Raw genomic sequence first — 144179 nt, forward strand, 5'->3', positions numbered from 1 at the left:
AGCTGTAAGAAATGCCACGAGAAAAATCTTGTTAGACAGTTCTTTTTGAAGAAACTGTGTGTTCATGAACGTTCATGAGTGTCATATTCTTTCACTTGTGTTTGTGTTTACTTGTGAGAGATTATTTTCAGCAACAATGATATAATACACAGTTTGCACACAGGCATGCACACAACCACACATAGTGGTTAAATTCTTAACAGAAAACAGAGTGGAGGTCTTCCCATGCCCCCATGCCCTCTCTGCTGGACTTGGACATCTCCCAGAGGCTGAGCTATAAATAGACAGCACCCCCAAAAACCTCTCACACACACGAATACTGTACACACCAGGCCCATCCTGAATTCCATTTTTGGGGCTTCAGTGAGAATCACCTACCAACACAACGGTAGTAAGATAAGAGAAAGAGACACGAGGACAGGAATACAAAAAAAATAAGGATTTCCCTTTTTATTAACCAAAATGAAAACCGCTACAAAATGTGCAACGATCATTCCAAATAAATTATGGCCAAACCCATAAAAATGAATTTCCTCACATGCAGGCCCATAAACAAATGAATAAATAAACTGTAGCTTATACCAACATATAAAATCAAAGGCTCAGCTTTGAAAGCAGTAACTCACAGAATAAATTGGCTTCTGTATACAAATAAATTACAGCCCATAAGTCATAAAAATGAAGTCAGGGATAGAAAATAAAAGTCACATCTTGACATGAGTTTCCTACAGCTCAGAGTGCTTCAGTCTGTGTGACAGGAAAACCACTGTGTCCACATTATTGGGCAACAGGGAATTTTAGTTTGCTCAGAGAAGCTGCATTTCTTGCTCCTTATCATTGTTTTGCTTCTTTTTCAGTGCAGCTGATGCAATGTGTCCTTCCTCCTCATCAAGTATCAACATCAGTACCTCCTCCTGTTCATATACGGCCAGGTGCTTGGCCGACGTGCTCACCTCCTTGTACACCTGGTCCTTCGCCTCGTACGACAGCCCGTTTAATTACTTCAGGCCGGGGTCAATGACACTGACATCACTCACTCACCGCCTTCTTCCAGTTTCCTCCACCTGTTTACATTCACAGTCTTCAGCTGCACCGGTCTCATAAGTTAGTGATCTAAGAAGGGATGTTTTTTTTTGTTGTTGTTTTTTTTTAAGCTGGTTCATGTGCTTCTGAAAGCATAAGGTACAGATTTCCATCTATTTACACTACAGACTCCATTTCTAAGCAAATCAGTTTCAGTTGCCTACATCCACAATAACAGCCGCAATAAATGGATTACAGTGTAAAGGTCAAGACTTTTCTGCATCAGGACATTCATTCATTCATTTTCTGAACCCACTTTATCCTCACTAGGGTCACGGGGGTCACTTGGAGCCTATCCCAGCTACATAGGGGCGAAGGCGGGGTACACCCTGGACAAGTCACCAGTTCATCGCAGGGCTGAACATATAGAGACAAACAATCACTCTCACATTCACACCTATGGGCAATTTAGATTAACCAATTAACCTATTAATGCATGTCTTTGGATGGTGGGAGGAAGCCGGAGTACCCGGAGAGAACCCATGCAGACACGGGGAGAACATGCAAACTCCACACAGAAAGGTCCCACCCCCTGTCAACTGGTGTTGGAATTGAACCCAGGACCTTCTTGCTGTGAGGCACGAGTGCTAACCACTGCACCACCGTGTCGCCTGCATCAGGATATTTCTGTGAAAATCTTCCAGTTGTTCAGTGCCTCTCGTCTCTTCTACCACTACACAAGTCACTGTCAGCTGATGTCAACAGACATCTGTCAACAGATTCTAACACAAATTTCACAAAAACACATGAGTCTGTGAAAATCTAACATAGAGAACAATTCATGTTTTAGTGACTGTTTCTTTATGTCTCCCATGAGTCAGACTCCAGCCGCCATGATATAGCATGAGTGTGTATTTAGAACACACACACTCCAGGAGATGAAATATCAGTTTTCAATCAACATATCCACATCCACATATGTTAACCTGATGTTATACATGATGAGCATGTAACACTAACATGAGCCATAATAATAAAGAAAAATTATAATTTACTAAAAAAAGAAATTGGTCTTACATGTACTTTTTTCAGTTCATTGACCAAACTCTTTGATTTGTGATGCCACTTTCCAATAGTTACCGCTTGACATTTGGAGGACTATCTTCAGATTTTGAAGTAATTCTAAATGTTTGGCCCTACCTTGTTTGCCAGCCTTTCGTGTGGTCAGGTTCCACTGTGTGAGTGCCGCTAACGTCAGAAGAGAGATGTGACGCACAATACTATCACTGAGACATTAAACGGCCTTGTCTAATTAACACTGTGTGATCTGGCTAAAAGATCATATGACGATGCAATCACAACCCCGTGATCGGAATCTCACCTCATAAAAAGCAGGCTAGTAATGACCAAACTATAACAAATTTTCCTCTAGTTTTCTCTGGTTTCGAGGCTTAAGCTGCATGTGTGAAAGCTTCTTGTTGTCTGATAAGAATTTCTGCTGAAACTACAGCTATAATGTGTGTGTGGGTTTTTTTTTTTATTTGTTTGTTTTTTTACCTAGAATGTGACCTCATTTTTCCTGCTGGAGCTTAACCATAAATCAAAAACATTTTTACACTCTAAAAAAAATTTCTTAGGCTGGACCCACAGCTGATGGACATTGGGTGCTGTTTCTTTAACAGCAGTGCAACAACATGCTACAAACTCTGTAAAGTTAACAAGGACTCAAATCAAACACCTAGTGCAGACAGATGCTGAAGTATCACTATAAATAGACTGAAACAATCTCACCCAGCGACCTGTGCTTGTGACATTAAAGCTAAACCCATAGATTAGTGCAATACTTATGTGCAATGCTTTCTATAAAACACCATAACAGGTAAAACTAGTACACAGCCTATTTAAAATGCATGGTCATACAGTAGGCAGGTCTTGACAGTTCTATTATCTATTCTTTTTAATGATGTGATTTTCATGATTCCTCTGAAAAGTAATCTATATGCTTAATTAAAACTGATCACAATCTAAAGTTATGTGATTGTCCAGCCCTATGAATGCATAATGAATATTGTTAGATTATGGGTTCTCATTTCAATAGTTATTTGGGCTTTTTGTGTAATGCATATGTAATGTTTTTGGAGTAACACAGCATTGAATATAATTTAGGTGTCCTATTACAGTGGTAGAAGCTTTAGGGCATTCAGGTCAGCCCCACTAAACAGATGCACAGCTTCATGACTGCCTAAAATTTGTAAAATGGAAGACGGATTTTTTAAAAGCTACAAACTACATTTAAAAAAAAGCCCACATTTTTCATGATGTATTTGCATTTTCATTTTAATTCCAGCATAGTAAATATTTCAGCAGTAGAAACCTGCTATGGTTCCCCTCAGCTCCTGTTTCTTCTTCCTCTCATCCATTAACTCATCTGTTTTACCTGCTGGCTCTCCCACCTCCCAGCCACTCCCTCCTCACTATCACCTGTTCCACTCATCTGCTTTTCATCAACAACCAGCCGATATGTCAGCCTTCACTTGTACCTCCTACCACAGACTGATTCATGCTACCATTCGTTAACCCTTTATTAGGTAAGTGATTATTTTTGGTAATTTCCACACGTTACAAGACAGTGAAAACAACAGTTAGTGTGGACAGTGAGGCAATAATCTGAGGTGAGGTGATTGACATGCACATCCAATAAATGAAAGGTGTGCAGGATCTCAAAAAAGTAGATGGAAAAAAAAGGAAATAAGGTCTGCATAACCTGTGAGCTCCCAAAAATGTATTCACCACAAGTGATGTTTGGGGCTGATGCCCTTCATCAGACGTCTGATGAAGGGCAGATTTTCAATAATCTGAGGTAAAATGTGGTCTACAGGGTCTGTAAAGTCCAGCTCTGCTTGAACAGTGAGTGTAACTACTTTGTTAGGTACCATGAAGTAACTGTATAGGGTTGCACCGATTCCGTATTAGGATCAGATTGGCTCTGATATCAACATTTTAGCTAGATCGTGGATTGATAAAAGCAACCGATCCATAAGAGCGATCCTTGGGGGGGTACGTACGGGGGGTGGTCTATGCTGTACCTCATAACAAGTACACACAGACCATATGACTGTACAAAGTGAAAGTGAAACTTAACTCCTCTGAGTCTCCCACTGTTGTCCTGCTCATTTTCCTTTTCCTTACCTTTGGAAACTTGAATTTGAGGGGTCAGGACATTTGTTTAAGGGGGCACTGCCCCCCCCCCCCCCCCCCTTTGTGGGGGGGGGGGCTCTCTCTCTCTCTCTCTCTCCCTTGTGAAATTAGGGAGAGAGAGAGAGAGAGAGAGAGAGAGAGAGAGAGAAAGAGGTGTATGGGACAGACATTTATGGATACTTAATGGCCAACGTAAGCGCAGTGGACGAAATTGTGAGGTATGCCACAGGAAACACTGCACCAGGTAAGGCTTGTAGCTTCTTAAATCAACAATGATATTGGATCGGTATTGGGCATCAATCAATACGCAAGACCCCAGCATCAGTATTGGCATCGGAACTGAAAAAGTCAGATCAGTGCATCCCTGTTCAAAGTGATAATGTGTATGTTGACAGGAGTTTGTATCAGCACTTAGGTTGTTGCAGTGACCTAAAAGTGATGTGTTTATCTTGTATTTTTTATATATACTTCTTGAATTTCCTTTTATTATTTTATTTTTTTGCCACTTACAGGTAAGGAACCAAATATGGTAACTTCATTGACTTTGATTTTCTGCATAATAAAAATTTTGGAACAATTTCATTCATTCATTATCTGAACCCGCTTTATCCTCACTAGGGACACGGGGGTTGCTTGGAGCCTATCCCAACTACATAGGGGCGAAGGCAGGGAACACCCTGGGCAAGTCGCCAGTTCATCACAGGGCTGGACATAAAGAGACAAACAATCATTCTCACATTCACACCTCACAATTTCACAAAAGTAATAAATTCTTGTTAGGTCCTCTGGTAACAGACTACAGTTGAAATTTCAGTTTCAGAGTATTTCTATGAGTGACTTATAAAGGGTTAAATATGGATTGGAATCAGGAACCGCTTCAAAATTTTCTGATCCATCAAAATGATAAACCTGCAAAGTTATCAATTCCTTTTATCAATACTGGCATGTTTTTTTCTGGCAGCTGCATACAAAACCGTCCAACTGGAGTGTACTCTGGGTGTGCGCTCACAGATAACACCACGGTTGCACTAATGCTGAAAAGTTGCATAGGCCTGAAATCAATAATGGAATCCATAAAGAACTGATAATAGCAATAAAATCTTATCAATCCCCATTCCGGTTCTCTGCCTGCTTTCCTTTAGACGCTCTGATCTAAACCCAGCCTCTTTCTGGACCCCTATCTCTGATCTCTGGTCTCATCAGAAACCTCCAGTTCTTTTCCTGAGCCGTCTTCTGCCTGTTCGTGTCCTGATTTGTCCGCCTGTTTATCTGCCTGCCTGTGGTTTGTGACTGCTCGCCTCTTTGGTCAGTCATTTTCTCTTTCCACTACCTCCAGTCCCACTCCCACGCCCCACACCAGACCCCTAGTTCCCTGGTGGCTTTCCCTGATGAAGTCACCTCACTCTAATAAAATTACAATAAAGTTTTCTCTTAGTCCCTGGTGTATATACATTGCACAAATTTTATGTGCCAGAAAGATATGCATTTTTTTCCCCCTTTTAACTTGGTACAAAATCTATTTGAAGGAATCGCAAGTTTGTTCCTTACATGGGCTTGCAGATACATTATTAATAAGAACTAGCATCAATGGCTAATTGATGGAGAGTGGTGGAAACAAAGACAGAAAAAGAGAGGAGTGAGAACAATGATACAAGGGAACTGAAAGAACATGATCACCAAGGAGCATTGTGAGCACAGATGGATTTCTCAGTCCCTTTCACCCTGCAGGAATCCTGTTTCACAGCATTTGCCGATTTAGAGACTCTCACTCAGCAAGTAACAGCTCATCAGCAGGCCCTTTATTACATGTTAAGAGTTAAAAATACTATACAACATGCCAATATTCTGCATTTTCAGTGAATTTACTGCTATAGTGAGTGCTCTGAATGTCCTTCTGAACAGCTTGTTTATTGTTTGAGTATAAGACTGAAAAAGCAAGATGTTTTAAATCTAGCAACTGTGATACAAGACATGTTGTGCTTTAATTTGCAATAAATCAGATCGTGTCAGGCTCAGCAGACTGTTGAATTTTGTTGAAACTGCAGTATGGCAGCAGATCTGACCCCATCTGGCTCTAGGGAAGTTTTTCTCCCACATTTGCTCATTTCTGTGTTTCAAACTGCAAGTGAAAGTTTTCTATTTTTTAACCACAAGTTATCATTCGTATAAATAAAAATGCATCTTGGCAAATAGTACCACAGCTCCCCTTCAGCACACTCCTTTTGTCATGGTTTATTTTGGGGCATCTGCCATTTTTGCCAAAATTTCCTGAGATAAGATGTAACAATAATGCATTGTGGGATGCGGTATATCATGCAGATAGCTTAAGTGGCATATTTGGAAGTTCCAAATTGGAAGTGCAGCGTGTCACCCTGTATCCTTGTCATACTGGAAATGTTAAGAGCTTATCACATACTATAGTATTTACTGCTTTAGGACAGTGGTAGCATTTTCTTCCATTACCATTGTTGGTAGGAGATTATTGTTGAAATATATTGTATTATAAGTTATGCAGACTATCATTTAGATAGTTACTAAGTGTAATATACTTTAGTTTTCCTAAGCTTTTTACTATCGGTTATTTACATTATTAGGACTCTAAACAGATGTTACTGTATCATTAAGGAAACAAAAGTACTGTGTTATGTTGTATAAATGTGAGATGGGGGTGGGATTTAATAAGTTTTCTTCTCCCCACTCCTTTTTGAGCAATATATATTGAATTTATTTTATTACTAATGCACATGGCAATTGCTATTTTGTCTTGATCACCTTTATTCATTAATTTATTTACTCTGATATTAGTTCTTTGGACACAAAAAAATGTTTATTTTTTTTCTTCTGCTCAAAAAAAATAAATGAATGAAATGAATGAATGAGGTTTAGACTCTATAATGACCTTAACTCATGCAGAACCAGAGCCACTGACGACCTAAACCATCTACAGATCTAAAATGTTTAATACCTGTTGATCCACTAATCCTATTAATACATGCAAATGATTGGTGTAAAACGCAATTTATCATCTTTTCATGGTCATCAGATACGACCCATTTGGACGTTCATAGGCTCCGTAGTGAACATGGAAACACTGTCATCTTCTACAACATTGATTCACCAGTAAAACCCATGGAGTTGGATCAATGACAATGGATGGAGACACTGGGTTAATGTTCAGTTGCTTTTTCTTCAGTTTTCTTTTTTTAGATACAATAACCCTCAACTATAATCTGAGCTTTTATAAACGTCTACATGATCAGTTGATTAAAGATAGGAAAATGCTTTTTTTCACTGGAAAAATTCAAAAGAGGATTATATCATAATAAATGGTGATAAATCACTTAAGAAAGGTTAAATATAGAGAAAAAAATATTTTGGAACTGCCACAGAAGTAGCACTGGGTCTTTATGGGTTAATGTAGTGCATTACTGTGAACATCAATACTCCATCAGTACAATGTTGTTTCAATCTACACTCCTGACATCTTCATCAGAACTTTTCAGAACTCCTTAACATCCCTTAATGTGGTAACCTCTAAGACCCGCAGCATTCACTGAAACCAAACCATTTAACATTATAGCCATCACCGCCAACGTGATACAGATCACACTTATATCTGCCCATGCCACAGAAAACGCCTGTAGACATTCCCTGCTCATGTTGGAGAAGTGAATGTCCTTTGTGCTTGGCTGCCAATAACATCAACAGCTGTTCATTGGATTTTTTTTTTCAGTGCCACACTGACATGCACACTGAATTCTGTTTCAGGGGGAGTATAATACTGAATAGCAAGTCAGCAGGAAGGAACTTAGGTGAACTGAGGTACCTGCTGTGCTTCATACATGGTTGGAATTTTAAGCTTATGAGGTAGGCGTAGGAAAGAAAATAATGCTACAAGCAGCCCATGAAACATATACAAAAACATATGATACAGTGGGTTAAAGCAAATATGAATAAAAGCTTTTTTCTTCTATTACAAGTTAGACAACTACAAGTTTGTTACTTACAATGTTGCAATGCGTAATTCCAGGAAAGTGAAATGCTGCAAGTTCTTCTAGCTTCACTGAAGGCTTTGCTGAGCAAAAAGTTTGACCTGAATGCTCCCAATACAAACAGCCCACTGTAAGACTTCTAATGTGCGGTTTACCCAGAAGTCTAGATTATTTAACTGCCAGTGCTTAAGGTGCTCTTTTGCCAAGACTCAGAAATCAGGCAAGCTGAGCGAGCCATTGTTAAAACAATTGCATAATCAGACGTTCCTTATATAATACCGTAAACAGCAGCACAACTTTGAATTTGGTAATAAATTAATTCGAACAAATAAAAAAAAAAACATGTTATCTGGCAGGTATATTTGGTACAATTAAACACCCCACACCTACGTATTTGAAGGTCAATCTCAGCATTTGTATTATCAGACTTTGTGTGCAGGTATTAGCATAACAACAAGTGGGTCAAACAGCCAAATATTTCACAAGCAGCACTGTGCAACAAACAACACACCAGCTATTCACTTGGGCTGTTGTGTTTAAAAAATGTTTTTCACAGAAGGATGACAGCATTTATCCAGTGAACACTGTGCATCACTGCAGGTGTGAAAATCCATCTGAGGATGGCATAAATTACTGTAAAATGTAGCAAACAGGGAAATAAATGTTCTTTTTGTTATTTAAAATGATCACTGAGAAGAGGAAAGTGACACAATGTCTTGCCAGAATATTATCTAAAAAAAAAAAAAAAAACACACACAAACAAGAACAGATAGCACATCAAATTGGCACATCTGGACGGCCAAAACCTGATCCCATTAATCACTGTGAGATTACGCCACAGACCACATGCATTCAATCACGCTATCGAGAGCGACGGGGAGGGGAGGATGGAGCAGAGACAGTACAGAGAACAAAAAAGACACAGGGAACATAATCAGACACTGATTTTTCTCCATCTGTCCAGAGATTGTTTGAGAGCTATAATTCATGTAATAGTGTGTTTGATTGTTGCATTGAGGATTTGTCATGGTTAAATTCATTCTGACACTGTGCCATGATATTCAGATGACAGGCAGAAGGCATGCTGAATCTGCAGCAGTAATTAACAGTACTAAAGCGGTCATTACGATGCACGATTATATTAACTAATCAAGCACCTTTTAATAGGTAGATGGAAGAAACGCTTTTCAAGATTTCATTAATGCCAAATAGATCTTAGTGTGTAATTCTACTTTATTTGAAGGCTGACTATGATGGGATCCACTGAACTTCATTAACCAGTAGAAGAGTTATCATCCAAGCAGATATGCAACACTGTTCCTAGAAGAGTTTACTCTGACCATTATGTTAACAAAATGGAAGCTTTGGCTATATTAAAAGAAAAAAAAAAAAAAAGAATTGCATTGAACAACTTTATGAAAACTGACCTGATTAAGTCATACATCAAACTTTTCACAATTCAATATAATGACAATATAAAAGTCACACAATAATTTTATGGTCCTACTTTTTACTAAGATGTACAGTTTTAAGAGTTTTCCAGCAATAAAACCCATGATACTGGAACTATATATGACTGAAGAAACACATTCACTATTAATGTGTTCCAAAAAGCTAAGAGTTTGCGTTTTGAATTTTTGCTGAGCAAGAAAAGTCTGCAGATGTATAATGTAAAGCAGGGATGTAACGATATGAAAATTTCATATCACGGTTATTGTGACCAAAATTGTCACGATTATCATTATTATCGTGATATTATTGAAATTGTGCTCAAAATGTTCAAAAAGTACTAATACACACACTGAAATAATTTAACCAAGTTGTATTAAAAAAAAAAAAATTTAAATAAAATAATAGGCACAATGTACGATCTGTTGCAGAAATATTCAAATATTAACCTTTAGTGGTCTGAGCTTACTTTGGCTGTTTTTCAGTACTTTTGATTTTGCCTTTGTATACTATATACAGAAATGTTTATTATACCCATGTTTGGTATCTTTTTTTTCAACACAACTTCATCTATCTCACCTGCCTATTATTTTTTCACTTTAACCTTCTATATCAACACAAAAGGCCAGAAAACACACAAAAAAAATTCAATTTGAACAATGTATATAATTTATTCCATAAATAACACAAAGATGCTTAACAAACCTTTTCAAAGACTTTAAAAGTGAATATTGGTTCCAAATATTAGGTATATAAAATCAAAATTGTAATAAATTAACACTATACTCAAATATTTGACATAAAAGCAGATCTTTACAAAGGGTTTTTTCCCCTAAAAGTGATCAAAGACGGTTATCATGATCATTAGAATTTAAACAGTAATACTATCCGTCTGTAGTTTTACCGCAGTTTATCGTTATACTGGTAATCGTTACGTCCCTAATGTAAAGTTTGCGATTTTTCATTATTTTCCGAAAGCGAGGCCTTGATTAATGTTGGTATTCTACTTACGAATCTGACTCCAATTCTCTATCCCCCACGTTCATTACATCAGTTATTACCTTGACCATAAAACAGACCTGAAACAGGATTTAAGAATAGCAATGCATCAATCATTTAATGAGCATTAATCAAACTTACACAGATCTGTGGTCTCCCAAGGTTACAGAGAATCAGATTCCCTAGCCAACAGACATGAAATTTCAAAGCCAAACACCCATCTCTCTGACCCCCCCATCCTCAAGAGCCCCGAATGATCTTTCTTCTACTTCTTTAAGGGGTCTTATTGTCTTCCGACTAACTTCAGCCAATACATTTGCATATCACCCATGCAACACCTGACCGCTTCATTCTTACCCCCTGTCGACTTGTTGAAAAGTTACAAGATCAGCAATTACAGTTCACAGCATGTTGGATGTACAAACCCCAATTCCAAATTTCCTAAGCAAATAAAAAAGAAACAAGTGGTGTCTGGTACAACAAACTCCACCCCTTGCACATATTGTAGCTATTTTTGGCATCGATCCAGCTGATGTCATCACGTCTATACGTATGCTGATGTCAGCATATCAACTGGCCGTATATATGTGTCAAGTTTGATGTAAATTGAAACAAAATTGATGTTTTTATACACATTTGAAATTTCGCCCATTATAAGGTAAGATTGTAAAAATTCATAAAAATTCATTAAAAATTTGAACTTTGACCTACGTTTCCCAAAATGTTTATGTTTATGTTTATGCATTTGGCAGATGCTTTTTTCCAAAGCGACTTACAGGGGAAAACCAACTAAATCACTCAATCAATCAAATTTTATTTATATAGCGCCAGATCACAACAAAAAAGTTATCTCATGACACTTTATATATAGAGTTGGTCAGAACCAGACTCTAAGCAAATTTACGGAAACCCAACAGAATCCTCCAGAAGCAAACACTTGTGACTGGTGACAGTGGCGAGGAAAAACTTCCCTTTAACAGCAGAAACCTGGAGCAGACCCAGACTCCTGGAGGATGGCCGTCTGCCTGGACCAGTTGGGGTTAAAGAGAGAGGGTAAAGAAAGAGAAAAAGAGAGAGTGATAGAGATAGAGACTGGGGGAGAAGGAGAGAAGGGGGGAGTTGGGGGAGACACATGGAGGCAGTTGTGGATAGGTGAGGGATGATGATGAAGGCAGGAGAGAGGCAGGACCACCGCAGCAGGTCCAGAGATAATCCTGGGAAAGTCTGTGATAAGCCTGGGAAGAACTTTATTAAAATGTTTAAAATGGAATGTCTGCCAGTGCTAGGACAGGAGGTGCTCCTGGAAAAGCTGGGTCTTCAGGAGCTTCTTGAAGATAGGCAGGGATGCCTCTGTTCTCGTAGTACTTGGTAGAGCATTCCACCAACATGGAACGACCCATGAAAAGAGACTGGATTGTCTTGTACAAAGTCTGGGGAATGTAAAATGTAACCACATCTATCCTGGGTCACTGGCAATCTATAAACCCAATTTGGTATGAATTCAACTAATGGTTTTGCTTCTACAGACATTTGAAATTTCACCCATTATAAGTAAATGGGGGGAAAAAAAGATTTTATAAATTACAAAAAACAAAAAAATTGAACTTTGACCTACTTTTCCCAAAAATGTAATCAGATCTATTCTGGGTCACTGGCAATCTATAAACCCAATTTGGTATGAATTCAACCAATAGTTTTGGTGCTAGAGTGTCAACAAACAAACAAACAAACAAACAAACAAACAAACAAACAAGCCAAACCAAAAACAATTCCCCTTGCCTCCCCTTCGAGGGCGGGGTAATAAAACCAAAGGTGATAACATAAGACATTGGTGTATTTGTCCCACTCTTTTAGAGGGTGATACATTCATGCATCAAAATCTCAATATGTTTCTACACTGTTGCCCATGAAGTTGGAATCATCTTGTTTTCACACAAGTTCCTCTTTTTATCCCTAATTCTACACATCAGTAATCCCCTTTGACCTGGTGCAATGATTACATACTAGGGCTGCACAGAAACTGACATTGGGATTTTTTTTAACTCTCCGATATATACTGCGATATGAAATAGCTGTGTGGGGCTGATGTAAATGGTCAGACAAATTAGTTATGTTACCTCTCATTGTGGCAACAATTGCAAGACACTATCGACACAGAACACGTGTTTCAGTATTATCCTTCTTGTAGCCGAAATAATTCCACATAACTGATGTTGCTTTTCTTTTTGGTACCAAGTCTTCGTTTTCAGTGATTTTTTCTTGTTCGTTGCTCATTTTTCAATGTTGCTACCAGCAACTCCCTCCATGTGTAGGGGCGTGGTCTGTTCTGCAAACTGATTAAGAACGACCGTGATTGGTGGATGGCCGTGTGCAGTGTGTGTCAGGTACCCTTGAAATTAGACGAGAACACACTGAGTTAATTTGCCTCCTACATTGCAGGACCTGCGATGTGACTGTTGCGAACACGTACATTGCGATGACGATGCTCAAATGATTGTTATTATTGTGCCGCTCTATTACAAACTGAGTCCCAGTTACACTTTATCTATCCAGAATAAATCACAATATTCCAATAACACAATAAATTTATACAAACATTGCAATTTTTTTCTTTTCACAGTTGAAACAACACAGATGTTATCACAGATTTCACATGTGGAAATCTGGACTTTTCTAAGAATCCAGTTTGTACAAATGCACCAAATCCATGATAATTCATCACTGGTCTGTAAAACTGCACCTACTGATGAGCTCACTGGACATACTCACCTGAAATAAAGGTGAATATTTACATCATACAGTAACAGGACTGTCCTTCTCCTTCCTTCTACTATCTGTGCATTATTGTTCTGAAAGTCTTTTCATTAAATCAAAGAACAATAACTTCTGAGCTGCAACTAAACCCTGACAATGGCAAGGTTTGTCAATGACACATATCATTTTATGCTGTTTTCTTCTGTTGGGATCTAGTTGTTCTAATACCATAACATGCTTCCTCATGGGCCCCTTCTCGGCTAAACAGCTTCTCTGCCAACACTACTTAAATGAATTGTTGCAACATCCTGCATTCACCAAGAACTAGCCCCCAGAAGACCTCTAACCTTACTAACTTTTCTAGAACAATAATGGGAGGTTCACACCTGTCTACAGCACTGGGGCAGCGCTAATGAAATGTGAAGATAGGTCTGAATGTGTGAGACCAACTACTGAGCAACAAAACCACACTATCATTCATAATTAGTTAAAACATTCACTCACTGTGCCTAAGTAGTGGACAAACACACACACACACACACACACACTACAGTGTCAGCTATTACTAAAGTGCAAACACACACAAACAGTGTAATTATGTGTGTATTATTCCTTGACAGTGTCAAAGGACCAGTAACAAATGAGGAAGTATCTGTAAGGAAGATTAATGGGGATGACAGCCTGCCTTTCAGAAGCACATCTTGATATATACCTCCTTTAGTATTTTCTTTTTTCTAATAAATGGGGTCTCACATCAACTTTTAATATCATTCCTTTAACAACAGTCAGATTTTGAGAACTCAGCACAAAACTAATACAACTTTACAGTGGACCACAAAACCTAGAAGGCTGGAGAAGCAGCTTGTGGCGGAAGGATCACCAGCACTATTCCTCAGATGGGAGAATAGATTAGATTAGATTAGATTAGATTAGATTAGATTAGATTAGATTAGATTAGATTAGATTAGATTAGATTATTGGACTGGACTAGATTAGACTGGGCTGGACTGGACTGAATTATATTATATTAGATTAGATTAGATTAGATTAGATTAGATTAGATTAGATTATTGGACTGGACTAGATTAGACTAGACTGGGCTGGACTGGACTGAATTATATTAGATTAGATTAGGTTAGATTAGATTAGATTAGATTATTGGACTGGACTAGATTAGACTAGACTGGACTGGACTGAATTAGATTAGATTAACCCTTTCATGCATACTGGTCACTACAGTGGACAGTTATTCTCCAGCTGTTCTCTTGTATATTCATGGATTTTGTTGTTTTAGTTCCATATCAGCCAACACAGTGGATGCTTATGCACCATCCCATTAACTGCAGTTCATACTATTACTGTAACTTTATGTTCTTGATAAACCTGATCTGCAGTGACATGACTGAGTGTAAATCGATTACTAATTATTAGATTGTAATTAAAAGTTTTCTTAAACAATTTTTTTTTTTTTTTATATTATCTCCATGAAGTGAATAAGAACTAGTATTAGAGTGTGACAAAAGGCGAGAAAACATCAGATTAGCTGCATCAAAAATGCTTTTGTTTCATAGTTTTCACACAGTTTATCACTTTCTGATATTGCGTTATAAATACATGTTTCTTTGCTTCAAAAATTAAACACACAGCATCCAAATGAGTGGACATTTTTGTAACTCCATGAAAAATAGGTTAATTAAAAACAAAAAATTAATCTCTTTGTTTTTTTCATGCCTAAAGAAGAATAAAAACACTCAGGAAAAAAAATCTTGACTAAAGTTCTAATAATTCATGGATGAAAGGGTTAGATTAGATTAGATTAGATTAGATTAGATTAGATTAGATTAGATTAGATTAGATTAGATTAGATTAGATTAGATTAGATTAGATTATTGGATTGGACTAGATTAGACTAGACTGGACTGGACTGAATTAGATTAGATTAGATTAGATTAGATTAGATTAGATTAGATTAGACTGAACTTTATTGATCATGTGGGCAGAGCCTCAGGAACTAAAGGTTCAAATAGCAGCACAACATCAAATGTACACACAAAAGAAATACCACAAAAAAACAGCAACACAATAACTATAAAAAAAAACAGGCAATTGCACATTGGAAAGTACTAGTAGAAGCAACAAGTAGCGTAATAGTAATAATACAGTATTGGCTGATGTGTCCTTGAGCAAAGCAGTTAACCCCTTATTTGCTACCCAAGCGCCCAATGTGGTGGCAACCCCCCCCCCCACAGTGTGTGTGGTGTTACTGCATGTTCAGCTAGTGAGGAGTTAAAAGCAGAGGGTCAGTTTTGGTGTGTGTGTTACATGTCTGCACACCTACTGTATTAAAAACTATTATCTTTATTAAATGTACTGTACATGCATAAATAATTGTTGACCAGTTGTTTATTAGTCCGACTTCCTTTATAGTTTATAGTTTAGTTTATTTGAAAGGGGACGATGCAATTTCATAAAACACATGGTTACACATGGTTAAAAAAAAAGCCAGAATTAGCAGAAGGCTAGTTTTCATCTGTAGTCCCCTGGCCAAGTTTTAAAAAGGCAGTGTCCACTTAATATGGTTTAACACTGTGATAAAACATTGGCTGCTGTTCAAAGCTGTATACTCACAGGCTTGCCCAACATACTCCATTGTGAAGCTGCATGGAGTTGTTTTGTGATCTAATCTTAGGTAAGAAACTGTATCACCATCTCCTCGTAATGAATAAAAAATGGATAAGAGGCTGCTCGTAAAAATGGTTTTAAAAATACAATGCATTCCATCATACACATCAGCTGCAGTGTGAAACATTAATTTGATGTACGATATACTATATGCGACTATTTTTTTCTATAGACCAACCCAAGTAAGTTCACTCTCTTAGAGTCTAGTCACATTTAAACTTATGCTCAAATATTTACTCAGCACAGTGAAGAAGAGCCACAGAAAAACAACAACAACAACAACAAATACCAGAAAGCATCTTGGACTCGTTAATGAAACACTACATGAATTGTGTATGTTCCCAACAGCTGCAACTCTGAGGGACAAAAAATGACAAAATTAAAAATAAATAAAAAGATACAGAAAGAAAGAAAGAAAGAAAGAAAGAAAGAACTACATAAATACTTAAATAAATAAATAAATGCACAAATAAATACATAAATGAATAAATAAATAATTAAATGCTTATATTTTCTGTTTTTATTACCAGATTTTTATATTTATCTATTTCCTTAATTATGCATGCCTTTCAAAATTTATATATCTTTTTATTTACATATTTGTGAAATCATATATTTAATTAATTTTTGTATTATTGCATTTCCACATTGATAATTAATTAACATATTTCTGTATTTCCACATGTAGTTATTTATGTATCTCTGTGTCCATTTTGTCAGAGGAAAAGTATATATGTAAATGAAGTGGGCGGTCCTTACTCCACTCTGAAGCAGGATTGGTTTACTGGGCTAACCAGATACAAACCGTGATATTATGAATTGCATACAGATAACACGCCAATTAAAATTGCCAGTATTAATTGGCATGTTATCTGTACGCATTCTAAGCGTGTATATTTACGCTGCATAAAATAAGTGAAATAACACGTCATGAGCACGATTAGTGCGATTAGCAGTTAGGGTTAGAGGTTAGGGTTAAGGTTAAGGTTAAGGTTAGGGTTAGCGGTTAGCGCGATTAGCTAGCGCATTGACACGCCATCAAATGGCGTTAAATAACCCGTGAAAGGATGAAAATGCGTAGGTATAGCACGCCAAGTGCAATAAACTGGCATCACATACAATGTGATTTCATGATATCATTCTGCAGAAACAACTGACTACTCTACTCCTCTTGTGGTTTTTACCCTCAGCCCTCGTCGCAGGGTATTGTCATTAGTTCGTCGTCTGTCTGTCTGTCTGTCCGTCCATATGTGCAAAAACTTTGGCGTGCAGCAGTGTTTCTCCACCAGGGGGTTCTCACTTTCACTTTCTCACAGTTTTATCCTCCACATACAGGTCTGTCACGTTACTTGTAGAATTATGTATTGAGGTTCGGATTGAGGATAGATTGAGGTCCATGAGTGGGGGCAGGTGGGCGTCCGGCACATCGTCCATCCGTCCATCCGTATGTGCAAAAACTTTGGCGTGGACTGAAGGCGCATACCATACCTAATGTAGCGACCCCCTGAACTGCTACAAAACATGACAGTAACGGTCAAGTCAAGGCAGCAGTAGTAGGTTCGATCACATGTAACCAATCCTGCTTCAGAGTGGAGTTAGGACCGCCCACTAGTTTACATATATACTTTACCACTGACAAAATGAACAGAAATACGTAAATGAATAAATGTGGAAATACAGAATTACGTAAATAAATAAAGAAACTGGGAAATGCAATAATATATATATAAATAAGTATAGAAAATTGTCAACATATAAACAAATAAATACATACATTTAAAAATGCACGCATAATTGAGGAAATAAATTAATAAATTCATATACAAATATGGTAATACTAACAGAAAATGTTAGCATTTGATTATTTATTTATTCATTTGTGTATTTATTTCTGCATGTATTTATTCACTTATTTATTTATTTCTAATTATTTCATTTTTTGTCCCTCACACAATGTAACATCTCAACTCAAATATACAACCTATTTTAAAGCTTGAAAGAGAAGAGTACGCACCATATCCAATCTCATGAATAACGTTTGAGCCTATCTGCATATTTCTTTTTCTTTTTTTCTTTTTTACACTTCATTTTAGGTGTCAGTTGGAGTGACATTGCTTCACATTGCATATTATTGCTGCTGTAAAAACCAACCTTGTTCACAGCTAAAAGAAACTGAAACAGTGCTAGAATGCTGATGACAACAGTTATGGCTACTGTATGAGAATAGGCACGGAAAAGGCTGCATCATGCAAGACCTGTAGAGACACCTGTCATTAGAAAGCATAAACAGAAGCTCAGATAGGCACGTAGGCATCGGATTCATATCCTCCTGGGACCGAGGAAAGTATAAGTGTCTGCTTTTTTGCCTTCAGTAATTGTCCTGCATGCTGCAACAACACATTTGTATTTAGATTTATTTGTATGGAATGCAGTGGATTCCCCTACAGAGGACAAACATGCATTACTGGGTCTCAGGAGGATGAATCAGAGTATATTTTTAACCCATAAAGTGTTGCTTTTGTGTCTCTATATTTAACCTTTCTTACGTGGTTTACTCTAATATTATCCTCTGTATTTGTCATTTTTTATGTAAAAATCAGGTATTTTCTATATTGAATTCACTGATTATGTAGATGTTAATTAAAGGTCAGATTAAAGTTGAGGGTTATTATGTGCGTGCACCCACCCTACTGCATCTTTACGGACTAGAACTACGTCCGCAAACTGACATCCATCAGTCCTGGTGTATCTACAGCCTGTCCGTCCATGGGAGTGGATCTCTCCTTCACTGTGGTTCTCCCCGAGGTTTCTCTATTCCCACTGGGTTTTTGGAGTTTTTCCTTGCAGAGAAGGAGGGTCTAAGAACGGGGGATGCCAGGGACATTAATCCATTTTCTTCATCTACTGTTTATTTGGCTGTTGTTTGTTTTCATATCCAATTAATTCTGTAAAGCCCTGTGAGGCAACCTTGTTGTAATATAGGGCTCTACAAATAAAACTGAACTGAACTGAATATCCAAAACACAGAAAACTGAAGAAAAACATATTATTTTCTCCAACATATATCATTCAAAGAACATAAAATAAGCATCTCCATCCACTGTTATTCCATGGGTTTTACTGGTGAAACAGTGTTCTAGAACATGATGGTGTTTCCACGTTCACTACGGAGCCTCTGAACGTCCAAATGGGTCATATCTGAAAACCATGAAAAGATGATAAACTACATTTTACACCAATTACTTACATATATTGATCGGATTAGTGGACCAACAGGTATTGAACATTTTATATCAGTGAAAAATTTTGGTTGTAGATGGATGTTTGGGTCTTTACGGGTTAACCCTTTCATGCATAGTGGTCATGACAGTAGACAGCTATTCTCCAGCTGTTCTCTTGTATATTCATGGATTTTGTTGTTTTAGTTCCACATCAGCCAACACAGCGGATGCCTGTGCATCCTCCCATACATTGCATTTCATACCATTACTGTAACTTTGCAGTTCTAGATAAATGTGATCTGTAGTAACATGTTTGAGTGTAAAAAAAAAAAAAAAAATTGTAATTGTGATTAGACTGTAATTAACAGGGTAGTTTTTGGGGTATTTTTTTTTTGCATATCATCTCCATGAAGTGAGTAATAACTAGTGTTAGAGTATGTTAAAATGTGAGAAAACCTCAGATTAGCAGCATTAAAAGCATTTTTATTTCATACAGGGTGGGGAAGCAAAATTTACAATATTTTGAGGCAGGGATTGAAAGACAGTGTATGACCAATTAGTTTATTGAAAGTCATGAGAATTTATTTGCCACAAGAAAATTTACATAATAGAAAATGTTTTTATTCTATGTGTCCTCCTTTCTCAATAACTGCCTTCACACGCTTCCTGAAACTTGCGCAAGTGTTCCTCAAATATTCGGGTGACAACTTCTCCCATTCTTCTTTAATAGTATCTTCCAGACTTTCTGGTAATAGTTTTGCTCATAGTCATTCTCTTCTTTACATTATAAACAGTCTTTATGGACACTCCAACTATTTTTGAAATCTCCTTTGGTGTGACGAGTGCATTCAGCAAATCACACACTCTTTGACGTTTGCTTTCCTGATTACTCATATGGGCAAAAGTTTCTGAAAAGGTATGGATAATAGTGTTAGGTATGATTATGACATCAATATATGTTTGGTTTCCAAACAATTGACGTAGTGCCTGCTGAGAAAAAACAATTAAATGTTCATTGCAAATTTTGCTTCCCCACCCTGTAGTTCTCACATAGTATATCAATAAATTCATGTTTCTTTGCATCTAAAATTATATGCATGATGTCCAGCTGAGTGGACATTTTTGTAACTCCATGAAAAATAAGTTCATAAAAAATTCTATCACTTTGTTTTTCATGCCTAAAGAGGAATAAAAACACTCAGGAAAAAAAAATCTTGATTATGGTTCTCATAATTGATGCATGAAAGGGTAAATAAATAAATAAATAAATAAATAAATAAATAAATAAGCTTAAGGAGCCTCTCTGATCACTTTTTAAAATGAGGCCACTTCCAGACCCAGATCTCAAGTGGATAAAGCTCCACAAACTAAAACAGGTCGCTGCTGCTGATTGTTTTCATCAGTGTAATCCTGCGTGGACAGTCGGTGGGTGCACACCTTGTTGCATGGGAAACACACACCGACCAGCAGAGTGTAAAATGAGGCTGTGATGTGCTCCACATGTCCGCTGTGCTGTACTGCATACCTGCGGCAGAATGCCCGTCTCTGTGGCAACCATCGCAGACAGAATGGGTAGCAACAGTGTGTCATTCCTGCCGACGCATCTGACTGCGGATGCCAGGGCATCTCCCATTATCACCCACTCCTCATCTGACAGCGAATACTAACAACCACGACACGGACTAACTAAAAAGGGAACTTCCACCCCCACTCACTGGATCTGTAGGTGATATTTTCCAAACGGGATGCGTGTCCTACCTGTTTCATCTGTTCCAGTAGGGAGAGGAGGAAGAGGAGGAGGAGGAGGAGGAGCAGGATGAAGATAGATGCCGCATTTAGAAGATCAGGAGATAACGTGGTGGAAACCGAGCAGGAGCAGCCACGGATGTGGAGCTTCCTTCTCCAGTCACGACGCACATCTCCAGTGCGTTCACGCTGTTTGGGGCTTTTGGCGCACATGCAGTTTTTGTTTTTGTTTTTGTTTTTTTTTTTTTTTTTTTTTTTCCACAATCCACAGAAATTAGATTAGTTTTTGTGCAGCATCTGAAACGAATTTGCAGGTGTATTTGAGTGTGTTTTTATGTCCCTTTTACTCATTTTTTGTTTGTCACTTGCATTATTTTGCAGGTCTCATGTAAAATTAGACAGTTTTAGATGAAGTAGATGTTAACCCTTTCATGCACAGTGGTCACCCCAGTGGACAGCTACACTGTAAGACCAGAGAGTTGAGTTTACCTAAAAAGTCTGAGGTAACTCGTTGCCTTAAAAAGTTTAAGTAATGAGTAATGAAAACTTGAGTGTATTAAACTTAAATGCTTGATTTGAATAGAATTGCTATTTTAACCCTTTCATGCATAGTGGTCACTCCAGTGGACAGTTCTTCTCCAGATGTTCTCTTGTATATTCAGGGATTTTGTTGTTTGACAGGGTGGGGAAGCAAAATTTACAATGAAAATTTAGTTGTTTTTTCTCAGCAGGCACTACGTCAATTATTTTGAAACCAAACATATATTGATGTCATAATCATACCTAACACTATTATCCATACCTTTTCAGAAATTTTTGCCCATATGAGTAATCAGGAAAGTAAACGTCAAAGAGTGTGGGATTTGCTGAATGCACTCGTCACACCAAAGGAGATTTCAAAAATAGTTGGAGTGTCCATAAAGACTGTTTATAATGGAAAGAAGAGAATGACTATGAGCAAAACTATTAGGAGAAAGTCTGGAAGATACTATTAAAGAAGAATGGGAGAAGTTGTCACCCCAATATTTGAGGAACACTTGCGCAAGTTTCAGGAAGCGTGTGAAGGCAGTTATTGAGAAAGAAGGAGGACACATAGAATAAAAACATTTTCTATTATGTCAATTTTCTTGTGGCAAATAAATTCTCATGACTTTCAATAAACTAATTGGTCATACACTGTCTTTCAATCCCTGCCTCAAAATATTGTAAATTTTGCTTCCCCACCCTGTAGTTCCATATCAGCCACAGTGGACGCTCATGCACCATCCCATAATACACTGACATTCAGACCATTACTGTCACTTTGCTGTTCTTGATAAAACTGATCTAGAGTAACATGTTTAAGTGTAAATCAAGTGCTTTTATTGTTATTAGTCTGTAATTAACAGTTTTTTTTAAGCAAAAGTTGTTGTTTTTTTTGCATTATATCTCCATGAATTGAGTAATGACTGGAATTAGAGTGTTAAAATGTGAGAAAACATCAGATTAGCAGCATTAACCCTTTCATGCATGAATTATGAGAGCCTTAATCAAGATTTTTTTTCCCTGAGTGTTTTATTCCTCTTTAGGCATGGAAAAAAAGTGATTGAAATGTTTTTATGAACCTATTTTTCATGGAGTTACAAAAATGTCCACTCAGCTAAACACTATTCGTTTAATTTTTGAAGCAAAGAAACATGTATTTACTGTCATACTGTGTGAAAACTATGAATTTTTTTTTTTTTTTTTTTAAATGCTGCTAATCTGATGTTTTCTTACATTTTAACGTACTATAATATTAGCTATAACTCAGATAATATGCAAAAAAAAAAAAAAAAAAACTTTTTTATTTTAAAAGAAACTGTTATTACAGTTGAATTGATTTACACTTAAACATGTACTCTAGATCAGGTTTATCAAGAACAGCAAAGTTACAGTAATGGTCTGAAGGTCAGTGTATGAGATGATGCATAAGTATCCACTGTGTTGGCTGATATGGAACTAAAACAACAAACCCATGAATATACAAGAGAACAGCTGGAGAAGAACTGTCCACTGGAGTGAACACTGTGCATGAAAGGGTTAAAGTACAACACACTCAACGCCAAGTTAATTTAACTTAAAATTTGTTGCAATGTCAGTTGCTTTGTATAATCATTAGACTTCATATCATCAGTTCGTTGTACTCAATTCCAAGTAGATTTAAATTAAATATATTGCAATATAAATAGCTTTATAAATTATACAACTTCGTATATTATAGCACAGCAGGAAGTTAAAACAAAGTTACCTCAATGTAATCACCCAGTACAGACAGTGCTTTTAATTTGGTAAAGTTGTAAGATTTACACAGAATTAAAACACTTTTAGATGAACAGTAAAGCCATTGTTCGGCCTATGGCTCTCACTCTAAAAAAATACAAAAACAAACACAAAAAGGCCAATAAACATTGCCATACACACATTAAGTCCAAATTAACACTAACACCACAACCCCGCTGAACCCTGCACAGAAAAATAACATATTTTCAACAACATGCCCAATACCCACAATGCAATGCAGAGATAAAAAGGTGTGGTCATGACTAAAACTTAGTGATTTAAATCCATTCAACTTAAACTTTTTCATACTTTTGACTATGTCTAAGAATTAGTAGAATATACTTAACATTTTATAAAACTTAAATAATTTAAGTACATCATAATTAAAGCATTTTAGTAAATACAAAGTCAGGGCTTACAGTGTATTCTCCAGCTGTTCTATTGTTTATTCATGGGTTTTGTTGTTTTAGTTCCATATCAGCTAACACAGTGGACACTCATGCATCATCCCAAACATCAGGGGTGTCAAACTCATTTTAGTTCAGGGGCCACATTCAGCCCGATTTGATCTCAAGTAGGCCGGACCAGTAAACTAATAACAGTAAAAAAAAAAAAAAAAAAAAGAAAAAGAAAATTCTATTATGATCAGGTTTATGTCTAGAAAGTTTCCTTAAAAATCTGAATAACATGAACAACTTGAATTGTCTTAAGAAAAACAAGTGCAGTTTTAACAATATTATGCCTCGGTTTATCAGTTTATCATTTACACATGTGCATTACAATCGCACAAATCATTTAGTAACAGGCAGAATATTGGTAAAAATTGCATTTACTTTTCTTAAGACATTTCTGTTTGTTCATATTTGTTCAGGTTATTCATATTATTTGTAAATGTATAGTTTGGTAATGTAAACATTTTCATGTAATTTAACTTTTTTTACACCAAAAAACAAAGAGAAAATTTGGGGTTGTCATTATTTATAGGTTGTTATGATAATATTTTACTGGTTCTGACCCACTTGAAATCTAATTGGACTGTATGTGTCCGTGTGTGGAACTTGAATTAAAATGATTTTGACACCACTGATTGTTAATATCTTCAGTGTAATTTTTGCAATTTTTCACAAATTCATCCCGCGGGCCAGATTGGACCTTTTGGCGGGCCGGATTTGGCCCCCGGGCCGCATGTTTGACACCTGTGCCATACACTGACATTCAGACCATGATATTCTGGATAAACCTGATTTGCACTAACATGTTTGAGTGTAAATCAATTGCTTGTTATTGTAGTTAGACTGTAATTAATAGTTTTTTAAACCAAAAGGTTTTTATTTTTTGCATAGTATCTTCATGAACTGAGTAATAACTAGTATTAGAATATGATAAAATGTGAGAAAGCATCAGATTAGCTGCATTAAAAATGTTTTGTTTTCGTAGTTTTGACACAGTATATCAGTAAGTATATAGTATATTAGTAAATCCATTTACCATTTTAAATGCATGTTTCTTTGCTTCAAAAATGAAACACATGGTGTCCAGCTGAGTGGACATATTTCGACTCCATGAAAACTGGGTTCATAAAAAAATGTCAATAGCGTTGTTTTTGCCTAAAGAGGAATAAAAACACTCTGATTATGGCTCTCATAATTCATGCATGAAAGGGTTAAATAACTGATATGTCAGGTATTTCCTCCACCTTAACCAGTTTTTTTAAAGTTGAAAAAGTCATGGAATCATCCTACATGTTCTAATAGATAATCTACAAAAAAAAAACAAAAAAAAACAACAACTGTTCAGCCATTTCTCAGCCTACCTGTTGAAAATGACATTCCTATAAATGTGGGTCCAAAACAAAGTAACATCTGTGAGATTGATGTAGGAGTGTCTAAGTCATTACACTGGACTACAAGTAAAATGCCTCCAGAATAAAAATATTGAAACTTTACCAAGTCTGAGTCACTAATGGAGATAAATGAAGTAAAAATGCTTTTGGCTGTAGTTTCCAAGATACATTCTTGGATCAAACTGTGAAATTCTGAGTTAGCCTGATGATGGAATGGGTTTTACTGAAAAGGAATGTGTTCAGCTTCTTTCTAGTGGAAGATTTATAAATCTATTGTATAAATGTACATAAACTAATATATATGTGTAATAATACTTTATCATATAGACTGAAAACATCAGCTTACCAGCACTTTTGTCATTTGTTTTTTTTCAATTCATCTTACAAATATATGACAGATTTAGGACATTTAATCTCCAAGGAAGATAATTTATTTTAAAAAATAAATAAATTGTAGACTAGAGTTATCAGAGGTACTGTTCCAAAGAAAATGCAGTTAGAATACAAAAAAACACACTTTCAACTCCATTAAAACGTCCCATTACTTCACATTATTTCTGGATTATATGTTTAATAGATTCATAAATGTAACTAACACTATAAGTTATAGATATTAGATTGTAGAACTGCCATAATATAAAAGCACAGATAACTGGTGGGGCCTCTTCTCAGTGATAGATCATAATAAAACATTTATTTATACAAAAATAGGTGAAGAATGAGACAAAACAGCATCAATAAACCAGTCCTAGTCCTCTTCACTTTTATTCTTTCTAGTGGAAGATTTATAAATCTATTGTATAAATGTACATAAACTAATATATATGTGTTATAACACTTTATCATATAGATTGAAAACATCAGCTTACTCGCACTTTTGTCATTTGTTTTTTCAATTCATCTTACAAATATATGACAGATTTAGGACATTTAATCTCCAAGGTAGATAATTTATTAAAAAAATAAATAAATTGTAGACTAGAGTTATCAGAGGTACTGTTCCAAAGTAAATGCAGTTAGAATACAAAAAAGGACACTTTCAACTCCATTAAAACGTCACATTACTTCTTCATTACTTATTTCTGGATTATATGTTTAATACATTCATAAATGTAACTTTTTTTTTTTCTTTTCTCTTTTTATTCATAAATATAACTAACACAATAATTTATAGAAATTAGACTGTAGAACTGCCATAATGTAAAGGCACAGATAACTGCTAGTGCCTCTTGTCAGTGATAGATCATAATAAAACATTTATTTATACAAAAATAGGTTCAGAATGAGACAAAACAGCATCAATAAACCAGTCCTAATCCTCTTCACTTTTATTCATCCTAATAATTATATAATAGGTTTCAAGCCGTCTTTGCTTTACTGCTTGGTCAGATGTTTGATTTGGCTTAAAATGTACTATCTTCGCAAATTCAACAACACAAAAATAGCTGAACTTGAGAAACAGTGTCTTGGAATTGTCCCACATCACCTATAATCCAAAACATGACTTTTTTTTCCTTCCTTACACCTTGTTTGAGGTTGTAGCCTATTTTCTGCTGTCATTCTTCTGTGGGCATCATGCAGGGCGCTGAAAATTGATTTACTGGCAGAGATTTAGATTTTTTCCATTACACAGTGCATGTGTTACCAGGGAGAACAGGTCCTTTTTTAGTGGAGGATACACAGTATATTCTCGATAGGACAACTGTCTGTATTCTACACTGTGGCACAACTTTTGTCAGAGCCTCCTTTCCACTGCAGCACACCATAATGAGTTTTTCGCCCATCATTAGAGTCAGATGACAGGGAAAATGATGAGGTGGTAACCGCTTGACAGAAATATATCAAAACTATTGATTGCCATGAAATGCTGTGCAAACTTTAATGACGTTCAGATGATGTGTTCAATTGATTCAGTAGTCCCTGGACTTCTCTAGCACTGTCATCTGTCCTGTTTCCCCCCCATTTCTTTTGTGAAATAACCAGACGACTATATGGATTTATTACTATGAAATGTTAATATGCTTATCCTGCTCAGTTGGGCATCCCCTTGCATTTTCTCTAGAAGCAATATGAGGTTGGGATCGGCGGAATATTCACTACGGTACTTCTGATTTGGAGAAATGAGGCAATTATGCAGTTTGTGTTTATACAGCCTGGATGTAGTGAGCATATGTTTGTGTTCTCTGATGAACATGTGTTTAATGTGTTTAATCTGAATACAAATGGGTGTTAAATTGTGGTAAGAGGGGGGGAAAAAAAAGGAAAGATAAAAAAAAAAAAAAAGGAAATAAGCACAGAACTGACATCCTTTTCTGCTTTTTAAAACTAATTAACTAGAAATGAAAGTGTCAAATATCATGATCATGATCATTTTCTAATAATTTTAATATCTGGAAATAAATAATAAAATACTCCTATCTTAATTTGTCACTTCTCACCAAATGTGAAAGGTCCTCTGCAGCAGTGCCCCCAACTGAGGATTATCAGAACTGCCAAAAAGAACTTGTTTCTTCCCTCCTTTCCTTTCCTTTCTGCACCCGTCACTTATCAGCACACACACTCCAGTTTGTTTTCTGCAGATGACGTGAACCAGGTTTCACCGACACAGATTAACACCAGTAACATCCCCTGGAAAGCCAAGTCAGCCTAATGTTTAATCCCCAATAGTCAGACCCACATTATTAGATAATAACATAATATTCACAATGCGGTTTCTGCTGACCCGAACATCTGAAACTCAAAATTAAGTGTCTCTATACGGGTCTACAATCCAAAGTTTTGTTCATGTTCACTTTAATTCTCTCTAAACTGTGCTTAAAGTACCGTACTCCTTCAGACCAGGCTGCTAGAATTGAAAAATAGGACTGAGGCATCCTTACAATAATAAATGGAGGCTGCAGAGTGACCCAGTGGAAGATTAATACTTCCTTCTATGGACAGCTAGTTACTGGGTCACCGGTAGCCAAGAATACAATCTATGGGCTTTTCATCATTCAATCCTGAAACTGGAAACAGACCCACGCCAGAGTTTATGACACTGTTAACCTTCATCCTACCATGACAGTTCACATACAAAACTTACCAAGTGGGGTCTTTTATGACCCCAGTCTTATTTTGGATGCAATTCAGTATGAATTGAAAAAAATTGTCATGATATGTCCCTTAGTCAAATAGTTAGTATGCAGCAATGTAACCAAAGTATAAAAATACATTTTGTAGTGATGTTTATTGTGAAATGGTCAATGGAACAATCAACAAACAACTAATCTGACAAATGCTTGTGCAGCAGTATATCGAGCAGGTCTACCTCTCAAAGCCATATTTCACTGTAAAGGAAAAGAATATCATGTTACAGATAGATTGTTACAGGTAAGTATGTTAGAAAACATATGTGTCATCAGACACATACTGCCAATTTGGGAAAAAAATGTTGGGGTCATCCATGACCCCGGACACTCAGTCCATCATAACAAGTTCAGTTGATGTGATGATCCAAAACTTTTTACAATACAAACACCGGATGACACCAAGGAACAAACTCCTGAAACCATGAATAAATGTTTCAGTTTAACACACAATGACACACATGAAACAACGTCTGGGGTCATAAATGACCCCACTTGGTAGGATGAAGGTTAAGACTACGCAAAGTCTGCAAACACTACGATCCTCAGGTCATTCAGAATTGTATTTGGATCAGATTTATATGAACCTGAAAAACACTTCTCTTAATAGTGAAAAAGAAAAATACAGGGTGTCCATAAAGTGTCTCTACACATTTATTACGAAAGGCAAGGCGAGGCAAGTTTATTTGTAGAGCACATTTCAGCAACAAGGCAATTCAAGGTGCTTCACACAGGACATTGAAATAAAAGAAACACATTTAAAACATTATAAAAGAAACATGTAAAAGGTGATTAAAAACAGCAAGTAAGAAAACAACACATAAAATAAATAAATAAATAAATAAAAAAAAATAAAAACACACACAATAAAGTAAGAGTGGCAGTGCAGAGTGTCAAAGAGAATATAACATTTAAAAAGTAAATGAATGAACAAAAGCAAATGAATAGACAAATCTGTGGAAATAATTACAAAATAAAAAGTAGATATTGAAGTTTGTTTGTTTGTTGTTGTTGTTTTTTTTGCTTCATTTAACCCTTTCATGCATAGTGTTCACTCCAGTGGACAGTTATTTCCAGCTGTTCTCTTGTATATTCATGGGTTTGGTTGTTTTGGTTCCATATCAGCCAACACAGTGGACGTTTATGCACCATCCCATAAACTACAGTTCATACCTTTACTGTAACTTTATGTTCTTGATAAACCTGATCTGCAGTTACATGTTTCAGTGTAAATCAATTTGTTAGACAAAGAGTTGGTTTTTTTTGCATATTATCTCCATGAAGAGAGTAATAAGTAGCATTAGGATGTGTTAAAATGTGAAAAAACACCAGATTTTATTTAATTGTTTTCATATCACTTTCTGATATTGAGTTTTAAACATGTTTCTTTACTTCAAAAATTAAATGCATGGACATTTTTGTAACTCCATGAAAAAAACCCCCCAAAAAACCTAGATCACATTGTTTTTTTCATGCCTATGGAGGAATAACAACACTCAAGAAAAAAATCTTAACTAAGGTTCTCATAATTAATGCATGAAAGGGTTAACCCATAAAAATCCAAACCTCCACCGGCGAACACAACCATCTACTGAGCTAAAATGTTTAATACCTGTTGATTCACTAAATTCCTCAAAACATGTAAATAACTGAACTAAAATACAGTTTGTCATCTTTTCATGGTCATCAGATATGACCCATTTGGACGTTCAGAGGCTCCGTAGTGAACGTGGAGACACCGTCATCTTCTACAACAGGGGTGTCAAACTCATTGCGGTTCAGGGGCCAGATTTAGCCCAATTTGATCTGAAGCGGACCAGACCAGTAAAATAATGGCTTAATAACCTACAAATATTGACAAATCCAAGTTTTTCTTTTTGCTTTAGTACAAAAAACTCCCCCCAATTAAATTATGACAATATTTACATTTTACAAAAAAGACGTGAATAACCTGAAAAAACAGAAATTTCATTAGAAAAAAAATAGTGCAATTTTAACAACATTATGCCTCGACTTATTATTTATACATGTACATTTACACACAGTGTTACATAAACATTTGGTAACAGGCAGAATATTGTTAAAATTTTGGAATTTGGAACTAAAATTTGAATGATCTCTACAATATTACATCTCTTATTATAATTAACACAATTACAGATCACAGTGGATCCATAAATGCACAAAACTTTTAGTAATAGACAGAATATTGATAAAATTGCACATTTCAGGTTGTTCATCTTTGTTTTTATTTATGTACAGGGTGACACAAAAAAACGGGAACTTTTTAACAATCCAATAAAACCAAGAGTGATGGAAGAAAAATATTTTATTCATAGTAATTGAAACCTTAAAACATGCCATTTAAGAAACAATGATGGAATTTTCATTTTTTATTAAAAATTACTTCCTGTAGATCAGGGGTCTCAAACTCATTTTAGTTCAAGGGCCACATTCAGCCCGATTTGATCTCCAGTGGGCCGGACCAGTAAAATAATAGTATAATAACCTAGAAATAATGACAACTCCAGATTTTTGTCTTTGTCTTAGTGCAAAAAAACCCACATTAAATTATGAAAATACTTACTTTTATAAACAATCCAAACAAAAACGATGTGAAGAACCTGAAAAAACTGAAACTTCTTAAGAAAAATAAGTGTAATTTTAACAATATTATGCCTCAACTTACCATTTCTACATGCGCATTATGGATCAGATCTACAAAGACACTAAACACTTAGTAACAGGCAGAAAATTGTTAAAATTGTGCTTAATTTTCTTTTGACATTTCAGGTTGTTCATATTTGTTCAGGTTATTCACATTTTATTGTTACAGGATAGTTTGTAAATGTAAGTATTTTCATAATTTAATGTTATTTTTTGCACTAAAACAAAGACAAAAGTTTGTAGTTGTTATTTATAGGCATTTTGTAATTTTATTTTATTTTATTTTTTCGCATCAAACCAAGAAGAAAATATATAGTCATTATTTCTTGTAGGGTTATTATGCTATTATTATTTTACTGTAGATCATACTGGTCTGTATGTGGAACCTGAACTAAAATTAGTTCGACAGCCTTGACTGGAATTTTTGCACTTTGTAAATTCATTCCAGGGGCCGGATTGGAACCTTTGGCGGGTCGCATTTGGCCCCTGGGCCGCATGTTTGAGACCCCTGCTGTAGATGGCGTCCTCCTGTACGAATGCATTCTTGAAATCTGCTGTTGAGATTCCTCATTGACCACTGCAACATCTCAGCTGGGATACTGTGAATTTTATCCTGAATTCTCTGTTTTAACTCATCCAGAGTTCTTGGTCGAGTCGTGTACACTTTACTCTTGAGATAGCCCCACAAGAAAAAATCACAAACGGACAAATCTGGCGATCTAGGGGGCCAGGGAACGTTACCAAATCTTGAGATCACACAGTTACCGAACAATTCTCGCACAGCCGCCAATGATTGCTGTGCAGTGTGTGATGTCGCTCCATCCTATTGAAACCAGGTTTCTTGAACGTGTGGAAAATTGTTCAATTCAGGTGTAACGAAGGAACCGTTTTTATAAAACATTTTTATGGCTAACACACGCTGTTGCCCGTTCCACTGATCCATGGTTACTAAAATGGGGGTGTGTTTACTTGCTCAAGGTCACTGTCTCGTAGTGCTGCCACTTGCTCATGTCTGCCAATATGCACTTCAAAAATTCCCGTTTTTTTGGGTCACCCTGTATTTATTTGCATTTTATTGTGAAAGAATAGTTTTGTAAATGTAAATATTTTCACGGTGTAATCTTATTTTTTTCTCTTAAATTTTTTTCCACATAATTTTTCACAAAGAAAATTTGTAGTTGTCATTATTTATGGGTTATTGTGTTGTTATTTTTACTTGAGATCTCATTGGTTTGTATGTGGAACCTGAACCAAAATAATTTTGACAACCTGGACTGTTCAGGTTCACTTTTGTACTTTCATCCCACGGGCCGGAATGGAACCTGTGGTGGGCCAGATTTGGCCCCCGGGCCGCATGTTTGACACCCGTGTTCTACAACATTAATTCACTAGTAAGACCCATGGAGTTGGATCAGCGACAGTGGATGGACACACTTGTTTTTACATTTACTTTTTGATATACACTGCCAGTCAAAAGTTTGGACCCACTTTTTCATTTAAATGGCATGAGATGGACCGCAGATGACCAACAAGTGCTCAGCATCACTAGGAACTCCTTCAAGACTTTTGGAAAACATTTCAGGTGACTACCTCATGAAGCTCATTGAGAGAATGCCAAGAATGTGCAAAGCAGTAATAAAAGCAAAAATTGGCTATTTTGAAGAATCTAAAATATAAAACGTGCTTTGAGTTATGTCACACTGTAACTACATAATTCCATATGTGTTCATTCATAGTTTTGATGCCTTCAGTGACAATCTACAATGTCATAAAAATAAAGAAAAACCAGGTGAGTCCAAAATTTTGACAGGTGGCGTATTTGGTTGAAAAGTCAGTTTCTTCAGTTGTCTGTTTTGATATAATAACCGCTGAATTAACTCTGAGTTTTAATGAACATCTAAATTAAATTAGAAAATTAAATATAAGAAAATACTAAATTTACAGTGAAAAATACAAAATATATAGGATAATATTATAATAAATGGTGATAAATCCCTTAAGAAAGGTTAACTAGAGAGAAAAATTCATTTGGAAAATGCCGAAAAAATAGCAATCGGTCTTTATGGGTTAATCCACTTCTATATGGACACCATCAGTTGCACGAAGCACATCAAGACTGTACTGGATTTTTCTCAATGTTGGCTGTGTCAAGGTTATAATCGTTAACGAAAACTAATGAAAACTAACGAAATGACAAAAACTAGAATTGTAAAAACATTTTTGTTAACTGAAATAAATAAAAACTATAATTAAAATAAAAAATGATAACTAACTGAAACTGTATTGTGTGTTTACAAAACTAAAACGTATAAAAAATATGGATAAAATTCCCTTTGTTTTTGTTTTTGTCAATGTCGGATTGATATGAAATCGATTTATTTCCCTCAAGCAATTTTAGCTCCTGGCACCATATGATATTTAACGGTCCGTCACTTCTCATCACTTGTGGTTTACAGTCATCTTCTGGTCCCCACTCTACCTGGAAACATGGAGACTAAAGTTGGGAGAAAGCAGCAGAGTCCTGTCTGGGATTTATTTGAATTCGACAGCTAAAAAGATAAAAGATATTAAAAACAAACTAAAACTAAACTAAAACTAAGCGTTTAAAAAATAATGAAAACTAATAAAAACTAGCAAACCTGCTCTAAAAACTAATTAAAACTAACTGAATTAGAGGAAAAAAAAAAGTCAAAACTAAATAAAACTAAACTATAATGAAAAATCCAAAACTATTAGAACCTTGGTCTGTGTCATAGCCTCATCAATGTCATCAATGATCTTTTGCGTCAGGTTGTTGATGTCCTGTATCTTTGTTCAGTACATGGTATCTTTAACACAGTGGTTCTTAACCTTGTTGGAGGTACCGAACCCCACCAGTTTCATATGCGCATTCACCGAACCCTTCTTTATTAAAAAATAAAATATGATTTTTTTTCAAATTCAAGACACAGGTATATGTTTTACTGGTGCACAAAATGAACCGTGAATTAACATCACTGTGTTCAAAGAACAAAACCAATACAGTGCATGAACTCACAACAAATTACATACCTTTTCACAAAGACATGACCTTTTTTAATACTACCACACTGAAATGGTTTTAATTTTTATCCTTATGTATTCCAATAACGAACTTATTGTATTTATGCTATTTATCATTTTTAACATTTTAACACACATCCATCACCTAATTTCCATCAGGCTACAATAATAACTAGAAGCACTCGGAGAGCGCAGACCTCCGCCAAGGCTGATCAGTGGCCCCCCCCGTGGGCCCCCCCACCCCTGATCACCACCAAAATTTAATCATTTCTTCCTTATCCCATTTCCAACAAACCCTGAAAATTTCATCCAAATCTGTCCATAACTTTTTGAGTTATGTTGCACACTAACGGACAGACAAACAAACAAACAAACAAACAGACAAACAAACAAACCCTGGCAAAAACATAACCTCCTTGGCGGAGGTAATGAATATTTACTGCAAATCAGTGTATCAAATAGTGTATCAAAAAAAAGTTCTCGTTATACTCCTTCAGTATTTTTGTGATTGTTGTTACGGCACTAGCTCGGCTTTAGCGTAATACAATTTCTCCATCCGCGGCGGTGTGTTGGTCGTCACATGATTGCAAATGACCAGTGCAGTGACCGAAAAATGTAAACAAACGCTACACATGGTTGCCTCCTCGGTTAACAGGAAGTAGCAAAAGTCATAACAACGATGTGGAAAATAGTCAAATAATTTGTCAGAAGAGTGGAAGAGATTATAAACACTTCCGGATGTGTTGTAGTACTATAAGCAAAAACAATACACCGCGTATATTGGATGTCAATCGGAGAAAGAGTCTCCGAAGCCGTTTGTTTACATACAGTACAGGCCAAAAGTTTGGACACACCTTCTCATTCTTTGCATTTTCTTTATTTTCATGACTATTTACATTGTAGATTCTCACTGAAGGCATCACAACTATGAATGAACACATGTGGAATTATGTACTTAACAAAAAAGTGTGAAATAACTGAAAACATATCTTATATTCTAGTTTCTTCAAAGTAGCCACCCTTAGCTCTGATGACTGTTTTGCACACTCTTGGCATTCTCTTGATGAGCATCAAGAGGTAGTCACCTGAAATGGTTTCCTAACAGTCTTGAAGAAGTTCCCAGAGATGCTTAGCACTTGTTGGCCCTTTTGCCTTCACTCTGCGGTCCAGCTCACCCCAAACCATCTCGATTGGGTTCAGGTCCGGTGACTGTGGAGGCCAGGTCATCTGGCGCAGCACTCCATCACTCTCCTTCTTGGTCAAATATCCCTCACACAGCCTGGAGGTGTGTTTGGGGTCGTTGTCCTGTTGAAACATAAATGATGGTCCAACTAAACGCAAACCGGATGGAATGGCATGTCACTTCAGGATGCTGTGGTAGCCATGCTGATTCAGGTTGCCTTCAATCTTGAATAAATCCCCAACAGCGTCACCAGCAAAGCACCCCCACACCATCACACCTCCCCCTCCATGCTTCACGGTGGGAACCAGGCATGTAGCATCCATCCGTTCACCTTTTCTGCGTCGCACAAAGACACGGCGGTTGGATCCAAAGATCTCAAATTTGGACTCATCAGACCAAAGCACAGATTTCCACTGGTCTAATGTCCATTCCTTGGGTTTCTTGGCCCAAATAAATCTCTTCTGTTTGTTGCCTCTCCTAAGCAGTGGTTTCCTAGCAGCTATTTGACCATGAAGGCCTGATTCACGCAGTCTCCTCTTAACAGTTGTTGTAGAGATGTGTCTGCTGCTAGAGCTCTGTGTGGTATTCATCTGGTCTCTAATCTGAGCTGCTGTTAATTTGCGATTTCTGAGGCTGGTGACTCAGATGAACTTATCTTCAGCGTCAGAGGTGACTCTTGGTCTTCCTTTCCTGGGGCGGTCCTCATGTGAGCCAGTTTCGTTGGAGCGCTTGATGGTTTTTGCGACTGCACTTGGGGACACATTCAAAGTTTTTGAAATTTTCTAGACTGACTGACCTTCATTTCTTAAAGTAATGATGGCCACTCGTTTGTCTTTACTTAGCTGATTGGTTCTCGCCATAATATGCATTCTAACAGTTGTCCAGTAGGGCTGTCAGCTGTGCATCAACCTGACTTCTGCACAACACAACTGATGGTCCCAACCCCATCAATAAGGCAAGAAATTCCACTAAGTAACCCTGACAAGGCACAGCTATGAAGTGAAAACCATTTCAGGTGACTACCTCTTGAAGCTCATCAAGAGAATGCCAAGGGTGTGCAAGGCAGTCATCAGAGCTAAGGGTGGCTACTTTGAAGAAACTAGAATATAAGAGATGTTTTCAGTTATTTCACACTTTTTTGTTAAGTACATAATTCCACATGTGTTCATTCATAGTTTTGATGCCTTCAGTGAGAATCTACAATGAAAATAGTCATGAAAATAAAGAAAATGCGAAGAATGAGAAGGTGAGTCCAAACTTTTGGCCTGTACTGTACACGGACCTAGCCCGACACACACACCCGACTAATGAGTCGAGTGTGTGTCTTGACCTCCGCCGAACCCCTGAGACTGACTCACCGAACCCAGGTTAAGAACCACTGCTTTAACATAACCCCTTAGAAAGAAATCCAGGGGAGTGATTTCTAGTGAGAGACGTGTCCAGGGAATTGGACCATCCCTTCCAATCCACCGGTCTGGAAATGTCTGATTTTGGAACTCACCAATGTGCAGAAGCCAATGTGGTGGTGCCCCATCTACCTGGGAAATGATGGTCGGTTGAGGGTCATCCAGTTGTGGTGACACATATTTAGTCAAAAGGTCAGGGAAATCATTTGCAGTAATTGATCTCATTGAAGAAAAACGGACCAATGATTTGATCGCACATGATCCTATTATGTGATTAAAAACCATTGAACATAGAACAAATCTGATTAACATATGCATCAACTGTTTTTGTAATAAATGTTTTAAATTGTAGAGACTTTGCAGACACCCTGTAGCGCTGAATAACTGAGCATTTAACGCACTAATCTAGTATAGGTTACTGCAATTTACTGGTAAAGATTTCTGTAACAGTGACCGAATAAGAAATACGTTCCTTTGCCGTTGTAAAATTTTATTAGAAAACAGGACATCATGGAAAATTTACACAGTCCACAACAGCCTGAGCTCATTATTCAGCATTAATTGTGACAAATTGTGTTCTTTCTGTGAAGACAGAACAGATGGTCACCCTTCTCTGCTCTTCATCTACATTTTATTTTATTAAACTCATTTAATGCTGCTAAAGCATTTATACTCCCTTATGTTGGGCCTGTTACCTTTTTTTGCATGTAGAAAGTCATTATGTATTCCCCAAAGAAACAAAGCATGTTTATCCCACAAGACTTAAAGACATGTTTTACAAAAGCTCAGAGGTTGGAAAAAAGCACATTCCAAAAGAAAAAAAAAAAAACACACTGAATCTTAGTCACCTTTGTTTTATTTCATCTGTCACTTAAAATAGTACATTATTCATCTGTTGTTCTTTCTATTACAAGACCCCTTTTGTCCCCACAGTACAGCGCCATGAAAATCCATTTCACCTTTTGAATGCTTTTACATTGACAAAGCACTCCTAATGCAATGAAAAGAATAGGTTTATCTGTTAAATTCAGAATGGTTTTAAAGCACAATAGGCCAAATCGGTTTCCCAATTATTGGCCACAGCAATAATTATTCTGGACTAACCTCAAATGTAACCCTTGAAGAAAAATTGTTTGCATGTTTTTTTTTTGTTTTTTTTTTATCATTACCATAATATAGAAAAAACACGCAGGTAACAGTGACAGCATGATTGTTCAAACAGCTCCCTGGAAGTGTATTTTACAAGTTACTGAACCATGACTGAAAAAAACATAGAAATTGAGGCAAATAATCATTTTAGGGTTGTTTGATGTTCATCTTCCTTTCCATCAGACAGTTCATACAACATCACAAATGCTACTGAATTGCATTAATTTTCTATTAAATAATGCAACATTTTCTTATAAAATCTCTCTTAGTCCAGAATAACTATACACTTAGACATTGTGTTTTTTTTTTTTTTTTTTAACATTCCCTTATAACTGAAGACTGCATGAAGGAAATAAAACTGCTTTACAGAGCGGAAAAGTTAAGCCAGGGGTGTCAAACATGCGGCCCGGGGGCCAAATCCGGCCCGCCAAAGGGTCCAGTCCGGCCCTTGGGATGAATTTGTGAAATACAAAAATTACACTAAGATATTAACAATCCTTTTAGTTCAGGTTCCACATTCAGACCAATCTCAAGTGGGCAGGATACAGAAAAATACTATCATAATAACATAGAAATAATGACAACTCTAAATTTTTCTCTTTGTAAACGTAAATACTTTCATGTATTTACACTAAAACAAAGGATAATTTCGTAAAAATGTGGAAAACCTGAAATGTCTTAAGAGAAGTACAATTTTAACAAGATTCTGCCTGTTACTAAATGTATTTGTAGACCCACTGTGATCAGTAAGTTATAATGTACATGTGTAAATGATAAACTGAGGCATAATATTGTTAAAATTACACTTATTTTTTTCAGTTTGTTCATGTTATTCACATCTTTTGAAAGGATACTTTGTAGATGTAAACCTTTTCATAATGTAAATTTACTTTTTTCACTCTAAACATGGAGAAAAGTTTGGAGTTGACATTATTTATATATTATTATGTTATTATTTTACTGGTCACTGGTCACACCCACTTCAGATCAAATTTAGCTGAATGTGGCCCCTGAACTAAAATAAGTTTGACACCCCTGAATTAAGCCATTGGTTAAATATGATGATTCATTTGAGTGACCATCAAAACTTGAAAACTGTTTCAGCATATCAAAACTGTAATCCATCTAATTTCATGCCTCTGGTTGTCTTAAGAAATCCCACTTCACAGATGATAGTGACAGTGTGGAGTATCAGCCAAACTTGATCGACAAGTCTATTTTTCGACAGGATTTCCACAAAACAGCATCTATACACATGACACGTGTAAATCAGAGGGACTACTGTCATTTTAATCTTACCACTTAATTCAGGGAAGTTGTGTGTTTATGGGACAAGTATTGATGCTAAGGTCTTTAGATGGCTTCTCAGGATCTATGCTTCAGCGGTAGTGGGAAGAACTCTGACAAACAGGGTTTTGGTGTCTAGAGATTTTACAGATGAGTTGGCTGGCAGCTCTGGAAAACACAGAGGTGAGAAAATTATGCAAAAAACAACATTGGTTTGCAAAAAAACAGGACTCAAAAAAAAAAAAAAAAAAAAAAAAAAAAAAAAAAAAAAAAAAAAAGGATATTTCATTCAAATAAGAAAGAGAGTGTTCAAAAAATGAAATTCTGGCCGAAGGAAAATCCTTTTAACACATTTTCAGTACATGCAAAGTGAAGCTTTGTATCGCAGCTAATTACCGTGTAACCAGATTACATATAACAGGAAATTTTTTGGAGGAAATTTTGTGCAACTTTTACTACTCGTTTATTCAAAGCCTTTTAACATTTTCTGTTATCTGCTGGTTTTATGGATTGTCTGTGAAAGACAAGAACAGCCTCAGAGGCATTGTTAAAATCTGTTCAAAGATTGTTGGTGTCCCACTGACGGACCTGAGCTCCCTCTGGAAGAAACGGGTGGTCCAGAAAGCTCGTCGGGTCGTGAGTCAACCTGATCGTGTCCTGGCTCGGGAATTTTGTTTAATGCGCTCAGGAAGGCGCTACCTCACCCCGCCGAGGAAAATGAACAGGTACGCCAGCTCTTTTATTCCCTTTGCCATCAGGCTTCTTAATTCTGCTGATGGTCAAACATTGTAACCACATTATGTATCTGTTGCTCATCTATCTATGTATTTATTAATTCTGGTCCCTACCAAGGTCATAATAGTTTTGGATTTTTCATTATATACTGAACAACAAAAGAAACGCAAGTATGTTTCGGTATTGGTTTATATGGGAGTTTTATTATGAATATTGGTTTCATATGAGATATTTATATCCAGCTGTGAAATTTACAGTGGGTCACTCTTGCTGTCCTTGTAGCACTGAGTTGACGGTCACGGAGATGGGCCAAGCGAATATGGCGATCCTGATTACAGGTGGTCACACGTGGTCTTCCGGATCTTGGTCTGTCCTGAGTGGTCCCTGTGTCACGGAATCGTGTCTCAGCCTACTGATGGTGGACTCGTGCACTTGCAGACGTCTGGCAACGCTGCGAGCCGTTAAACCAGCATCAAGCATACCAATGGCGCGTTCTATCAGATTATCGTTAAGGCGAGGCATCGTGGTAATGCAGTAACTTTTGAATCTTACCATTTCTTTTTATAGCCCCTGGATAAACAAAGGGAATTGCCACTCCCATTTGTTGCTCCCACTACCATATCACTCAAAACGTACCGCACCTCCGATACTTCGTACACGTGCTCAACACCACTCGTGGTCGTGTTTGCCTGCAAACACACGCTCCAATGGTTACAACTCACTTATTGTAATGTGTATCTCAGTTGACAACTCAACAGGACAGCTGAACTCTTGCCTAAATTGACGACGAAAACTTGCGTTTCTTTTGTTGTTCAGTATAGTTTAGTTTTATTTAGTTTTGACTTTTTTTTTTTAAATTCAGTTAGTTTTAATTAGTTTTTAGAGCAGGTTTGCTAGTTTTTATTAGTTTTTGTTATTTTCTAAATGCTTAGTTTTAGTTTAGTTTTACTTTTTTTTTTATATCTTTTATCTTTTTAGCCGTCAAATTCAAATAAATCCCAGACAGGACTCTGCTGCTTTCTCCCAACTTTAGTCTCCATGTTTCCAGGTAGAGTGGGGACCAGAAGACGACTAGAAACCACAAGTGACGAGAAGTGACAGACCGTGAAGTGTTGTATGGTGCCTTTAGCTAAAACTGCTTGAGGGAAATAAATCGATTTCATATCAATCCGACATTGACAAAGATGAAAACTAAAGGAATTTTATCCATAATTTTTATATGTTTTAGTTAGTTTTGTAAGCACACAAATCAGTTTCAGTTAGTTATCGTTTTTTTTCTTTTCATATTTTTATTTATCTCAGCTAACGAAAATGTTTTTACAATTCTAGTTTTCGTCATTTCGTTAGTTTTCGTTAACGATAATAATCTTGGTCCCTACTGATCCATACACTTTGACCTCTGGTTCCTGCATTTCAATTGCACTGAAAGGCTGTCCATGTGATTTTGTTTTGTTCGTGTATGTTTGTATGTTTGATGTTTTTTTTGTTGAATTCTGTAAACTAAATTACCCTATGGTGATAAATAAAGTAGTTTGGATTGAATTGAACAGTATGTACAACAGTATAATAGCATTTATAATAATTGTAACTGTAATATTGTAGGTCACAATGACTTCTTATTTTTAAAAAAAGCCTTTAATGTAGAAATTTTTCTCTTCATTCAAGAAATAAAATACAGTGCATGAATTACTAAGGTTTACTAGAAAATACTGTAATGTCTTAAATTTATTACAAACTAAACATCTAATAATCAATCAGATGTTGTATTTGACCTTAAATCTGTTGGTTTTAAAGGGTTTGGGAGTGTTTTTCACGGATACTGCAGTTGACATGGTATCACTCATCTTTCCATCTTACCCTGGGTAAGGTCCTGGTCCAGGTACAGCTTCAGTCGTCTGCTGCGAAGGCCGAAAACCTTGGCTGCCTCACTGAGCAGACCTGAGTGGTCAAGCCCATTCTGGCCGATGGGGTTGACCAGCAGGAGAGTACCCACCTCCCCTGTCTGGCACTCTGGAGGAAATGAGAAGAATGTTTGAGAGAACAGATGCAAACCAGGCAGAATTCACTTATTATTACAAATGGAGAAGTGATTGGCTTGTTAGTGACTCTTGTTCTGTTGGGAATGCAGCCACAGACTTGAACAATGAGTATGAGTAGTGCATGACTGTTAGTGACACATGTGCATCTCACCGGCTGGTTGAGTGTTGCAGAGCACCAGGTTGACGTAAGGACACAGGAGGGCATCGTTGGTGGGGACGGGACCAGGAGAGGAGGACGCTGATGTCACTGACAAAGTTTTACCGCTTAGAGACTGAAGGTCGGTTTTGTTGGTCAGTTCTGCAGAAAACAAAGACGATCAAATGACCGTGTGCTCATAGACAGACTGATCACTGGTTATTATAAGGTGAACACTAAAGGTGCCTTGCAGGTGCATGTTCCTACCATCTACCACCAAGAGGATTACATGGAAACACGAGTACACAGACCCTCTGTATGTGGACTCATGTCCTATCCCACTCAAAAAAACAAAACAAAACAAAACAAAAAAAAACTGACCCAACCCAGAAGAATCATCCCTGTTCCATCCTATTTCTACATTATGTTAAATTTAGGATTTAATGTAAATCTAAAGTTTTGATATGCATTTCCCATTATTCCATATTTATTATTAATTTTCATACTTGGTGTTACTGACTCGTTTTATTTACAATTCCTGCTCTGTGCCTGTTGGACATCATTTTTCTGTCCATCAGTCACATGACTAGGACTACAGGATTCCCACCCATACAGTGGAAACTTTAAAGTGATTTATTAGTTAAGGTTTATGTGTATTTTTGACATGTAGAATTACAGCGACCATTACCAATGAGAAACACTGGCCATGACCTATAGAAGCTACTTTACAGGAGCATTTTTGAATCACATCAACATTTTTTACAATTTCAATTCATTTTAATCTTTGGGCACAGCTGTCACCAACACGGAGGCAGAAAAATAACAAAACAAAAGTTGAGATCTAATGTTAACATGAGACCAACAGACCACGACTCATCTAGATCATCTCACCAAACAGATAAGAGCAGCTTTTAAACTTATGCAAGACCAAAACCCAACTCACCAGTTGTGCCATTGAAGAATCTGAGCTTAGTATTGTTGGTTCCAAAGATGCTGCTGCATACTCTCTCCATTTTGTTGACATCTAGTCTGTTATCGCCTTTGGGGTTCTCCAACAGGACCACACCCTCTGCAAAACCAGTCAGACCCACATACTGATGCTAGTGTTTTACATTTGCCATTATTTTAACCAATCAACAGGAGAAACATGGTCTAGTTGTCCCAGAGTGTAAATATGCTTTAACTTGTCAGTACCATCAGTCTGTTGTAAATATCTTTATTATTATAATTTCATACAATACCTTGTTCTTTATTGTTGACTTTCACTCTGAGGTTCACGTAGGTGCAAGCTGGTCCATTCAGAGGAACCCGAGGAGCTGAGGATCCTTTTACTATGGTTAATTCCAAGTCTGAACCTTTCAGCTAAAACAAAACAACAGGCACGACAGAAATGAGTTAGTCATTACAGTGTTCCTTAAACTAAAACTATAATATGGTGATAACACATTCATTCATTACATTGATAAATTAAAAGCTGCCTGTTACGTGTCAATTTTTACAGCAAACAATATATCTGGGCTTCTGTCATACCTGAGTTTTTTCTTCAATGATCACACTGGTTGCCTTGGGGACGGGGAAAGGTAAAAGTGGAGCCTTGGTGGTGGCCAGGATAAAGTCATTGTGAGCTTTGATCACAGAGTCCAAGTACTCCCCCTCTGGCTGGCAGCGGTAGTACACTGTTATCTCATCAGATGGCACTAAGTGGGCCTGGAAGAAACAGAAACAGGTAGAAAGCCCAAGGAGGTTTTAAAAGATAAATCAATGAAATGTGCAACTTTTGAACAATAGGTGATAAAATGACAAGTTTAGTACAAAACGATGTTTTACAGTATTAAAGGGCTAAAAGACACTGGCCATGTACTGCTTGAAGAGCTCTTATTCTGGCTCTGCATAGCTGTTATCTGATTAAAATGATTGTCAAGAAGGCAAAGAATCATCACTTTTAGCCAAGTAATTTGCTTCAAATCCCTCTTTTTTTCTACGAGAAAATTAAATCGGGAAAACGGGTTACATAAAGAAGGCAGAATGGGGGGTGGGGTGTACAAAATGGAAGTGTACACAATAGGAGAGATGGTGAATGGGAGTTGAAGCACATAAACAGACCGTATAGGAACAAATAAAGGTAGGAGGCAACAAGGGGAGATTTTTTTATTGGATGAAGGCCCATCTATTTTGGCTCAGTGTGCTGCAAGCCTCCTCTAACCTTGACACATTCAAACACATTGATGTCATCCTAATCTAGAGTGCGCAGCCGTGCACATGCGTGCACAACCATAGACACTTGCAGGTAATGACTGTAGCAGATGAACATAGACTCCAACTGCAGTATGTGACTCAAGGGCAGAGGAATAACGTTAGCTAGATACAGAGAAGCAGTCAATCAATGAGGGAAGGTTTATAGGCTTTTCCTGCCAAGTCAAGGTACTGACCCTACCCTGAAGGGGTTGGTACACTGTGTGTATGTGTGTGAGATAACGTGTCAGAGTGCCACAGTGGACTCACTTTGTGAGTATACAAATAAAAAAGCTTAACAGTGACCTTTTTCTGCATGCCCTCCCACATATAACAAAACATGCAAACACTGATAAGGACACACATGCACACCACTACCAAACATGTCAAAGAATTGTTAAAAATTAATTCCCATCCCTGGGGTGGAAAATTCCTAACAGATCTCAGTTTGAAATAACTGGAGGAATTTAGTCTGGCTGGGAGCCAGTGTACACCACTGCTATAGGGGCACGGAAAAAACTGTTTGTTGCTTGTGAAAACAAGGGGCTGTTGGCTAATCCGTCTTTACTCCGCAGACCACTTCAAAGCTTCAACATTAGAATCTGAAAGGGGCCAGACTGTAATTAAGCTTCCATTAAGCCTGCCTTATGATGGAGAAACTTCTAACTGTGACGCTGCAGTGGAAAGATTTCAAAACTACCCTGACAAAATTAGCATGGGACATAAAGAGGAAGGGGGTGGGGGGGTGGGATCAAATGGAGGGAAATAAAAGAAAACACATCTATATTGTACAGTTACAGAAAACTATTCATATACTCATTCATTTGTAACGAGCCCTTAAATAAAATGGTGTTTTGAAAATACAACATTTTTCCCAATGCTTTCCTTTGACTTAAGGCAGAAAGTGACATAAAAACGCTCAAGAACCCATGCTGTTGAAGGTTCAACACACTGAATCCTTAAAATCCTTAAAAAATCCTTAACAATCATTCAAATACTTTCTATTACAGTTGAAGCCAGAAGTTTACATACACTCGGCTAAATGTTAGTCTGTTTTAATCCACTTCATTTTGATGACGAGACATTTCACAAAAAAGTCTCAGTAATGTTTGTAGCGTTTAAGTGTTTTTGCAAACTAAATTATAGAGGAAATATAAATTGGAAATAAAAAAAAGATTAGAGTCGCAAAAAACTGAGTGTGAATGCAGGGTTCCAGTTGTATAACAACATCCAGCCTCAAATATTCTGTATTTCTTCTGGCACTGTACAAATTTAGCAACTTTTCTGAGTCATGTTCCTAAATGCCTCTGTCATATTTTTCCCTCTCTCTTTTCTGTCATATATGAGACACCACACACCAGTGGTTCTATTTTGTCTCCCAGTGTACGCCCTCAAAGTGCCTGGTTGTGTCAGGGTTGTGTCACCCTGGTACTGCCCTGATTACATATATTGGTAAACTATTTTAACCGCGTCAGATTCTAATCATTAAGCACTGGATTGCAACATTCACTAGTAGTGTGCTATGTGTCAACTCGTGTTTGCAGAGCTAGTAGTGCTCCTGATATAATTGTCCCACCTTCTTGCGTAGTTTCTGAATGCGATTGATGACTTCACGGGCAACGCCTTCATCCACCATGGACTGGTCTGGGGTGACATCCAACAGCATCAGCACCTAAAGGACAACAGACATAAACACAGAGTTCACAACTCATGTCGAGAACATGCCTGTGATGATATTTCCAAAGACTGAAAGATGAGTTATTCATCATCCTGTTGTCCATAACACTGATAACATGCAGATGGATTTTCAATCAGTGTGGGATTCATTTTAGCCAGTCCTTTACTAAAAGTATTGGGAAACACTGAATTCAGGTGTTGCTTACAGTTGGACCAGGCTAAAAAACACAAAACAATAATGACTATGTCATAATTTACGAAGCGTTACATGTTACTCCAATAAACATTTTTATTTCATTAAAGGATTACAAATACTTTAGCACTGTACATCGGCATCATTGTTTACATTGTCATCTATGCTTACAAGATGTTTTAGAGATTACATTTACTTAATTTTCCTATATGTTGAAATTTATCAAATTATTAAAAAAACAAAAACAAAAAAACAACTATCTTCACATATCTGAAATATTTATCACGTTCTGGCCGTAATTATTATTATTTTTTTTAAAACCACAATTAATAATTTGTTTTCCACAAGTCTCATTCACTAATCTTCACAAAAATGTATTAACTTTTAATATTTATTCATATTAAAGAGTAAAGTATTTAGATTAGATAGAATTTACTGATCCCTCGGGCAGAGCCCTCTGGGAAATTAAGGTTCCAGTAGCAGCACAGCACCATATGAACAGATATAAGAGGAATTACAAGACAAGAAAGGAAAGAAAATAACAATAGCATTAACTACTGCCTGTAACACAGGCAAAACAGAAATGAATAATTATACTTACTATACTTTTGTAAAATCCTGCCAAAAAATAAAACCATTCTAGTTTCAGTCCACAACCAAGAAATGTATACAGAGGTGAAATTAGGTTGTGAATTAACCGTTTTCCTATTGCCACAACAAAATCCTGCACTCCCCCAACACAAAGCACTACTTTATTTTCATATTTATTGACTGTACAATATAAAGCAGACAAAGTAGTAGAAAAACTGAGTTTTGTGTAGCCTGAAGACAAAACAGTATTCATTCTGTTGAAACCTCAGATTAATGCAAACAGTTGACATGAAACATACAAACAGATTTGAGAAAGCAGGTGACCTTATGACAAGAGCATCTTCTATGAAATACAGTTGTTTTGTTGTTGTCCAAACGTGATGTGTACCATATCTGAATATTGCATACATTCTACCTAATGACGTTACTGTGTTTGAGTCAGTGAAGTACAGGTGAGATGACTGACGTGTAATGCTGAGTTGCTGCCAGCCTGAACACTGGAACCATGGGAAGGAGGAGGGGAGGAGATGACAGGATGACAGAGAAATAACACAAAAGAAACAGAGAATCAGAATATGAGAGAGAGAACAGAGAGACAGATGGGAGCTGGAGAGTCGGTGAGAGCGAGTGAGAATAACAGAGAATTAAAAGGCAACTCAGTAAACTGGTATTAAGGTGCAGCCGTGTGGTGTGTACACGGCTGGAGGAGCACTGATTAGAGAGGGCCTGTGGGAAACGCATACATGCTGGTTTCCACTTAGCCGTGAAATGATTTCATACATCACACTTAACAGTAAAGACATAAGTGCATTTACAGTATATGGCAGCTTACTGCAGAAGTGGCAGCGTCCCTTTATTTTCTTTGATCCACACAGATTTTGGGAAAATCTATAAAACACCAGCAGGTACTATAGAACAAAATGCAAAAAGGGGCAGGGTTGACTAAGGACAGTGTGTGTTAGTGTGCATTTCTGTACTCCGAAACATATAAAGTTCCTCTGTGATCACATTCTCCTTATAGCATCTTACTAATATTTTATCTACATTTTCAAAAAAATACTGAGCTGCTAATATATAATTTTTAAGTATGCATAAACACTTTATATATTCATTCATTTATTTGTTTCGAACAGAAGAAAAAAAACTTTTCTATGCACAAAGAACTAATAGCAGTGCAAATACATTAATAAATAGAGAGTGATCAACACAATACAGCAATTGCCATGTACACTAGTAATAACAAAATAAATTCAATAAGTATTGCTCAAAAAGCAGTGGGAAGAAGAAAACTTTTGAAATCCTCCCCCACCTCTCATTTAAACAACATAACACATTACTTTTGCTTCCTTAATGATAAAGTAACATCTGTTTAGAGTCCTAATAATGTAAATAACAGATAGTAAACAGATTAGGAAAACTGATGTATATTACACATAGTAACTATCTAAATGACAATCTGCATAACTTAGAATATATTTACACAATATATTTCAACAATAATTACATAACAACAGTGGTAACGGAAGTAATACACACCATCATGGTAAACAACGACTAGCACATACCAACAAAGGTAAGAAAGAGCCAAGGATGTAATGGCCCAGCAATTAACAATAAGCCCCACCCTCCCTGTACTGTGACCAGACCATACGTTTGTAAAGTGCTTTAAAACTGTGGACATTTTGGCATTGCTTGTGGTGTTATTGCTTTGAATAAAATATAAAGGAATAACAGTGTTCTTCAACATGGAAATGAAAAACTTCATGTGATGAATCTGTGTTTTTAAAAATTCAAGGTGTTTTTGCATTTTTTTCATCCAAATATCTTTCCTTTCCATGTCTCAGTTTTTGATGATTTGTCTCTCACTTAGGGCTGATATAGAGACATCCATATCGACCATCAGTTCATTTAATTAACACCAATACCAAGGACATATGAATGGTAGCTAACAGAGCAGAACCACAGATGGAGGTCAAAGAACAGAGGGTGTTGTGTAGACTGTTGGTGATTTGTGATATTGCTGTGTATAAATAAAACTGACTTGAAATTTACTTTTCCAAAGACTGAGTTAGACACTCCATTACTACCATCGAGAAGGTAATGGAATTGTCTGTGCCTGTTTGTCAGGGTTACAGTGCAGTATCATTTGTGGAAATGGGATTGCAGTAAACTTGTTGGAAAGGTGGGGCATGAGCCAGTTGTGGAGACACTGCATCAACCACTGATTTTTTTTTCTCCCAAGCTGTGACATAGGCCATTTGACCGAACTGCAAGACTATGGAGCCTTGACAGAGGTATGCGCTCTAATAACTACACCTCAAATTTAATCATGTAATTTTCAGGCACGGCGAACATGAGTAGGATGGGAGTAGACAGTCTTAGCTGGAGTCCCATCTACACAGAGCCATTTAAAAAAAGGTCATCGTGAATGTTAAACTGTTAATTAGAAACATCATCTGCGAGGAAGACTCCTGGGTTTACATTTCAGACATACCTGTGCATCAGAGTGAGCTTCATACTGAGCAGCTGAGCCCGAGCTCTGGTCAAAGGTGTACATGAGCCTCAGATCTTCCTCAAGAAGCTCGTGTCCATCCACAACAATGGATCCTGAAAGTTATACAAACCAATAAAACATTACCATAGCTACAATTACTGGCATAAACATAATGAATAGAAGTTTACAGTAGATGGTAGTAATATATACTAAATACCACAAACCTACTGTGTCTCAAAGTTATCCTTCCTTTGGTTTAAAACCACCATAAATTACAAAAAAATTAGCAGTATGAATAGGTTTGCATAAAAACAGTTTAGGATTTATGATAAAATTATAAATTTCAGGTTGACAAAGCCAGTCATGTTGTGCTGACGTCTAACTGATACCTTCTACCCATGACTGGAGATGTGGTGAAATGATGTAGTGTAGTGAAACTCTGTTCAGTTGCTCATCATCCTGATAATTAAATGTTTAAGATTTCCCAGTTCAGTGATTCTAATAAGTCTTTTTTTGGTAGAATCGATCGAGACTCAAGAAAGCAATGTAACACAAAATCCCACCAGTAAAGTGCTCCCTTCACTTGCATTCAAGCTGTGGCTTTGTTTTTTATGTTTGTTTTATTTTTTTCCGACTAGTATTTAATTGCCTTTAAAGTTTCCTTAAATTGCAGTCTTCCTGGCCATGCACACATTGGCTTTGAGCTTTTAAACAATAAAGCAAATTCAATGTAGTCAGCTTTACACTGCATCTCCACTTCGCCAGTGGCAGCAATTAGCCATGTCTGTGTTCTGACTAAAAAGCATGACCGTGTTCTCTTCTTCTCTTTACTTCTTACACCCAGGGGCTGGGTGAAACAGTCACTCTATTTCTGTCTAATCCTAGATTTCCACGCTTTCCAGTGTCCCTCCCAGCTTCTCCTGCTGTCTCCTCAACGCCATCAAACAGATGGGATCAAAGGTAAAGGTAAAGAATAATACGACCGTCAGTCATGAACTCATAATCGGTTTCTAGACAAATAACCAACCTTCTAGACTAAACTGGAAAAAGCTTTTGTGAGCCTGTTTAAGATGTTACCAGAAACAGTACTGTACCTTCTACCAACTAATAACACTTCCACCTTTCCCTCCTCCTTCTACTTCACGGACTCTGATACTGCTTGTTCTCTGCAATCAATGGCCAATAAACTGTGATGATGAATGAATGCTTCAGTACATGTTTCCATCTGTGTTTCCTCTCACCATCATTTCTCCACCACTGCTATCTCTTTCCTTCCATCGCTCATCCCTCTTCCTTCCAATTGGCTAGACTTCAAACATCCAACTGATTGGAAATGTTAAGTTCCCACAGCCCAGCTGACCTCTGCTGCTTCCTTCCCCCAGAGGCTCTGGAGCTCCCCCAGTCTTTCTATAATTGGAGAGGCAAGATACCTTGCACTGCTTTGATCCATACTTGAGCTCTGATTATAGTTTGAGAGAGCCTATAGCTTGTATTCTACAGAAAAAATGCCTGTACATGGAAATATTTGAAAAATAAAACCTTTGTAAATAACTATTGGCAACACACCCAGTAATATATAGTTATGCAATCATTACTATTGCATAACAGTAGTTACTACTATTAATAACTGTCATACTACTGACCTACTGTATGTCCTATATCTGGCCATTACTACTTTGTATCTTGGGTATCACGAATCACTGGTGGTCTGCTTTTGCGCAGTGAGTGTGATGTAGTCCGATTTGGTCCCTTCAGTTTTACACAGGCAACACCATACATCAATACCTGTCTTCTGGAAGGCCTCTAGCTGTTCATTATTGAGCTCCTTGATGGAGGCAGTGATGGCTTTGAAGGCCCCCTTCAGTCTCTTGCCCAGCACCATGTGGTCTGGCTCAGCTCTTAGATGGATACCATACTTGTCCTTATCCGTTGACAGTGTCAACTGACGCACATTAAGCTCCTGCAGAATGAGAAAGAGTTACACACAATGTTAGAAAATATCAGAGTTACTGTTGTAGTTGCCACCCATGACTGTTCATTTACAGATGGAAAATAGCACTCAGGTTATTATCCAGACCAGAGAACCAAACCTTTCAAATAGAAAGGTTTTAAGCTCCTGTTTGACAAGTAACAGACTGTCCAACATCTGGCAGAAACATTTGATGATGAATGCAAATAAGATATTTACTATACATTTATAATGATATGCACAAGTATAGATATAAACAAATACCTTACGTGTGTGCGTTAATAAAAGTAGGTACAATTATCATTCATCATTTTTTCAATAACTAAAACAAATACATAAACTCCCAAATACATTAAAACTTTACATCCTAGTAAAAACCTTAGACACATGGACTCATGTGTCTCACATGAAAGGTCAAATCAGGAATTGATCAGAAAGAGGAATTTTCTCAGACAACAAGTGAGTCATAAAATCAGTTGGTCAGTAAACCAGTTGATCTTTAAGTCCTTTAGTAAGCTTGTAATCCATGCCTCCCATTCAATCAATGTCTCTACCTTTCAGTACATTTCAATTCAAAACAATCTAAGGAAAAAGAGAAACTGGAAAATAAGCACATGTGGTGAGGCAAGAGAGAAACTTATTTTAGTCACAGCGACACCCATCCTGACCTGCCATCCACAGCTGCTTTCAGTCAATCTCAGAAGATGCAGGTTGTGACAGAGGCTGAGTTATGGCATATGAGAGTGCCCAATAGAAAGCACAAACCCCTGTCGGCTTAATAATACAATTCTGGCCAGTGGAGACTGAAAAAAGCATATTATACTGAAGTTTAGATATTAAAAATATGACTGAATCAAAATTGTACTGGAAGTACCTTGTATCTTGTTATAATCTAAGGTCTTATCTGTATGTGACTGACTCAGAAAGTTGCAGTAAGCAATATTATGTAAATCTGACTTCATCAGTCTGAGAAACTCAGCAGATAGTGAAGGCATCAGCAAGCCTGTCAGCCAAGCCAAGTTGAAGGAGGCTAACATGTAAGTGATTATTGACCGTTAACAGCAATCCCACCTTGTCTACCCCACTTATCTATATCGAAGACAATTAAGAACATGCTCAGCCACAAGTGGACAACTCTTGTCCTTGCCTTGTGCATACTACTATGTTTATGTCTGATTATTTTAAAGAAAAAATTGTATTGACAGCTCTTGAGCTCAATGTCAAACCCCCCCCCAAAAAAACTGGGCATAGAAGTTGTCATCTCATCCAACATGTCTGTTTGAGAACTGGAGACAGCAGTCTCCAGTCCTACTCACACCACTGAAAATCATACCTGTTCACACTTACAGGTCTTAGGTTTAATTAAAGACTTAATATAAAGGAGGATGCAAGGAAATGACCAAAAATGAATACAATGAGGTGAAAAGCACCTCAACGAAGATCATAATAGTATAATCTTCATGTAACATCCTACTATAAAAGGTCATCACAATGAGGCAGTAATAAAGATTGAGGAGGAATATAAAACACAGGAAAGGAGGATTCTTAACAGGCAGTAAAAACATCCAAACTGAATCTAAGTACAAGCCAAACGTCAGGCTCAGCAGTAACTACATTACACTCAGTCTCCAAGTTCGGGTTAAGGTCCCTCAGCTGCAGGACCTTAACTGCTCTCAATTCTGATCAAATACACCTTGTTTACTGGAGGGAAGCTGGAAGCCAGCAAGGTTAAATGCTTTCCTCACCAGAAATGAAACAGAGTGAGAGATAAGAAGTGCCTAGAACTGAGATAAAGTGTACAGAAACCTTATGTTGCCACCAAAGCCCTGTTCCCTTGTGTCCCTTAATCCGCAGAAGTTCTGTCAATTTTCATGGTCAGCAGCGCAGGGGAAACAAAAGCTCAAGTTGAATTTTCATGTAAGATGCATCAATGATTTATTAGCCCAGGATTAACTGAGACTTCAAGAAATCTTTGGCATGGCTATAGTGAGAACAAACGAAGCAACACTCCCTGATAAAGCATGTTGAGGACTGCTTAAACTGCAATCCATGACAATTTTGCTTGGAATTATCAGAGGCTAAAACACTAATCTGCAAGTCAGGAAACTTGAGATGCTTAGTTGTTGAAAAAACAAACAAAAAGTAAATGAATAATGTCAGTTTCATAGCTGCAATGAAAGGCTATGATTTTTAGTTTGTCTAATGTCTAAATCAGTGTTTCCCAACCACTGTGCTGCAGCACATAAGTGTGCCATGAGAAATCATCAAGTGTGCCATGTACTCTAAGAGAGCAGCGTGTTATAGATACGTACGACTGCATGCACCAGTGATCCACTCTACTACAACAGTCTCCTGTTCCCCTTTGCAAAGTGAAAGTGAAAGTGAACTGGCTTCGATGTGGTACATTCTGTTGATGAAGCCCCCCTCACTAGTGATGCGCGGATCAGCAGATTATCCGTGGATCGGGTTGGGGTGGGGTGGGCTATTATACTATTATACGATGGACCTCAATCTGTAAAGCAGGGGGTCTGTCTGAGGGGTCACTGACATACCCCCCTCAGCTTTCTCGTTCCAAATGCCCCGCAACAATGTTGCTCCCGCACCCCTGATGTGCTCACCCCCATCCTCCCAGGAGAGTGTCCAGTGACTGCTGCCAAGGAGTTCCCCATTCTGGCAAACAAAGCTACTTCAGTTCTGTTCTCTTTCTCCACAACCTATCAATGTGAGGTGGGCTTTTCAAGCATGACTGCTATCAAGACGAAGAAAGAGAGACTCAGAGCTGTTGAGGAAGATCTTCGTGTGTGTCTTTCTTCAATTCCTGCAAGAATATTAGCTTTGCATTCTACCAAACAGGCCCAGGTTTCACACTGAGTAAGTAAATTGAGACTAGATTTGCATTATATTTCAATAATTATACTTTTGTGACATTTTTGTTCAGTGGCGTGCCTTGTGATTTTTCTAATGTAAAATATGTGGCATGGCTCAAAAAGGTTGAGAAACACTGGTCTGAACAATCATTTTTGTTATTAGAATTACCTAATTAATCTGAATTTTTACTTTACTAAATCTTAATTTGGTACACACTTTCAATGAGGACCAGTGTTCATCTTTTCCATATTGAACAAGGCTGAAATTTGGAAATACAGTGTGAAGTAAAGCTGAGATAGTCATGTGTCTCTTGCCTTGAAACGAAGCACTGGTACATTTACTTTGGAGCCTGATTGAATATTACTGTCACAAAACGTTAAAAAAAAAAAAGGATTGCAAGTAACCATAAAAAGCAAAAAGCTTACTTCGAGGATGTATTTTTGCAGAGACTGGATGTCTTTCAAAGCCTCTGGGTCCTGGTGGATTACGACAACTTCTTTCAGCGGGTACTGAAATGCACACAAATGTCTTATTAAATCTTGTCCCATAAAGTTAAATTTCACAGCTCCCATTATACTGGAGTGTGGGAGAGGATCGAAGAAAGTTGATAATTTACCTTGACAGGCAGGGTTTTCCTGTCTCTGATCACTCTGCCCAGCTCAATCACAGACTGCATCTGGGAGACGGCGCTCTCAATGCGCTTGTCAATCAAAGTCTCCCTGTCAAAGAAAAAACACCAGCAAAAAAATTTGTATTACTATACCATAAACGTTAACATATGTACCACATCATGTATAACTCAGTGTCTGAAAACCCTTGTTACTCAGTTGTTTCTGTCCTTGTGGTTGTGTCTCTGGATTTTTTTTCTTTTTGGTAATTTAGGTTGCTAGCAAAACATCCATACAGTAATGAAATAATAAAATCCAACTAATAGGGGGAATCGACCAAAGGGTAAAAACCCACTTAGATCAAAACTGTCAAGTATCTCGTGGGACCCAGGACACTCATACAAGGGCTGCACGATTTTGGCCAAAAATAAATCCTGATTTTTTTCCTCTAAAAACTTGATTTTTGATTTCTATTTTGATTTTTGGGTAAAACCACAAAAGACAACAGAAGTCTGCTTGTCGTTTTTGTGAGCAGCCCGCAATACAAGGCAGTGCTACCTAACCTCAAATCTGTGATGGTATCACAGAATCCCCAAAAATTCCATGATGGGCCCACAGAGGTTATACCAATGTAAGTCAGTGACAAGCATCAGTCATATATGCATGTGTGTGTGCGTGGACCCCGCGAGATGAGTGATCCCCATGGGTTTTATTTAAATTGGGGGATCCATGTGTGGAAGAGACCAACCCAGGACACGCTGAAGGGATTATATCTCTGGGCTGGCCTGGGAATGCCTCGGGATTCCCTGGAGCTGGTGGATGTGACGGGGGAGAGGTCTGTCTGGGCTACTCTGCTGAGGCTGCTGCCCCCACGACCCGGATCGGAAGAAGATGGTACGGTACAATGAGTGATCCGCATGCAGTTATATTTGAATTGGAGGATCTGTGCATGGGCCACGACTTACATTGGTATCACTACTGCGGGCCCATCACAGGTTTAAGGTCCGTGGTCATTACACAGACTTCTCTGAAAGACCGCTCTCATAGTTAGGAGGAGGAGCCTATGGTAGCCTGGAAGTGTGCGGCCAGGATGCGCGTGGCCCAGAGACACGAGAGAGATGAAATCGATTTGACAATTTCCCTTCTTAAAAAAATCATCCTAATTAAAAAAATCCGATTTCGATTTAGAATCGATTAATCGTGCAGCCCTAACTCATACTGGAGGCCAAATTGCTGAACAGGAAAGGTTAAAAAAAGAAGTTGCTAGCAAAAGGAACAGCCATTCATCTGTTGAAAAATCACTCTGTTCCTTGTAATTTTCTGCAATTTCAGGTCAATGTCTGAGGATGCAGCTGCATTTTTACAGTAATTAACTAACTGTACTTTCTCATGTCATTAAAGATTATTTACAGACGTAAATGGGTCTTAATGAATAATACAGTGTGACAAGGTTACTATAGATCTTCTAAATGGAGGCAGAGTTCAGAATCATCAGCAGCAGAATTTAACTCAAGAACATCCGCTAATAAGGTACACAGACTTCCACCTCCGAATCCAAATTAGAGCTACTCATGCATATTAGCAATATTAGACCCAACTGTCTGGAGGAACACTGTGTGTGGTTGTATGCGCCCACTGCTTGCTCATTTACTTGTGTGATGTGCTTCTCATTGTGTGCATGCAACATTGGAGTAAAATAAGAGAGAAAGGACACGAGGGACAGCTGATTGAGGAGCAGCTGTTCCCACCGCCTGATTGGTGGCTGACCTCTGGGGAGGGGGTGAAGTAGACCCATTTGACAACAGGAAGGACAGGCAGCTAATAAAGCAGCAGCAATGAGTGCTGCCAAAGTGACAAGGGAGATTATATGAACCATCACACAAACTATTTTCCTTATGCTAAATCAAATGGATATTTAATCATGTCGGAACATTTTTTTATAGTTAAAGATGATGCAATTAAGTTTGGGCAATTAGAGATTCCTCCAAGGCATTACAAAACTGATCAGCCACCAAGGCACACATTTTACTGGAGTAATTGAAGAGAAGGGAATGAAATGATCATGTTTTGTACGTGACATCCATTTGCAGAGCTCATAATCAAGGCAGGACCTGTGCAGTTTTATGTGGGTATTTCCAGGTTTCTCTGTCTGCTAAACTGAATGCAGCCACTTCAGCAGATTTTAGAGGAGATCACAATGAATTTAAGGGTACTTGTATACAAATTCAGTCTCTTAACCATATCAGATGACCTGGTTTGGGATTGTAACTGACTCTATAAAGCTGTGTAGGATAATGAATCTTCTGTGATTCATTTTTATTACAAAGTGGCTATTGCCACAGTACTGTGGCATGAAATATCGGTTTGTCTATTACCACAGAGCCAATCAGCGCCCTCATTATATCATATGTAGACTGGAAACTTGTCACATCCCGAAACATCACATCTCACAAAGTACCAAGGCAATCAGAAAATAGATTGGACCTGCAGACAGTGGAGATTTAGCTCAATAGGTAATGCTTTTGACTGCAGTGTGGAAGACTCGGGTTCGATTCCCAATCAAAGCAGCATTTTTTTCTGCGGTTCTTCAAACAGGGGGGCATGGCGCCAGTAGGTTAATCTGACACTGATATAAATTAGCCACTGGGACAAGTTCAGACAGCAGAATTGGGAGCACAGCACTCAATACACTGAACTGACACAGAACTGATAAGTAACACGGCACACTGCCACATCTTACATGTAACTCTGCTCACCTTCTCCAGCCTCAATCTCACTGACTGCACAGGACAAAGAACACCATAAAACAACATATAGAGCATTTACAACAATTATTCCTATTCTATACTACCACTAATTTGTTGTTTCTTCCATCAGTTGCCACAGTACTGTGGCAACAAGAGGCTAATGAGTTTATGTAACAGTACCCATGATTGATTCTAGTACAAATGCTAACATTCGATTGGGTCTGTGGCAATAGACAAACCAAAATTTCATGCCACAGTACTGTGGCAGTAGCCATTGCCTTTTCCTTATGTAGCAACAAAGAGCCATTAGACATATGAACACAATGAGAAAATTCAGTCTGAATGACCCAAATATACATGTTAATTTACACCTATAATGAATATTAAAATGAAAAGTTCAGTGAGCTTTCATCTACAAGCAGCTCTGGGTGAAATAAGGCCATGTACTCTACTGAGACTTATTAGGCTCTAGATCAGCTGAGAATATCTTGTGAAAAAGGGGGCTAATACAAAGGGGTTTTGCTGCGTAAGCTGCAGGGTTACTCAACCTGATGACCTTAGGTCCATTTATTTATATCAAACTGTTTAGTGAGAATGCTTCCTAGTTCAAAGTCCTTGAACAAAAACACTCATAGATTAGCTGCTCTGTGGATCATTCATATTATTATTGCATTACTTCAACTAGCATTTGAAAAAATAAAAACAATGTTGTCCTTAAATGTTGAGCTAAATTGTAGGGTTTTTCCGAACCTAACGTGGGGAAGCATGAGATAGTGAATGCTGCTACTGTCCTTCTCTTCAACAGAGGCAGGGTCAATGAGGTGCCGTAGATTTTGGTACATCATCTCTGTAATGAAGGGTGTGAAGGGAGCCTGAGGGAAAGGAGGAAGAAACCAAGAAGATGCAAGAGAAAAAAAGACATAAGAAAAATTATTAGACGTTCTCTACTGTTAATTTACATTTTCTGACAAAAAGGTCTAAGAGTCATAGGGACTATAAAATCAGCATACAAAACACATTTTTGCAATGCTGGTTTCCACAAGTGGTGCAAAAGTTCAAACAGAATCTAGCCAGTGAGGTTAGCCACTTCTAATGTAATGTTCTCCTCCATTTCAACCACATCTAATTAATTTGTATAGCTCACAGCTGATTTGTATTGATCTGGGTTGTGCGAACTGGCTCTTAGCGTGCCTCTCGCCTCACATGCAAACGTCTTCAATGTGTTATAAATAAAAACTCCTACTGCTCATGCATTATTCATAGCTGCACAACACTCGCACATACCTCTTCCACACCAGCATTATTTCTCTGTGCCTTGCATACACAAAAGCAAAAACTCACCACGAGAAATTTCTCACATACAATTTTCCTCAGTCTCACACATGCTTACACACAGAAACCGGATGACTCACCATCAGCCTGCACATGGAGAACAGTACACTGAAGAGGGTTTCCAGCGCCCACATGCAGTCCTCGGTGCCACTCTCTCCCTACAAAGTTCACACACACATCAATAAGTCCCCTTGGAACGATGAAAAGACAAAACTGCCCAAGCAGATGGCAGCAAATGTACCACCAGTCCAAGTCAAACTCGAGAGGCTCACAGTAGTGATACTTTAAATCACTGTTTCAGTTGAGCCATAAATAAAGTGCTTAAAAGAAGCTGAGAAAAGACTCAAGATGAGATCTATAAAAAAGAGCATCATCTGTGTTGATTCATTTATGTTTGCAGTAATACTATTGACACATCAGATAATACTACTCAGGGTTTCTGCAGGTTTCATCAAGTTACATTTAAGGTCTATTTGTCTTCTAAAGCCAAATTTCCTTGAACTTGCAGTCATTCATATTAGATGAAAGTAGTGAAAAATATTTTAACTACTGCCATGCTACCTTCTAGATTACTAACTGAGGTGTGCATCCACAGATTTCTGGCTCCAGTACATGTACAGTAGATTTAATTTTCTATTTAGTCTAGATAAAAAAACTCTTCATCCGATGAATTTTAAAACCTGCGAAAATTACCATTTTTGTGTGTGCGTGTGTGTGTGTGTGTGTGTGTGTGTGTGTGTGTGTGGGGGTACCTGGCCTGGGAGTCCGTATTCTTTCACTTGTAATCAGTTACCACCTAAATCCTTTAATCTTTCTTATGATTATCATTTATAAATAATTCAGAGTTATGATCTTACCTTTAAACGGCGCCTGTTGGTCCTGACATACCAGTTCGTGAGCATGTCCACAAACTTCACCAGGCGAGGCACGACGGTGTACAGGCGGTAAGCTGCAATGAGAAATGACAGAAACAGCATTGACGCATACCCAGTTAGAACAGGTTTTCAAACAATTGTTAATTCAAACACACAAAGTCCTTTTATTTCCCTTCCCTCTTTTTCTTCTTTTTTTTTTTTATTGAAGTGGCTCTTGCCACAGTACTGTGGGACTAACTTTCTCATTTTTCTATTAACACAGAGCCAATCAGAGCCCTTGTTATATCATGTGTAGACTGGATACCTGTCACCCTGCTGCCACAGTACTGTGGCAATAAGCATATGGCACGTACATATCCAGTTACAGGAAAAGGCGAGGATACCAGTTACCGGAGGCTATGTCCAGAGGACAGCGCTAGTAATATTTTCCTTTTGTGGATTCTAAAAGTTTTGCATCCAAACACGTATCATTTCAAGAAATATCTGCATCCAGGTGGAAACGGGGAAAACTGGGTTAAAACGGTGTAATATATATGCCACACCTATATGTGGCGCTATACACAAACACAGACAGAGCTGCAGGATACACTAAATCATAGAAGAATGCAGTGAGCATGTGTATGAGGTTATGTCCGGGGTTTTCTTCTTCTGGTCCCGTAGTAATCCTTTTTAAAAAGTGGTGGTGTTTTGCCTATCTATATGGCAATGCAAGGGCGATGTTGTGAGATTTGTCCACTCTGGGACCTATTCTCCAAAAATACCATTTCAGTGCACCAACAATGCTGTTGAAATGTGGACGAAAGGCTGAAATGATATTAAACCTTTGCAGATTGACATAATTTCGTTGTCGTGTATACACCATATATCACCACAGTACTGTGGAAACAAGAAGCTAATGAGTTCATGTAACAGTATCCATGATTGGCTCTGTGGCAACAAAATGTTGTTACTGCTTATTGTTATAATACAAATGCTAACATTTGATTGGCTCTGTGAAAACAGACAAACCCATATTTCATGCCACAGTACTGTGGCAGTAGCCACTGCCTCCTTTTATTCCTTATGCCTGCCCTTCTTCATAGATAACTGTGTATTTTATTGGTTGTATCTTATGTGTCTGCACTTTATAATGCTGGTTTTGATAAATGTTGTTGCTTAAATAAAGATTTAAATTTTTGGCCACTATCAGTATTATATGAGGTTCCTGGAATTGATAGAGTGATGCTCTTCGACCCGTCTTACCAGCCATTTCAGCCTTGAAAAACTGAATGAGGGATTGTGTAAACGACTGAATCCATTTGTCCATGATGTTGTCACTCTGCTTTTCCGTGTTTTCATTGTAGAGGAACTGGATGTCGTCCTCCTACCACATTAATACAAAAGGACACCTATTAGAGGTTTTCACTTAAACGACAATGATTTGAAAGAGTATTTCATTTTTTATTCAGTCCCATTAACGTGTACCTTCTGGAGCCGTTGTACGTTTTGCACCAGGAAGCGATAGGCGTTATACCACGGCAGGAAGACGTCCTTCAACACGTCCCGCACACCTTCCTCTTTGAAACGCAGGTTCTCTGCTCTCACCACAGGAGAGTTGATGAGGTACAACCTGAGAAAACAGCCAGAGACTGAGTTAGTAGGTTTGTTTAGAACATTCCTGAAATGATTTCTGATCAAAATAACTGCCAATCAATTACTTTTCTTTCAACTGAATCATTTATTATTTCACTAATTGTTGCAGCCCCACATTCTCTCTTAAATCATGGGTCAAACTGCATCACTTTTATGTAATGGATAGTCTTGAAAAAATTCATTTGAAAACTTCTACCAAGTTCATTAGATCTTGCAAAGCCACAAAGCTCTTCTTTAAATAATGTTTTACTTCTGCATTTGTGAAGTTTTGCTTTCATAGATTTCATCATTAGTATGGGTGCTCAAAAACTCCTAACTTGCTTATTTTTCAGTGGATTGGACTGAAATTTGTACGTAAACACTTGATGACATCACATATAAAATTTTGCTAATTTGTATTTATCTGCAATGAATATGAAAACATCCTTATTAAAAAAATCTAGGAAATTCAAAGAATCCTTCTTGTGAAATTAGTCAAATGCGTGTTTTTCAGCTCAGAAGAATCAATTAGCAATATCTGTGGTAGACTTTTTTAAAGGACCAAATAACTTCGAAATATGATGCATCTATACTAATATCTACTAATACTAAAATAAGTGAAGATATTAATTTTTAAGAAGGAAAAAATATCTGATCCAGTAACAAACTGTTGAAAACTTTTATAAAGTACTTGGACTGGTGCTTTATGATATGATGAAGGTCACACATACTTGTCCACAACTTTTTTCGAGAAAAATCAATCACAGGAACTGGGACTGTGTAGGCGAGGTACTATGATAAAGATGCCCCCGGCTGTTATGCAAAATTAGAATCTATAGTGTTTAAGGCATCAGGATCTGCTGCAGTATAGGCAGTGTGATAAAACTGCATTGTTTTAATAACAACTTGCTGTGCTCTAGGTAAACTAGCTGTCAGCAATGCTCCAGTTAAGCTCTGTTAGGAACTGAAGCCCCTGTCTAACATCTAGTGTTCAAGCTACAAAACCATGAATAGTCATATGAGTGTTTGGAGTTTAACATTAATTAAAACTGCATTTTGACCAAGAAGTCTCACTGAAAATGTAGATCAGCAAACTAAGCAAGTCGAGCTGCTAAAAATACAGATTAGTTAGAGTTTTTTTCTCAAAATTAACATGCTTCTAAAGTGCTGCTTTAGGCCAGAAACAGTTTAATTATCAGATTGTTCAGACAAGACACAGAGTAGACTGCTTTCATTTCCTTAATACAGTTGTTCAGCTGTCAAACATATCTCAATTGGAATTACTGTTCCAATTAGGATAAATGGCCACCTTGAATATGTTCTGCGCATATTTTGGGCTAAATCCTAATTTCACCATTACTAAGCAACTCAGTGCAAATCCCCATTAAGACAAATAGCCACATTGTTAACAGTACAGTGACAGAAAATCTGACAAAATAATCCATGTCAATATAATAGTCAGCGGCAGGCATCAGCACACTCGGTTACACAGCTTAGGAAAGGTTTGATGATACTGGAAGCAAGCTGATATGATGCAACCTAATGCAATTGACCATGGAGATTTTATTAACAGCAACTGTTACATGTGAATTCTGCATTTTATTTCAAATCTATCATCTGGTCACTGGCTACCTTAAAATTCATGGAGACAGACCATTATGACTTCCCCCAGTTTGGCCTAAAATAGTATAAAACAACACAATTCTCACCACCCGCCAACCACTCTCTGGTTTGGAAATGTTTTCAGAGTTCATTATATCATAAATGCTACTGTGAAAGTAATGGTTTAAGGCACAAAACAGGAATATTCTATTGTAAATTTAGTACTGAAATAAAACGGACTACCGTTATCTCTCCGCTTCTCTGCTGCTCACTCTTTAACTACAGTTTAAAGTATATATGAGCATATGGTGTGAGAGCATAGTGCTTTATTCATTAGGCCATATGGCGATGGTACTCGTACTCCTTAGGGCAAAAGAGACAATGTATGAGAAAGGACAACGTGTGTACTGTAGGCACGTGTCTGAAAAGTATGCGTGAGTGTCTCTACACTGTAAGTAGAACAGGGACGGTTTCTAGTAAAAGACGGATAATACTTCTATTATTTTGAAACAATGTCTGCCATGAACATAAGGCAAAGTAACAAAAACAACCCTGCCACTTGCTAAAGCATTCATGCTTCAGAAACACACACTTGCTCACATTCAAGCACACAGCTGACCTGAGGGCATCGGCTCCATAGTTCTTTACTATCAGTCCTGGATCTGGGTAGTTCTTCTTGCGCTTGCTCATCTTCTGTCCATCGCTGCAGGAGTAAGACAGACAGTCATTAATGCACACACACAGGCATGCATGCACAAAAGTGCATGTTGGAAACCATGCACTTGGTATTCAAATTAGTGAAGTCCTTCCAGGTCAGCAGGCCTGTGAGCACTGAGCTGCGATTAGACCCCGGGGCTGAGGACAAGTAGCCTCACTGATGAGCAGCTCTGAGGGCTAAATGTTACAGCTCACATACCACACTGATCATAAAAAACAGAAAAAGTAGAACGGGGTGAATGGGCAGGTGAAGAAGGGACATGAAATGGAAAAAGAGGGAGCGTTTAAGTGGAAAGAAAAACCCTTTAATGCTTACTTTTAAATACAGGAGGATTAACTACATGTCTAAGTAGTGATTGTATCTGGAGGAGGAAGTGAACTGAAATGACTAAAGTGACTTACATACCTGGCAAGTACTAAGCCATTAACGATGACATTCTTGAAGGGCGGTTTGCCAAACAATGCTGTGGAGAGCACCAACAGAGTGTAGAACCTAGAGTTAAACAGAAAAAGTTACACAAGGTCAACAACAAGGACAAGATGACAACATCTGATTACTTTCAGTTAAGAAACATATTCTAAAATTCATTTACTTTATTTATTCATCTGTCATTTTTATGCAATAATCCAAGCAACCAAATCTTGGATTTTCAGGGGCATGGTAGTGTTCAAGGTTCAAGGTTCAAGGTGACCTTATTTGTACCCGTGGGTAGATTTGTTTTGCAGCAAGCTCTTGCTCACTGCCGGTCGCTGCGTGCGCATGCGCCCAACACAAATCCTTCGAAAGAATTAACAGTGGCTAACAGTCTAAGACTATGCATCACTCTGTTCATGCTCTACTCTTTTGAACTTGCTCAATGTCAGGAGGGAAGGGAGGGAGAAGGGTCTTCAGTTCTCATCCGTCACAGTCTTTAACTGTCCCTCATCCCCCTCATTTGTCGACCCATTCATCCACAGCTTACCATCCTCTGGTCTGGTCAATGCCTTCAGCGATGAAGTCTGCTGGGAAAGTGTCCTCAAACTCCTTCCTGTTTTCGAAGGGGTAGTGGACCTGGGCGTAAGGCATGCTGCCACTTTCAAACCAGCAGTCAAACACTTCAGTAACCCTTCTCAGGACACCCTTACCACACCGTGATGGGATTGTCAGGTTGTCGATGCTGAGCAGAAAAAGGGAGAGTGAGGAGAAAAACAACAACTGTAAAGACAGATGGAGACAATAAAAATCTGAGCTGTTGTGTTTAGATTCCGCTAGGGTTATAGGAAAACTTTTCTTGTGGGCTGTAGACCAAGGCAGATTTTATAAGCTTTAACCTCTCGGGAAAGGATGAAAGAAGAGAACAGCCATGCTCACGTTGTGCTGACACTGACTAGAATAAGGTCTGTTATTGCTCTGGGTCATAACTTTTAGACAGAACCATATAGATTAATTTACTCCATACAGTGTTTACTCCATACATTGTACTTTCTCAGTTGGATTCAGTCCGAGAACAAAATCATTGTTTCCTCAGAAATGAAGTAGGTGCAAAGTGTAATTCTGCATGAACTGTTACTGAAAGCCAGACCACATTCTGACATATAGACGCTCCCTGTCCAATATTAGTGGTACGATAGACCAGTGGTTCTCAAATGGAGGTACGCGTACCCCTGGGGGTATGCGAAGGCACTCCAGGGGGTACGTGAGATTTTAAAATATATTTAAAAAGTAGCATCCATGCAAAAATCCTTTAAAAATAATTATTAAATCAATTAAATATTTCAGGAAATAGATAAGTTCATAAAATGAATTTTATATTCAGTAGGCTATTCAATTTCATCATCCTAAAAACCCAGTCTCCCCCATACCAGAATGGTTCGACCCAATCTGTCATACGCCACCTAGCATCACCTGTCAAACACTTGAAAACTCAAACAATGGAGTTGTGGTTGAAGCGTAATTCTTTTTAAGAACAGATCTTTACTATGATCCTAAAGGAGGACACTTTATGTTGATAATTATTTTTATGTGCACAAATCTTTATTTATAATCAAGTTAATTCTTTCTTTCTTTTTTTAGTTATATCTTTTTACTTCCAAATAGTTCAAGAAAGACCACTACAAATGGAGTTCAAAAGTTTAATAAATCAGACACTGATGGTACAGCACTATGTTTTAAGTCATTTTTTTCAACCAAAAATGCTTTGCCCTTGTTAGGGGGTGCTTGGCTGAAAAAATATTTCACAGGGGGTACATAACTGAAAAAAGGTTGAGAACCACTGCTATAGACAAATATAAAAAGCCAAACATCATCAATGCATATCTGCTAAACAGTGTAACCATGTAGCTCTCCTAATATTTAAACCACTAAAATAACTGCAGTCAAATATAGATAATTAAACATCACTTAGGTTGTGAAGAGGGTGTTAGGACAATCAACACGATAATGATGTCAAATTGTAGTTTTATTCAGGTCTATGAATAAGGGCTATTTGTCAGGCCGGTGTTATGACTTTGTGTCTCGTCATGGTGAGGTTGCTGAGCACGGCATTCAGATTGTGGAAATCTATCAAATTTATCAACTGAAGAAATTAAGCACAAAGTCATAATTTTATGTGTATGGTGCTGATAGCTTCCACTACAAAACACTACACATATCTTAACCTTATGCATCCTAAGGAAGGTACACTCCTGTAATGTTTTATAATTTATGAATTTGTATATTTAAAAAAAACACTGCTGTGGTTATGATTAAAACTCTACATATACATTTTTTAATCGCATTTTTTGATAAACAGCTTTAAAGCTAATGAGTTTCTCCTTGGCTTAAACATGTTTTTTTTTTCCTGTAAATTGCTGGAATCATTTAAATTACTTTTACTCTACCAGAGCAGCATAGTAACCCTGACCATACATCAAATACAGCAGCAAGATAAACATGACCTCTTCCTCCCCAATCAATTAAAGATGGCCAGCCCCATGGAAGGGATTAAAGATAATTAGTGGCTGAACATCGGAAAAGTAAAATGATCTGTGCACCAAAAAACCTGTCTGGTTCAGGCAGGTCACATGAAGCAGAGCGCGTTTATTTAATGAACAAACTCATACAGTAACAGACACCACATCGCAGTCGTCTCACTACATGTCCACCCATGTGTACACATGCAGCCTAACACACACTATCAGCGCCTACACAGGCACAGATCACGGAGCACATTCAGGAGGTTGCCTGATAATCTGGCTGGCTGATCAGTGACTCACCTCTCCCGATGCAGATCAGTTACTTTGACTCCGGTCAGTTCTTCCAGTTCAGCCATGGACCCCACACACACCACCTGATGAACACACAAGCACAGTACAGCTCTAGAAAGCAATATTACATAATAGGATTATATCAATTTTGGTAATACACAAGATGCAAAAATACCCCCCAGTTAATTTAAACAATGGTAGTTTAATAAACTTTATACTATAATGATTTCATGCAATTTCACACTGAGTTTGCCTTAACATAGAAATGAAACCATGATATATTGAAATAAAATAGATCCAACTGATAATGGTTTATAAAGGCTCATATTGGAGCTGATGCTCATATTAAGATTGGGGAAAAAAACAATAGCTGATTAATCATGCAATATAATTTCCACTCCTCACAAAAAAAAACAAAACAAAACAACACTTTATGCATGTCTGAAATGTTTCATTTATCATAAACCAGATAACTGTTGAAATAAACGTCTACATAAACCTATTTTACTAATTACCTAAATAAGAATTATTGAACATCAAATTCTGAGTAATTAAACCAATCAGTATGAAACTGAATATCAAACTACACATTTCTTTTGAGCTGTTACTTTCCTTCAAAGACAGTTTTTCCAGTTCAGAAATTATTTAAAAATAACAATTGACCACTATCATCAACAGAAACTGGTAATACTAATAGCTTGTAAAATGTACTAATATTACAGATTAAGATGCCAAATTATTAATCTGTCTCTAATTGATCATAAAACTATTGGGGATTTAAGTCCTGAAAATGACAAATTGTGAGGGTCTAACAAGCTAGCTGCATTTCTACCTGTATTTGGTATTCAATTATGACAACAACACATGACTTAAAAGTAGGCCTACTTCCACACACTTCCTGGGTAACTTTACCTTACAAACTATTGTAAAGTGTGTTATCTGGTCTCCTCAGAGACTTAACCTGTAGGCTCTGCTCTAGTTTTACCACAGCACCAGGTAACATGGCCCAGATACAGCCTGATATACTGCCGTCAAATACGAAGGGGAAAGTGTTGAAGAAAATGACAGGAAATCCAGGAAGATAGGGACAGAGAGACGAATGAAAATGAAAAGTCACAGGTAGAAATCACACCGGCACACACACAACACAGACGCATGCTTACAGGTTTAGTTTAGGTGTGTGATTTGCCGCTGAGGGGTGTGTGACGGAGGCACCGAGGAGCAGGAGTGTTCTGGAAACAGTCACAATGCTATTTCCAGCAAGCAGGTCGCTGACTGTCCCTCTTTCAGCCAGGGGACTAACACTTCATTTTTCAAACACTCAAACAACCCAATTCTGACATTCCAATTCAGTACAATTTACTTCACACAGTCAGCCAGGTTTGGCAATGAACATCCATAACACGACAATAATTTATTCTTTCCCTTCCTCTACTCCTTTCCTTATTTTCCACGTCTTCCTTACTCTTACAGCCACCCTATGATTGGCGTTTGTCTTGAGGACCTCTGAATTTGCGTTATCCAGCATGAAGAGAAATCAAACGCGCTTTTGGTTCATGTTTATTTGCTGTTTACATTAATGAATCATTCATGTTCTGAGTTTACGGAGGCTCTTGGTGACGGTGCCTGAGGGGAGCCGACTGTGACTACAGTACAAGAGTCACGCTACACACTCGGGTTTGCCACCGTGGGCTCCTCACTCTGTCATGCCAGAAGACTTTGCTGCTTAAGCTGCAACCCCACACACAAAGATATACAAAATTATTCAAGTGTCAAGAAGAGGTCAGTGAGAGAAATTTTCAGCCTGCCAATTTCTGTGGAGAAAAAAACAAAGCGCTTTTCTCCTTGCAGTAGAACCATCTTCCTTTTAAGAGACCCAAACTCATTTCTTTGGTAAATAAAAATGGGAGTTACAGAGAGTTCAAATTTTCAATTATGCGCTCTCATACAAAGCCCAGATTGATTTGTGAGCACTGCCAAAGCGGTGATCACTTCCCTGAGAAAAGAATAACTGTCTTGGTATTTGGTAGTGACACAGACAAATAGTGTGATCTCTGCTGAGTACAAAGACACATTAGAAGCTTTGAACACTCTATTAAGGCGTATCAGGTATGTGTTTTGTGGGCGTTTTCCTGACCTCTTCAAAGTCATCGCTGACCCACAGGGGGATTGGTGTGCCCCAGTAACGGTTCCTCGAAATCGCCCAGTCACGTGCATCTCTCAGCCAGTTTCCGAAGCGCTTCTCACGCACAAACTCGGGAACCCTGCGGAGGAAGACAGATTATCATGTGTGTTTTGCATTTAATTACACATTTAAAACATATAACATGAACTACGACCACAGGGAGGCTAAATTCTGCACAAAAAGGAGGTCTATTTTTGCTTAAACGACAACGCAGCAGGAATTCTGTCATAATACTCATGTAAATCTCATTTAACTTTCATTTGTAACAACCACTCCAGCTAGAAAACATTTAATTTAATGTGCAAAACATTTTCTCACAACGGCAGTAAACACTTTCATATTGCGCGTTATTCGTCTACCAAGTTGGCATCTTATCCATTTCTCCCTCATTTTTAAACCTAAAAATAAACAATGAGATGCTCATTTCATGAAGCTCAACTGCAAAGGTTAATACTCCCTCAAGGCATATCCCTCCATTGTACCCTTTTCTGCTCTCCCCTTTTCCTGCTTTGCATCGACCGATCTCTAGCTATAATCCACTATCTCACAATCTCTTTTTCTCAGTTTTTCAGCCTCCTCTCTTGCTGTGCCAGACCATGTTACTCAGGAGGATACTAGGGAAGGGGAGGTATAAATTGTCGTCAAGATCCACACGCTAAGCAACGAGTTCATCAATTCCCATTTGTAGGAGGCATTTCTATTTAGGCCCCTAATATATCAATTTAATGATTTTTTTTTTTTTTTTTTGCCACTGTTCACCAGCAGCCGACCATACCTCCACCCCCTCACTCTCCCTCTCTCCATTCATGCTAAATGTGGAATTTAAAGTGTGCTGTCTTGTGCTGGAGACTCACAGAAGAACCATTTAATGTGGACAGGCTTCTATTATAAGTCAGAGACACTGGGGATGGATAACAAGAGGGAGGCAGGAAGATGGAGGTTGTAGTTAGGAGGATGGGTGGTTAGGTAGGGATTCATTTAGCCGGGGAGATAACAAAGTGCATGTTGGAATAGAAAGAAAAACAGGGCTGAAATGGAAAAACACTGTTGAAGGACAAGGTGTGAATAATTGGGCCATTGAGCTTGAAAAAGACAAGAGGGGGAAAACAACAATAGAGGGGACAATCAGTTTTTCAGAAAGTACTTGATTCAGATTGAGTTATCGCCTACTGTCAAGAAACTACTTGCTGAAATCAGGTACCAGTGGCTGAACCGCACATAGAGACCATAGAGAGACCAACTCCTCTAGAGAGCATTTTTTTGCCATTAATTTACAAAGACATCTGAAAAAAAATCTGTGTGAACTTTTTCAGCAGATACCCTGAATCTGCTCAGTGCACTATTTAAGTTAAGATAAAAAATGAATGATCACTTTGAGTATATGATAACTAGCACTTTGCTTTTTCAAAGGCTTCTTTTCAAGGCTCTCTTCAGCTTAAATGAATTTCATATATAGGCAATGAACTCCTTAAGGATTTTATTTTTTAGGGTGTCGATGAGCTGGCAACACTCAGTGAGAAACTAGACAAGAACTGAAGTATGGAGGTTATGAGTCTAATCAGAAAGAGAGAGCTCATATAGTTATGGCTGGAGAGTAAGTTTGATTAGGAGAGATGCGGCAGAGCATTAGTCTGATAAACCATGTCTGCAAACATATACAATTTCTTCATTAATGTGATGATCTGTTTGCATTCTCCAACAATTCAAATGATGCCTAATGGAGTGGCCATTATGATAATGTGCTATACATTAGGCCACAGTCAAATAAATCTACATTTGACAGATTATTTTATTTCCATGTCATATACAAAGTGTCCAACCCTCAAGGGTGACATGACACCAAAGATTCACTTATCATGGTTATGTTTCATTACAACTCTAGAGGGTATTTTATAGTTTAGTCTCCTAAGCTTGCCAAATAAAATCTGAAACATAAAAATGTTCCCCTGCTGAAGCATTATCCAGTCAAAAAAAAAAAAAGTAGGACATTTTCCTAAAAAGAACATCCTTTACATCCCCATACCCAAGACAGCAAAGCAAAAAAAATGAACCTCATTTTCAATGTCACCCAGCTCATACATCAAATATATTCTGTTCTCCTCTGGAGTCGCATTAAACCTGCCCGTCTCAATGCCTAGCACTAATGTTCCTGAACATAACTGCACATATGAGCAAACCATTTTTTAACAGGAACACTCTGTTTTTAATCTTCTGAACGTCACAGAGAAACCCGTTTCACTAAATATCATGTGCTCATTCAGCCAGGATGTTACAGTCATGGAAAAAATTATTAGACCGCCCTTGTTTCCTTCAATTTCTTGTTCATTTTAATGCCTGGTAAAACTGAAGGTACATTTGTTTGGACAAATATAATGATAACAATAAAAATAGCTCAAAAGAGTTTAATTTCATAGCTGATATCTAGTCATTACCCAGGGTTTCCTTAATAATAACCAAAATCCCCTAAGTTCTTACATCAATAGCTATGGCATTGTACTGACAAAAACAGTGCTTTTAGACATTCCATGTTTTCTTTTCTGTCTGTTTAGTCACATGATACACACAGGAGTTAGTGTGTGATTGCATAACCATTGTTTTTGATGACTTTTAATGGTCTAATAATTTTTTTCAGCGACTGCATGTGACAGAATTACTGAATCAAAACTTAAAGAAACTGAGCTTCTTTCCAATGATTTTTCCACAAAATGAAATCTTTGAGCATACTTCTCATTTATGTTAATATTCTGCAACAATGTTCAACATTGGTCTCATCAACTGTATACAATAAAAAGGCCCAGAAGCTGATGAGCAACTTCAACTTCAAAGCTTGAGGGTGGAATTTGGAGAGCTAAAGCAAGAATGTAAATGGGAAAAACAATGTTGAAGACAAAGCATCTCCTGGGTTTACACTGAATTGTTGGGAAAACCATGTAGTTGTGTATCCATTAACCTGAACACAAACATATGCTACCTTACACTGGTATTCTTTGCATAACGGATTCAGCTTTTAAAGTAGAGGGTGCGTTTGCATCGGACTGTGTGTACATGTGTGTCTGTGTGTCTTCACCTTCCTAGAGGCTGGTCATTCATCTCAGTTTGACAGTCCCATTACCAAAGGCAGCTACTGTGGCTCAGAAAAGAGCACTGGGAGCACCAGGGGTAATACCACTTAGCAAAGCCATCATGCTGACGCTTACTTTTACTCCACATTCTCCAATTACAATTAGCATCATGCTAATGTTATCTCTAAAACAGTCCCAGGAGTGTCATCGTTAAATGATTTTATTTTTTACTCGTTCAAACTGCAAAAACCTAACTAAATGCAACCATGTGCATTTAAAATCCAGTATCTTCACATGCAGCCATTACCTGTCATAGTATTCCTGCAGCTCTTTACAACAGAGACAGTCCTATGACAGCGACAAACGTCCGTTCCTGTAATTGTTAGGGGACTTCAGCTGACGTCTCCCTCGACTTGAAGTATTTTAGATCACCTTGTTTGTCAAGGACTCGTAGCTGCCACCTCACTGTCACTTAGCACCAAGACAGTTATCACTTGTTTCAGAAAATAATTTACCAGTAGCATTTTCCGTTGTTGTCCAGGAGTTTGTCCACCATGTGCTCCACTCGAACAAACCAACTGGGGACAGCTTTGTAAATCAGAGGTGTATCTGACCTAAAAAAATAAATACATACATTACACACTTTACATTAAATACAAGGCAACAAAAAATATCTTGAAAATGGATATTTATGTAAAGTAATATTTTTGTTTGTTCTTTACTGAAGGGAGATTTGATTAAGAAACTAAAATTCTTGTAGTAATGTTTTGAGTGTTAATTACTTTCAGGTTTTTTTCCAAATTAACTTTAATACTTAGTTACTCAATACTAGTATGTACTCAGATCTACCACATAGGCACCAACGTGGTTAATAACCAAACACCTTCCTATCTATAGTCCTGTGTCTCCTTGAGGCTTTGAGAGTACTTTTTTGCATATTTACTGAGGTTAATTAATCCTGCTCCGGTCAGGCTGCAGCAGCTCCAATCCAGAAGTGACTTGTGTACTGAAAAATTAACTTGTGCATGTCTGCCTGTGAATTGTAGTTACCATGTCATAATGTAGCCTCTAATGCAGAGGTTGTGTATGTCAGCACACTAGCATGGGCTCTGTCAATTGATTTGGTATAGAAACCACAAACCTCTATTGACGTTGTGTGCCGATCCTCCTGAGGGAGACATGAGCTCCACACCACTGTGTTTAAATACTGTGCACAACACTATACAGGTTAACTGGAAAATGCCAAGTTAGTACGTCATGCTTACTGGAGGATAAATCATTACTTTAATATAAGCAGGTTCTATGACATCTAACCCTTGTTCTACAACAGACGTGCAAAAAACATGCGGCCCGTGGCCCAAAACAGACCTCCTATAGGGTCCAATCTGGCCTGCGGGATGAATTTGCAGAGACATTGATAGTCAAGTTGTATGGATCATTAAGTTAAATGCTATATTTTTCAGTTCCAGATAATGTTACTGAATGTTTTGTGTATTTGTAGATCCACTGTGAACTGTAAGTTGTAATGTTCATGTGTAAATGATAAATTGAGGCATAATATTGTTAAAATTCACCTTTTTTAAGAAGAATTTTAAAGAAATTTCAGGTTCATGAATTTTCAGGTTATTCACATTTTTTGTGAATAAACATACTGTAATTTCACCATTTGCACTAAAAACACAAAGAGACATCTGTAGTTGTCATTATTTATGTTATAATGCTATTGTTTTCGTGCTCCAGCCCATGTGAGGCCAAATTGGGCTGAATGTGGCCCCTGTGTTTGACACCTGTGTTCTACAATGCTGTTTCTCAAGTCCACAGTTAAAGACTTAAACCATATCCTACATTGTGCCCAGTTTGGTTTAACATCACACAGGGTGAATATGACTTTCATGTCCTAAGGGTCAACATGTCTTACCTCCAGCAGAAGGGGTAACTATGTTTGAAAGTGCTGGCATTGACAAGACGACCTTTCTCCTTCAGCCACTTGATGATATTCTTGTCAGCATCCTACACAAGAAAAACAGCATCTCTGAATAAGTGAGATAACAATTTGTTCATGAAAAAAAATTGTATTTTTTCAGTATTAATTTAAAAAGTAGAAACTCAAGGTAAAAAACACATAACGGAAGAGCATTTTAAGCACAAACAGAGCACCAATGGCCTTGAGGTTAGTGAACATCAAAGATAGTGCACGGGGGAATAAATCTGGGGAAAGATGCAGGAAAGAGCAGCACTTACTTCTCTCTGATTACCTGCAGGTGCCCTTCATCAAGGCCCTAAACCTCCAACTGTTCTCCAGTGGAGCAGCTCAGTGGTCTACCAAATACATGTGATTATATACTAGGGAGCTTACACGTGTAAATGTGCATAACTGTTTGAGTGTCAAGAGCAAGGAGTTTAATTTAAGATGGCGCCGACTGATGGCGACACGCTACGAGCTTCTTGTTATTTATTTTTTTAAATTGGGCGGAGAGAGAGCCAGGGTACACTGTTTTCATTGCCATGGTACTTGTACCCTGAACGCATATGACAAATAAACTTGAAACTTGAAGAACATTCCCAAAAATAAAGGAATAAAAATCCTTGCACTCAGTGAACACATGTGGCTGGTCTGCATCAATGTGAGACAGCTCTTTTGAATCTCAGTATATTTTTAAAGTCATTTACTGTCAGTGAAAGCTCCAGAAATGTCCTTATCATGAGTAGGCAGTAAAGAGTGTATTTCCTCAGTAGTTCCTCTTATACCACAAATACATTTTTTCTTCACCATTTCTTCACATGTGAATACACAGCATTTTTAATACACCTTAATACAACACATTCTGACATAATTATTTTACTACCTTAAAGCTGCGTATAACTTTTGTCACCAATTTTTCACCAAATCTGTAAAACCCGAGTCATAGCCTAAGTATTACAAATCCATAAGTCTTTCTGTGATTACGCACCTGAATTTCTTCCCTCATGGTGAACAATTTCGATCTGTACTTCAACATAAACAATCCATTTGTTTACAAACAGAGCCGGTAGGTCACTTGGGCATTTTTCGGAAATTCACCACAACGTGCATTGTGGGAAGCGGAGCTCCACGCAGCTGCAATAGCAAGAAGCAATGAAGCCATTTCCGTGTTTGCTGTTGCTGCAGCCATAATGTGGCTGCGTGGAACTCCGCTTCCCACAGTGCACGTTGCAACAAATTTCCAAAAATGCCTCAGTGACCTGCCGGCTCTGTTTGTAAACAAATGGATTGTTTATGGTGGAGTACACTTTGAAAATGTTCATCATGAGGGAAGACATTCACGTGCGTAATCACAGAAAGACTTATGGATTTGTAATACTTAGGCTATAACTCGGGTTTTACAGACTTGATGAAAAATTGGTGATGAAACTCATACACAGCATTAAGTATTTCTCAAAAATATGCACTTACATTAGTTTTATCATTCAGAATATTTAATAACATTACATTACACTGTACAGGCTGATAAGTCTACTGTAAACACAGTATACACCCACACCCCATAGCTTTATGCTGCTTCTTTCAGAAAAATTAAGGTAAATTCAGAGCCAAGGTGACCATACTCTCATACAGTTGTGATAAATATCACCAAGTATGGATAAAGGGCTCATTGTTTATGACAAACAATCTAATATGCAATCAGGCCTCCACCTTATCGCGCGCTATTTCATCTCCCTCTAACCAAGCTTGCAGTGCAATTCACAGAAAGCTCATAAATATGTTTTCAGCGTGGTGCTTGGCAGACTGTCGTGACCTTTTTGTAAAGAGGGATTCTAAACTTTTTCAGCTAGGAGTAAATTTTGTTATGCCCTGACCCAGGCTCATTAAAACATGAAAGTACACTTGTGATGTTGAGATTCATTGGAAATTTGCCTGCAACCCACTGAGAGAATAAGCGCATTTCACCACCTGGCCAATCAAGTGTACACAAGAGTTACTCGATATGTTGCCTAATTACTCACACACATTTATGACCCTTTTTGAATCATTTTGCCAGATAATGAACCAGCAGGACAACCAGTTCATTTTAGTTTTTGCTTAATAATGTGAATTACTCAAGCTGATCTACTTTTCTACAATGGGAAATACAGACAATGTAAGGACCCCAAGCTTCAGGTTCTTACAGCTATATCGACCATTTATCTACCATAAAATGCTACAGAAAGACTGATTTATTGGGCCAGGGATTGGTAAGATCTATATACATTTAGTACTGTGAAGCTTAAAATTAGTGTAGATGAAGGGAAAGAGACAAACTGAGAACAGATGAAAAAACAAAGTTAAATATGAGGAAATAACAGACCAGCAGAAGACGACATATCAGGAAAAGAAGAAAAACAGGAGAAAAAAATGACCAAAGCAGTATTATTTATGCACTCACTTCAATCTTTATTAAGTATCAGTTGGACAACATTATGGTAAATGGGAAATTGTTCTGCCTCAAACATTTGGCTTTGGATTGATAACAGAAGACCAGTCAGAATACTAAGGCTATTTGTTTGGCTTTGAGGTGATGCATCATGGCAGAACAGAAGTGCTTTACTGCATTTTATGTTTTTTGTGAAGTAGGTGGATCAAAAGTGGCAGGACCTTCTAAAAGTAAGCAGCTATAGCAAAGGAAAGTGACACAGATGGGGAGGAAATGTATTACAGTGGGGTTGAATTGGAAGGAAAAGTGGACAGATACATTTAACTTGGGGAAAAGAAATAGTAGAACTAAACAGGCCTGTGGGCTGACAAAACACAGGAATGGAAGGGTTAGATTAGGTAAAGATAAAGGTAATCGCACCACGATTTAATGGGGTCAGGGTGTGGATAGGGATTAAAACCTTAATATTTTTATTACCCAATAAAATATGTTACTTGTGCAGCTGCAAGTTTTTATGCTTTTATCAGAATTATTCTTGCAGCCGCTAATGTTTACTTAGTATTTGACATTTAAGAACCATGGCTTTGTAAGATTTTACAGGAATACATCTTTATGTTTCTCTCATTTTGGTAGTGGCCCCATAATAACAGCACACTAGGGTGCTAGGTACTAGCCTAAAAAAAACTAAATAACGCAGACCTCAGACTCTAAAAGGATGCGATAGGGAAAGAATATTTTCAATTATAACTGATCTCGTCGCTCAACAATGTTGTGCCGCTTCACTTTCGATCTGCTTGTTTCATTCTGGCTTTTCAGGCATCTTTGGCAATCCCAAGCCTCTGCTCCTCTCCTTCCAGCAGCTTCCTGTAGGTGGCGATCTCTGCATCAAGCTTGAGCTTAATGTGCAGCAGTTCCTGGTAATCTTGGAGATACTTGGTCATTTCCAGCTTGGTTTCGCAGAGTTGAGTCTCCAGCTGAGCAATGATACTTTCTAGGCCCCCCACCTTATCCATGTGGGCCACCTCCATATCCTCCAACTGCTGCTCAAGTGCTGCGTTGCGAGCCCTCAGCCCATCAATTTGGTTCTGCAGGTCTGTAACCTGGTTGTGGAAGGTGGAGATCTCTTCTTTCATGGATTTCATCTGTTCTTCATGCTTGCCAGCATGTTCTTTCAGGGTGTCAAACTTGCTCTTGTACCACTTCTCAGCTTCCTGGACATTGCGTGCTGCAACAGACTCTATTTCTGCACGCATGTTACGCAGATAGGCAGCCAGGTCAGGTCTATCGCCATCCATCTCAGCAGTGATCTTTGAGTCCTCAATCTGCTTCATAATATCAGCCACCTCTTCATCGTGCAGCTTCTTGAGGAACTCAATCTCAGCAACCAGCTGTTCAATGCGCTTCTCCAGCTCAGCTTTCTGCAGTGTGGCATTGTCAACATCTTGGCGAAACTCCCTCAGGATCATTTCAGCTTCTTCTTTGAGTGCGAGCTCCTCCTCCAGCTTAAGTCTCCACACTTCAACCTCTTCCTCAATGTAGCCTCGTTCTATATCAGCAGCTCCCTTCTCATTTGTAAGGGCCTCAATCAGATCGCGCACCTCTTTAAACTTGAGCTCATATTCTTCAGCAATGCCAGTTGGTCCTCCCTTGTAGCGACCCTGCAGTGCAGCCAGCTCAGCTTGTAGGGCAGCATTTCTCTGTTCTAGTGCCTGCACTTTGTCGATGTATCCAGCAAACTTGACATTTAGCTCCTGCATTTCCTCCTTCTCGTTGGCATGGTGCTGGTGTATCTCTGTGCCCAATTCGATGGCAGTGCCCCGGAAACCAGAGCGTCCACGGCTGTCGTATGAGGATCCACGGCATCGGGAGGGTGACGGGCTCTGCACTCTGACTCTGCTGCCGGAGCCGCTAACCTGCAGGCTCTTTTGGGTGTAAGATGCCGCTCTCATGTTGTACAAAATACTGGGTTTTCAATGTCCAGAACAGCTGCACTCTCTGCTTCTCTCTGGGTAGCACACGATGAGACTAACGGTCCTTTAGATCACCTCTGAGTTTTTATGGGGCAATAAAGAATGTCTCAGACAGCCTTGAAACTCACGCTTAGTTTTGACATATTTCAAAAGTGGATTATGACAGACATTCATGGAACTATGGCTGCATGCTCTTTATTAGCTAACGCTGTACTGTTAGTGACCAGGCAGGGTCAAGTCCACTCCCTGGCCTTTGCGCTAGGATGTGAAATAGTGATCAGATCATGTACGATTGTTATTTTTCACTCACTGCCCACTTAGGATGGTAATGAAGTTGGGTGTGACGGGGAGGAAAAGGGCATGTGGTGCACTAGTCAACAGTGAACATGTGCATCAAGTTTTCCAACACGGCTCTGTGAAACTGCTTTGATGTAAATCCCCTCGACTATTTCTTTATCAATGAGGAGCATCAGTTGAAATTATACTTGAAAAATATCAATATTTCCTGGTCTTTTTTAAGTTGAATCATTAGAAAAATATGTGGACATTTATTCTTTAAGCAAATAACTGTGTGTTTGAGTGGAACTGCTGAAAAAAATAAATAAAAAATTCAATATGGATTGATGCATTTTCAAGATAAACAGATGAAATGGAGAGGAATTAGAAAGTGGGTGGAGGAATGTCATCTTTTTTTTTTCAGTAAAACCCAGAGTGCAGAAAATTAAATGCTGAATTAAACCTGCTATCAATAACAGGAAGCGAATTATCCAGTGTATCATACCAGTAGCTCCTACCAGGGGCAGAAACCCTGAAATGTCTGCTAAGCTAATCTACATGTAAATGTCTGATGTGTCACTCACTTTGACATACTGTCCCGCAAAGTCAGTGACCTCTGAAGTGAAGCAGCCTGAGGCGTCCACAGGGCAGATCGGAGCCTGGTCCCTCTGGATGATGTTGTATTCTGTGCACACCCTGTAATCATCCTGCAGAGGAAATATACACAGCTCAGACAATGTTCCAAAAATGGGGTTTTATCATGTACAATACATCTGCTCATAAGATAATCCTAACAATAAGGCAAAATCTTCATTGTCTATCATAGCTTCTTCACACTGTATTCATCACATATTAAGGTAATCAATCCATTTCATTTCAAGATTTATATAACTTTCAAAGATATTCTCTAAACAGTTAAAACTGTACATAAAAATAAGTCACCACCTAACCCCTCTGGCAGCCACTTTCACTACTTTACTGGTATGTTGTGGCTCAAAATTAAATTCCTTCGTAAGCTGTTTACTTTTTACAGTGTAGAACCAAGCACTACTGGTATGTTACAGCTACGCATGAAAGATCTGAGTGCTGTCCTGCTGTAAATTTATTTTGTATTCAAACACCCTGTCAGTAGACAAGATGGATGGTCCAGAGGGTCATTTCACATCTAGTCACGACAACATGAAATTTGAAAAGGTGTAGTTCTTCTTTTCCCCGTATATCCCCTTAGCAAATTCATTTGTATCTCTGTGATTCGCCAACTAAGTGAATGTGGCTGCTATATAGTAAACTAAAAAACAGAACAAAAAATCAAATGCTAATTTAACTGAGATATTTATTTTGAAGCCCCATGCAGAGGGCACAAAAGGAAATGTAAGACAGAGAAAGGTTGAGTGAGTATCCACAGCTGGATACAGCCACAGGGGCATCCATCTGCCCTGGACGAGGGTATCTAACCCATTAGCAATGACCCAATACCTCTGAGAGCAATTCCAAATTGGCCTTGGTGAAGCACACCAACATTGTCAAAATTAATGAATTAAACATGAATTTTTATTATTAAAACTCTTGCTAACAAACTTGTACAGTAGTGTAAAGTAGAGTATAACAAACACAAGGCCCATTTTAAGTGTTGGGTAATATAGATACATGTATAGAAAATGAATTGCGATTATGGGTACTGCAAGAAAAATACATTTTGCTCAACAAACTCATAAGTCTCAACACCCTAAAAAGTTAAGAGACAGTACTTTGTACATTAACTTGCCATATCATTGTAAAACAAAAACCATAAATTCAGTGATCAAGTTTCAGATCCATCTGACGTGAAATAGCAGAAGGGACCTATCAATGGACATATCTTCTTATACAGAAGCGTCGCACGCATCTAAAAATAAATATATACAAGCCTAATGCATAATATATAAGAAACCATTTACCTACATGAAAACTAAACACAGAGTGAAGAAGTACATGGAGTTACTTTTACCTGACTGTGCTGTACAACATGACAAACCTGGACCAAAAGACCTTCTACAAACAAAGAAAATTACCAGCGTATTTTGATCATTAAACAAGAACCTCATCAATTATACTAAACCTTTTGCAGTGGGTTAGGCGGTATCAATGTGAGAGAGAACAGAAAGCACAATGACAGCTGCAACATTCTCCTGTTCTACTGGAAATACTGAAAAACCTTAAGTGGACCATAACTATGTCTCGTAGTCTCTTGTCTTGTGTTAATCTTTTAAAGTTTTTGTTGATCTACCTCTCCTTCCAAAGACTAAAACAACCATGTTAATGCTTGGAAACTGTCAAATTACATCTTTATCTCATTGCTATTGGATAGAAAGGTATGGCTAGTAACTAACAAATCCACAGTATGTAGTGTGAGATAGTGGGATGTTGCTGTTTCCCACTTGCTAAATTTACTCTGTGTGTATGTGTATTTCAGTTGTTGGTGTAAAAATACGGAATTCCCAACTACAGGATTTAAAAACTGTACAGATATTCAACAATTTAAAAAAAAAAGTGCAAATGCAGAAAGAATTGTCAATATGCACTCGAAACTTAAATTGGATGTCAATGATCAATTGTTCTGAGCTTGTAAATTTGTGTTATTTTTTTTGTTTGTTTTGCTGCTGTTATAATCAAAGTGTTGTTGGTGTACGCTGTTGAAAATCAGTTGTAGGTGATGGCTGACTATCTTTTCTTTTTCTTTTAATTGTTCAATTAGGGGGCAGACAAATATAAGAAATGTTTTCTTGTTGCTGCTACTTTCCAGTCATGGAGGTATTGATTTGAAAATGTAGTGTGCATTTATGCACAAATTCCGTTGTCCACTTTCACGAAAGGAACAAATAAATAAACTAAAGTCTGATAAGTAATTTATAAAGAAAAATGACAACAATTTGTTGGTTTGTGCTTTGATTTAAACTAAACTGTCACTTTACAGATGAGATGGAGTGCATTGATTTGACCAAATAAATAGATCAATAACAGTAAGTGACAATGTATTACCTGTACTTCCAACAGAACTATGGAAAAGAAAGAAAAAAAAACTGGAATGTTTTGACATAAAACACACTTACAGCTCCAAAGTAAGGTGCCTGGTGGACAACTCCTGTGCCCTCTTCCTCCTTGACGTAGTTATCCATCACCACCTGGAAGGCACCTTTCTCCCCACACTGAGGTGAAACAAGGAAGAGGTGAATTACACGAGGAGGCGAGTGCAGAGAAAGAAAAATGAAATATGAGCAAAGATTAGGAGTTTAACCTTAAACAGAGATGCCAATTTGTAGCCAGACAAATAGTTACATTAGGCATAAGTCAACGACAACACATAAAAGTGTGTAACAAGAAGAACAGGAACACTGTGTACAAACCTTAGCAAAGTACTGGAAAAGAGGCTTGTATTTCTTCCCTTTCAAGGTCTTGCCAGGGAATCTAACACAAAAACATATACATATATTTTAACTCAAATGAATCAAAAACCTATCATAATAGCTTTGCTTCAATTCTATACATATAGTATATTCCATCACTCACATCCTTATTTCTTCATACTTTTAAAAGGACAGTGATCCCATGATCCCTTAAGATCTGAATTTAAAAGCAGTGTTTTGGCAACTGAGTAAGTCCCTACTGAAATAAAGATGTCTCTGCTCCTGTAGATAGGAATATTGTCCTTGAAGAAGAAGAGGTTTGTGCCAGAGAAATATTTTTCAGCATGCCTTTCTTACTGCCTGTTAATTTGTCCAATATATGGGATGAGTGAAAATAACTCATGCCTAGAAATGTGCTCCATCAGGTTCTGGTACACACTATGTTTTTCTCGTTGATTTGTTTTCGTCATCTCACCTCATTCTGTACTCTCCCTCAGCTTCAGAATCATCCACTGAGCTAGGAAATAGGGGAGCTGATTTTCCACTACACAGAACAGTCAACTGGTAAAATACAGCTGTGCTAATTCTCCCACCAGTAACTTTATCCCTGTCTCTTCACTCTGGATGACAAGTTTCAACTCAGAAAAAAAATCCTTTTACAGTAAATGTAAAAAAAATACTAGTTTGGCTCTCACTGACAGATTGTTCAGAAATGGTGTCTGGGTTTGAAGTTTTGGCCAACTTTTCACACAATTTTTAAGTTCCAGAATACAGTGTAACATCATATAAAGGATCATATTTAATCATTCAACCATCACCATAAGTTGATTTAAAAATGGATTACTTTACTGACAGGAGCGCTTCTGAGATTTACAGGTATTAACTTTAAAGTCCCCCTCCACTCAAAGATCTTAATGGATTTTAATCCTTGAACTCTTCTGTGAAATCACACAGAATGAAGCCTGCTGAGCATGACATCCGCTTCACTTGAACATTTATGAGTGCAGAAATATTTTGGGACCAATCATGACCTATTATGCAACTTGAACAAGTGCCTTGTGGAAACCTGAGGCAATACCTCTTTATACGCTGAAAAATTACACTGAGAAAAACAGGAAACATCTCGTGTTCAACAGTTAAACTTTTGAGCTAAACAATATTTGCATATTCAGATATATCCAACAGATTTTTTTTATGTCACTGACTACTTTTTCCTGTGTAAAAATTATTTCAGAATTACTCTGTAACTCAATACAGACCAGAGGAACCTTTAAGCAATGGTGATGCCTGTGAATGTTTATAGTACTTTGTCTGTTGCTTTAAATACTTGACAATCATTCAGTACCTTCGTTCCCTTTTTAAGAATATTCATGAATTCATATTGGATTTTCCATCACCTCAGCAAATTAGCATTATCATTGATCCTTTGTTTTTGTTTTTTTTTAAGAGATCATATGGTGTTTTGTACTCACTTGTCCAGGAGAGTGTACTCACTCTCTGATTTAAACAGAGCCCCCAGTCTGGCCTCCATCATAATATAGGTCTTGCCTATAGTGTTGTCTGTGAAATTAACAGAAAGACAAATGTGGATTTCAGACAACTGTGGTGATGATACATGTAAGTCTGCTGAATGGGATTGTGTGGTCCTGCTTCACAAGAATACAGTCAGTTATACAGTAAAGGTCACAGACATCCAAACAGGAAATGAGCCGAATGAATCTAATTTTACTGTGTAGCTGATACTTCATGCAGGACAACGGCTAGACATTTTGGGAAACTGAGCCCTGTTACAATATTGATAAAATGAAAGAAGCAGGTGAGGGTAGCAGGGAGGACAGTTGTGGAGAGGGCAAAGACTATACATCCTGTGACAGTGAGACACAAAAAGACAGTGAAGGGGGCAGCATCAATAAAAGATGTTTCTCCTCCTCAGTGGTGTGACAAATGACTGCACAGCTTAGACCTGCTGCCACTGACAGCACTCAACTCCAACAGTGACCAAGGGAGAGAAGAGGGGGGTGGAAAGAAGAGGAAAAAAAGGAAGAAAAAAAGACCAACTTAGGACAGAAACAGGTGAATGTGACGACAGACATGGCGTTAAGAAAATTAGGGGGGAAAAGATGAAAATGGAGCAAGAGAGGACCAGAGAGACAGAGATGAAAAGAGAGACAGACCAAATACAAAAAAAAAAAAAAACACATTCATTGGTATTCCAAGGCGGTCTCCCATGCAGCACAGACAGTTAAGTGGAATAGTGTTTCAACAGTGCCCCCTGGAGTATCAACTAAGCCATGACAAGCTGGTAGAAATCTAGGTCATCCTTTTAAAAACCCACCAGTTTCTCTCAGAGGGAACCAAAAACTACAGCAGGAGGGTAACACAAAAACACTAGCCACATCTCTGGAGATTTTTTTTTTATATTTAAACAAGGACAACACCTTTTTTAAATGACCTGATTTAAGATTCATCCACGTTTTTCAGCCTCAGACAAAAGCATAGGCTTGTGTACGACATAAACACTGTCAGTTCAAGTTACAATGACAGGCGTTTATAATAGAAACATTCTGACATTTCACTGTCGGGACATGACAGGTGGGAAGCAAAAAGCCACCCCAAAAATGAATCCATCTGCCAAGGTTGCAAAGTCCTGTAATTCAATCATTGGCCCTATCTCGCAGTGTTAGAAAACATTTTTAAAAAAACTTTCAGTATCCACCCCTTTTTATGGACCTGCTCCAAAATGTGATGGGTTCGTCCTTGGTCCATACCTTTCCACCACATTCCATTAAATTGGTGCAGTGCTTTTCACATTAGCCATCTGACTGGAACGGAAAAATAAATGATTGCATAGCCTTCTTGGCAGGAGTAATAATAAAATTAACAATCAGCGCATTCTATTTAGGTTTCATTAATTACATTAGTAACACCTGTGTTTTCCTACTATAACAAGTCATGAGTGAAAAAGGACTATTTTTAAAAAACCAAAAAGACACTAAAATAAAATATTGTAAAAAGACAAATTAACCTAACATTAGAGCTGGTACTCAAACTTAATTCAAGGTGTTAAAATGAGTGATATGACATCAGCAAAACCAGAAACAGAACCGAAGCTCAAACCTGCAAATATTTTGCCAAAGAACTTGTGTAAGCAATTACATGACAATTAAAAATGTCATTCGTTGTCAATTTTCATGTCCATGTCTTGACAGATCTGTCAACAACATTGTATTATTCATTCCTCTGAATATTAGTGGTTAGCTGACAAATGAGCTTATTCAAAGGCCATTTTACATTTGTGAACCAACATGCAAGTCAGAAAGTATCTTTAAGAGCCTAAATTAACATTAAGAAAGACTTAGCATCAGTTTACTGCTCATAACTGTGGAGCATCTGGTTGGTTGCAGATAAAACAAACTTCTTGTGACTGAGAGTCTCTTGTCACAGAACAAAAACAGTTCTATTTTATCAGCTAATACATAGCCAGGGGCTAGAAAGTCCACCAACACATTATGGTGCAGAAATCCCCCCTCTGGGTGCAATTTGCCAAGGCAGCACTCCTCCTCTGCTAATTTGTTCTTGTTTGTTCTTTCTGCTGATGCTGAGGTCCACAACACTAAGCCCACCAGGGAAACAGGATTTTCAGTGAGAAAACTTCAGCCTTAGGCATCAGTGTTTAAGCAACATTGTTCAACAAAATTACCAATTCTAGTAATTCAACTAGCCCACACAAACATATTTATGGACTGGATATGTGAGAAGGCACTTCCCTCTCTTCCTGTAATGATTTGACAAAAGATAGAGACAAAAACAAGTATGGTGACGAGAAACAGAGAAGATAACACCATGACCAGGATTCTTTTTGGAGGCTATTTCAGCCCAATGAAGCATATAACATCAGTGATTATCTGTACTGACACTGGTGACCAAAGCCAGACTTCTAAGAACCTTGACTCAAACATTGTTCTCACCTTTGACCCTGACATACAAGAAGTCAGGGTTGACACAGAGGGCCAGGTTGCTTGGCAGAGTCCAGGGTGTGGTGGTCCAGGCAATCAAAGCTACATCCTCATTGTCAACTAATGGAAAGTTGACTATCACAGAAGGGTCCTGAACATCCTGGAAACAGAATTTCAAAGGAGATATTAGGTAAACGGTGATCCAGTAGATTATTAGGTTAATGAAAATAACTGTGTACATAAATACAGTGAAGCTGCATTTGATCAGAAGTGCTACAACTTTCAGATTTGTGCTAACCTTGTAGTTCTGGTGGGACTCAAAGTTGGAGAGAGGGGTGTTGCAGGCAGTGGAGAAGGGCATCACTTTGACACCTCTGTAAACCAGACCCTTGTCGTACAGTTGTCTGAAAACCCACCTGAATGAATGACAATTTTACTTCTTAAAAATGAAAGAGACCGTCTACATCAAACACTGATAAAACCTGGTCTATAACGTATAATAATAATACCAATAATACTAATAATACTAATACTAATAATAATAATAATAATAATAAATATTATTATTATTATTATTATTATTATTATTAGACATTCTATGAGTATATTGCGGCTGTTTGTATCTGTGTATTACTGGCCTGGCCTTCTGAATCATAATTACACCAAGTTGGACAAAGAAGTGGAAAACCAATAGAATAACCTAACAAGAATAACTTGATTTTACACCATATAAAATAACAGATAAAACAGGAAATGGGAATCCTAGCAGAGTACAAGCTCATATATAAAAAGGCTAAAACCTCGGTAGTGATGAGATTTTTCAGAATGTTAGAAGTTGCTAAAATGAACCCAGCAAACATTAAAAGAAACTGTGGAGTAGATATTGGTAACCATACTCCTCTTGTGGACACTGTCATTTTGGGATAATGTGTTTGCAGCTCTTAATATTGTATTTGATCAAAATCTGATGAGGTGCTCAACATTGGCCAAACTAGGGGCCTATCCAGGGGGCTGAAATATTATTGACAGCAGCACTTAAATATGTATAACTATAAAAAGGATGAACCCAGAGTGTCAGGGAACGAGTCAGTATCCAGGGAAATCTATTATATGGAACAAATGACAAATTCTGAGGTTTCAAAAGTAAATATTTACTAAAAGATAGGTCCCCATGGTTGCCTTATTAATGTAATGAATCCTTCTTGCCTCTATTATGCCATACGCTCTCACACACATGCAGAACAACACACTAACATTGTGTATATCAGTTGCGTCAAATCCTCTGTGTCCATGACTTTGATTGTGCTGTTTGAGTCTAAAATTTTTCTTCCGTGCATCTCTGTGGTCAAAATTTTAAATGGATCCACCAAAACCTTCTATTAAGGCATTGTAAAATACAAACTGTAAGTGCAAAATGTACATATTGAAATCTTTACACTCATACCATATACCATGAATGAGCTGTGAAACTTCAATAAGGATTAAGTTGTTATAAACATTCATACCAGACAGTCTCCATAAACCAGGGGTACAGAGTCTTGTAGTCATTGTTAAAGTCGATCCATCTACCCATCCTCTTCACTGAAGTCTAGGGGGGAAACAAAATCCAAAATCCAACATTTACTAAATCATTTTAATGCATTTTAGTAAAATGCATAACGATTTTAGGCTAGGATCCTGTTAGGTGGGTAAACACACACATACAGGGGTTGGACAAAATAATGGAAACACCTTCACCTCAAGATGATAATGCCCCAATCCATACAGCTAGAATTGTTAAAGAATGGCATGAGGAACATTCTAATGAAGTTGAGCATCTTGTATGGCCGGCACAGTCCCCAGACCTCAACATTATTGAGCATTTATTGTCAGTTTTAGAGATTCAAGTAAGACGTCGATTTCCACCGCCATCGTCTCTAAAAGAGTTGGAGGGTATTCTAACTGAAGAATGGCTTAAAATTCCTTTGGAAACAATTCACAAGTTGTATGAATCAATACCTCGGAGAATTGAGGCTGTAATTGCCGCAAAAGGCGGACCTACACCATATTAAATTATATTTTGTTGATTTTTTAAGGTGTTTCCATTATTTTGTCCAACCCCTGTACTCTATACTGGTCAGTGGATCATTGACATTACCTCCCACTCATTAGAGTATCTCATGACAATGTTCCTGCACTGCTTGTTGTACTCAGCGATGCCCATCTTGGCCACATCTTCAGGCCCTTTGATCCCCAGAGTCTTATCGATCTCGTACTCCTACGAAAAACATTGGAGACAGTTAAGTGAACAAGGATAAATATGTAAAGATTCATAGGGAATACTGTAGTATCACAATATATTTACACTGATGTAAAAATAATTACCACAGGCAGGCCGTGACAGTCCCAGCCAAAGCGTCGATCCACATGGAAGCCACTTTGGTGAGCAAATCGAGTAACAATGTCCTTGATAGTTCCAGCTAGGATATGCCCATAGTGAGGAAGACCAGTGGCAAACGGTGGGCCATCATAGAAGGTGTACCTAATTGGGAAATGAATGGAAAAATATATTGAAAACAAATCAGGGCATCAAATTTCATCTATCATCTAGGTAGCATTATCTTCAAACTCTGAGACTGCTTTGCTAGCCTTTAATAATACATTTGGCTGAATATAAACAAATATCACAAATCATAATGCATATCCATCTACAGTACTTACTACTGTGGAAGAAAAGTCCATGAATATATAAATTAGAGCTGTAATTTGATCTAATAAAACCCTTATAACACACACCTGTAGATACTTTCTTGTCAAACCCTGTTTTTCAAGGGTGTACAGGGTGTTCTTTTTTCTAGGCTGATTAACTTCAGAGGAACAAAAATATATTTTAGTTATAAACTGAAATGTACTGCTGATTCTTTTTTTTTTTTTATTTAACAATAAACTATGTATTTTGTAAAACTATTTAATGTTTTGTGCATAGAAAAATGGGTGGATCCTGCTTTTCTAAAAACCTAACCTTGATGTTGCATATGCTCTTTCAGAGGCAGGCCCTTTAACAAGTTCTGAGATCCAATTAATGAAACTTATAGTGGGTCATCAGAACTGGTTTACCTGGAAATGTAACTTCTTGACTTGGCAGGACAGCAGCTAAATGACACTCATAACAATAGTCCTATTATAAAGTGCACAAACATGTGGCTATGCTGTACGTCTAAAAAAAAAAAATAAAACACTGACAGTAAACACAATGACAAAATGATACCTCTATAAAATTTTAAAGATAACTTGGAGGTGCTGATGAATCAAACTCAATTGAACAACATCTGACTCCTCTTGTGCTATTTGTAAGTGTAAGTGTTTTTTATATTTATAAGAGCAAAAGGGTTAGATATACTTCGGTCTATTCTTGGACTGTTTGAGGCATTCAAGGAAGCAGTCTTTTTCATTCCAGAGCTGCAAGATCTTCTCCTCCTGAGAGGGAAAGCTGATGGTCTCTGGGACAGGCTCTACCATGGCGACTGCCAACAACTGGAAAAAAAAAGAGGAAATTACTATGCCTGTTGGGCAGGAAGTACAGAAAGTGTACTAAGATGTCGCAATGATAACACAATTATTCGTTTATGTTTTTAGTGCATGTTAAAGTCATTAAATCACCTGAACTACAACTTATATGCTGAACTACAAGAACTGAAATAGGCTGTCTAATTGCATCTTCCTAATAACTTTTGTCCTATATTACACATCATATTATAACATTACCTTGTTAAAACCATGCATTACAATAGTTTTCAAGGTGCATGACAGCCCACCCTACAAACACATTTGGATCAAGTTAATAGCCAACCTGTCAGAACATGTCAAAAAACTTAAATGGACATTAAATTACCGTTTATACTTTATGCACCAAGGTTTCCCTTATTTCCCATATACAGATATGTTATATGCATTTAGGGCCAAAGTAGATGATTATGTCCAATAAGTCACTTCTTAACAGCAGTCAGTTGACAGGAATGACGCCTCCTTGTTGTTAGCTAGCGGGCTAAGCTAGCCGGTTAATGGCTCAGTTATAGTTAGCTTATAAGTACACGACGTGCAAAGTTTGTAAAAGAAGACGTCTAAACGCTCTCATAAAGTAACAACTGTAAAGTGAAGTGTGACGGTACCCTAATGTCGATGTTGTGATAATTTAGCCTGAATGAAAATACTCACATGTTGTCTGCCCCCGGCTGCCAGAGAGACAAGAAATGATGCAAGCTGGAGTCAACGTGAGCGGAAGTGACGTCAGACGCAAACCGAGGGGCGTCCAGAAATAAAGCGCGCTTGTGTTTTTGTAATTTGTATATTGTCTGTAATGTTTGATTGTATTGTTGTAGTTGTTCAAAAAAGTTTATGAAAAAAAAATTAAATAAAAATCAATCAAAAAGCGCACTTATTTCAACACATAATATATGTATATAATATATATACATATATATTATATACATATGATGATACAAGGTGATCTAAATTATACTGCGATACACTGATAGACCACTTTGGTTTAAGTCCTTTCTTTATTGAATATGTATTTGATTTTTAGGCTTACATGTGATTTTTCGTTGCATTGGATTATACTTTATTTCAGAGTACTACTCTTGTCTTGCTTATTCTAATTCTGTTGATGCAAAATGCAAGACTGTTATTATTCCCGAAGGATGTAAAATACTAAGAAACCAAGAAAAAAAAAAAAAAAAAAGAATAAAATAAAAAACAAGAACTCATTTTTCTAAAATGAAATAAAATGCCCTAATTTCTTCAAAACTATCACTAAGATTGTACAATAGAAAGTGATATTCATGCTAAATTGTTTCAGATAAAAGCTTTTTTTTTTTTTCCAAATGGTATACACATTGTCACACTGATTTTTCACATGCATATTATTGCATTTGAAAGAATACTTCAAGACTTAGTGTAAAATAAATTAATTTTTAAAAAACACTGATATTCAGCAGTCTGGAAAGTAAAACTCCCCAAGACCCCTTTCATCCCCATCAACTTCTAATGTTTGCAAACTAATTATGCATCGCTGGAACAAGTTGAAAAGCAATTACAGACAACTTAAATTATCAGTTAGAAAAACAAAACCTCAAGAACCCCTTATGTTTCAACCGTTCCAGCAAAAAAATTTGACAAATCATTAAAATCTTTAAATAGATCAATAGCTTAGGCATGGTATAGACGTTTCAGTAGCAATAGCAGCTCCATGAAAACTCGGATTGACGTATTTCACCTTTTATAACTCTGTATACAATATGACAACATCCCCTCTATCGTCAGTTTTCTTAATATGAACACTACAGGTCGGAGCAAGAGGACAGTTTTGTACAATGCTGTGGTCATAAGTATTCCAAATGCAAATTCCAGTTTCAGGAGCCTGTTGTATATTACATAATTGTTTCCTCACGTGTGTATTTTTACCAAAGAAATTTATCCAGTCTCTTATTCTGCACTTACAAGTCTCACGATAAAATTTTAATAACACTCCGAGAAAAAGGTTTGCTCCTGGGGTAGACATACCCAAAACTGTCACTACAGACCATAGTTCTTTTTGTGGAATGAGCTCTGAGCCTCTGCTTAAAATGAGTGTAATCAATGGACGATGCATTTCGCCATAAACCGATCTGTTACAATAAACTAGTTATGTTTATCCGTGTGCAAGCATTTGAAAGGGCTGCATGTAAATGGTTTTTCAACAGCTATGGACAGCAATAACACAGAGAACGTGTCAAACATATTTAAAAAAAAAAAAAAAAAAACCCAGAGAAAATATCAAATGTTTGTTAACAAAGCATAGCTTTATTGTGATGGTGGCAACAAACACAGACAAAGGGGTGACCAGCAAGCGGCTTATTTCTCCTGAGCGGCCTTCTGTGCCTTCTTGCCCTTCTTGTTGTGCTTCTTAGCAAAGCGCAGATTTCTCAGGAACTTAGGGTCCACCTGAAACAAAAACCAAGGAGTTAGTACAATCCATGAGCAAATTATTGAAGTTACGCACATCTGTAGACCTATACCAAGGTTAGTTCATTCTTTCTATTTTCCTTGAAAGGCTTGATACTATAACAGCTACTTTTCTCCTTCCTGACAGTATTTATTTAAGATATTAAGGGAAAACATTAATAGTGAAAATAGTAATTTTCACACGCACACCTCCACACACACAATTTTCAGCAGGTATGAAATGTTCAACAATAACAATCTGTTACCAGAAATTCATTTCAAAACCTTCAGCTAAACTTCAGCTAGTAATATTAACCAAAACACAGTGTTAAATAATTTGATTCTTCTATTATGTAAATGTTTGCAGACTTTTTTTTGCTTATAATCCTGACAAGTCGCTGTGGCCCATGTACACATAGCTCAATATTAATAGTATTACAAATATGCAGTTTGTCAACAACCCACATTAAGATGAAAAAGTGACATTAGTGTACAGCACAGTCAAAACAGCCCCTTCATAAACATTCAGAGTCACCAGTTTCATCTAGAAGTGCATGTTGTCATGCACAACAGACTCAGTCTCAAAAGGAAAAAACATGACTCACTACTCTACAGACAAAACCATTCCAAACCAGGAGTATGGGAAGATATAACCTTAAAGCGTCCCTACACTGTCAACATTTTGTAATTAACTTTATGTCCAGTAAATGCATGTTTTGGGAAACTGTTTAGTTTTGGAAAGTACTTTTTGGCCAATGCACACTTCTGTCGTAAAGTATAAGTGAATACAGACCATCAAGTAAAAAGGCACAAATGAGAAAAAACATTTATCATTTAGTTCAATTGTGTTATTTAAGAGCACACTTAATCCAGTATCTACTCCTTCATAATGCTTCTATTTCAAAGTGACTGAAGATCTCCAAAGTAACTCTGTGAGGTATACAAACTTTAGTTATGTCTCTGGAATGCACACAAACATCAGTCCAACATTTTTATTTTCAGTGTTGGGCAAACAAGCTAAATTTCCTATGAGGAGCATTTTGGGGGGAATAATATACTGTCATTACACAGATAAAGAGTGCTGTCAAAATCTTCCTACTAAACTGATAATCATTTTAAATGTTTCATGTACAAATAAAATTAAAACAAAGAAAAATGTAATATCTCTCTAAAATATCTGTTGACACTTTAATGTTTTATTTAAGTCCTCTTTACACTACCCACTAACAAATACATACAGCCTGGCTAAGAAGACAGTGATATATTAGTGTAAGTTTAGGGGCTGAACTCCAACCTACCACCAGTCTGATTTTTACGTGTGATGCCGCAAAAAAACATTTTAGTCCAGTATTAAGCCAGAACTAAATTTTCCTGGTTATGCATTTTTTAGGAAACAATGCAGCTGTCACAGAGACAGGTACACAGGAAAAGTGGACAAGTGTTTAATTAATCCGAGAGCAGGTGAGTCTTCAGGTTCCCTTAGCCAGTGGATCAACCTTAACTGATGACACTAATCTGACTTTGTGGTAAGATTTAAAAAACAGATCCATTACATCACAGCCAACGTTGTCTAAAGACCAGAGAATATTGTAATTCTTACTCATGGGATCCTCACATGATTTCTTAACCACCTCATGCAATGTGTGCATCATGTCAAAATACTACAACACAAAATTTATCTTTAATTAAACTGAACATACCCCCATCAATGACTCATAACGGAAACACCTGGGCTTCTTGATGCCATTCCTGTGGGCTTTACGAGCTGTTAACAGAAAATAATTAACCCAATTAGGACATAGAAAAGACATAATTTTACAGACATGCAACTCCTCTCCGAGGGAAGCTTAACCACATTAGCTGTTCACTGACAACTAGCTACTGCTAATCAATACACAGCCTATATGACAGTACTTACACTGGTTGTGGGTTGTGTGGTTCTTGGACTTGGCCATTTCGACTCTGGTAAACCTGCTGAAAAGACAAATGAGAGAGAATTAACGGGGAATCTTTACATTTATGATCACCTATACTCCAGCTCCAGATCCTAAATAGCTAACATAAGCTACGTAGTTAGCACAGCTAGCCGGCATCTAAGACACTTCTGGATTGTAAACAGATACGACAGTATGAAGACAACTACTTAATGTCTAATTGCAGCCTCCAGGGAACAGTCTAATACTTGACCTCAATCCCCAAACACTAATAGTGTTTTAAACAGTCTAAAACATAGTTTTAATGTGTATCTCCTGCCTACATCTATGGCTCTTCACAGCTCTATGCTATACACAGCGTTAGCACTTTTCAAACATAATTTTTAACGTTAACTAAAGCTCCTATTCACAACATACTGCACAGAAAGTGTGGGTAATAAAGTCATATTTTCAAACCAGTCATTATTTAAGAGTGTGCGTGTAAAATAAACATAGATTGATATGGATTTCATAAGTCCACCAATGCAGAAAAACGAAATACCTGCCACACGAATGGACGACAACCGGAAGAGAACGAACTTCTGAACCGGAAGTAAAGAAATGCGTTTGAATCAAGAGAAGAAGTCTTACTACAGTAAAGAGAAACACTGCCATCTACTGGTGATATTTATCATGACATAGACATGATTCGCAGATGACCGCAGGGTGTCGCTGTCCGTCTACACAACGCACATGAAATGAGGACAGCCATAAAAAATTCAATGTGTTTCAGTTTGTGCGTGAGTGTATGACTCATATGTCCAAGCACAAAATTTAAGGCATGCTAAGCTTTTTATGTTTGTGTCTTTATCATAAATTATTTAGAAATGAAAGTCTGGCAATTACTTCACTCTCACCATTTGGAAGGAAGGAGGGAACCACCATAACACTGAATGTTTTTACTCTAGTTTTCATTTGTTTAGACTTTTTCTAACTGTTGCTCTCTGCTAGGCTACTTATTTAACACTAATGGTTCAATCTGACATTAGTCTTCCCAGGGCCGTTTCTTGCTTTGTGGGGCCCTCAGCAAGATGCTGTTTGGGGGCCCCTGGTTAGACAAACTATGATAAAAAGATTTTTTACCTTTTAGATCACAGGTGTCAAACATGCGGCCCGGGGGCCAAATCCAGCCCTCCAAAGGGTCCAGTCTGGCCCCTGGGATGAATTTGTGAAATGCAAAAATTGCACTAAGATATTAACAATCCTTTTAGTTCAGGTTCCACATTCAGACCAATTCAATGTCAAGTGGGCAGGATTCAGTAAAATACGATCATAATAACATAGAAATAATGACAACTCCAATTTTTCCTCTTTGTAAATGTAAATATTTTCATGTATTTACACTAAAACAAAGTATAATTTCACAAAAACCGTGAATAAGCTGAACAAATATGAACAATCTGAAATGTCTGAAGAGAGGAAAGTGCAATTTTAACAAGATTCTGTCTGTTAGTAAATGTTTTGTGGATTTGTAGATCCACTGTGATCTGTAAGTTATAATGAACATGTGGAAATGATAAACTGAGGCAGAATGTTGTTAAAATTACATTTGGAGTTGACATTATTTATATACAGGGTGGGGAAGCAAAATTTACAATGAACATTTAGTTGTTTTTTCTCAGCAGGCACTACGTCAATTGTTTTGAAACCAAACATATATTGATGTCATAATCATACCTAACACTATTATCCATACCTTTTCAGAAACTTTTGCCCATATGAGTAATCAGGAAAGCAAACGTCAAGGAGTGTGTGATTTGCTGAATGCACTCGTCACACCAAAGGAGATTTCAAAAATAGTTGGAGTGTCCATAAAGACTGTTTATAATGTAAAGAAGAGAATGACTATGAGCAAAACTATTACGAGAAAGTCTGGAAGATACTATTAAAGAAGAATGGGAGAAGTTGTCACCCGAATATTTGAGGAACACTTGCGCAATTTTCAGGAGGCGTGTGAAGGCAGTTATTGAGAAAGAAGGAGGACACAGAATAAAAACATTTTCTATTATGTCAATTTTCTTGTGGCAAATAAATTCTCATGACTTTCAATAAACTAATTGGTCATACACTGTCTTTCAGTCCCTGCCTCAAAATATTGTAAATTTTGCTTCCCCACCCTGTATCATTATGTTATTATTTTACTGGTTCGGATCAAATTTAGCTGAATGTGGCCCCTGAACTAAAATGAGTTTGACACCCCTGCTTTAGATGGTCTATTAAGATGCCACAATCTATTACACTTCATGAGTAAAACAGGCTACAGTTAAACATCTTAAGTTGAGCCACTCAGGCAAATTAAACTGAGAATAAACTATAATACAAGGAAAACAACAATCCTCTATAGGTCAATAAATAAAACAGATTTTGAGTGTTTATAAAAAAAAAAAAAAAAAAAAAAATGTTTACATTAAATAAGAAAATGCAACAACCGCTGACTTCTTTTGGATGCCATTACGGTGTTTGTTTTGTTTAATACTCTTGCTAACAGGGATGGTAGGCGGGTAGCTGTCAATCATTCCCATCATACCTGGCAGCTGCCCGCAACATCACTAACTGTGTGATGGTGCGGTCCAACGAATATGACCGAATAATGCCACACAAAAACACCCGGCACAGCTTATCATCGCAGTTTATTACCCTGAAGGGGAGGCAAGGGGTATTGTTTTTGGTTCGGTTTGTTTGTTTGTTAACACTCTAACAGCAAAACTATTGGTTGAATTCATACTAAATTGGGTTTATAGATTACCAGTGACTCAGAATAGATCTGATTACATTTTGGGAACAGTAGGTCAAAGTTGAAATTTTTTATGAATTTTTAAAATCTTTTTTTTTCCCCCCATTTATTTCTAATGAGCGAAATATCACATATCTGTTGCAGCAAAAGTATCAGTTGAATTCGTACCAAATTGGGTTTATAGATTGCCAGTGATCCGGAATAGACGTGGTTACATTTTGGGAAAAGTCGGTCAAAGTTAAAATTTTTTATGATTTTTTTTTTTTCTCCCATTTACTTATAATGGGTGAAATTTCAAATGTCTATAAAAACATCAATTTTGTTTCAATTTACTTCAAACTTGGCTCATATATAGAGACAATTTATATATCGACATCAGCACACGCATAGACATGATGACATCAGGCGGATCGATGCCAAAATAAGCTAAAATACGTGTGAGGGGCGGGGTTTGTTGTGCCTGACACCACTTGTTTTATTTGTATCTTACGTTTATTTTTCAAGCATATCCCATAAAGATCCAAACATCCACTATCATCTACTGATATAAATGGTTTAATCCCTGTTGATCCACTACTATATGTAAATAATTGGTGTAAAATACAGTTCTTCATCTTTTCATGGTCATCAGATATGACCCATTTGGACGTTCAGAGGCTCCGTAGTTACCATGGAAACACCGTCACCTTCTACAACATTGATTCATCAGTAAAACCCATGGAGTTGGATCAATGACAGTGGATGGACACACTCTGTTTATGTTCAGTTAATGATAGATTTTACTAAAAAAGTCAGTATTTCTTCAGTTTTTTCTGTTTTTGATAAAATAACCTTTGAATTTACTCTCAGTTTTAATTAACATCTACATGATCAGTGAATTAAATAAAGGAAAATACATAATTTACACTGAAAAAACTCAAACTAAAGAGAATAATATTACAATAAATGGTGATAGATCACTTATGAAAAGTTAAATGTAGAGAATAAATAATTTGGAAACTGACACAAATGTCACACTGGGTCTTTATGGGATAAGGGATGTAACAGCTACATGAGATCAAGACAGGACATTTTAATTCTACTCAGATGAGGCTGAACATGCAGCTTTGAGGCCCCCTGGTGGCTTGGGGGCCCTAAGCGTTCCCCTAATTCACCTATAGCAAGAAAGGACTGTGGGTCTTCCATAAAGAAATGAGAGTCTGTTATTACCTCCGCCAGGGAGGTTATGTTTTTGCCAGGGTTTGTTTGTTTGTCTGTCCGTTATTGTGCAACATAACTCAAAAAGTTATGGACAGATTTTGATGAAATTTTCAGGGTTTGTTGGAAATGGGATAAGGAAGAAATGATTAAATTTTGGTGGTGATCGGGGGTGGGGGGGCCCACGGGGGGGCCCATTTCCAACAAACCCTGAAAATTTCATCAAAATCTGTCCATAACTTTTTGAGTTATGTTGCACACTAACGGACAGACAAACAGACAGACAGACAAACAAACAAACCCTGGCAAAAACATAACCTCCTTGGCGTGGGGGGGGGCCACTGATCAGCCTTGGCGGAGGTCTGCGCTCTCCGAGTGCTTCTAGTTAGGGTGTATATTAGGTATAGAGGGGTACAGTAAAGCAGGGGCCACATACAGCCCAATTTGAGCCTAAGGGGGTCGAACCAATACAATAATAGCATAATAACCAATAAATTATGACAATATTGAGTAAATCATTGGAATTAACTATTAATGGGATGATAGAAGTGATAGTTAAATGAAATGAAAGAAAGATGTGAACATATACAGGGTGGGGAAGCAAAATTTACAATGAACATTTAGTTGTTTTTTCTCAGCAGGCACTACGTCAATTGTTTTGAAACCAAACATATATTGATGTCATAATCATACCTAACACTATTATCCATACCTTTTCAGAAACTTTTGCCCATATGAGTAATCAGGAAAGCAAACGTCAAAGAGTGTGTGATTTGCTGAATGCACTCGTCACACCAAAGGAGATTTCAAAAATAGTTGGAGTGTCCATAAAGACTGTTTATAATGTAAAGAAGAGAATGACTATGAGCAAAACTATTACGAGAAAGTCTGGAAGTGGAGGAAGCAACAAAAAACGTACCAAAGCTTTTATTAAAGCTCTCAAATCCAAAATCCTAAGGATCCAACCAAATCCATGAGAAAAATGGCAATTGAACTTGAGGTAGACAACAAGACCGTTAGAAATGCAGTAAAATATGATTTGAAGTTAAAATCTTACACAAGAACACCAAAACACTTGTTGACAACAGCAACAAATCCAACTTTAGCAATTTTTGGGAATCATGTTTATGGCCGCCTTCTAGCCCAGATCTAAACCCTCTGGATTCTGCTATTTGGGGCGTTTTAGAACATGCTACCAATAGAACATCACACAGCAATGTTGACTTTCTTAAAGATACTATTAAAGAAGAATGGGAGAAGTTGTCGCCAGAATATTTGAGGAACACTTGCGCAAGTTTCAGGAAGCGTGTGAAGGCAGTTATTGAGAAAGAAGGAGGACACATAGAATAAAAACATTTTCTATTATGTAAATTTTCTTGTGGCAAATAAATTCTCATGACTTTCAATAACTAATTGGTCATACACTGTCTTTCAATCCCTGCCTCAAAATATTGTAAATTTTGCTTCCCCACCCTGTATATGAAAACAATCTATCTAAACTATTGCATTCTACCCTTTGTTTGGTTTGTTTGAAGTCTCCATGTCCCATTCACACCTTCATGCCAACCTCTTTTATTTAGACTGTATGATTTTAGCATTGAGAACTGTAAAATGACTGAATACGGCTTTGCACATTTAGCCTTGAACATTACTGATGTGAGAAATTAGGCTTTTTAGACTTTTCAAGAACAAAGCTGATTACGATATGCAAACTGATTTATTTCTCATATTGGATTTTTTTTTTTTTTTTTTTTTTTTTTTTCTTCATTCAGATTGTTTTGTAAAATGTGGCCCACATCAGATTCCATTGTGAACTGGTCACTGTCCTGAACAGAACCACATGTCCAAATGTAGAGGAGTTACAAGTGTTCAGGTCATTGTCTTCAGTAATAATCCTAATACACACTGTAAGAACACTGCACTACATCCCATAATAAGGCACACAGTCTGGAGGCACCGGCTACTGGGTCTGTCTTTTTTGTTCTGGTTCCAGGTAAGACCACCAAACCAACAAAAGCCTGATGCATTTGACTGTTCATTACCCCAGCCCCTGCAAACTGCTCCTATTGTGTGAAGCTTTTAGTTTCACAAAAGAAGAAGAAAACGTGAGAGGAATGAAATGACCTTTTATGTCATACTCGTCTTATTTTTAATCCCTTTGTGAATGGATGTTTGTTTTTATCATTCCCCTCCTCCTCCTCCTCCTCCTCCTCCTCCTCCTCCTCCTTCTTCTTCTTCTTCTTCTTCTTCTTCTTCTTCGTCTTCTTCTCTTCGTCTCTTCTCTTCTTCTTCTCTCTTCTTCTCTCGTCCTTCTCTTCTTCCTCTGTCTTCTTTCTCTCCTCCTTCTCCTCTTCTTCTTCTTCTTCTTCTCCTCTCCTTCCTCCTCCTCCTTCTTCTTCTTCTTCTTCTTCTCTTCTCCTCTTCTCCCTTCTTCCTTCCTCCTCCTCCTCTTCTTCTTCTTCTCTCCTCTCCTTCTCTTCTCCTCTCTTCTTCTTCTCTCCTCCTCCTTCCTTCCCTTTCTCTTCTCTCTTCCTCCTCCTTCTTCTTCTCTTCTCTCCTTCTTCTCCTTCTTCTCTTTTCCTCTCTCCTCCTTCTTCCTCTTCTTCTTCTTCTCCCCTCTCCTCTCTCTCCTTCTTCTCTTCTCTTCTCTCTTCTCCTCCCTCTCTCTTCTTCTTCTCTCCCCTCTCTTCTTCTCTTCTTCTCTTCTTCGCTTCCTCTCCTCTTTCCTTCTTCTTTTCCTCCTCCTCCTTCTTCTTCTTCTTCTTCTCTTCCTCCTCCTTCTTCTTCTTCTTTTCCTCCTCCTTCTTCTTCTACTACTCCTCCTGCTCCTTCTTCTTCTCCTCCTCCTCCTCCTCCTTCTTCTTCTTCTTCTTCTTCTTCTTCTTCTTTTCTTCCTCCTCCTTCTTTTTCTTCTTCTTCTTCTTCTATTCAGCCTTTATTCAGATGGTATGAAACTCACCACCATGTCAAAATGTTCACAATTAACCGAGTCAAAATCAGCAAAGGTCACAACAGTGTGACCAGTGTGGTGAGAACACACAACTGAGCGATTTTCCTAGAACAGCCTTAACCTCATTCTCTCTCTGTATTCTTATTCTATTTGTGTTTTAATCCTTACACCCGATCCCTTTTCTTTCCTTTTCTTTTTTTTTTTTCCTCTTAAAGTCATTGTCAGCTGAGGCTGGGTGAATCCCTGCTCAAGCAGAAGAAATCATGCAGTATGTTATATTTAGACCTGTGTGTGATCATACGAGCCTCTCGGCTTCACTCTGCAGATCTCGCCTTTGTTCACTTACAGATTTGGGAACATGTGTTGTTTGTGTTTTTTCCCTCCTTCATATAATAGGGTTCAGGAGAAGACTATCTATCTATCTATCTATCTATCTATCTATCTATCTATCTATCTATCTATCTATCTATCTATCTATCTATCTATCTATCTATCTATCTATCTATCTATCTATCTATCTATCTATCTATCTATCTATCTATCTATCTATCTATCTATCTATCTATCTATCTATCTATCTATCTATCCCTAGACCAGCATTAACTCTATTATATGCTGTGTAAGATATTACATCTTATTTTTTATTCAGACTGTAGCTGATTCTGCATATGAGGAAAAAATCACAACCCATGCACATCCATAATTGTTTATTCTTTATTAAACGCTGCTCAACATTTCATTGCTTTCCCAATATTACGTTTCCTGCCATAGCAAAACATTAAATTGCTTTTATCTCTATTTCAAGACTATTTTGTTTGAATTTCCTCTTTGAAGGTAGATGAGCTAAATGTAAGTATGATCACATGTTGGGTATATAGGCGATTCTGTGTGTGATTGTACATCTCAAAGCTGCACAAATTACAGTCTTGCAGAAAGAGCAGCATCTTCAGAGCTGCTGAGCATTCATTACCGCCTATAGGAGACCACCAGCACTGCTCTGTTACTTAATCACCTCCCTCCGAGAGAGCACAACACATCACACACTGCACACTCTGCCTCTGTTATCCTTTTTGAAGCTCTCTGCTTTTCATTCTGTCATTCCATTCAGTGTTTTTATTGTTTACACTAAATCTGGAAATATGCATTAATTATAGCATTTGGTTCATTTGCTTTATAATTTAATTACCTTTATAGCTCATCAATTCTTATTGCTTATATTGATTTATTGGATTTCACTTTCTTGCTTTTGTCATCATTGTTTACCCAGGTTTCTTGTGGTAATTAAATCAGTTCTCTTTTTATCGGTGTAACAGGCCAAAGTATACCCCCAACTGGAATACACCCAGGGTTAAAGTAGTTGTTTTCAATAAATTGCTTATTCAAAATTTTTTTTGTCTCACTCCCATTTCTTCTTTTTGCATTTTGAAGCTCTACTTAGAACTGTCTTAAGATCCAACAGTGCAAAATGTAAATTCATGCAATTTTTCAACTGGTCTTCAAATTTTGATCAGGTTTGTATTTCTAAAACCATCAGGCCAATGTGGAGACTGGCCAACAGAATCATTTTATGACCAAAAAAAAAAAAAAAAAAAAAAAGGACTTAGGAGCTTTCCGCTCAACAGCGACAATGTCTGTAACACTGTGGACAGGACATAACATGTAGTGCTTAATAGTTCTGTAGAGCCACTGGGTAAAAATTGCATAACTCACTTTCAGCATGTTTTAATTCAAGTAGTCTGAGGACATGAGACTTCTGCATCTGTTCATTGTCAGTGTTAAAAATGCTCCAATTTCATCTAATCACAGTTCAATCAAACATATGCAGGTCACTCTATTTACTGTATATTTAGTCTTTTGATTTGGACAGAGCTGCAGAGTAAAGGTATGTATTTGAGAATTCTGGTATTTTCCCCTATGATTTCAGTTCACATGGCTTTAATACAGTTTGAGTGAATGCAAAACATTTTAAAGTTATTGTAATTCCCTTAATTTCTTCCCATATATGCTAATATGTAATCAAATTAAAGCCAAATGTAAGGATTTGCCATTTAAAATTTCCCACTGCGGGTGCATCCTCCTCTTGTGCTGCTCATAATAATCTACTACTGTCAGGTTCTTCTTCTCATAATACAATCATTTCATGAGGTTACCATTTATAATTGAGACTCTAAATGCTACTCTAACCTCTTCATTGCCTCCCTCATCTATGGCCCTTCCACTTTCTTCTGTTTTTTTCTGACTGCACTTCTCTTTTGCTTGCATCTTCCTCGCGATCTCTTTCACGGTTTTACCCTTGAAGTTCTTTTCGTTCTCCATTGCTGTCTCTTTTGCACATATCTCCATCCACTTTCATTTGCTTTTCATCTTTAAGAGGAAGTCTTGTGTTTGAGCAGCAGAGTCGGCCCCTCGGGGACTCACTTTACCTCAACACATGAAAGAGGCTGCTCATTATGTCTCTGGATTTTGGAGGCACATGCAAACAGAAGGGAATATCCATTAAGTGCCACATGCATAAGTGCAAGAATACATTAAACATATAAGAAAAGGTTATTGAGAAGTGAGCATGATTAAATATGGGTTATATAATGACTTTAATGAGTTCTTGGGAAAACTTTACAGACTCATAATCTAATAATTAATATAAGACCTTTCAAGTTTCTCCTCAGCATGACTTGAATAAATCCCTGTGAACAGGTCTAAAGAAAATCATTGGTTTTGCTTGTTATTAACAATCAGCACAATTATGTTAATCAGGTCATCTGAACATGAATTGATGCTGCGATATAAAACTGCTACACTCCTTTCAGAAGTCATACAGGCTGTAATGAAATGCATGTCGTACATGCAAAGTAGATGTTCATAGATTCATAACTTAATAAATCAAAGCATTTCTTCTTTTCTTTTCTGCGTTGCAGAAATGGTATAATCAGGAATTAGATTTCTTCAAGTCTCAGAGTAAATCCACTGTTCAGACCTTGCATCATATCAGAAAAAGAAAACTGAAGAAAAACTGACTTTTTCAGTAAAATCTGTCTTTAACTGAACATAAATCAAATGTCTCCATCCACTGTCATTTATCAAACTCCATTGGTTTTATTGGTGAATCAGTGTTGTAGAAGATGATGTTGTTTTCACTACGGAGCGTCTAACCGTCCAGATGGTCATATCTGATGACCATGAAAAGATGACAAACTGTATTTTACACCAATTGTTTCAATGTGTTGATAGGTTTAGTGGTTCAGCTGTTGTCAAACATTTTAGATCAGTCACTGATTTGGTTTCCAATGGCTGTTTGGGTCTTTATGGGTTAAACATATATGAGCAACACTCTGCTGAGAACTAAATATAGATGAGCTAATGCCATTTCATGCTGTTAAAGAAAAGTGAAGCTACTTTTCCAAGCTTCAATGTGGAAACACGAAGTGGAGCAGTAGAATCACAACCAGTTCACATCTGGCAGAATCTGATCAGAGATCAGCAATCAGAGCTAAAACCTATAACCTGAAAACATAGGCAAGATGTAAATCCCAAGTATAATTTCCTCTCAGACCAATTACAATTTGCTGTAATGATAGAATGTTTCTAAAAACCATAAAACATAGATGTGTTAAGGTGTATTGATGTCTTAACCCCATATCATTTACTATATTGAACTAGAAAAACACAGAGAGCGCAGACCTCCGCCATGGCAGATCAGCCCCCCCCCCCCCCCCCCCCCCCCCCCCCCCCCCCCCCCGCCACCAAAATTGTATCATTTGTTCCTTGTGCCAGTATCAGCATTGCCTGAAAGTTTCATCAAAATCCGTCCATAACTTTTTGAGTTATCTTGCAAACATACAAACAGACAAACAAACAAACCTTGATGAAAACATAACCTCCTTGGCGGAGGTGATTGTAGTACTGTGTAAAAGTCTTAGCTTTGTTGTTTTTACAGGGTTAAAATGAGCAACATATTTATCTCTCATTCTCGTTTCTTTTGATATGTCAAGAAAAAACAGGGAATATATTTACAGCCTTCGAAGACACACAAAAAACTGAACTAAATGGATTGTAAAGGTTAAAGTCAGTATTTAGTGTGACCCCTGAACCCATGACAAGAAGCAGCACAAACAGTTAGAACCACTTGAGAAAATGTGTTGAATAAACCTGGAATAAAGCATTAGAAAATAACCGCAATGCATCTCATATTGTCTGAAGAAAAGGATTACAGATATGTTAAGTGCAAAGGGAGGTCACACTAAATGCTAACACTTTGGTGTTAGCATAGAAGCTGTTTTTTTTTCCCTTGAAACTTATTTATCTTTTTTAAAAACACTGTACATACTTCATATATATCCAGATCGTATCTTAACACATAAACTGAGAAATGTATGTATGTGGTCATTATGTGACACACAAAATCGACCCATTTGAGGTTACATTTTTATCCTAGGTGGGAGTGGATGCTCTGTCCAGTTGGGATCAGATCATGATAAAACACATATTAATGCTTAGTCTGAACAAGCCCTGAGTTGACAAGTACGCTGGTGTTGTCCAGGCTTTGGTTTTCAGTAAGTTGGAAGGAAAAAAAAGTAAATCTGCATTATATTTGTGTAGGAAAAGATTAGATTTTACATTCACTTCTTTCAATAATATGCTCATATTGTGTGTAGATTATGTTTTGGTAATTTCACATTTCACATTTTCCCAGTTAAACTGTTGTTGTGCATATTCTAATACTGTCCTCCATTGTTCCCAGCTGAGTAATAATTACTACCCAATGATTCATGGAAAAAAATTAAAATACTTGGTTGACAGACATGTGCAAAGATATCTCTAAGGCCTCTAGAGTCATTGCATAAATATTCTCTCAAGATTCATGACGAGAAAAGACGAACGTTCCATCACTGCCCAATTTTGTCAAAATGTAAGATCTTAAGCTTTGAAAATGTAATCATGTATACAAATGTGTGTCTCTTGTTTAAGGTTATCCATAATTCTGCTGCTCCTCCCTTAAAAAGGTTTATCTCTTTGAGTTCTGGAAAAAACATATTGAACTGCAGGAGTGCAGGAGTCCGAGGCATAAAACAACATTTGCAAATTCAGCGTTCTCATGTGTGGCCATGTGACAGTGGAACACATTACCAGCAGAACTACTAACAACTATCACACATTCTCCCACATGGTGAAAAAACAGCTACTCTCAAACTAAACCTGTGACCATAATGTAATGTAATGTAAACATGCTTAGAGTGTGTGTGTGTGACAGACTGCAGTGGGACCAATAAGAGTGAATGGTTGGATGTGAATTTTTTTTTTTATACAGATGGAGTTATAGAAATGTTATAGAAACTGTTTTTTGTATGTTTTATTCATTCATTCATTTTCTGAACCCGCTTTATCCTCACTAGGGTCACGGGGGTCGCTTGGAGCCTATCCCAGCTACATAGGGGCGAAGGCGGGGTACACCCTGGACATTTCGTCAGTTCATCGCAGGGCTGACATATAGAGACAAACAATCACTCTCACATTCACACCTATGGACAATTTAGATTAACCAATTAACCTATCAGTGCATGTCTTTGGATGGTGGGAGGAAACCGGAGTACCCGGACAGAACCCACGCAGACACAGGGAGAACATGCAAACTCCACACAGAAAGGTCCTACCCCCTGTCGACTGGTATTGGAATAGAACCCAGGACCTTCTTGCTGTGAGGCACGAGTGCTATCCACTGCACCACCATGTTGCCCTTGTTGTTGCATGTTTTAGTTTCTATTAATGTCTGTTTTTTTAATAACAACATCAGCCTGCGCAGGGACTTCAGGTGGAAATGAGCGCTAATGCTACAACCTGGCACACTACATCTCCTCTTTTTAAGGTTAATTTATATTGTGCATTGTCCCTGTCTAAATAAATAAATAAAATAAATAAAAATAAAATAAAATATTAGCATAAAAATCATATGTCAGAGGCATCTAAAACAAAAAAAAAAACAAAAAAAGAGGAAGTGACATTATTGCAGCCTGCTGTGCCTTTCCTGAACAGCTTCTGCATTTATACTCTTGAGCAACATCACGCCCACATCATCGCTGAGTGGAGTGGAGCTGCTCAGCAGGAGCAGTGATGTGTGTTTGTGTTAATTCCCTTTACTAGCTGCTGCATGTGTGATGAATGTCTCCCTGCTGCTACAAATGCTAAATGACTGCAGTAATTCCGTCCTCTTTATTGATCTTAACGGCAAAAACATGCTTCAGAGCTTAAACTTCAGAATTATACTTTCCACTTCCTGTTCAAGCTGGCAGACATTCAGTATAAGTGATCCTCCTGCTCTGCTCTGCTGTGTGTCTGTTCGTTTCAGGTGTACACGATGTCCTGGTGTTTTAACTTTCTGTTCTTCTGCAGCGTAGGCTCTGATCCAGTGCACATAATCTCCCTCTATCTCTCTCTTGTACTATCTATCCATCTCTCTATTCATGCCGTCCCTGTTTCCTCGCACTGACTCCATTCATTGTGGGCCAAGCGCTGCAATTGGTACGCACTATAAGAATGGAAGGCAGAATGGACGAATGAGAGTGTACAGGAGAGAGGCAGAGTGTGTGTGTGCGGAGAGAGGAGGAGTGGGCGGTCCATGTGAGAATCAGGCTTTCATATTGGTTAATGGGAGGAGATGAATGAAAGGAACTGATTTGAATGAAGGCCAGATGTCACAGAGCATCAGGGGTGGGAGGCTTCACTGGGATGACAGGAGGGAGGGAAGAAGGATGGAGGGAGGGAGGGAGGGAAAGTATGAGTCATTCTCTCCTCTTCTTTGTCCTACCGTCTACACTATCTGTCCATCCCTCTGTCCTCCCTCCATCATTTGCATCGCTGTGGCTCACTGGACGCACACATTTTACAAGTTACAGGAAAAGACAATAGACGTGTAAAATCAAGAAAAAAACAAGTCTTTATAATCTTTAACGTTTTATTTAATGATGTTTTTAGATAGACACGATGAGTTTAGTATGTACAGTATATGATCAACGGTCAGATCACCGTAAGCCACAGGTGTCAAACATGCGGCCCGGGGGCCAAATCTGGCCCTCCAAAGGGTCCAGTCTGGCCCCTGGAATGAATTTGTGAAATGCAAAAATTACGCTGAAGACATTAATCATTTTAGTTCAGGTTCCACATATAGACCAATTTAATCTCAAGTGGGTCGGATCAGCAAAATACTATCATAATAACCTATAAATGATCACAATTCCAAATTTTTGTCCTTGTAAATGTAAATATTTTCATGTCATTTTACGGTATTTACACTAAAGCAAACTATCATTTCACAAAAACACAAATAACCTCAACAAATGTGAACATTTTAAAATGTCTGAAGTGTAATTTGAACAATATTCTGCCTGTTATTAAATGTTTTGTGTATTTGTTGATTCACTGTGATCTGTAAGTTGTAATTTGCATGTTTAAATGGTAAACTGAGACATAATATTGTTAAAATTGCACTTAGTTTTCTTAAGAAATTTCAGTTTGTTCATGTTGTTCTCATTGTTTTAAAGGATAGTTAGTAGATGTTATCATTTTCATCGCATAATTTTAATTTTTTTGCTCTAAAACATAGAGGAAAGTTTGGAGATGACATTATTTACAGATTATTATTTTATTATTTTACTGGTCCGGCCCACTTCAGATCAAATTTGGCTTAATGTGGCCCCTGAACTAAAATGAGTTTGACACCCCTGCCTTAAGCTTTCAATATGGGTCACATTCATTTAGCATTGTTTAAGACATATACTGCTTATGCAATGTCATTATAAATGTCCCAATGCTAATTTCAATCCACTTTTTAATACATTATTTTGGTCAAGATGTTGTATTGATGATGGGGAATCAGACCACTGTGTAAAGTCTTCTCATCCTATCATATAAGTCTAGTCATCCTATCACTAAGATTCTCAATAGGGCTCAGGTTTGAATACCGAGGTGTCCAATCCATGTGTGAAAATGATGTTTCATACTCACTGAACCACTCTTTCATAACTTGAGCCTCCTGGTATTGTCATCTTGGAATATGTCTGTGTCATCAATGTCATCTTTGCACATTTTTTCCACTGCACATTTCTTTAAATTGCACTGCTTAATTTAAATGTTTATAAATTTTTTGTACAAAAGTTTTTTTTTTTGTTTTTTTTTTAACTTATTTAAACTCTGGTTTAGTTGTGGTTTTTAGTACTTATTTATTATGTTGTACAGAGAGACAGCATAATTGAAAAAAAAAGTAAAACTCCCTGTATTCTTTTGAAGATACTTGGTGAATAAAGGTGATTCTGAATTCTGATTCTGAGAAAAAAAAAAAATCCACTGTTCAGACCTGGTCATTCAGTATTTTCATGTTCAGCTCCTTTTTTTTTATTGAACCTAGACCTGACATCACTCTGGAACAGGGTCAATCTGGACCCATCAGACCACATGATCATATTTTCCATTCAAACACAGTCCAATCTTTATGATCTCTATTAAACTGATGATTTTTTTAAAGAAATGAGAAGCTACTCACTGTATCACTTAAAGAACATGTTGAAGCTTAAACATATTAATAACTGCAGTAATATTCCAATGTTGGATCTAAACCTGTTTCCTTTGCTAAATACTTGAGGCGATTGTTTTTTCTCTAGGCTGAATATATAATATATGAAAAAATGTCCAAGTATTAATCCCTTTTCTTCCAATGTGCGATTGTATGGTAACATAAATTAAAAATTAACCCCTTTGTTGTCTCAGTATCTCAGATTGAATTTTTCCCCTCTCTCAACTGCCTCCATGCTTCTCTCAGCTACTATCACCTCAGAAATGGAGTTGGTTAACATCAACGAACGAAACACTCTAATGCAAACTTTGTGTAGGCAGATGCAAATATTACATATTTCACCGTCTGAATTTAGGAAGCCCAAGTCCCACAGCAGTAACCCATGGGCTCTATGCACAACCCCACAACTTCCTGAACTTCAGGCAGCTCCTTTATTTCTTGTCTTTCATTATTGGACACATTAATTAATTAATGTAATTAATCCAGGTGCGCCTGACCACAGCAGTCACAACAAGAAGTAGCAGACACACCCGGATCAATCAGTGTGTCCAATAATGAAAGACAGGAAATAAAGGAGCTGCCTGAAGTTCAGGAAGTAGTGGAGTTGTGCATAGAGTCCATTGTCACTAAATAGGAAAAAGTCATTTTGTAGAATTATTATTCTTTCTTCAAAGAAATATTTCAGAATTTTATACCTTAATTACAATTAGTAGCAACAGCGGTGGAAAAATGAAGAGAGAGATGGGGATTGATAAAAGCAACAAGTCAGATTTAACCTGTGAACATGAACACCATATTATCTAAAATGTGTAATCTTGGTCTTTTATTAGTGTTCATTTTATGTCCTATCACTACATTCTTTTTCAAAGCCTTCTTAACAATGAGGACTTGATGAGAACACATAAATTGCTACTTTTTTTTGTACAAACACAATCATTTTTAACACATTAAGTCTAAAAATACTGCAGTTAGTATGTAAAACATCGTTTTGGCAACAATAGAGCACTGGTTTTGCTGGTTTCATACTGTGCAGTTCTCTTATATTCTCCTATTTGACAATCCTAGTTCACTTACAGCCCTTTTCCTCACCTTTTAATATATTTTACAAAACCCTTTTTTCACCACACCTGATTTTGTTTTTCATTGTTTACACATTTACTTTGCTGTGACTTTGCCTTGACTTTGCATATCGGTCGTCTTGTTTGACTTTTTCCATCATATTTGACTTTGTGTGATTTGCTGCTGGCAAATCAAAACAACAACAGACGTCAGTCCGCATTAAAGGACATCAGACAGAAACAAACAGCAGCTATGATGATATGTGCTGTGAAATACAAACAGGGTACAAGAGCAGGAAGTGAACACAAAACTCAAATAGTCAAGATATCAATCAGCCAGAAAATGTGGAAACAAAGATGAAAAGTAACATGATATATAATACAATCCAAGCACTTTTTTGGGCAGAAATATAACCATGACTGCTTTAGTTCATATTAATAATACATATATATGGATTATGATAGTGTAATCTTATTAAATTTAGCTTGGAGGTATTTCCGTTCTGCTGCACAATAATTCTGACACACATCTTAAAATAATCAAAAACAATTGTTCTTTTGTTTGTAAAGAAAGATGGATGAATGCATATGAAGCTAAAAAAAAAAAAGTGAGTGCAGTCTGTGCGTAGCCATGAGTCCATGTGTTTGACATCAAGACACTTTAAAAGATCCAAACATCTCTTTGAAAATCATAAGAACATATTTCCTTTATTTAAATGACCTAGAAAAACTGAGACGCGCTGTTATTTCTGCAGAATTAATCACTGTAATGTACTCGTCTCAGGCGTCCCCACTCCCTTCTCAATCAAACTAATTCAGAACTCAGCAGCCAGAAAATGAATGTGAGCCAGTAAATATGATTACATTATCTCTATCTCTGTTCAGTAGCTCATTGAGGATGCACATATTGATTACAAAGTTCTGCTTCTTAACTACCACAACATTACACTACCTCACCACACAATATGCCACTGATTCACCCACCCTGAAAAATCAGCAGTGACTTGCAGGATACATATCCATTGTTGTATTTGAAAGAGAAAGCTAGAGGCAGAGCTTTTACTACTGTAGCTCGACATCGTCAGGGAATCAGACGCAGTCTCATTATCTAAGACGCAATACCAATTTATTTTCAGCCTTAAGGCTACACAAACTCTCCTCCAACGATTCTTTCTTTTTTCTTTCCCTGATGTGTTCACGTTTCTTTAACTTTTACTACATGTTGTTCTATTAAAAGATATACACATACAGATATGAATTTGATGATCTTCACATGCTACAACAGAAGAAAAGAGGGATTAATATAAAACATGCACCCCATTATAAAATAATATACAGTATAATGATGTTGTATAGACACAAATAAGAATAAACATGGATGGAAAAAGTTTTAGACACAACTGTAGATTATCATTAAATTTCAGCCTCTAACCAGGTAAACATGAGCCACTTAAGCAATAATATTACACTCAGATTCATATTGTTGTATTGAACAGCATGGCTATGATTTGGTTGTAGGTACTACGCCACAGAGGGAGTACCAAAGATAATCACCAACTGTGCCACAGTCACAAACCTCGGGTGTGAATTACTTTTATGTAACAGTTCCACAACACCCTATCAGTGAACAGTAGTAAGTGACACCAGACTATGATATTTTTTTTTATTATTATTATTTTTTTTAATCATACATTTGGCTCCACCAACACAAGAAAATCTGGAACTGGACAAACCACAAAGCAACACATGAGTGTGTATGAGTTACCAAAGGCCTTATATTTTGTTTCCTTTCATTGTGCCAGCAGTGACATAAGAGTCACTTTGGAAAAATGTGTAATTCTGAACAACAGCTCATAAGCAGCTTTTAGATTTGAAGAAGAAATTTTATGTTCATACTTTTTTATGTTCCATGACTATTTTGTATGTGAACATTTATCACCAAATTTAATAAGTGGGAACATTCATCTTGTCACAATCTAAATTTTTACAATCTTAGACTGATGTGCATGATTATGTTTCAGAACACACAGGGAGAACTGTGTCGTATTGTGTGCAGTCCCAGAAGCTTTAAAACTCATGGAATGCTTTTGTCTAAAACAAATTACTTGACTGAACATGAAGCCAACATGGAAGTATCAAAACCTGCAGTTTCTCAAATGTCCACTTGAGGCCGGCCCCAAAATCAAGTAAATCACCACTAAAGGCATGCATGTAGATGTTCTTCAAAAAATAACTTTATAGACCCATACTATAATAATCTTTTCATTAATTCATTTTCTGACCCCACTTTATCCTCACTAGTGTCACTTGGAGCCTTTTCCAGCTAGTCATGGGCAAAGGTGGGGTACGTCCTGGACGAATCGCCAATTCATCACATATAGAGATAGACAATCACTCTCACATTCACACCAGTGGGCAATTTAGATTAACCAATTAACCTATCAGTGCATGTCTTTGGATGGTGGGAGGAAGCTGGAGGACCTGGAGAGAACCCACACAGACACGGGGAGAGCATGCAAACTCCACACAGAAAGGTCCACCCCCGTTGGCTGGTGTTGGAATTGGACCCAGGACCTTCTTGCTGTGAGGCACGAGTGCTATCCACTGCACCACCACTATAATAATCATTCTCAACCATGTCTTGTGTGTGGTGGTGAATTTACCTGCAGAGACCCCACCTTCTGCTTTTATTTTCTATTTTCCTCTATTTTTTTTTATGTTTGACATTTCTGGATGCTGACCTTCAGACAGTGAGTTTGCATCTCTAGCTAATAACAGCACCAAGCAGGTTGTGTGGGAGGGACAATATAAAAAAAAAAATATATAAAAAAATTAGCGGATGGAGGAACTATATGTCACCCAGTGGGGTTCTATACAGCTGTCTTGACGTCCAATGTGGCAGACATCAATGCCTTATATTTGCCATGAGATCTAAGTAACAGAGGACAAATTCATTGATGGACAGCCTTATCACTAAAAGGGTCCAAATACTACAGATGAGATATGAATAATTACTGGGGAAAAAATACTGACTTAAAATTTTTTGAGACGTTCAGTGGGAGTTTATGGCTGCTGGTGGTTTTTGGAACCAATCTGAGCCAATTCTATCAATGACTTCATGATGCTTCCATATTAGCTCTCTTCTCTGTCTGTTCTTCTCACTTGCTGCACAGTTCTGTCTGAGAGATAAAATCCTGGGCAAAGCACACACATACAAAGACATTATTATTATTATTATTATTATTATTATTATTATTATTATTATTATTATTATTATTATTATCATTATAATGGGGGCGGCTGTGGCTCAGGTGGTAGAGCGGGTTGTCCAATAACCGAAGGGTTGGCAGTTTAAATCCCACTCTGTCCTAGTCAGTCTGTTGTGTCCTTGGGCAAGACACTTCACCCTCCCTGCCTCCAGTGCCACCCACACTGGTGTATGAATGTTTGGTGGTGGTCAGAGGGGCTGTAGGCACAAATTGGCAGCCACGCTGGGCAGCTGTGGCTACAAATGTAGTTTACCACCACCAGAGTGTGGATGTGAGAGCGAATGAATAATGGGTCAATAATGTAAAGCGCTTTGGGTGTCTAGAAAAGCACTATATAAATCCATTATTATTATTATTATTATTATTATTGCTGTACCTCTATACCTCCCTTGACCACTGTTCCCTATCTTGTTCAACGTGGAGGGGAGCCATGGATGTGTTATTAGACCTGAACAGACCTATAAACCTGATCTACAGTACTGCTCATTATTTTTGGTACCCATGAAGTTTAATTACATAATGTCAAATATCTTCTGGAAAAAAAAAAAAAAAATCAAGTCAAACAGCTTGTTTCTATAGTGAATAACAGTGAAGAAAAAATAGAAACAATGTACTGGTATTGGCACCCTTTTCTGTAAATCAGTATGGAAACACATTTCCACACACTTGTAGTAAATCACAAATGAGAATCACTTGTCAGTTGTCACTTCCCATGTGACATTAATCAGCCAATGAATGATGCCTTCAGTGTTTCAAAAAAAGCCACATTATTCTCTGTTCCTTTGTCATGATGTTGAAGACAAAGGAATTGTCTGAGGACAGCAGAAATGCTATTATTAGCCAATACCAAACCTCCAAAGGGTACAAGGCCATCTCCGGTGACCTTGGTAACCCTGTTTCAACCGTATGTGACATTATTAAGAAGTTTGCCAAGCATAGAACTGTCAAGAACCTCCCTTGACATTGGGGAGAAGAGGAAAATTGATGACAGAAGTCTTCGAAGGCTAGCGCAAAGAGTGAAAAATAACACCATGTCAAACACCCAAAGACCTGATGGCCACCCTGGAACAGTCTGGGGTCATGGTTTCAACAAGTACCATATGCTGCACAATAAGCCAAGGAGGGCTTAATGGGCAAAGGCCAAGGAAGAACCCAGTACTGAAGAAAAGACACAACAGGGAATAACTGATCTTTACCAAAGATCAGGAACAAAAACTATACAGACAAACCACAGTCCTTCTGGGAAAATGTTCTGTGGACAGATGAAACAAAAATAGAGCTTTTTGGCAATGCATACCAACAGTTTGTTTACAGATGGAGCTAAAAAGGAGAAGAAGTGACTCACAGTTAAGCATGGTAGAGGATCCATTTTGCTGCCTCTGGTACTGGAGGCCTTGGCCATATCAAAAGAATCATGAAATCAGAGAATTAACAAGAGCAAAATGTCCTAGTGAGTTGAAGATCATGGGTCCTCCAACAGCAACAAGGTCTAAAGTACATGTCCAAAAGCACAGGGCTATTTTAAAGTGGCCAGCAATGAGTCCTGATGTCAATCCCATTGAAAATCTTTAGGGTGAGCAGGAATCTGTTGATGAAGAAAAAAAAACTGACAAAATTCAAGAGCGTGAACAAATTGCAAAGAAATAGTGGGAGAAAACACCAGTTGAGAAGTGCAAGAACTGTATAGCTCCAAGAAACATTAGGAGGGTGTCATCACAGCCAAAAGGTGTGCAACCAAATATTAACCCATAGAGACCCAGTGCTACTTTTGTGGCAGTTCCGAAATTATTTTATCTTTTTATTTAACCTTTCTCAAGTGATTTCTCACCATTTATCATAATAATATCCTCTGTATTTTGTATTTTTCAGTAAAAATCAGGTATTTTCCTATATTTCATTTACTGGTCATGTACTTTAATCATCATGCTGAGATTACATTTGAGAGCTGTCATACCACAAACAGAGAAAACTCAAGAAAAAGTGACTTTTTCAGTAAAATCTATCATTAACTGAACATAAAACAAGTGTCTCCATTCCCTGTCATTGATCAAACTCTATGGGTTTTACTGGTGAATCAGTGTTGTAGAAGATGATGGTTCACTCTCCACATTCACTACGGAGCCTCTGAATGTCCAAATGGGTCATATCTGATGACCATGAAAAGATGGCAAACTGCATTTTACACTAATTATTCACATGTATTAATAGGATTAGTAGATCAACAGGTATTGAACAGTTTACATCAGTAAATGATTTTGGTAACCAGGTTATATTTGGGTCATTATGGGTGAAGGAGGGAAGCCTTTGCTGTGCTTGCCATTGTTTTCTGTTTCTTCTTTCAAATTACAATGTCTAAGTTGAAAAACAAAGTTCCTTCTTTATCTTACTTTGGACCTCTGAGTATAAAGGCATTTATTTCTAAAGATAATACAAAATATGAAAGGGGTGCCTTTAATGCTGGGCAGGATTGTATATTATACAGCACAAGACTGTGTCGCCTAAAACTACAAGACTGTACATCCTGAAAAATCTGGAGGAAAAAAAACCTTAAAAGGACTTAATGGTAAATCATTGTAGCTTATCACACATTTTGCAGATACATTTCATGGGTTAAATACGAATCAAAACTGAGTTAAATGAAATGTACCAAGCATATTCTTATGACTCACTTGTATCAAAGCCACACTCATTATTCACACATTTAAAGCATTAACAGCACACACATATATCACAACACACCTACGCAGCCACAGTACTGGGTATTTTTGAGCACGGTGTTGTTGGGTAGCCTGTTATACAATATGTGTCTCAGGGACAGCCAGGTTTGTTCTGACCTGTTTTCTGTCTCAGAGGGAAGGTGGGAAACTGGCCTCGTACACATGACTCACGACTGTTGTTCTAGTGACAGAGAGGGAGAGGGGTGCAGATATAAAGTTATCGCTAGTGCTAGTTGCCATTTACATCTAATAGATGTTATATAGAATACTGTGAGCGTAGGACTCGGCTATTTCTGTTTGTTTGTAGCATTAATGGTGGGTTATATTTAATGTATATATGAAGTATGTGTTTTTGAATGGGCAGAACTGAAAAAGAAAAAGAAGTCACGAGGAAATAGACAAAACTAAACTAAATGCAGAAGGTATGTTCACTCTTCTTTAGTAGATGTTCAGTAGGTGGGTGGTGTGATGGTGTAATAGTGAGCACTTCTGCCTCACAGTTAGACATTTCAATTTCAATTCTTAGTCAAACTGAAGACTTTCTGTGTGGGGTTTATCTGTCGGGTAAACATGGGTTTCTCTCACTATTAACAGAGGCACAAACACACACACACACACACACACACACATATATATATATATTCTTCTGTTGATACCCCTCACCACGGTGCTGATTTAGATCTGGAGTTGGTCCCCGAGCACATTCAATGGCAGTCCACTGACCCGAATGTGTGCTACGTGCTAATTCTAAATGGGTGTGCCTATGAAACTGGGTTCAATTTGGTATCTGGCACTTTGCCAGCTTTTTAGACCCAATAATAAAAACAAACATAAAAACAATAATAAAAGAGACATTTTGACATATTTCCCCCCAGGATGTGCCTAATGGTGACCTCAGATGAATGCAAAAAAAAAAAAAATGCTCTTGCTCTGAGCCATTTCCGACTTAATGAATTTTTAATAAAATATTGGGGCCAAAAATAGGACCAAAATTGGGACAGGAAAAGTTACCTACATGTCAGTGCATTTGATCTGGAAAACATGGCTTGAAATGCTCTTATATACAGCTATAAATAAAGAAGCTGTGTTAAAGTTGACGATCCTAGTGTTTTTTCTAATCCAGACACGTGGGTTTTTCAGGAAACTCAGTCTCATTCCAGGTTTCGCGTGTAACTCATCGTGTCCACTCACATTATATGCAAAACCTGCTTATTTTAACACATGTAAATCGTGAGGGATTTTGCAACAGTGGTAATTTTTGTGAAGCACTCTGCCTTACATATTTACTTCAATTCCCAAAATGCACCTGTGAGAGACTAAAAAGATATTAAAAAAATAGTAGGACATAATTATCATGTCCTTTTTACCGTGTTACATGCAGATTTCAGTATTAAAAAAGTATATAAAAATTATAAAAATGTGTTATATCTGAAAAATAATTTCTCTTTTATCTCAGTAAATATTTATTTTCAAAATAGACCCAAAGTGCTTCCAAACTTGCCTCACAACATTAGTCTACATCTGGTTTGAATTTTTAGCCCCATGTCCTGCTTTTAGGGACCAGTTTCACAGAAGCAGCCAGATGCTAACACTAGGTACTGTGTGTTTAGAAGGACGGGTAAAATGCAGAGACCAAATTTCCTCTCAAGGACAGTAAAACAAGTTAACCTTTAGATCAGGGGTGTCAAACATGTGGCTCACGGCCCATCAAAGGGTCCAGTCTGGCCCATGGGATGAATTTGCAAAGTGCAAAAATTACACTGAAGATATCAATAGCCAAGGGTGTCAAAGTCATTTTAGTTCATGTGCCACATACAGCCCCATTTCATGTCAAGTGGATCAGTGAAGTAAAATAAATGAAACTATCCTTTCACAAAGAATGTGCATAATCTACACAACAAAGAATAACCTGAAACTTCATTTTAAAAAAAGAGGAATTTTAACAATATTATGCCTGTTACTAAATGTTTTGTGCCTTTGTAGCTCCATTGTGATCTGTAAGGTGTAATGCACATGTGTAAATGACAAGCACAGACATAATATTGTCAAAATTGCACCTTCACTTTTTTGCACTAAAACAAGGAGAAAAATTTGGATTTCTTATTTATAGGTTATTATGTTACTATTTTGCTGGTCTAGCTCGATTGAGATCATATTGAGCTGTATGTGGCCCCTGAACTAAAATGACTTTGGCACCCCTGCTTTAGATGTACAGGCATCTAGAGGTAAAGTCGCTGCTTCCAACTTATCGAATACCCCAAAGCTACTCAGAGACAGTCCCTCTCACTTTATTAACCCATAAAGACCCGGTGCTACTTTTAAGGCAACTCCCAAATTATTTTTTTCTCTCCATTTAACCTTTTCTTAAATGATTTCTCACCATTTATTATAATATGTGTATTTTGTATTTTCCTATATTCAAATCACTGATCATGTAGATGTTCACTAAAGTTCAGAGTAAATTCAAAGGTTATTATGTCAAATCAGAGAAAACTGAAGAAAAGGTCACCTTTTTCAGCAAAATACACCAATAACTGAACATAAAAGCAAACATTTACAACCTTTGTATTCATCCAACTCCATGGGTTTTACTGGTGAATCAATGTTATAGAAGGTGACAGTGATTCCACATTCACTACGGAGCCTCTGAATGTCCAAATGGGTCATATGTAATGACCATGAAAAGACGACAAACTGTATTTTACATCAATTACTTACATGTTTTGATATAATTAATGGATCAGAAGTTATTAAACATTAGTAGATGCTTGTGGTCGCAGCAGCTCTTTGGGACTTTATGGGTTAACATTGTTGTTCAGAATAGATGATGGTAATGATCCTTCATGACAGAAACACAATAAAGCACAAGACGAGGAGGTCCAGTCTGAACTCCTGTGGAGATATGGGACAACATGGTGGACTCCACTGAAGAGCTGCCTCTCTAAGATGGAAACATCTTTCATTATGAAAACACAATGATTGTTTCTGCACTAATGGAAAGACAGCTACGAATGCATTCAAGTCAATATGACCAGTTTCTGCTATGAGCCTTACATCACACACACTGAACCTGTGTTGTGCTGCTAAGTGAGAAAACACAACCAAAGACAGAAATAATAAAGGTGGCTCACAACAGAAATGAGTTTCAATGGGGCATTAAAAATAATGAACTGTCATAGATACACTGTTCCCTACACTCCACTCAGTAGTGATATTTGGGAATACTTAGTGATCATCATCATTTGTAGTGCATTGTGTGATAAATATGGTTTCATTTTGGACATGGTGTCTAAGTGTCTTTGGGCATGTTCATCACTTTGCGACACTCCCTTGAAACTCATTGTTTTATCACTGATGTTTTATTGTTGTATGCCCCTTGAGCATTTCTGTATTGGTTTATGTCTTCTCCCTTTTCAAATTCTGCACATTTCTCATCAATGTGGTTAGAACGCGTTCATTATTTGGTTTTGTTTTGTGTGTTTTTGTTAAGTCGCAGAAGATTAACCCATAAGGACCCAGTATAACTTTTATGGCAGTTCCAAAACCAATTTTTCTCTCTATTTAACCTTTCCCACGAGATTTATAACCATTTATTCTAATATCATCGTCTGAGTTTTGCATTTGTTTCCAGTGAAAATAATCTATTTTCCTATGTTTAATTGACTGATCATATGGATGTTCATAAAAGCTCAGAGTAAAGTCAAAGGTTATTGTAGCAAAACAGAAAAAAATGAAGAAAAAGTAACTTTTTCATTTTTAGTCCAATCTCTTATTAACTGAACATAAACCCAGTGTGTCCTTCCACTGTCATTGATCCAACTCCATGGGTTTTACTGGTGAATCAATGTTGTAGAAGATGATGGTGTTTCCACGGTAACTACAGAGCCTCTGAACGTCCAAATGGGTCATATCTGATGTCCATGAAAAGACAAATAACTGCATTTTACACTAATTATTTACATATATTGATAGGATTAGTGGATCAACAGTTTATATCAGTAGATGCTTTTAGCCGACGGTGGATGTTTGAGTCTTTATGGGTTAAGCTCTCAATGCCATCACATAAAAAAAAGATATTTGTTACAGTTCATTGTCAGGTGTCCGGTGTAGTATCCTGTCTATTCTTAGCTTAATGTTCACCTATTTGTAAGAAGTATCTGCCTTCGGGTTTGTCTTACTGTAAGCCACTTCAGAGTTAGGTGAAGAATCACCTCTCTGAACAGAGGCCTGTTTATCCTTATTTTTGCTTTTATTAACCCTCAAAAGCCTGAACAGTCACCAATGTCTAAAACTGTCTGCAGCTCTAAAATATTCATTGACTTTAACTCATCAGATCCTTAAATTCAGCAGCATCTCATGTCTCATTTGGATGTTCAGAGACTTCATGGTCAATGTGGAAACACTGGTTTAGCAATAAAACCCATTCGTTTGACAAATGGTAGTGGTTTGAGATGCTTGTTTTTATGCTCAGTTACTCGTATATTTTACTGAAAAAACCCACATTCTTGCATTTTCTGTTCTAATAACAGTGAACATTTATGACCATTCCCATCATCGGTAAATTCAATATAGGAAAACACATGCTCTTCATTGAATATAGAGGATAATATTACAATAAATGGTAATAAATCACTAAGGAAACGCAAAATGGGCAGAAAAACTGAAAGTCTAAAATATCCACGTGCAACTTTCTGACAAATATTTTGTCAATGGTTAACATCCCAGATATTTTTCCTGGGGTCTACATGATTCACATAGTGACATTAAAAAATAATATTGACATCATAGTGCACATACTCAAAATGAAACAATACACAATTAACTCTGCAAGATCGAGAACATAATCTATGGCTAAAACTTGTTTTTCTCAAAAATGTTCAATGATTTTTAACTTTTTTTCCTGCTCATATTCTTTAAAAAGGTAAAATGGAGTTTCTTACCTTGCCAGTGGTAACAAATACAGAATGTTCTGTTTGAACAGTCAGAGGCTTCATAGCAAATATTTAATACTTTATATATTTTTTTTATATTTTTATATTTTTATATTTTAATACTTTAATATTTAATGTTTTAATACTCTGTAGAATCTATTCATTATAATTTCATAATTTTTGCCAATAAATTGCTTTAACTTTCTAGGAAAGGTTAGATGTATGTAATAAAAAAAAAAGCATTTGGAGGTCTAAAATATTCACATATAGCCTTCTAAATAACAAATAATTTTAAAAAAGGTCTGTGAAACACATGTTTTTTATGGTAGCTTTTGAAAAAATTTCTGGTAAATGTGTCCATTGTCAGACTAAGCAAATGTAAAAGGATAACATTAAATGAACCACATTAATCTTGATGTTGTCCTGAATAAAATTATGTTTGATACCTGATACTAAATAACTAAATAAAATAAGAAAAGTAGAGGTAAGGCATGACAACTGTTGTAGGTCTTAAATGTACATTTGGGCTCAAATGTACATTTTGGTTTAATCTGATTTAATGCATTAGTTTGTTAGTTGGTTCTGTTCTGCTGTTTGACTATTGTTATTTAGACAAGTAAAGTGCAAAAAGTGGGTCAGTTCTCCATAGTAGTGTTGAAATGTTCTTGTATAATATAACATACAAACAACTTGCATCAGAGATCTATAATTATCGTTTAGCAATGTATAGAATTTTCCAACCTTTTGTACTTGTTGCACTGTTTCTGTCAATCAGTCTCTCCAGTTTTTAGGTAACAGTCACTATTTTAAACTATATATAATGTGTGAATACAAACAGGGATGGTTGGTGGTTCTTACATAAAGCAGCACAAAGTGACACAGTAATACAAACAAACATAAAGAATAAGCCATAATTAGCCATGGAATTGTGTCAGAAGAATATAATTTGTGTCACGTTAACACCGATTCACAGCCTGGCCCACTTAGCGAGCTCTTTCATATACATAACAGAACTGTGAAGCCATCAGTGATTGGTGATCCCTGAGTGTAAATAACACTCACCTGTCACTTTTGTCTCCACTGTCACAGCTTTACACTGGAATAATTAGTACAAGCAAACTGCTGCTAAACAGATGTGTATTTATGTAGTTGCAGTAAACTATGCCCAGTTTGTGTTAGGTAAATGTAAAAGTATAATCTGTACATGATTATATTTTTATACACTGTATAATAATTAATGCTGTGGATTCATTTAGATTAATCACGATTAAATATCATTCATTTTTAATCTATATCAGGGGTGTCAAACTCATTTTAATTCAGGGGCCACATTCAGCCCAAACTGATCTTAAGTGGGCCGGACCAGTAAAACAATAGCATAATAACCTGTAAATAATGACGACTCCAATTTTTTCTCTTTGTTTTAGTGCAATTAAAATTAAATTATGAAAAATATGTACATTTGCAAACTATCCAAACAAAAATGATATGAATTACCTGGAAAAAAAAAAAAATTCTTGAGAAAAATAATTGCAATTTTAACAATATTACACCTCAACTTACCATTTATACATATGCATATTAAAGATTGGATCTACAAAAGGCACAAAATATTTAATAACAGGAAGAATAATGTTAAAATGTCCCTTTCAAAATTTCAGGTTTTTCACATTTTATTATTTAAGGATAGTTTGTAAATGTTAATATTTCCATCATTTAATGTAAGTTTTTACACTAAAACAAAGAAAAATTTGGAGTTGTCATTACTTATTTATAGATGTAATGTAATATTATGTTTTTCACATTAAACTAAGAAAATTTGGAATCATTATTTATAGGTTATTATGCTAGTATTTTAGTTGAGATCACATTGGTCTGTATGTGGAACCTGAACAAAAATGACTTTGACATCCTTGATAATATCTTCAGTGTAATTTTTGCACTTTGCAGATTGATCCTGCGGGCCGGATTGGACCCTTTGGCGGGCTGCATTTGGCCCCCGGGCCGCATGTTTGACACCCCTGATCTATATTAATCATGTTTCATTTTACATGAGCAAACAGACTCAAGAAAGAAGGGAATATATTTGTGCATAATGTGTTTATTAAACACCTTCAACAGTTTCAACAAAACAACTTGACACAACTTTTCCATTTTAGGTTTTTTTTGTCCTCATATTTCCATCCAGAGGGCCAATATGCTGTTCAGTGTCTTCCAACTTTATGGGTTTGTTCTGCTGCCTTTCACTACTGGATCAACTGCCCATTTGTTCATGTGCGACGGTAACTATACTCAGATAAACTGGCCCAAATGCATTGGCAGAGACGTTCAGAGTCATTCTACGCGTTAAATTTTTTTATCAGATTAATCATGATGATGGATTGTGTTAAAGCATTAATTTTGACAGCCCCAATAATAATATATTATATCTAAATATTATATTTAACGATAAATATTATAATTATTATGTTTAAATATTATATCTATTTAAACTTGAACTCTGTGGTTCAGATAATATAAACAGCTTTTTACCTTTGCCAAAGAGGTCATGTTTTTGCCAGCGTTGGTTTGTCTGTCTGTCTGTCTGTCCGTGTGCAAGATAACTCAAAAAGCTATGCATGGATTTGGATGAAAATTTGAGGAAATGTTGACACTGGCACAAGGAACAAATGATTACATTTTGGTGGTGATCGGGGGGGGCGGGGGCGGGTGCACTGATCTGCTTTTCTAGTTTATGTGTGTCTTAATCCAACATTACTTTGAATCAGTCAAAACTATTCATCTTAATTAAGCTAAGATAAACTAAACTGAGATGAGATGAGATGATCTTGACCCCACAGTGCGGAAATTCACGTACAGACTGGCCTTAAAGTGAACATGCAAAAAGGGAAAGACAGCAATAAAATATGGAGAATATAAAAATAAAAACATAAAATATTAAGATAAAATAGTAAAGAATCTACACTCACAGATTTTACTGATAAGTGAAGAAACATTTTACACAAAAGCAAGTGCATATGAACCAAACTGATAATAGTGGAACTGTCTGTGGAACTGTTACTCTGTACTGATGTGATCAAGTCAAGTAAAACTCTGTCTCACTGTCTGTTAGAGTAAATACGTACCGTATTGTTGAGCTCTTTGGGTTTCTCTCTGGTCACTGTGTCTTGTGTATCTGATTGAAAAACCCACAAAAGCCCCCAAAAAATAAATTACGAGGGCACTATTATGTGACAACTTCAGAAAGTATTCAGTACGGTGTGTTTTTTTCTATTTTCAGTGCTGAACATTAGTGAACAGATACAATGGAACAGAATCAAAACACAGCAAATGTAACAAGGACATGCTCCTTGGAGAGTTGAGTCATGCCTATTGATGCGCTGTTGGGCTCTGGGTTTGTTCTGATTATTATCCTGTTTCTTTTCTGCAGGCCTGGAGAAAACCACTCAGGGCTACAGGTTAACTCAGTGGTCTGCTGTACATGTGTGGTTTTCAAAAGTCTCTCTCTTAGGACTTGGATACTATTTTTTTCAGACCATTGTAGACAAATTAAAATTTCTTTGGTCCTTGGTTACCTTGGTTTGAGTCCACCAAGAATTGTCTCCAGCTGTTTTCACTGTTCTAGAAGACAGGTCAGTCCTCCCATGGAAAACATGTTCACAGATCATTTGAGCAACCTGCACATTATGACCCACAGTGGTTAACCCCAAATAGCAATGTTGTTACTTGTAAATTGTAAAAGTATGTTTTTTTATTCAACGCTGTCACATAAATCACAGTCCTATGCAACCAAATTGTAACCACAAATACATTCATCAAAGAAACAGTGTGACAGCTCCTTTAACTTTAATATTTTGGCTTCACTTTTCCATCGCAGCATGAAACATTATTAGTGAGTAAGAGGAGAGAGCTGATTTCCACCTCCTGTATTGTTATAATAATGTATCATTACATTAATGTAATTTCAAAGTGGGAAAAATGTTGTTCTTCTTTGTGAATGTAAGTTGTTCATAAATAATATATGCGACCCTAAAAATTCCTGATCTTGATTTAACTAAACCAATAGGTAAAATCCTTCCTTTGGATATTTACTGGAGTGACTAATATGTTTCAATAGCTTCTCATCAGTCTAGACCACAGGTGTCAAACATGCGGCCCAAGGGCCAAATCTGGCCCGCCAGAGGGTCCAATCTGGCCCGTGGGCTGAATTTGTGAAATGCAAAAATTACACTGAAGAAATTAACAATCAGTGGTGTCAAAATCATTTTAATTCAGGTTCCACATACAGATGCATACAGACCAATTAGTTCTGAAGTGGATCAGAGCAGTAAAATATTATCAAAACATCCTATAAATAATGACAAATGCAAATTTTCTCTTTGTTTTGGTGTAAAAAAAGTCAAATTACATGAAAATGTTTACATTAACAAACTATACTTTTACAAAAACTTTGAATAACCTGAACAAATAGGAACAACAAGAAATGTCTTGAGGAAAGTAAATGCAATTTTACCAACATTCTGTTATCAAATCTTACGTGTATTTGTAGATCCACCGTGATCTGTAAGTTATAATGCACACACATAAATGATAAACAGAGGCATAATATTTTTTAAATTGCACTTATTTTTCTTAAGACATTTCAAGTTGTTCCTGTTATTCAGATTTTTATGGAAACTTTGTAGATGTAAACATCATAATTTATTTTAACTTTTTTCACTGTTATTATTTTACTGGTCCGGCCCACTTGAGATCATATTAGGCTGAATGTGGTCCCTGAACTAAAATGAGTTTGACACCCCTGGTCTACACTGTGTTTCAATGGAAAGAGGTCATGTGATCCAGTGAGTCCAGATTTACCCTGTTCCAGAGTGATAGGTACATCAGGGTGAAAAGAGAGGATGGATAGATGAAGTGATTACCCATCATGCCTAGTGCCTACAGTATAAGCCTGCGGGGGAAATATTATGATCTAGGGTTCAGTAGTTCTAGTTCAGTTGATCAGGTCTATGTTCAGTAATGTTGTGTGTCCATATAATGAGGTCAGCTGACCTACCTGATACTGAATGAACAGATTTTTTTTTTTCTCCGATGACACAGACATTTTCCAAGATGACAATACTGTATGTTTTTGTCTCATTTACACCTATGGGCAATATTAGCTTGACCAGTTAACTTATTGGTGCATAGGGATGTAATAATTACGGGTATAACGATAAACTGCGGTAAAATTTCAGACGTTTAAATTCTAATTATCATTAAAACCGTGTTGCACTTTGAAAACTCACGATGATACTGTTCATCTCCTGGAGAAGCAGCGGCACTCCAGATGTGCATATGCAGTTTGCAATGTTTGACCTGCGAAAACATGGCAGAAGGCAGGTGCACGGACAGCGCTCCAGAGATCTGGGGACAGCGGGCTCCTGAGTGCACCGACCCAGTCTGAGCGCACCTCTGTCCCATGTCTCTCTCTCTCTCTTATTGTGACATTCGGAGTGATTTGATATGGAAAATGGTCAAACAAGCTCTACTATGACCTGTCCAACTACTTTTTCTCCCACTCAAAAAACCACTCAGGAATTGATAGGAGAATTGATAAGGAACTGGATTGGTTAGCAGAATCGACAATGGCACTGATATTGATAAAATCCTTTCAATTCCCACCCCTAGTGCAGATCTCTCTTATGGCCATAAGGTGCCATCTTTAATGCACATTTGCATGTTTGATGTTTACATGTTAATATTTGAATGTTTCTGCCTACAGAAAGTACATTGTGCATGTTATTTTTGTTTTGTTTTTTTTTTTCAAAATACAACTTAGTTAAATTATTTCAGTGTGTGTAAGTACTTTTTGAACATTTTGAGCACATTTCAGCAATACCGTGATAATTTTGGTCACAATAACCGAGATATGAAATTTTCATATTGTTACATCTCTTATTGTTACATGTCTTTGGATGGTGGGAGAAAGCCGGAGAACCTGGACAGAACCTATGCAAACATGGGGAGAACGTGCAAACTCCACACAGAAAGGTCTCTGGTGCTGGAATTGAACCCAGGGGCGACACAGTTAGAGAGTGAGGGGGTGTGCATGGAGAATATCAGATAGGATATGAGAATGATTTTAGAGTAACCGTTTGACTGATGGGACACATATGTAACTTTGTTCTGTGGTAACTGATTAATTGGTCTAATAATTTACATACACCAAACTGTCATTATTTATTTATTTTTAACCATCACTTGTCCATGGACTACAGGTGTAAATTAGCACTCATGCTATAACCTGGCACCAAGCATCTTTCCTCTGACTCTGTTTAGGTCAGTGTATTGTTGTGCACTGTCTCTGTACAAATAAAAGCATCCCATCCCATCCCGTACCATCCCGTACCGTACCATACCAACAAGGGTCATGTAACCTTGTCATTCTAAGCCTTATTGCAATTCTTCCTTAACCTTATTAAAATAGATTTTTGTGCCAAAACACCACAGACCCTTTACTTTATCACAGGTTAAGTGCCATTTTAATGTAGCCTGTGGTCGTACAAGAAAGCAAAGGAAATATTTAATCATTGTTAATGATCAAGTTGGAGAAAACCCATAAAGATGAAATTCAATATTTTTACCTCTTCTTATGAAATGACTGTGACAATATGGTTTATTATCGATAGATAAAGTGTGACTGGGACACAGTATGGAATAATTGCACCTGGTCAAAGGTGAATACTGATGTGTATAAGTAGGAATAAAAAAGAGGAATGTGTCTGAAAACCAAATAATTCCAACTTTTTGGGCAACAGTGTTTTGTTTTTGTTTTTTGTTTTTTTCTGAAACGGAATACAGACATGAAAAGTGTCCGATGACAAGTGCAAAAAGAAAACCAGTTGCACTTCACAGAATGCAGAGTACAGTATGTCATACAAAGGGCATCAGCAAAAATGTATGTCTTTATTCACTGTAATGTTTTTTCTTTTTTTTTTTTTTTAATCACCTGTTTGGTGCTGAAGTGTCTGAAATCATTCTGGTGCTGATTTCTGGTTCAATACTTTTCTTTTTCCTGTTGTTTCTCCTCCTTTTGCTCCCTTTTCTTTTCCATTGCAGGATTTAATCTACTGACAGGATGTGTGTAATTACAGTGTGATATCTGAGGATGGCGTGTACATGATGATAACACCTACACACACGCACACACACACACACACACACACACACACACACACACACACACACACACAGACATACACACATACATGCACTTGATGCAGAGTAGGAGCAGTGCGTGCAGCTGGAACCCACTGCTGTCTGTGTGATGAGGAAAAAGTAGGCCTCTCCTCTTGTTAATCACACATATGCAATTCACTGCTAGATGAGGGTGTTGATTAAACACGTTAGTAAGAGAAAAAGAGAGACTGCCTGATGATTTTATGGTGATGGGATTTTCTGGTGGTTGAAAGCATTCACAATTTTTGGGTATTTAAAACACTGTCACAAAGATCAACCATTTCACATAATAAGATTTCATTTATTCAGTTTGCTGAATATCTTAAAATATAGTCATATAATACCTGTAATCCATTCAACATTCATTCCTTTCATTTTAGAAACACATTACAAATGCATTTATTGTTCCCTTTCTTTTCCTTCAGGTTTTGTACCTTGAAGAATAGGCAAAGATTATATACATGTAACCACTATCTGGACCTTCAAACCTTTTTTTTTTGGTTTTGCTTAATACAGGATCCAGGTTGTTTTTTGCATTGACAATGAATATTGGCACGGGGTGAAAAGAAAAGAAAAGAATATAACCTAAAATCATTTAAACAGGATATTACATTTAATACCACTTTTTCTCTCCTCCTTGTGCACAATATATATTTGCAAACATTTGGTGATATAATTCTATTATAACACCAATAAGTGAATAAAATTGCCATCTTTAACCAGAATCTGATCTGTAAACAGTAACATTATCACTATGTCCAATAAATCAGACATTCCATCATCTGGTTTGTATCTGCTGCTATGGGAAACAGCACAAACTGTTAGAGAAAACAGGGACCAAACAGATGATAATTTTATCCAGTTTTAGTCCCCACAGTTTCAAGTGTATTCCATAAGGACTACATGTGTCTTCTTTCCTCCTAGGGTTAGGCAGATACATTTTTGAAAGAAAATCTAATTCTTTGGCTTGATCAGTTTTTGTAGCATCCTTCAAAACCACAAACAACCCTCTAAACTAAGATGTGTAAGATACCTAATAAATAAGAGCTTTTTCTACCAGTAGTGTGGTGGTGGGGGTTAAGACCGTGTGATCATTTGATCATTTTCCTCTGCACTGCCTCGTGTGTTCTTGAGCAGAAGCCATGTGACAGCAGATCCCAGCAAGCAGGCAGCAGCGAGAAACCACTTAGACAACAATGCACAGGAGTGTGCACACACAGTGACACAGGCATTCATGCACTCATTAACACGCCTCCCCATGCATGAAAGATGCGTACTGTAGCTACACATGTGCACATACTCATATGAAAAGCAGCATGTTGAGCACAATACACACAGACATGCACACATGAGGCTGTTTGCTCAGTGCAATGGACAGTGATGTATGAAAATGAGATGTGCAGCACGTGACTCTGTTAATGAATGAAGGTTTCGTAGCATACTGTGTGTGTGCCTTGAGTATGATGAAATCTATTTCACATTCAATACCCTCTTTGGAGATCATCCTGTACTGTAAATGTGTTGTGTGGATGAGCTACAGGGTGATGTGTTAGTAAATCCCTATTATTCAGCACCCAGCTACTGTTTGATATATCATTCCAAAAAAAAAAGAGAACATGAGGCAGAAGAGTGGAGCTGACAAAAACGAAGAGAGCTGGGATGAGACAGATTCTGAGAGGGAGGGATGTGGATGGCCGACAAAGTGAGGAACAAGAGGGAGAGAAAATGGATGAAACAGGACAGAGAGAAAGATGAAGTACAAAAGGAAAGAGGCCACAGCGCAGGATAATTAGGATCTAGGATTTACATTTCCCCTCCATTGATTAAGTATGAATGGAGCTCAGCAGTGGCAAATGCAGGGCACACACACAAACACTCACGTGTGTGTGCACCACTATGTCCTACACTGTGAAGCTCAACACACAAATGTGCCTGAGCGCAATTGTTGGCTGTGTCCAAACATCTAGAGCGAGACACAGTGATGTGTGAAAAGTCACATGATCAGTTCTGCTCAGAGAAGCATGAATTGTAGTACTGTCCTCCAGTAGTAGTTGATCCTATTAAGAAAGAGAAGAGGAGGAAGAACAGGAAAAAAAAAACAAACCTCAGCACAGATGATATAGAATTAGGGGATGGAGGAATCATGACGTCACCCATTGGTTTCTGAACTGCTGTTTTGAAGCCATATCTAATTTGACCACATCCATGTTGGCTTTTGGAACCACAAATGACCATATTTGGATAAAAGGGGCAGAACTACAGGAGTTAATGCAAAGGACTAGCTTACTGATTCAATAAAATGGTAAACATTGTCAAGCATAGTGTACCGAAGTCATTTTACAGTCCTGTTTGTGTAACCTATGAGCCACAACTATAGTGGAGCTGTCTGACAGGAACAATGAGGTTTACTAAATAAACTGAAAATCCCCAAATCTGACTCAGCAGTTGAGAGAGCTGTCATGAAACAACAACAACAAGGCTTCTGTTTGACCTGAGAGCTTATTAACGGAGGAAAAAAATCATAGATTTACCAACAGATCAATTATTAGAGTCTGGTTAAAATGGATAAGACTAGGATGTGACCTGGAAAAAAATATTTAGTATTTTAGAGCTTTTTTTCAGTATGTCTGTGGGACCCAGGACTTTTTGGAGCTCCTGTCAGTGGTAATACAACTTTAATAAGATACTTCCACATTGGCTTAATTTTGAACCTGAGGTCGTTGCCCCTTGGCTACAACTCCATATTCCACAGAGAAGAGTCAGCAGGTTTATTAGCCGTCTTTGGTCTGTGCATATGAAAACACATGCACATTTTACTTACTGCAACATTAGACAGATTTGTTCAAATCTACATGCTCCTCTAAACCAGTAGACAACATTTCAGTCATTATAGATTTTAGAAACAAGTGGTGCCAGGCACAACAAACCCCGCCCCTTACATGTATTGTAGCTTATTTTGGCGTTGATCCAGCTGATGTCATCATGTCTATGCATGTGCTGATGTCAGAATATCAATTGCCTCTATATATGTGCCAAGTCTGAAGTAAATGGAAACAAAATGGATGTTTTTATAGACATTTGAAATTTTGCCCATTACAAGAAAATGAGAGAAGAAAAAAGATTTTATAAATTCATAAAAAATTTGAACTTTGACCCAGTTTTCCCAAAATGTAATGACATATATTCTGGGTCACCGGCAATCTATAAACCCAGTTTAGTATGAATTCAACCAAAAGTTTTGCTGCGACAGACATTTGAAATTTCGCCCATTATAATTAAATGAGAAAAAAAAAATCATAAAATATGTTAACTTTCACCTACTATTCCCAAAATGTAATCAGATATATTGTGGGTCACTGGCAATCTATAAACCCAATTTGGTATGAATTCAACCAATAGTTTTGCTGGTAGAGTGTTAACAAACAAACAAACAAACAAACTGATCCAAAAACAATACCCCTTGCCCTCCCTTTGGGGGTTGGGTAATAAACAAGAAATAAATTAACCCATAAAGATCCAGCGCTCCTTTTGTGTCAGTTTTTAACATTTCTCAAGTAATTTATCACTGTTTATTATAAAATTATCCTCTACATTTTGCATTTTTCACTGTAAGTCATGTATTTTCCTATATTTAATTTCATAAATGTAATTTAGATGCTCATGAAAACTCCGAGTTAATTCAAAGGTTATTATATCAAAACAGAGAAAACTGAATCTTCTGTAAAGATATCTTAACTAAACATAAATGCAAACGTGTCCATCCACTGTCACTGATCCAACTTCAAGGGTTTTACTGGTGAAGTAATGCTGTAGAAGATGACAGTGTTTCCACATTCACTACGGAGCCTCTGAACGTCCAAATGGGTCATATCTGATGACCATGAAAAGATGATAAACTGTATTTTACACCAATTATTTACATGTATCGATAGGATTAGTGTCTCAACAGGTATTAAACCGTTTAGGTCAGTAGATGGTTTTGGTTGCCGGTGGATGTTCAGGTCTTTATGGGTTAACACAGTCATGTAAGAGACTGAAAGAGATAGGATAGATGGTTTATGAATCTACTTCTTACTGGGGATTTAGCTATTTCACTTCATCCACAACATTACCCCAGATAAACAACAGCATTAATCTCACTCTCATATCGTCAGAATTATGCCTTTGCTATCTTCCTCTTCTTTTTGGTCCCACTGCTTCCATGATGTGAATCTAGTTTGTTTGTCATAGCTTAGACTGTGGAACAAATGTGTCTGCAAATTTATGCTGCCAATTTTTACTATGTTCTGAATTTGTAATAGGAGTGTTTTTCAGTGATTGCAACAGTTTTGAGTGTCTCATGTAAGAGAAGAGTGTGTTGTGTTTTACAAGAAGTATGTTGCAGAATTGCACAAGTATTCAAAGTAGGAACTGTTCTGATGCTCTTGTCTAAACTTTCACTTTAAGTGTTTATGCGACAGGCAAAAATTGTTCACTGCAGTAAGAGGGTTGACAGAAGTGTTGAATTAATTCCATCAGTGTTTAGTGACTGTGTAGAGTTTGATGGTTTGAAGTTAGATTATGTGGTTTTGGGATTTTAAGGGTGCCGTTATGTTTTAGAGTTTTTGGAATTATTCTGTAAATTTTAGGTACATGTCTTTGTAATTGAGAAAAATTGTAACTGCATAAATAGTTTTGAACATAACATGTAAATCTGGGGTTACATTGGTTAGACAGGTCAAGAACTCCTGCAGCACTTGTAATATAGAAGAACTTTACTTTTTGCAGTATCTCCATCGCAGCTCCAACCCTCTGGAACTCCCTCCCACCTTCTATCCAACACTGCTCTGACCCCAACACCTTTAAATCCCTTTTAAAAACTCATTTTTTAAAGATTGCTTTTAATGTTTAATCTAAATGTTTAATGTTTGACTGTTTTATATTCATGCCTTTTGCACCTGCTTTTAATCTGTTTTTAATATGTCTGTTTCTGTTTTTATCTGCTGCATGTAAAGTGTCTTTGAGTTCTATGAAAAGTGCTATATAAATAAAATGTATTATTATTATTATTATTATTATTATTATTATTATTATTATTATTATTATTATTATTATTATTATTTCACTCAAAATATAAATCAACACATTTCAGTCAATGGCCTTCATCATGACCTGCTGTACTCACATATAATTTGAAATGTAAAAAAAAAAACAAAACAAAACAAAACAAGGGAATAACTAGTCTTGAGTTTCTAAAAATGAGTTGTTGTTTTTTTTTTTGTTGTTTTTACAGACTTAACGACGAATGTGTGGATGTCCAGGACTGGATGTTTCCTTGTATTTTTTCCTTTTTTCTTTAAATACAGCTGGTTATATATTTCCTGATGACCTCGATGAGCGCCACTAAGAAAAACAGGTTGGATTATATATAGAGTGAAATAAAGTGTTCTTCTATACGACGAGTGCTGCTGGAGTTCTTGACCTGTATCATATTTTTCTCTCCATAGTTCACCTGTGCCAGAACCTTCTATTTAGAGTTACATTGTTGAGACATAAATAGCATACCATAAATCGGGCAGTTTTTTTTTTTTTTTTTTTTTTGCAGATGCATTTATCAATAGATCTGAGTTTCACATTGATGTCCAGGGTGATACTTTTTGAAAGAGTAACACAATCTGTTGTTTTTGTCAGGGCTGTTTTGTAGAAAGGCTGTGTGTTTCAGATCCCATAAGAGACCGGTCCATAATACTGACTGTGTGCCAAGGCCTCCACAAACTATTGATCCTCGGGTGCACTTTAGATGTAACCCAACTCTCTGTTACCATCAATCCTCTCAGCCCATTTTTGCATCCCACTGCAGCATCCAAAACTGCCTTCTAGGGTACCGGGTCTAACTGGAAATTATTGATCTTGGCATGGACCATCTGATTATGATGTGTTTTATGGCTCTCTGGATGGGAGCTTTATTGTTTTAGTGGCCGCATCTGGTTTCTGATGATGGACTTGATGAGGTCAGAGGAGAAGGAGAGGAGAGGAGAGGAGAGGAGAGGAGAGGAGAGGAGAGGAGAGGAGAGGAGAGGAGAGGAGAGGAGACAAGAAAAGGAGAGGAGAAATTCACACTAATCCCCCCATATCATATCAATACCAACATCATACGCAACTATATTGCAAATATGAAAGTAATATGTATGTATGTACAGAGCAAGTAACATAAAAAACAAATTCTCTACTGTATTTCCTGTTTCAGTGTTGAATGTTTCTGCCCATCTTTCTGTACTTTATTTGTATTTTGATGCTGCTGTGAACACTTCAATTTCCTTACTTTTTTATGTGACAGTTTGAGTTCGAAGCTTTAATTTATTTATTTTATATTATTTTGTTATATTGGGTTTTTTTTGTTTTATTTTTTTTAGGGGTGCCAGCCAGGTCTCTCTCCTGACATTTAAGATGTTACGTCAATCCTTTTAAGTCAGTCTTTTGTGTATGCTCGAGTCTTTGTTTTGTTTTTGGTTATTTAATTTTTGTCTGTTTGTTATTACTCAAACTCCACAAAGGATGTAAGTCTAAATTAAACCCACACCCTACACATTAAATGACAAAAAAAAAAAGAAAGCACACATTTAAACCATTTAAAATTCAAAATCATATATTAAACAATGAATGCACAAAATTCAAATTCCAAGCACAAATCCAAACACCCAGTTTTCCCTCCCAAAGTCCAAACTCAAAAAAATCCACCAACCAAGCAAAAATCCAAACTCAAAATTTCCACAATTTATCAGTCTTTTGAGAGAAAAAAGTAACAAAAACAAAACCCAAAACAAAACAGTTTAGTCCATTTAAACAAAAAATTCCACTTCAGGTTTTCAGTTTCTCAAAAAGAAAAAAAAAAATTCTGTTCGTTTCAGTTCCTTGGTAAAAAAAAAAAACAAACAAAAAAAAAACAAGTGCACAGTTCAATTCAGGGTTTTTTTTTAAAAAAAAACAAGAGAGCAGACAAGGTCTTATCTTATCTTATCTTAAATGAAGAGAGGAGAGAAACAGGAAAGAGAAAGAAGGAGAGCAAAAACTGAAAGAGGAGAAATAAAAGAAGAAATGAAGAGAGAAAAGGAGAAACAAAGAGAAAAGATAAGAAATGAGGAGAGCAAAACTAGAAGAGAGACAAGCAAAGGAGAAGCAGTGAGTGAAGAAACAAGGATAAATAGTGTAGAGAAAAAACAAGAAAGGAAGGAAGAAGAGGAGAGGAAAAATGAGGAGGAAAGATGAGAAAAGTGGATAAACGGGTAGAGGAAAGAAGAAACAAGGAGGTAAAATGAGGAGAGGAAAACAATAGGAGTAACAGACAGACAAAAAGACAGATGTGTTTGCAGGAGAGTCTAATCGATCCTCTAAAGCATGACATCATCGCTGAGCCGGTCTGGAGGGACATGAGGCACTCGGCCAGTAACCGACAACAACCAGACCCCGACCATGAATCATTAATGTCATCCGCTCATCCATCCCTCCGCTGGTCCAGTCCTGTCTGATGTTACAGGCCAGGGCACCTTCAACTGCACCAACCAGTGAGTCAACAACAACAACAACTACTGACTTTGATGATGCTCTTGAACTATTAATGTCAATGGAACAAACACTACAGATCTAAGAGTTAACTAAACATCAACTAAACTTAAATAGAGTGATTTTTAATTAGATATTACAGCTATCATGACTGATTTTTAAATAAAATATTTAGCCCATAACCCAGTGCTACTTTTGTGGCAGTTTGCAAATAGATTTCTTTCTATTTAACCTTTCTTAAGTGATTAATCACCATGTATTATAATATTATCTTATGTATTTCTCAGTGAAAATCGTGTATTTTCCTATATTTAATTTACTGATTATGTAGATGTTCATAAAAATTCAGATTAAAGTTGAGGGTTATTATATCACAAAAGAGAAAACTAAAGAAAAAGTGACTTTTTTCAGCAAAGATACTAATGATGGAATGTAAAAACATGTGTTTCCATCCACTGACATTGATCCAACTCCATGGGTTTTACTGGTGAATCAACTTTGCAGACGATGACGGTGTTTCCACGTTCACTACGGAGCCTCTGAACGTCCAAATGAGTCATATCTGATGACTGTGAAAAGACGAAAAACTGCATTTTACCTGAATTATTTACATGTATTGATAGGATTAGTGGATCAGCAGTTATTAAACATTTTACATCAGTAGATGCTTTTGGTTGCCAGTGGTTGTTTGGGCCTTTGAGGGTTAAAGTAACTATGTATTAGTCTAATAGTTTTTCCTCATGTAAACACTTGCATTATCTTTGACTCCTTATTGTTATTATTATCAGCAGTAACAGTAGAAGTAAGAATTACTGCTGATAATAGTTTCAATAGCGATAGTTACTACGTTCTCTAAGAAGGTCATTTGATCACTCCTATTGGTGGGCCTGTCTGTCAGCAGGATTGCACCAAAACAGAGTTTCATGAAACTTTGTGGAAAAAGTGGAAGCATTGAGATAAGAGTGTATGATTTCAATAAAAAGACTCTCTGTACTTCCATTTTTACAGATGGTAAATTTGTGTCACCTCTACTAAGCAGAACAATAACACTGTACTTTGTTGTAAAGGGTGAGATATAGACCATACAAAAACACAACAGAAGCCACTGATTTGACAAGATGAATCTCTCTAAAGCATAGGTGTCAAACGTGTGGCCCGGGGGCCAAATCCAGCCCGCCAAAGGGTTCAATCTGGCCCGTGGGATGAATTTGTGAAATACAAAAATTACACTGAAAATATAAACAGTCAAGGATGTTAAAATAATTTTAGGTCAAGTAATTCTAAGGTGGATCAGAACAGTAAAATACTATCATAATAAACTAGAAATAATGAAAACTGCAAATTTGTCTCTGTTTTAGTCCAAAAAATGTAAAATTACACAAAAATGTTCACATTTACAGACTAGTCTTTTACAAAAAAAATGGGAATATCTGAAATGTCTTAAGAGAAGTACATGGAATTTTAATAATATTCTCCTTGTTATTTAATGTTTGGTGTATTTGTAGATCCACTGTGATCTCTAAATTGTGATTCATGTGTATAAATGATAAACTAAGGCATAATATTGTTAATATTGCACTTATTTTACTAAAGAATTTTCAGGTTGTTCATATTTGTTCATGTTATGTTCACGTACAATTCGTAGATGTAAACATTTTAATTATGGAATTTTAAGTGTATTTTTGCGTATATTGTAGGATATTTAAGCATATTTAAATGTATTATTTATTTTACGGAATTTAATTTTTTCACTCAACAGTTCTTTTCCTATTGTTCATATTACTTTACTGGTCCAGCCCACTTTATTTCATATTAGGCTGGATGTGGCTCCTGAACTAAAATGAGTTTGACACCCCTGCTCTAAAGAGTTAGAGCCTGTTCCCATAAACAATATTTTTTTGAAACATTTATTTTCTTCCTCTGATAAAAAAACAAACAAAACTGTTCCATTCACATATTCTTCGTAATAGAAAATATCTATATCTATAATATATCATTCAACAACGCAAAAATGACTGTAAACTGGTACAAATGTGCAGACAAATCATTATTTCTGTTGGACATTTTTGGCGACTATCTAACGAAGTTTAGGTCGCCGAGCGGCTGAACTGGGGGAAACTGCCCGACGTACCACAGTCTAAAGAACAATCCAGGGTTTAAACAAGACTCCTTTATTTTGTATCACAAAAAAATCTTCAGGCATCCAAGCATTAAAACATCTTGCGATTTAGTTCATTGGCGTTAAGTTAATCCATAACAACAAAATATACTTAAAAGGACAAAACAAAGCGGTCAGCAAAAAGTGAGCTTCCCCCCATCACCCACTTGCTACCTAACCCCCACTTATAGTGAACTAGTGATATACAGTATATCACAAAATGCTACTGTAACCAACACCACGTGATCCAATTAAAATACGTCATTACGTAGCTGCTACATCACCGAGCCTACATCTGTCTCCTGTAGACATAAACTCCAGACACTGTGGATAAACCTGGACATAACAGAGGCTTTAATCCAGTGTTTTTCAACCTTGGGGTCAGGACCGAATGTGGGGTCGCCTGGAATTCAAATGGGGTCACCTGAAATTTCTAGTAATTGATAAAAAATTAAAACTTACTAATAAAAATTTACATTATATAGCCTAAATGTTGCCTAAAATTTATGTTTATTTGCAACATATTATAGAAAACTATTACACAATCAAAAACAAATTAATTTTAGCAAAAAAAAAGTCTCTGTTCTGAATATCTGGTGTCGCCTGAAATTTGTGATTTTAAAATGGGGTCACGAGCCAAAAAAGGTTGGAAACCACTGCTTTAATCTGTCATAAAGGTGATCAACAGCAACGATGAAGTTATTCATTTAATGTCTCAGATACAAGTTCATTACACAAATAAATACGGATGGGGCATAGGAGTTTTTTTTTTTTTTTTTTTAATTTATTATTTTTTTTACATTTTTTTTTATCAAAAGAAAGACCTGGACGTCAAAAGCATAGACCCAAGACTGCCAAAAAATTAAAACCCAATATATTTTTCTATTGTGATAGAGCTAGTTAACTACAAATGACAAAGAGCCAAAGTCCAGCCAATAAGTAATCTTTTGATTCTGTTTATATTATGTCACCATTTACACATATGTTTGTCTACTTATAAAACAATAGTTTGTGGTAAAAATAGTAAAGTAACATCTAGTTTTGCGTTTAACAGTTCAGTTGACTGCATCTCAACTCTAACTCACCAATCATGTCAACAGGTTACACCTCATCCTTTGAGACCGAGGTGAAATAGTATAACAAGAGGTGAAAATCACAACAGGTCTGGTCATGTGGCAGTTGTACACACATATCCAGAGTTTCACAGTCGCTGTCTGTGTCTCAGTTAAAATGATGGAACTTCTTCAACTCACTTCTGCAACTTTGAGGTGTGTTGTCTTTTTCATTTTCAGTCAGATACTTCAACCATTTTATTTTCTTCACTTGTGAATGTATATTTTAAACTGGTTAACACTCCTGCTTCATTATGAGCAAAAAGGTTGTGGGTTTGATTTCAGATCGATGTGGGTCTTTGTGAATGGAGTCTGCATCCACCCTAAAACATGCACCTTAAAAGGTTACTTGGTCAATTTAAATTAATGTGAGAGTGAATGTTTGTTCATCTGTATATATCAGCCATGTGATGAACTGGCGTCATCCATGTATTTCAATGCCAAGATGGACTCCGGCATCCCCGTGACCCTCCAGAGGATTAAACAGCTCAAAAAATGAATGAATGAATGAAGTGATAAGCATCATCCTAAATTATATAAGGGAAGTGGACTCTGGATGTCTCGGGCATCACACAAAATCTGGAAAGAGCTGACTGCTGCAGTTTGGCATACTCAGTGGTGTAGTGGTTCCTGGAGAAGTGGGTACATTCTCAATTTTTTTTAAGTAGTCCAGAAAAACACCCTGTTTTAGAAACAGTGACATGTAAGACTACTCTAAACCCCGAGGTTTCTCCCTTTTCCCACTGGGTTTTGAGTTTTTCCTTGCCGAGAAGGAGGGTCTAAGGACGGGGGATGCCCTGGACACTACTCATTTTCTTGCTGTTTATTTGACTGTTGTTTACTCCAACTGCCTCTGTAAAGCCCTTTGAGATAACCTTGTTGTGATATTGGGCTATACAAATAAAGTTGAATTGAATTGAATTGAATATTTAGTTTACCCCAAAATCTGTCAGTAGTATTTACTCACTATTATAAAATTATCATGACTTGATCAGGAGCAGTTTGTAGGTATTACTGGTCACACAAGCAGCTGTATGAATGGAAATGTATTCAACATGAGGCAAACATAGGATAATGTTAGCCTTTCGTAACGCTAGCCTTTCATAACGTTAGCCCACTCATAGAGTTTAACTATTGGGACAAAATCTCTTCTCCTCTAAATGTGCAGTCATGTGGCCAGTAGTTTAAAACAGTGACTCATTCTGAAACCACCTTAAAACTTACCTCAGAATTATGTATTCCATCAAAGTAGGTTCTCTCAATATGTGTCACTCACTTGAAAGATGTTTATTCTGCCTTTCTTGTTCGCATTTCCAATAATCGCGCATCTTTCAATGAGACGTGCAGTGACCTGTCAGTCAACAGGGGTGGCACTGGCACCTGAGGCATCCAATCAGGTTCCAGAAGTGGCCAGCACTAAGTTAGCAATACTTTCCTCAGCATGACCCACCCTACTCTGCCTCTGATTAGCTCATTAGTCCTCATGCCTCAAGTTAACCAATCAGATCGGTGAAGGCAGCGAGTACTAGCCAATTAGAGGCAGAGTAGGGTGGGTCATGGTTTCACCATCTTAGGGGAAAAAAATGGGCAATTTGACTCGCAGATACGACTTAATGATGCACATCAGGGGGATTTAGAAGTGGGTTTACGCAGTGATGACTGAAAAATAAGTAGGTGTACCACAATAGACCTTGGACTACACCACTGGGCATACTTATGTATTTTTGGTCAAGGAAGAAACTTGCGAAAATGGCAAGTTGATAGGACCAATATTTTGGGAGATATTAGTAATTTTGGAGTAGGATGGCCTCCCAATGGCCAATCAAGTTGCTATGCCCAGAATCATAGAATCATCATAGAAGTGGGTTACCTGGCAACAGATAAACAATAGGTCCACATTGCCATGGTGTCAAATTTCATGTACAGAAACAGACGTGTCAGCTGAGAGGTTATTCAACTGAAAATGCCAGTGGAAATTACCACAAAAGTAAAGAAAGTAAAAGAGTGAACTGTAACAGAGGATCTAGAAGCTGTGGATATGTAAATAATAGCATAATTCCAATGTACTCTCTTGCCATAGACTGCAATTTTTTTTTTTTTTTTGTCCTGAATGTAGTGCATTGGGGTGCAACCGTAAGGAGCAGAACTTCGCTTCTATACAGTTTATCGTAATTCATTATGTAATTCTTTCCATTGGATAAACTTTGAATAGGAATTTCATGAAGCATCTATTTATCATATCAACAGCAGCACATTGAGGTGGATGTGCATTAAGCCAAACATGTAGGATTGTAAAGTGTGAAGCACATAAGCAAGTTTGCCTTTTAAATAAACAAAGGATTAATGCCAACAACACAAGCATTTGGACACACTACTATACAAGTGCCAAGAAATATCAGTATCATTTCATTGAAAATTGAATATTAAATTTAATTTTCATACAAGACTGAAGAAACCCATTCAACACCAGTCGCATGCTAAATTAAGCCAACCTATTAGATGGCAAACAGGAGACATCCGCTACCTCACCCGGCTGACCTCTAGACAAGACCGAATGTCTCGTCTGGAGGTCACAGTCATTTATAAATCAACACACACAATCGACACACACAATCACACAAGGACGCCAAAAAAATTTAAGGCCGACACAAACACAGACAGAGACATGGAAAGTGAGAGTCTAGCAGTGAATAGTGAGAGGAAGACAGGTGACGTTAGTTTGGATTCCTGCAGTCTGGAGGTGAATTGGTCTCCTTTGGATTATTAATGAAGCAGGGAGAGCCCCATGTAACCCAGTACTCACACCCATTTTAACTTTAATGATCCAGGCACATCCGAACAGCGGCATATCCTTACTGTCAGAGTTAAACAGATGGATAGGTGAACAGACAGACAGGAAGACACACAGGAACAAAGAGTCACTATTTCAGATCTCTATTAAGCAAGGCAAGGCAAGGCAAGTTTATTTGTATAGCACATTTCAGCAACAAGGCAATTCAAGGTGCTTCACACAGGACATGGAAATAAAAGAAACAAAAAGAAACACATTTAAAACATTATAAAAGAAACATGTAAAAGGTGATTAAAAACAGCAAGTAAGAAAACAACACATAAAATAAAAAAAAATAAAATAGAATAAAATAAAATAAAATAAAAATAAAAACACACACATATTAAAGTAAGAGTTGCAGTGCAGAGTTTCAAAGAGAATATAACATTTAAAAAGTCAAAAGCCTTTTAGTCAAAGGCAGCAGTGAACAGGTGAGTCTTTAACCTTGACTTAAAAGAACTCAGACTCTCAGCAGACCTGATATTTTCTGGTAGTTTGTTCCAGATATATGGAGGATAGAAACTGAACGCTGATTCTCCATGTTTAGTTCTGACTTTGGGAACACAGAGCAGACCTGCACTAGATGACCTGAGTGGTCTGGATGGTTCATACTGGACTAGAAGGTCTCTGATGTATTTTGGGCCTAAACCATTCAGTGCTTTATGTGCTAGTAAGAGAATTTTGAAGTCTATTCTCTGAGAGACAGGGAGCCAGTGTAGAGAGAGAGAGTATTAAGTCGATTTTATGCAGAAAAAAAAAACATCTTTGTTTGTTGCAAATTTGTGCTTCATGACAGAAAGGAACAGGTTTACAGTCAGTCATTCAGTCATTCATTCAACATTCACACACCCAAAACAAACAATGAAGGAACAAGATGGAAAGGGTTGACTGAAGACCAGCCAAGTTTACATGTGTAGCAACAAAGACACGGTGTCTGATCGGCTTCTACTCACAAATACTCTAAATATGGTAACGAATATAAGCACTCCAAGATGCATAAGATCTTCAGTTTATATGTTCGGAAAACCCAACAGGGAGGTTCTCCTAATAAGGGCAAAAATGAATGAAGCTGAATTTATGGCCAATCAGAACACGACCTCTAACTGTTTACATAAAATGAATGCATTCTTACATTTTTGGCATTTGTTCTATTGTTTGATAGTTGACAATGTGAAGGAAAAAACTGTGAGGAAAATGAAAAAACAACAAATGTCCACTAACGCAATCAAACCTTGGTCAGCTAGTCTGCATCATACAACAGAGCTGCAAAATGGAAACTATAAATGTTAAAGCAGTTGAGCTGTGGGATGAAATATAGCAGACTAAACTTTAATTCTTAATTATTTAAGGACAGAATAGAAATAGAATTCTACTCTGCAAATCCAATTACCTCTGTGGGTTATATAATGTGTTATTTAAATGCAGATCATATTACAGAACATGTAATTTATCATCTAAGTATAATTAAACCCAGTTAAATCCTTTAAACGTAACTGCTTTGGCCCTTCATGAATACAATATAATAATTTAGTTCATTTACAGAGATTCCAGTTTGGTGCGTTTTATATGTGTTTTTGAGCTGCAGTGACTGTTGAATATTTATTATTTCCCCGTTCACCCCAGAGGGCAGGGGTATATGGGTGCTTCTGAGAAACTGGTCCCTAAAAACAGGACATGGAGGCTAAAAATTCAAACCAGATGTAGAGTAATGTTGTGAAGCAAGTTAGGAAGCACTTTGGGTCTATTTTAAAAATAGATGTTTACTGAAATAAAAGAGAAACTATTTTTCAGATAAAACACATTTTTATATTATTTTACATTATATTTAATACAAAAATCTGTATGTAACATGGTCACAAGGACATAAAAATTACGCGCTATTTTTTTTTAAAATGTCTTTTTATTCTCTCACAGGTTCATTTTGGGAATTAAACTAATTATGCAAGGCAGAGTGTTTCACAAAAATGACTGCTGTTGCAAAATCATTTGCGATTTATAGGCATTTAACTGGGCAGGTTCTTTATGTAA

At 37.2% G+C, this 144179-nt stretch overlaps 3 protein-coding genes across 4 annotated transcripts; all 3 read right to left on the reverse strand.

Moving 5' to 3' along the window:
* Window positions 1-39010: 39010 nt before the first annotated feature.
* On the reverse strand, window positions 39011-90196 carry iars1 (isoleucyl-tRNA synthetase 1). 2 transcript variants are annotated; one of them, XM_030134279.1, is made up of 34 exons: window positions 90136-90196; window positions 89324-89454; window positions 88306-88465; window positions 88079-88198; window positions 87447-87529; window positions 86240-86357; window positions 85954-86101; window positions 83458-83545; window positions 81986-82046; window positions 81692-81787; window positions 79187-79309; window positions 73884-73975; window positions 72481-72579; window positions 68856-68982; window positions 66728-66801; window positions 64456-64650; window positions 63900-63986; window positions 63396-63479; window positions 61028-61172; window positions 60806-60926; window positions 59546-59637; window positions 58769-58846; window positions 58107-58228; window positions 54618-54720; window positions 54427-54510; window positions 50950-51124; window positions 49165-49277; window positions 45786-45881; window positions 43508-43684; window positions 43219-43339; window positions 42921-43046; window positions 41993-42139; window positions 41660-41812; window positions 39011-39235 (listed from the first exon to the last, which is right to left on the reverse strand). In XM_030134279.1, exons 2-34 carry the CDS (start codon window positions 89437-89439, stop codon window positions 39153-39155), a joined length of 3807 nt encoding a protein of 1268 aa, XP_029990139.1. In that variant the 5' UTR covers window positions 89440-89454; window positions 90136-90196; the 3' UTR covers window positions 39011-39152. The 2 variants fall into 2 exon arrangements, with proteins under 2 accessions (XP_029990139.1, XP_029990138.1); XM_030134278.1 differs by having other exon boundaries at window positions 88306-88462; window positions 89321-89454.
* LOC115419480 (desmin) lies at window positions 76326-94411 on the reverse strand. Its single transcript, XM_030134280.1, has 2 exons — window positions 94401-94411; window positions 76326-79151 (listed from the first exon to the last, which is right to left on the reverse strand). Exon 2 carries the CDS (start codon window positions 78303-78305, stop codon window positions 77169-77171), a length of 1137 nt encoding a protein of 378 aa, XP_029990140.1. The 5' UTR covers window positions 78306-79151; window positions 94401-94411; the 3' UTR covers window positions 76326-77168.
* On the reverse strand, window positions 91740-94441 carry rpl29 (ribosomal protein L29). The gene is made up of 4 exons (XM_030134281.1): window positions 94378-94441; window positions 93821-93876; window positions 93603-93667; window positions 91740-91902 (listed from the first exon to the last, which is right to left on the reverse strand). The coding sequence occupies exons 2-4, from the start codon at window positions 93855-93857 to the stop codon at window positions 91813-91815; spliced, it is 192 nt and encodes a 63-aa protein (XP_029990141.1). The 5' UTR covers window positions 93858-93876; window positions 94378-94441; the 3' UTR covers window positions 91740-91812.
* Between the last annotated feature and the right edge of the window lie 49738 nt (window positions 94442-144179).

The sequence above is a fragment of the Sphaeramia orbicularis genome, chromosome 5, assembly GCF_902148855.1.
Source record: "Sphaeramia orbicularis chromosome 5, fSphaOr1.1, whole genome shotgun sequence".
Taxonomy (NCBI): Eukaryota; Metazoa; Chordata; class Actinopteri; order Kurtiformes; family Apogonidae; genus Sphaeramia; species Sphaeramia orbicularis.

Excerpts from the sequence above, each read along its gene's own strand:
- rpl29 (XM_030134281.1), bottom strand. The coding sequence starts at position 93,857 with ATGGCCAAGTCCAAGAACCACACAACCCACAACCAGT. Across the intron at positions 93,668-93,820 it reads CCACACAACCCACAACCAGT|CTCGTAAAGCCCACAGGAAT; the intron begins GTAAGTACTGTC and ends TTCTGTTAACAG. Across the intron at positions 91,903-93,602 it reads GTTATGAGTCATTGATGGGG|GTGGACCCTAAGTTCCTGAG; the intron begins GTATGTTCAGTT and ends TTTTTGTTTCAG.
- iars1 (XM_030134279.1), bottom strand. The coding sequence starts at position 89,439 with ATGGTAGAGCCTGTCCCAGAGACCATCAGCTTTCCCTCTCAGGAGGAG. Across the intron at positions 86,102-86,239 it reads AGTCCCACCAGAACTACAAG|GATGTTCAGGACCCTTCTGT; the intron begins GTTAGCACAAAT and ends TTCTGTTTCCAG. Across the intron at positions 54,511-54,617 it reads GGAAAACCCTGCCTGTCAAG|TACCCGCTGAAAGAAGTTGT; the intron begins GTAAATTATCAA and ends TGTGCATTTCAG.
- LOC115419480 (XM_030134280.1), bottom strand. The coding sequence starts at position 78,305 with ATGAGAGCGGCATCTTACACCCAAAAGAGCCTGCAGGTTAGCGGCTCC.